Raw genomic sequence first — 144,179 nt, forward strand, 5'->3', positions numbered from 1 at the left:
GGCCATGGAGCCAGAAGAGGTGGCATGAGCTGTTTATCTTCAGGGACAGATGGAATATGAATTTCAAGCTAGAGGCTATTACCACTCAACTCTCCCTACTAGTTACAGCGAGGAATACCGCTCCTGTTATTTCCCTACTCCTAGTACTGTGACTTCTTCCTCTGCTTCTGGAAGTATACCCCGGATACCTTTGCCTGACAAGTAAGAAGGTACTACTGATTGCAGGGGTTTTCTTAACCAATGAAGACTGCATTTCCGCAATGATCCTCACACCTTGCAGGCTCATCAGTCAAGGGTCACCTTTATCATTTCCTTACTGAAAGACAAAGCCCTAGCCTGGGTCTCTCCCTTTTTGGAACAGATTTCATTTCTGCATTGTCTTCTGTCTTTGGGACTTCCGGCCGTACCTCTGCTGCAGAATATTCTCTCCTGGACCTCTGCCAGGGCAATAGAACTGTGGCACAATTTGCCATCGAGTTTCGCACCTTGGCACTTGAAACCACTTGGGAGGGCAGTGCTCTCAAGGCAGCCTTTAGGAGGGGTCTGCATGAATGCATCAAAGATGTACACACTTATCGTGATATTCCTTCTTCTTCGGATGACTTTATAATGCTTTGTATCAGTCTGGACTCTTGCTTTCAGGAGAGGCAAGCCAAGAGAGACAGAACAAGGAGGGTCCTTCCCTCCCATCCTCCTATTCATCCGGTTTCGGCAGTATACTCTACCCCCTCAGCAGCTCCAGTTACCTCAGTGAGGAACCCATGGATCTCTCCTCCTTCAAATCTTCAGATTCTGAAAGACAGAGAAAAAGGAGATTGAGACTATGCTTTTACTGTGGGTCCAACACCCACCAACTAAAGGACTGTGAAATTTGGCCAGGAAAAGCCAATGCTTAGGGAATAACACAGGGGTACCTCTAAGCATGATCTCTCCTAAATCCCCTCACTCCTCTCGGATCCTGGTACCCGTTACCCTTACCTTCCTTCAGAATACTGTCCACACTCAAGCCTTCATTGATTCAGGGGCAGTCAGAAACTTCCTGGATCACCGTTTCATGATTCAAGCTGGTTTGCCTCTTCTGCAGAAAAGACATTGTCTCAAAATAACTACTCTGGATGGCACCCCCCTTGGTTCAGGGTTGATCCATTTTGAGTCAGCACCCCTAACCCTGACCATGGGAGTCCTTCATACTGAACAGCTGCAGTTCGAGGTCATTCATTCCCCAGCAGAGCCTGTCATCCTTGGTCTTCCTTGGTTTTGGGTACACAATCCACAGTTTGACTGGGCTGAGGGACAATTGGCCTCCTGGGTTACCTCCTGCCTTGCTAAAGTCACTTCTCTGCTCCGCATCCCCATAGCCAGTATACAGACTCCTCCAAACATTCCTTCAGTAAATGCAGACTTTGCAGATGTATTTGAGAAAAAAGCAGCCAACGTGCTGCCATCCCACTGTCCTTATGACTGCAAGATTGACCTCTTTCCCGGAACCCCACTTCCTAAAGGGAGGACTTATCCACTCGTCAAAGCTGAAACGAAATTCATGAAGGAGTACATCCAAGAGAACCTAGCTAAAGGTTTCATTCACCCTTCCTCCTCTCCTGCTGGGGCAGGCTTCTTTTTCGTCAGTAAGAAGGATGGTGGGCTCAGACCATGCATCGACTACAGGGCCTTGAGCAACATAACTACCAAGAATCGCTATCCCATTCCATTGATCACTGAACTGTATGACTCCCTCCAGGATGCTCACTTTTTTACCAAGTTGGACTTACGTGGGGCATACAATCTGATCGTATCTTTCCAGGCCACGAATGGAAGACCGACTTCAACACAAGATCCGGGCATTACGAATACCTTGTAATGCCCTTTGGGCTGTGTAACGCCCCTGCATTCTTCCAGGCATTTGTCAATGATGTCTTCCGTGATCTCCTCAACCGAATTGTCATCGTCTATCTGGATGACATCCTTGTTTTCTCTTCCACTTTAGAGGAGCATCACAAACACATGAGACAAGTTCTTCTATGTCTCAGAGACAATTCTTTGGTAGCCAAGCTAGAAAAATGTGAGTTTGATGAACTTCAGAACCAATTCCTTGGTTATGTCATCTCAAAAGAAGGTTTTGCCATGGATCCTTCTAAACTCACTGCAGTTCTAGAATGGCCTCAACCTACTTCTCTAAAGGAATTACAGAGGTTCTTGGGGTTCTCCAATTATTACCGCAAGTTTATAAAGAACTTTTCACAAACAGTCGCCCCCCCCCTCACTGAACTGACAAAACGGAACAAAGACTGTAAACATTGGCCTCCTGAAGCCATAAATGCCTTCTCTCGTCTGAAAAAGGCTTTCTGTTCTGCCCCTGTGCTCCGACATCGTGATCCTGACCTACAGTTCACTTTAGAGGTTGATGCCTCCGATAGAGGGTCTGGAGCAGTTCTAACCCAAAGGGATCCTTTGACCTCCAAGTCACACCCTGTAGCCGTTTTCTCTACACATTTTACTCCTGCTGAAAGGAATTACGATGTGGGTAATCGTGAACTGTTAGACATTAAAATGGCTTTGACTGAGTGGCGTCATTGGTTAGAGGGCACCGCCAATCCCATTCAGATTCTCACTGAGCACAAGAATCTGACTTACCTAGAGACTGCTCATTGACTCAATCCTCGACAGGCCAGGTGGGCCTTGTTCTTTTCCCGTTTTAACTTTGTGGTCTCTTATCTTCCTGGGACCAAGAACAAGAAGGCGGACGCCCTTTCCCGTCAGTTCCCTCACTCAAGTGACTCATCTGAAGCTCCTATTGAACACATCATACTTCCCTCCTGTGTGGTTTCTCAACTAAATAGTACCCTTCTGCTAAGATTGCAATGTGCCCAGTCTAGTAAACCTCCTGGAGTCCCCGTGGCCTCCGATATCCTCTTTGTACCTCTGAACCTACGCACCCCTGTGCTATCCTGGGCTCATGATAGTAAACTCTCAGGACATCCTGGTTTGACTAGGACGTTTAAGTGTCTTTCCCAACACATATGGTGGCCTACTATGAAGTCTGACGCTAAGGATTATGTGAAAGCCTGCACAACTTGTGCTGCCAACAAAATTCCCTGATCCTTTTCTCCTGGCTTACTCCAGCCATTGTCCATTCCCAAATAGCCATGGACACACATAACAATGGACTTCATTGTGGACCTTCCACCTTCTAACCACCATGCAGTTATCTGGGTTGTGGTGGATCGCTTTTCCAGACTGGCTCATTTTGTATCCCTAATCAAACTGCCTTCTGCCCAAGAATTATCATCTCTTATTTCTCTTGCATGTGGTAAGACTTCATGGAATTCCTGTGAATATTGTTTCCGACAGAGGTCCACAGTTTATCTCTACCTTTTGGAGAGCCTTTTGTAAGTTGATTGGAACCACTTTTTCCTTGTCTTCTGGCTACCATCCTCAGAGCAATGGACTAACTGAGAGAGTAAACCAGGATCTTGAAGCCTATCTTAGAGCCTTTGTCAACACTCGCCATACCAACTGGTCTGAGTTGTTCCCCCTAGCTGAACTGGCAAGAAACACTCATTGGCACTCTTCTCTTAAATGTTCTCCATTTCAAGCCTCAGCAGGGTATCAACCTCGTGTCTTCCCTCTTTCTGCTCAGTTCACTGGGGTCCCTGCTGCAGACCGACACGTCATTGGACTCACCACTCATTGGCAACATATTCGCTCTCAGCTACGTTCAACTGTCTCTAGATATAAAAAGTTTGCTGATTGTCATAGAGCTTCTGTATGTGCCTTCCCTGTGGGAGAACGTGTTTGGGTCTCTACTCGACGCATTCGTCTACGTCAACCCTGTCACAAATTGGGGCCTAGGTTTATCGGTCCTTACAAGGTCCTGAAAAGATTTTCTCCTGTTGCCTACAAAGGGGCCTTACCCAAAAACCCTACGCATACACCCAGTCTTCCACATCTCACTACTCAAGCCTTACATCAAGAATAGATATATCCGGCTCTGAGCTCCTCCTCCTCCACTCCTAGTCCGTGGTGACCCTGAATATGAGGTAGCTAGGATCCTGGACTCCAGATACAGGCGCAGACAACTGCAGTATCTGATACACTGGAAGGCTTACTCTGTGGCAGATCGTTCCTGGGTTCCTGCCCGTGATGTGCTTGCTCTATCTTTGGTCTGCAGACTCCATGCTGCTCATCCTTTGAGGCCGGCACTGGTTCCCTGAGGGAATCCTTGAGAAGGGGGCTATGTCACACTGCGCCACTCTAGCCATTGCTAGAAGCGCTGCGTCGCCTTCTCTGCTCATTGCCAAGGGCTGTGTCGGGTCCAGGTGTGTGCCGCGCTGACGTCATCGCCGCACGCTCCTCTCTCTCAGATGCCGGTTCCGGATTTCTGTGGGGCAAATCCTGCACCTATGTAAGTCACTCTATAATGATCTATCACTGCCCAAGTATAGGTGTTACTTTGTGTGGTCCTGGGTGTGATAAATCGTTACTTCAGTACTGCCTTATTGTGTTTGAACCCTGCCTGTCTGACTAATCTGCCTGTTATACCCCTGAATTGCTGGATTGATATACTGCTGCTGAACTCTGCTTGTCTGACTACTCTTCCTGTTTAACCCCTAAATTGCTGGACTGATATACTGCTGCTGAACCTGCCTGTGTGACTACTCTGCCTGCTATACCCCTGAATTGCTGGATTGATATACTGCTGCTGAACTCTGCCTGTCTGACTACTCTGCCTGTTTAACCCCTATATTGCTGGACTGATATACTGTTGCTGATCCCTGCCTGTCTGACTACTCTGCTTATTAACCCCTGTTGTTCTAGATTGCCTCTTTGTTGCTGAATGCCTGCCTGCCTGACCATTCTAGTGGTGTGCCCTGGACCGCTCTGCGGTTGCCACTGGGGACTGTCCGGCCTGTGGTGAGTACCGCTCTCCTCATCTTACTAACTTTCTCTGCTCTGGGATATTCCCTGTCATTCCGGCTCAATGCCGGGATAACAAGACTACTGGCCGAGTTCAGTCTGATAGAGGAGTATCCCACGAGCATTACAGTTACAGACACACTGCTATTTTATTCAGACACACTTCTCTCTATGTTACAGACACACTGCTCTTTTTTCATATACATTTCTCTCCATGTTACAGACACACTGCTCTTGTCAAACACACACTTCTTGCTATGGGCCTAATCTAAACATCTCTGGGCTGGTGAGATTATTAAAGAATGCTCTTCAGTCCTTCTATTTCCCTGGTGGAATTATCTAAAACCACTTTTTAAACTAAAAACAGTGTGTCTCGCTAAGGGGCGTATACTGCATTTTCGTGTGAAAAATTTGTATTTTAAATTTGTATTTTAAACATCATGCAAAACAAATAATTGAACCATTCACACAAAAATATGCAGGAAAAAATTGTATTGTTAAGATGCTTAGAAAAACGTGACACATTTCTTTACCAAATATTCACCTAGCGTTAGAGGCTGTGCGGTGCTAACATGCAATTTATGCTCACCGCTCACTTACAGACAGCACTGGTATTACGAGTTTTTACAAACCAGACAAGAAGTGAGCGTTGAGCAAAATTTTGCTCATTACCGCACTCCAATACCAGCGCTGCTTACGTTAGTGGTGAGCTGGTGTAACATGCTCGTGCACAATTTCCCCATAGGAATCAATGGGGAGAGCCATCTGAAAAAAAGTCTAACACCTGCAAAAAAGCAGCGTGAAGCTCCTTAACGCAGCCCCATTGATTCCTATGGGGAAATAAAATTTATGTTTACACCTAACACCCTAACATGAACCCTGAGTCTAAACACCCCTAATCTTACACTTATTAACCCCTAATCTGCCGCCCTCGACATCGCCGACACCTACATTATAATTATCAACCCCTAATCTGCCGCTCCGTACACCGCGACCACCTACATTATACTTATGAACCTCTAATCTGCTGCCCCCAACATCGCCGAACCCTACATTATATTTATTAACCCCTACTCTGCCGCCCCCAATGTCTCCGCCACCTACCTACACTTATTAACCCCTAATCTGCCGCCACCAATGTCGTCGCCACTATAATAAACATATTAACCCCTAAACCGCCACACTCCCGCCTCGCAAACATTAGTTAGTATATTATTAACCCCTAATCTGCTGGCCCTAACATCGCCGCCACCTACCTACATTTATTAACCCCTAATCTGCCGTCCCCAACGTCGCCGCCACTATACTAAATGTATTAACCCCTAAACCTAAGTCTAACCCTAACACCCCCTAACTTAAATATAATTAAAAGGAATCTAAATAAGAATTCCTATCATTAACTAAATAATTCCTATTTAAAACTAAATACTTCCATCTTCAAGACATCCGACGCGGAGCATCCTCTTCATCCGACGGCTAAGACTGAATGAAGGTGCCTTTAAATGACGTCATCCAAGATGGCGTCCATTCAATTCCGATTGACTGATCAGCCAATCGGAATTAAGGTAGAAAAAAATCCTATTGGCTGATGCAATCAGCCAGTAGGATTGAAGTTCAATCCTATTGGCTGATGCAATCAGCCAATATGATTGAGCTGGCATTTTATTGGCTGTTCCAATCAGCCAATAGAATGCAAGCTCAATCCTATTGGCTGATTGCATCAGCCAATAGGATTTTTTCTACCTTAATCCTGATTGGCTGATAGAATTCTATCAGCCAATCGGAATTGAAGGGACACCATCTTGGATGATGTCATTTAAAGGAGCCTTTATTCATTCTTAGCCGTAGGATGAAGAGGATGCTCCGCGTCGGATGTCTTGAAGATGGACCTGCTCCGCGCAGGATGGATGAATATAGAAGATGCCGTCTGGATGAAGACTTCTGCCCGTCTGGAGGACCACTTCGCCCGGCTTGGATGAAGACTTCTCCCGGCTTCGTTGAGGACATCGGCCCAGTTGGATGAAGACTTCTCCCTGTAAGGTGATCTTCAAGGGGGTTAGTGTTAGGTTTTTTTAAGGGGGTATTGGGTGGGTTTGAGAGTAGGGTTGGTTGTGTGGGTGGTGGGTTTTAATGTTGGGGGGGATTTGTAATTTTTTTTTACAGGTAAAAGAGCTGATTTCTTTGGGGCAATGCCCCGCAAAAGGCCCTTTTAAGGGCTATTTGTAATTTAGTGTAGGGTAGGGCTTTTTTATTTTGGGGGGCTTTTTTATTTTGTTAGGGGGATTAGATTAGGTGTAATTAGTTTAAAAATCTTAATTTAGTAATTTAGTGGGGTTTTTTTTTGTACTTTAGATAATTTTATTTAATTGTATTTAATTGTATTTAGTTTAGGGAAATAATGTAATCATGTAGTGTTAGGTGTAATTGTAACTTAGGTTAGGTTTTATTTTACAGTTAACTTTGTATTTATTTTAGCTAGGTAGTTATTAAATATTTAATAACTATTTAATAACTATTCTACCTAGTTAAAATAAATACAAACTTGACTGTAAAATAAAAATAAATCCTAAGCTAGCTACAATGTAACTATTAGTTATATTGTAGCTAGCTTAGGGTCTATTTTATAGGTAAGTATTTAGTTTTAAATATGAATTATTTAGTTAATGATATGAATTTTTATTTAGATTTATTTTAATTTTATTTAAGTTAGGGGAGTTAGGGTTAAGGTTAGACTTAGATTTAGGGGTTAATAACTTTAGTATAGTGGCGGCGACGTTGGGGGCGGCAGATTAGGGGTTAATAAATGTAGGTAGGTGTTGGCATTGTTAGGGACGGCAGATTAGGGGTTAATAATATTTAACTAATGTTTGCGAGGCGGGAGTGCGGTGGTTTAGGGGTTAATATGTTTATTATAGTGGCAGCGATTTCCGGTTCGGCAGATTAGGGGTTAAAAAAATTATTTTACTGTTTGCAATGCGGGAGGGCCTCGGTTTAGGGGTTAATAGGTCGTTTATGGGTGTTAGTGTACTTTTTAGCACTTTAGTTAAGAGTTTTATGCTACTTCGTTGTAGTGTAAAACTCTTAACTACTGACTTTAAAATGCGGTACCAGTCTTGACAGGAGAGGGTCTACCACTCGTAATACCGGTGCTATGCAAGTCCGATTGAAAAAAGAGAATACGCAATTTACGTAAGTGGATTTGCGGTATTTCCAAGTCTGGCCAAAAAAGTGAGCGGTACACCTGTACCTGTAAGACTCGTAATACCAGTGGGCATTAAAAAGCAGTGTTAGGACCTCTTAATGCTGCTTTTTAAACCTAAAGCACAACTCGTAATCTAGCCGATTGTATTTTAAAAACAAAATGTATATGTAAATTACACATGAATAAATCATATTAAATGTGCACAGCGTAAATCGTAATTTAAGTACACTGGATGCACAAAAAACACACGGAAATTTCTATGTATAATTAAAATTACAAAGGGTAATTGTTGTTTTTTTGTAAATTTTGTTTATATGAAATTGTCTCTCTAATCCCAGAGTAATTGTATAAAGATTTTCGCACTACAGATCCTTAGTTTTTTCTCTCAAACTAAAAGACGGCAAGCTTTTCTCAAAACACTCAAAATGCTTATAACCCTAATAGAAAATCACATGCATAAGAATATATAGGCTGTCAGTATATGGCCGGGTTATAACACAATATATTTAATAATTATCCTTTAAACTGAACCCCAATAATATACATATACCAAACCATAAAATTAATATAAAATTCCTAAATTCCTAAGTTCTTTTTATTAGTTGATATTTATAGACACACTGAAATATATTTGTAAGAACCAGAATATGAGGCAAACTATATAGTGTTTAAACTTTTATAATATGCTATACTCTTTACAAAGCAAACCAAATTGTAACTTATAACTAACCTTATTCACAATTGAATTTCATTCAATTAACACAATGAAATTATAAGATATTTAGCTACTAACATTCAAGCAATACAATCAGCTACTTAGCCACAATTTATCCTATATAATTCCAATTTAAAACATCAGGAATTGTATATATTATTTGTGCCAACAACCAAACTCTATGCCAATTTATCTAAGCTGAATTAAATTCTTAGGCCTAGATTTAGAGTTCGGCGTTAGCCGTGAAAACCAGCGTTAGAGGCTCCTAACGCGGGTTTCTTACGGACTCCGGTATTTAGAGTTTATTTACCGCCACTCCAAAATCACCTAACGCTCAAATTTCTACCGACACCTCAGACCCAGTAGTAAACATATACCGACAAAATAAAATTCTACGAATCAAATTACAAATATTACACAAAGTACACTTACAGTCATACAAACACTACACTATGTTTATTTTTCATATTTAATAATTTTTCAGCAAAATACAAAGGATTAAAGTTGCGAGATCTCGGGTGTTTGAAAAAAAACAACACAAATCCATTTTCCCATTGACTTACATTGACACACGGGAAAAGACCCTCATATACCTACATCTAACTAATAACATTATCACAAACATACACTCATCGATGCATACAAATAATATTCACCACATGACATACACAAAATATTTATTTATTACAAAAAGAACACGATTTAGTTACTTTTTCACACAAGCTCATGACGTCACTCACTTTACGAGGAAAACCAGTCTTAGAAAAAAAAATTGGAAATCTTAAGAGCCTCCATTGACTTCTATTGGGAAGACGTGCTCGTGCACGCGAAACCCTCATTTCCCTAACGCACGCAAATAGCGTAGACAGAAAAACTCCAAATACCAGCGCTAGAAAATACATGATTTCATGCGTTAGACCCAGCTATGATAAATAGATTAAGAAATGACTATTTCCCTATGGTGGATTTATGGATTTTAATTATTGAATATTCACAACACCATTAAATTGTTTCACACTTTTAGATTACATCAACTACAAATCAACATCACTAGTAACACATTATTATTTAAATAAAATTACATTTAAACTTTAAAAAAAATTCATTAAACATTTCTGGATTCACAAACACTACACAATGGGAAACACCTCTCATTTCCCTGTATTATTGCATTTCTGTTATTCAACTCATATGCTTGCAGCAACTGCATATCTACATAGGCTTAACACATGATCACTCATGGATGCACATATATTACTTTTAACATTCACTCATACATGTGCATTCAAATGATGGGGGACAAACACATGACATTCTCTACAGGAATCACAAAACACAACATATGGATTTTAATGTACTTTTAACATCATGATTCCATCACCAGAAACCATTAGGAATTACGTACAACAAGAACATCATTACACCAGATTACAGATGTCACTTTATGGGAAGGAACAACAATGCCAGACCGCTATATAGAAGTCAGCATATGTGGGACACAATCACAATATATACGTACATGTACATAACACGCATCACCCATCACGCAACCACAAAGCACACATTTAGATTTTATTCAGCACACAATAACAATGTAGCACAATACAACAACACAATGAGGATTTCAGAACTACATAGGCAGGTTAATAATATCATGACGTCATTAGAAGATTCAACCATACACATCACAGATTCAAGACTGTACTGCCCCTTTCTGAACTTTAACACTCAATACTACAATACAACATATACGTAAACAACAGTTTGGAACAGCATTATTAGGGAGATTTCAATGGGACAATTAATAAATATTGTCAGATCGAAAATCACTTATATATACAATACTACAGATGGCATACGGAAGTTCAGATTTTTTATGGCGATTTGAAAGGGACGCATACAATATTCACATCTCGGCAATCACTTATATATACAATACTACAGATGACAGCCGGAAGTTATTCAGTATTAGTGCGATTTGAATGGGACGCATACAATATTCACATCTCGGCAATCACTTATATATACAATACTACAGATGACAGCCGGAAGTTCAGATTTTTTATGGCGATTTGAATGGGACGCATACAATATTCACATCTCGGCAATCACTTATATATACAATACTACAGATGACAGCCGGAAGTTATTCAGTATTATTGCGATTTTAATGGGACGCATACAATATTGACAGCTCGGCAATCCCTTATATATACAATACTACAGATGACAGACGGAAGTTCTTCAGTATTAGTGCCATTTGAATGGGACGCATACAATATTGACAGCTCGGCAATCACTTATATATACAATACTACAGATGACAGACGGGAAGTTCGGAATTATTATTGCGATTTTAAAGGGACGCATACAATATTGACAGCTCGGCAATCACTTATATATAAAATACTACAGATGGCAGACGGGAAGTTCCGAATTATTATTGCGATTTTAAAGGGACGCATACAATATTGACTGCTCGGCAATCACTTATATATACAATACTACAGATGGCAGACGGGAAGTTCGGAATTATTATTGCGATTTTAAAGGGACGCATACAATATTTACAGCTCGGAAATCACTTATATATACAATACTACAGATGGCAGACGGGAAGTTCTGAATTATTATTGCGATTTGAAAGGGACGCGTACAATATTGACATCTCGCTAATCACGTATATATACAATACTACAGATGACAGATGTTACTTTATCGTTTACAAACAATATTGCAGCAACATTGATCGATCACATTCTATGCACATTATACCCAACTATGCACTTTCATTCATGTTAGCCTGGACGTGTGTTTGTTACTATAAGATCGCGTTTAAGAAATATTGATTACGCATATGAACAAACATTACAAACATGCACTGTATGTGTGATATTTTACACTTTCACATTGAGATTCATTGTTTGAAAATAACATTTCAGCAAACAACAAATAAACGCCCACTGTGAAAGCATTCGCGCTGCTCACATACAAACAGGTGAATACAATCAGCAATCATTACAAACTCACTACCATTGGACTAATTGTACTATAAATCACCCAAACAACATGGCCAATGCATCACTTGTGATCCACATCAGATCAAGTGCTTACCTTGTTACGCTGTTTTGAAAGATGGATGACAATGACATGGTAGACACTGCTGGTGCTGCTATTGGCGAACTAGCTGTTGATCGAATCAGGCAGCCTCGGCGGCTCAGACCGAGACGAAGGGGTCGTCTGGTTCGAGGTCCTCGTGTCTACAGGGTGAGACCCACCTTGGAAAACATGAGCGACTTTGAGGTTTTTGATAAGTATCGGCTCGATCGCGAACAGCTCATTGGCCTTTACGAGCTTCTTAAACCTCATTTGGAGCCACGTATACAAATAAGGACTGCTGTTCCCGGCATGAGTAAGATGCTAAGCTGTCTATACGTCCTGGCCTCCGGGAGTTTTCAATCCGGACAACTGTACATGCATGGCCTGGCTCAAGGTACATTCTCTGTGGTGTTTGATAACTTTCTGGACGCCATGGTACGTATCAGTAAGCAATACATAGGATTCCCACAAAATGATGGTGATTGGAGGCGCCTGAAGCGGGAATTCTTTGATATTGCTCAATTGCCCAATGTCTTGGGAGCCATAGATTGTACCCACATTGCGCTGCGTGCTCCAATTGATGACTTGCCCTTCAGAAATCGCAAACTTTTTCATAGCCTCAACGTGCAGTATGTTTGTGACGCACGGATGAGGATTATGCATGTGTGTGCGAATTTTGCAGGTGCTTGTCATGATGCCCGCATCCTCTCTCTGTCGTCCCTGTGGAGACAGTTTGAGGAAAGACAAATGCCCCCTGGTTATCTCGTTGGTGAGTATTTGTGCACAACATGGTAAATTAGTTTGACAATTGCCCCTGTAGTTTTAAAATGTTAGCGTCATGTTCATCTATAGGATGCAATTTAACCATTTGTTATTTACCGACGCTAATGTTTACTTTTATTTAAATGCAGATATGTAGCATGTCTTACCTTAAGTGCTCAGATAGAGAATGCAATGTAACCATGTATTTAGCATTTTACACTATTTATTTTGTTTGGGATAAATACGCATATGTAGCATGTCTTAGCTGAAATGTGAAGATATTATCTCATGCAATTTAACCCTGTCATTGTCTCTTTCCGCTAATGTGTATTTTTAGTTCAATGCAGATATGTAGCATGTCTTACCTTAAGTGCTCAGATAGAGAATGCAATGTAACCATGTAGTTAGCATTTTACACAAGGTTTGGTTTAGGAGAAATACGCATATGTAGCATGTCTTAGCTGAAATGTGAAGATATTATCTCATGCAATTTAACCCTGTCATTGTCTCTTTCCGCTAATGTGTATTTTTAGTTCAATGCAGATATGTAGCATGTCTTACCTTAAGTGCTCAGATAGAGAATGCAATGTAACCATGTAGTTAGCATTTTACACAAGGTTTGGTTTAGGAGAAATACGCATATGTAGCATGTCTTAGCTGAAATGTGAAGATATTATCTCATGCAATTTAACCCTGTCATTGTCTCTTTCCGCTAATGTGTAGTTTTAGTTCAATGCAGATATGTAGCATGTCTTACCTTAAGTGCTCAGATAGAGAATGCAATGTAACCATGTAGTTCGCATTTTACACAAGGTTTGGTTTAGGAGAAATACGCATATGTAGCATGTCTTAGCTGAAATGGGAAGATATTATCTCATGCAATTTAACCATGTCATTGTCTCTTTCCGCTAATGTGTAGTTTTAGTTCAATGCAGATATGTAGCATGTCTTACTTTAAGTGCTCAGATAGAGAATGCAATGTAACCATGTATTTAGCATTTTACACTTTTTTTTTTTTCGAAATACGCATATGTAGCATGTCTTAGCTGAAATGGCAAGATATTATGTCATGCAATGTAACCATGTCATTGTCTCTTTCCGCTAATGTGTAGTTTTAGTTCAATGCAGATATGTAGCATGTCTTACCTTAAGTGCTCAGATAGAGAATGCAATGTAACCATGTAGTTAGCATTTTACACAAGGTTTGGTTTTGGAAAAATACGCATATGTAGCATGTCTTAGCTGAAATGGCAAGATACAGAATAATATTGAATTTTTTTTTTGGATGTTTCTGAAAAAACTTTTAATATGGATTATCGTGTACAAACAATTATTTCTAAAACAATATACTATTTTAAGGATTCTGTTTGAATTATGTTCTGTTCATAATTTATAGGTGATTCTGGGTACATGAGCCGGCCTTGGCTCATTACCCCCTTGCGTAGCCCGACTGATGTGTCTGAGGAGCGCTACAATAGGGCTCATAAGAGAACCAGGGCGGTGGTTGAAAGGATGTTCGGGCTCCTGAAGATGAGATTCAGGTGCCTGGACCGTTCTGGAGGAGCACTCCAGTACAACCCAAAGAAGGTGGCTAAGATAGTTGTAGCCTGTAGCGTCCTGCATAATATTGCACAGCGGGCTGGGATGCTGCAGGCCGTCACGGTGGACAGAGACCTCCTTAGAGATGAGGAGGATGATCCTGTTCTAGAGGGGGAATTCCAGGACGAGGGACTTGATGTCAGAGCAGACGTCATCAACCGCCACTTTAGACGGTAAAGAATAGAAGTTAGACTGGAGTATTTTCAATAGATGTGAACTCTAGGGAAATGACAAGTAGAGAATTGTGCAAACATGTTAGTATTGATCAAATTTTAAAAATATTTTTAATTTATTCATATAGGTGATGCTCTGGGCATTGGGTCCTGTAGCAAGTCTTTGCCACCTGGTTTTTAAAGAGGACATCAGATGGTAAGTAGAAATGTATGGACTGTTGCTGGCATGAATTGTACACAAATACATCATATGGCATACATTTTCAAAAATAGAATTTAGTTTACACATTACTTAAAATGTACATACTCAGAAAGGGATCCTCTAGAATGACTATGGTTCAATGTCGCACATTAGAGGTTTGTTCTGCTCAATATGACTCATCTTCACACTTGATAGAAAATAACACAAGTTGATACACAGGCTTAGTAAGCTAGTGACAGAAATGTATTATGAAATGGGGGGTGGGAGAGGGGTACAGAACTGATTCACACACTTGTATGAATTTTATTTAAAATATTTCTTCCATTAGGGAGATGACTTAATCTAAAGACTGAAAGGGAACAATTAGAAGCCTGACAGTGAAGATTGCCCAGACTGACAGTGGGAAAAAGCCAAGATTGAAATTGAAGTATACCAATGGGATCATGTCTGGCATTATCTTTCAATTCTGCTGACCTTGAAAACCATACAAAGACATGTTCACATGGTAAGTGCAAACTATTTGATAGAATAAGGCTGTGGAGACATCCTATTGGAGACACTTAGATGATTTTCTAATTTGTAGATGGTATTTCCCAGTCCTCTATTTAATGAACTGATGAATAAGACACCTATTGAAGATCAACTGTTTACCCCTGAATTGACTTTCAAAGACCATGCATTGTCCAGGTTGGTGTACCAATGCATGCTAGTGAAGACTGTTGAATATTAGTAGCTTACATACATTAGTCATATTTAGTTCTAAATTATATATTTAGGGATCACAATCAGACACTTAGATGATTTTACTTTTTTAGATGGTATTTCCCAGTCCTCTATTTAATGAACTGATGAATAAGACACCTATTGAAGATCAACTGTTTACCCCTGAATTGACTTTCAAAGACCATGCATTGTCCAGGTTGGTGTACCAATGCATGCTAGTGAAGACTGTTGAATATTAGTAGCTTACATACATTAGTCATATTTAGTTCTAAATTATATATTTAGGGATCACAATCAGACACTTAGATGATTTTACTTTTTTAGATGGTATTTCCCAGTCCTCTATTTAATGAACTGATGAATAAGACACCTATTGAAGATCAACTGTTTACCCCTGAATTGACTTTCAAAGACCATGCATTATCCAGGTTGGTGCATGCTAGTTAAGAATCACATGAAGAATGTTGATTATTGTTAGCTTACATACATTAGTCATACTTATTTCATCATTAGATATTTAGGGATCACAATCCGAAAAAGGAATACATATTATAGTTGATATAGAGGTATTTGAATGGACATGAAATATTACATTTATGTTCAGCATACATATATTGTTGAAATGTGATATACATTATTATGTATAATTTGAAATTTGGATATTTAAATAGAATTTTGATTCAACAATATAATGGTGTATGTATTTCTTTTTTTTTAAATCAATTTAATAATTATCTTTCAAAAATGTTGAACAAAGTTAGAGCATAGACACAAGATGATTTTAAATGTATTTTATGAATATTTGACAACGTGTGTATTAACTTTGTTCCATTTTTTTATTTGTCATTTCAGATTGGCATCTGATGACTTCCAGGAATATATTTAGTTTTTCGATAAACAGATTCTACTAAATATCAATATAATCTGTCAATAAATAAAAGTTGGACTCCCATGACTGGTAGTTGGCTATTTGACAAGCACATGCATAAGATCAAATAATGCATTAATATTAGAAAATCAACTGATTCCGAGAATATTACATTAAAATATCTTTTATAACATTAATTGGGGAGTGAGATCCTTCGATGATTTTCTTTTGAAAATGTAGATATTAAATTAATTTTGGATATGTAGTCAAAAGTTTTTTATTTTAACTTTTAAGAAGGTGAAGTGGTTCAATTACATTAAAGTGACAGTGTTGTTGAATGTAAAATTAATTTTATAAGATCTTGTATCTTCCTTAGGTATCTCAAAACATTATTTTCTAAATACTTTTAATTTTTACATTTATAAATGGTAGGTCATTTAACTTGATATTTTTCACAAGCTAGTTATTGGATGCCAGGTTAATCTATGTAATTTTCTAGTGGAGTCATTTAACTATACTTAGTAATATTATGTATTTTTTAAAATCTTACCTCTTGGGTTAGACATCAAATATCTATATAGAATTTTAATTCCCCTTTAGTTTATTTTGTCAATGTTAAATCAACATTCCAAATGTTTGGGTCCTTAAAGGGACATTCACAAAGTATATTGTGTATAGATTTTTAAAAATATCATACAAGAATTTCAACATATTTAGAAAGTAATATAGAATTACATTCAGTCTTTAAATATACTTTTCAAAAAATACATCAATGCACATATCTTAGTCAATTACATAAGGCATCTATATGCAAACAACAATCAGCATCAAAATAGCCTATGTAGAGATGTATTTAATCCAAGAATATATATATATAATTACAATATAATGATTGAATAACAAAACATATTAAGTTGGTCAAATATAAGAATATTATACAAAATGCATACATAACATATAGCTTAATGTCCCTCTAAGCTGAAGGCTCCAAAATACCTCCTTTAATAAATATATTTCAGTCAGTGTGTAAAACAATCTAGAAGTTAATCTAAATTTGCTTTACTCATATGTTAGACTAATTTAGCAAAAGGAAGGTGCCTAGGTTTATGATATTTTAAGCATTATTGTGAAATGTTTCTTTAAAGGGACATGAACTCAAAATATACTTAAAGGTAGACAGTTAAAAAAATAATGATTTATACATTCTGAATGAGTATACTATTTTAAGCAACTTTAAAAATTGTCTCATATTATGAATGCTCCTTGTGATGTTGCTATCATTACTTTAAAAATAAGGCATTAAATAGCTAATTTATTTGCTTCAGTACTCTGGACAGAACTTGCTTGTTTTGTTTGGAATAATTGATCCAACAATCGTCAAGGACAACCCAGGTTTTTTTAAACAATTGTCCGTAATATAAAATATCATTATTGATTTGCAAAGAAACATAACAAGATAACTGTTAACATTTGATAATCGGATTAAATAATAAAGTTGATTAACATTTCATGCTCAATCACCAATGCTAAATTTGTTTGGACAGTGTCCCTTTAAGAGCTTTAAATAGTGTATTTACTTATCTTCCTATCTTGACATACTTTGCTTGAAAAGCATATCGAGATCGGCTCAGTAGATGAAGATTGGTGGATGCACAGAGATGCCTTATGTGATTGGCTCAACCATGTGCATTGAAATTTCTTCTGTTGAGGATATCTAAATACTAAGAGAAATTGATTTACATTTTAAAGTCTAAACAATCTTCTATCTCTACAGATCATTTGATACAATTGTTTGTTTGTAATGTCTATTTAAAACTAAAGACGCCATTGCACAATAACATATATGAGCACTTCAGAGAAATACAAGCTCGAGGTTTATTTGCTAATAACAAACACACCTGTAGTTTAACATTTATAAACAGATTATCCAAGTTACTGACCTTATAACCTGAATTTGAACATTCAGAAATATTGCGTGGGAAACGCATCTTGAAACACCAGATTTGCATCTTTAAACATTAGAGTCTAATGTCACGCAATAGCACACAATCAATGTGCATTATAAAGACATTTAATAGAGCAATGTCAATACTTCACAATAAGTCAATAAATTTATTTAAAGAACAATAAAGACATACAATATTAAATGTGTATTTGTATTAAAGAAACAGACCGTTATTAAACCGAGAAATGTCGACAACATTTAATAATGTGACAGTATTAGATTTTAAAGAGTATTTAATCATTAATATTTAACGGATCACGGATATTAAATCTGCGTCACACATATCCGCATGACAGGCCCATGAGTTACAAATAAGTTTACATGAAAAATTAAGTAACAGCACCACCAAGCGGTATGTGTAAGGAAGTTACTAAGATATGAAACATTAAGGAACGGCCAATCAGAGTTCATCACACAAACACAACTTGAGTCAGGATGGTCTCACAGACATTCTAACAATATTTCAAACTTTTATCCAATCAGATGTACAGATAACTTGTCCCATGGTGCATCTCATGTTTACTTCACCATATAAAAGTCCATTACACGTTGCCATCTTTGTCAGTTCTCTAATGCCTGCAGGCAGTATATATATTGATATATTGATATATTATATTATTATCAAACCGAGCAGGCATGTCAGTTCCCAGGTTCACCAAGGAGGAGAGCGCCGCACTGGTCCACGCCGTCAAGGACTTTTATCCCCAGCTGTTTGGGAACAAGAGGAGCTCGACAGATGCGCCTGTTAAGAAGGCCCTCTGGGAGTCTATCACCAATGCGGTTAGATTGGTGTGTGACGTCCAGAGGACCCAGGATCAGATCATGAGGAGATTCGGAGATATGAGGTTGCGTTTATCCAAAAAAGTCAACCTCATAAGGGACTGGGTACAAGCCCGTAAAAGAGGGGGCCAAAGAAAGGCCCCGCGGAAACTGTACCTACTCCCTTATGAGGTGACTTTATGCGAGCTCCTCAATCTCCGGGTCCCCAAAAGATTTCGATCCTCGCCATCCTCGGCCTCCTCTTCTTCCCTCCCAGCTGCGGGATCTGAAAGTCCTGACGCGGGGGACAGGGCAGATGCTTCTCCGTCCGGTGGCCTGGGAGGAGATAGAGAATCTGAACAAGGTAATTATCCAACTTCATATAATATCTTAATATTTGTTATTTTTATCCAAATATGTGTATATAGTCAGATACTAAACCTATACAGATCTCACAACATACACTACATATGATGTTTAGATATCTGATTTTAGATTAGTGACACATGAAATAGGAATGATGTTTCTTGCGCTCTACAGAATATGCGTCACAGAGCGGAAATGTAATTTCTCATCCACGTTAACATGGCTTTGCTGTAAGTTGCATTGCTTTATACATGTTGTTCAAATGACGGATGCGTAATTCCGCTTGGAATCATTGCGCAATGATCGCGAAAATGGAATTTCTCATCCACGTTAACATGGCTTTGCTGTAAGTGGCATTGCTTTATACATGTTGTTCAAATGACGGATGCGTAATTCCGCTTGGAATCATTGCGCAATGATCGCGAAAATGGAATTTCTCATCCACGTTAACATGGCTTTGCTGTAAGTGGCATTGCTTTACACATGTTGGTCAAAATTAAATGTGAATTCTTATATTAGTGAAGAATACAGTATTCTTATTTTCAATATTATAGCTAATAAAAAACGAAGAATACAAATAAATTATAACATATGGCCATCAATTGATGATTATGAAATAACAACCAGAAATTATTAAAGATACAGTAAACAACACAACTGATTGAAAATAAGAGTCCAGGATATATTTATCATTAATTTAATTGAGGAAACAATTAACTCATGGGACTACCAAAGGATTAATATTTTTAAATTGATTTGTTAATAATGTAAACTTTTTAAACATGGCATGATTAGTATTAATGATATGCAATCCTCATTTAATATATTACAGATATGGATGTGGCTGCTGGATCCTCAAGCCAGGGCTTGTCACAGTATGGTATGTCTCTTTTTAATTGACATTTGTCTTAGAAACATGGACAGAACATTACATACTAAATCCACATTGTTCAATATTTATATGTAATGTCTCTTTAATAGATGAAAATTAAATAATTCTTCGGATATCCTTAAATAACATATTAGATTTGAATTGCATGCTCAATACCATTCATTACATCAACATATGGAGTAGATAATTCATTAACAACAACATTGTCGAATCAATTTAATTTTAGATTAAAGGGATACTGAGCTACAATTATTAATGTTGTCATTCAGATACAGTATGCAATATTAATAAACATAAAAATATAATACTATCATCATATGTGACATATTCTATTGCTAAATGTATTTTAAAATCAAGAATGTACGTTTATGTGCATCTAAATTTTGGTTGACCAACCTGGGTTTTTATTGATGATTGGTGGATACCTTGAACAAACAATATTTATTGAATCCAATATTGCTTATCTGCCTTTAAGATTAAAATCTAGCAACATTCTAATTATAATAGGAGTCAATGTTAAATCATTTTGAACAGTTTGAACATAGAAATCAATTATTTAAATTAATCATGTCAGTGTCCCTTTAAGACAAAATAGATTCATTCATCTTTACATTTTTTTGATTAAACAATATTGATATATAATTCACATATTCTCTGTTGGAGTTACTTAATAGATATCTGCATACTCTAACAGCACCATGATTACATATTTGTAATAATCAATTTTGTTTTGTATTGTGATAAATATGTGTTGTGTCCTAAACAAGATTACTGTACATTGCACAAATGGCTCGATGTGACACATGTGTTTGTTTAGATTTGTCAACAGATGCTCTTGAAAATGTGGTTTGTGTGTATTCTTTTAACCTCTTAAGGACATTTAAACAACATTAAAACAATTGAGCAAACTGAAAGCTGTGTCCTTAAAGGGTTAAGAACATTGATCAATGGGTATATTTAGATATGCAATAGCATCGTATGAGATGATTTTGATGTCTAATATAGTCTGACATTAAACATATGTTCAATACAGAATTTTTAACAGAATCCCCTTGATTCAATCAAGCATTTTCTGGTGTAATGACTGCTCTATTCTTCACATTTTAAAGTTGATTAATGGTAAAATTCGAGACAGATGTGATTTAGTGATATCCCAAATGTGTTTCATAATATATATCTATATCATTCATAGAGAGAGTTGGTGTGGTGAGCCCACAGGAATCCAGCAGTGACATAGAGCCGCCTTTGCGGTCTCCTGGTAAGTCCATTAACTCATTTATATGTAATTGAAGGTGTATTGCTAATCAATATTATGATCATGATTCTGATGAAGCATAACATTAGAAAAAAAAAAAAAAAATTTCTCTTCTGATTATATATTAATTTTCTTTTAATATTGAACGATTAATAATTTCAACTTTATTAGTCTCCACATTTGTTATTCAGAAGATGTATAACATATGTTTGTTTCCATGTTCTTTTTTGACAACAGTCATCAAGTGATACACACATGAGAAATCTTAAATGTTCTATGTACTATGCTTTTATGATTTTTACATTAATCCAAACAATACATCGAAAATATGAATCATTGAGAATAACAAATCTAATGTAATTTGTATGCTCCATCAAAATGATGTAAATCATAACTTTGGGTGTGTATATCTTTAATGCAACATTGATGTGTGTCTTTGACCAACAGTAACATATGTTATAATATGTGTTGTTAACGTGTACACAACATGTTATGTTTTACAGAGATTGATTTAACATATGTGACGGAGGAGGAAGAGGCTGCCTTGGAGTCTAATGGTATGTGAAATATATCTATCATGTTTCCAATATGTTTGTTTATTTGAAATAATTTAATTGAAGACATTCAAAGTCTACAGCTTTTGCACTTTAAAAAGGAATATTATTTGTCTGTTCAAATACACTACTGCCCCCTTTCTATATCAGGCAGCATGAAAAATTTTGAATAGAAAATATGTAAAATTCATGACATCATTATGTCACATGCATATTCCAGGCCAAAACACAATAATAATGTTATAATTGTACAGACAGTCATTGATATTCATCCGAGTGCCTATATACATACCATATCCTCATTTCAGAATTGTTTACAAATTCAAACACACTTCGAAGTATATTGAAAACATAATCAATTTGAAATGCGTTGATTTGATGTCAGGATGTATGAGATGTTAATATATTTTCTTTAAATTTTCAGATGGATCCACCACTTCTGGTCATCTGGTTTCCGCCCCTGCCCAGTCACAGACCCCTCCCCATGCACAGACCCCTGACCATGGCCAGACCCCTGCACAGACCCAGACCCCTGCCCATGACCAGACTCGTGACCATGCCCAGACCCCTGCACAGACCCAGACCCCTGCCCATGACCAGACTCCTGCCCATGCCCAGACCACTGCCGGCCCTTCCCATTGTTCATTTCCTGTCCCTCCCAAAAAACGCACCTACACCCCCCTTCGCCGTTCTCCCCGTATTATGGCCCGTACAGCTGCCCAGACCCAAACTCCCCACTCCCCAGCTGTACGGCCTACCCCAGAGCGGCAGCTCACCCCTCCCCAAGCCATTACCATCCCTCCCCAAGCCACTCCCATCCCTCCCCAAGCCAATCCCATCCCTCCCCCCTGTCTCAACCTTCATTGTCCTGGGTGTCGGATTGTCCTTCCCAGCTGTAAGTATCATTCAAAATACACGTTATAAGATACTTAAAGGTACAGTGAAGTTAAATTTTTTCAATTGTGATTCCAATCCAGCATGCAATGTTAATCAAATTTATAATTTACTACTCTTATGAATTATTCTTCATTCTCTTGATATCTTTATTGAAACAAAGAAATTCCTATAATTAGTTTAAACAATAAAAAAATTCTGGCCATCATTTCTTTATTGTTGGATGAATGTATCCATCAACCAGCAGGGACAAACAAAGTTGATAAACAAATATTGGCTTCCCTAAAAAGCAACATTCTTGCATTCCAAATCTAGCTAGAGAATTCAAACATTTAATGAATATGTGTAAGTTTTAAAGATTTGTAATGTCATGCTCTATCTGAATCAGTCCATTAAATATTTAGGTTCAGTGTCCCTTTAATTGGATATCACTACATATACCAATCACCACTACTTGGATCCAACAATTAATGTACAAATGTTGATACATTATCTCTTGTCTAACCCAGTGGGAATGCAATTTCTTCAGGTTGCTATGTTTACACAGCTTGTCCTCAATGCCAAAATGTTTAAGGATAGGTGTGCCTACCACAGTATAATTGAAATTTTTAAATTGCTAATGTAAGTACAATGTAAATCCTTTAACAAGATTTGATACACTCAAGCTGTATAAGTGGATCATCTAAAACCAATTAAAGGGGACAACATGTTTGAGTAAAATGTCCCTTTAATGATTTCTGTCTGTCTGAATAACCTAATTCATGTGTAAAGAATAAATGTAAACTAATTGATGTGAAGAATTATTTGTCTTTATGATGACAATGTATGTTGTAAAAAATTTTCGTCTGTTGTGTAATTATCCTTAATATTTAATGTATTCTTTATTTTAGGCTGTGACTCAGCATGGCTCATGCTAGAAAGTATAGCAAGAGTAGAGCAGGCCGTGTTGAGGAACGCAGCTGTCCTGAGAGGGATGAACGACACCATGCAGGCCCAGCTCCGGGTTCAGGACTTGACTCTGCGTGCAATTATGAGATTAAGTTCAAGGCCTGAATCTGGAGCTGGACATGCACAGGACGATGAAGAGGATGACCAGTAAGTGGAGGATCTGGAGATGCTCCATGGTGGCAGATAAGAATCCTCCGTCCACATGTTGATTTTGTTTTTTTATTGTTGCCATTTGGCCTTTTTAAAAGTTTATTGTTGTGCCTGTTGCACTCTTTTACCTTGTCATATGTCTCCAATGGGGCTATGGTGGCCCTTGGCAACTCTCTTCATGGACTGTGATGCACTGTGTTACCTTGTCATATGTCTCCAATGGGGCTATGCTGGCCCTTGGCAACTCTCTTCATGGACTGTGATGCACTGTGTTACCTTGTCATATGTCTCCAATGGGGCTATGGTGGCCCTTGGCAACTCTCTTCATGGACTGTGATGCACTGTGTTACCTTGTCATATGTCTCCAATGGGGCTATGCTGGCCCTTGGCAACTCTCTTCATGGACTGTGATGCACTGTGTTACCTTGTCATATGTCTCCAATGGGGCTATGCTGGCCCTTGGCAACTCTCTTCATGGACTGTGATGCACTGTGTTACCTTGTCATATGTCTCCAATGGGGCTATGCTGGCCCTTGGCAACTCTCTTCATGGACTGTGATGCACTGTGTTACCTTGTCATATGTCTCCAATGGGGCTATGCTGGCCCTTGGCAACTCTCTTCATGGACTGTGATGCACTGTGTTACCTTGTCATATGTCTCCAATGGGGCTATGCTGGCCCTTGGCAACTCTCTTCATGGACTGTGATGCACTGTGTTACCTTGTCATATGTCTCCAATGGGGCTATGCTGGCCCTTGGCAACTCTCTTCATGGACTGTGATGCACTGTGTTACCTTGTCATATGTCTCCAATGGGGCTATGCTGGCCCTTGGCAACTCTCTTCATGGACTGTGATGCACTGTGTTACCTTGTCATATGTCTCCAATGGGGCTATGCTGGCCCTTAGCAACTCTCTTCATGGACTGTGATGCACTGTGTTACCTTGTCATATGTCACCAATGGGGCTATGCTGGCCCTTGGCAACTCTCTTCATGGACTGTGATGCACTGTGTTACCTTGTCATATGGCTCATATATTCCTTATTTTTACAAGATTATTTATAAACGTTGTGTATGTTTTCTTACATACTAATAAAATACATTTTATTGCACGTATCTTTGTCCTGATTCTTCATGTTATTTTTTGAAAGCTCTAGTTTATGTTGTTGATCCTTAAAGGGACCTACCAAATATATTTGTAATAATAAAATCATATATGTAAGACAATAGTAAATGACTTTAAGATTAACATCTCCAATGTAATCTTATTATTTGTCTTTATATATTTTTCTCTTAGCTTTATCATTGCCTGATTATGATTAGCATAGTAATTGTTTTATATATGTATATATAGATTGTTATTTGTGTATATATGTATATTTCAATGTTCAGATCCATGTGTGTATTTAGAAACTCTGCATGAATTGATGCACCTTTACCAAATGATCTGAGTATTGATACAATGATTTAATCCCTGTAAAGTGTTCATTTTATTGAAATAGTATTGTCTATGTGTATGCTCTTTTTAAAAACAAAATAATGTCCCTTTAAGTGATGGTGAGCACAATTGTTAATGAATGTATTTCCATTTCTAAAGCGTTTTTGTCCTTTTTACATGAACAAGGACATATAATCTTATTAATAAACAATCTTATTGTAATGTTGACAGCACATGTATTTCATTTTCAATTCTATATTATTGTAAAAGTGTAACCAAATAAATCTCTGTGTGTAATGCAAATAATTTAGATGATGAATATTTGTTAACAAATATGTTAACAAAATACTTATCCTCCCATATATGGTTATAGGTAGGCTGACAATAATTAAACTTGAATAAATGACACGTTTAATCAATCCATGTATAACTATTGTTATTCCACAACAATCCAAAGATATCTTAAAACATCAATGGCATATGTATTTCTCATGTGTATCTTTTAAATGTTAAAGATATACACCATAGCTATAGTTCAAGGGACAGTCAAGTCCGAAAAGATGATTCATGATTTGGTGACATTCCTAGATAGCAATCTAGACACATACTAGTTCCTAAAATATAAATACGTTTCTTAGTGATATGCCAAGATGTCACTGAGTCCTTGTATTGTCTGCGGTTATTCAGCGATGTCGGATGCGCCATGTTGCTTAAGACGTCACCTGCCAGGCTGTCCAATGATTCCTTGTATTGACTGACGTTCTTACGTGATCAAGAATGTGCCTTTTATTGAATTGCGTTTTGACGCGATCAAGGATGCGCCTTTTTTTTGGGGCGTTCTTACGTGATCAATAATGTGCCTTTCATTGGATGGCGTTCTTACGTGATCAAGGAAGAGCCATGTTAAGACGTCACATGCAAAGGTAAAAAAACGTCTGATTGGATTACGTAGTCCCGCAATATTTGTGCACGTTAAAAACGTTTGTGACTGCAGCCAATTTTAAAAACCTTGCGAATATGTATTATTTGCATCATGTTACATTGTTGACCCGTAGCTGATAAAGACCACCACATTCTCTTTTGCTGGATGTCTGGTTGAATAAACGAACGAAAGCAAAATGTTTTCATGCATATGATATTTCGAGGCAAGTGCAATTCTCTATAGTCCATGTTTAATATGTTTGTCAACAATGTTCCTTTTTCTGAAAAATGACTGTTGTGTTTAATGTTAAAGATATCTAATTAATAAATATGCGCTATTGTGTTTGAATAAAGTAATCAATATGCATTTATATTTATCATATGCTAAATATATGATGCCGACTTCTTCTAAATGTAATTTCGTTGTATATTTTATTAAAGGTTCATTAGACACTCACATTATAAATCAAAAGCTTTGATTTTGTCTCTAGTTAGATAGTCCATTGTTTAACCAATACGTTTATTTTTTCTTCTGTTCTACGAAAATGTAAGTAATTTTCTGACTCCTCGCAAAGCCTCTGAGTTTCATGTGAGTACCATCTCCAGCTTTCTCCTGTTTGTGTAAAGGGTCTTTTCATATGTTAATGATGGGGTATTGTCTTGTTTTACGGTTGTAATGGGGGTTCATCTACATTTTCAATATAGCTAACCCTATTTTATTTTAAAGTGTTTGAAGCTTTGTAATATTGATATCAGTATATGTTAATCTTGTTGTTTGTAGTAGTGTCTATTACATACAGTTCTGTTAAAAATATAGTATACTGTCCCTTGAATGCAAATGTTGTTTTTTGTATCATGTATGAGATCCACATTGTTTAATCTTCAAATATATTATTGTTAGCATATTTTCACCCCCCCCACCACACTCCTAAAAGGACTTTAAACCATATTCATTGTTCAAACAAATGTCTTTACAATAAAATATTAACACAATAATGACTCTTTAAGAAAATAGACTTTATTTAACACGTCAATATAAATGTGATTTCAATATTTATTTTTTCACAAAGTACATGTAGATATACCAACAAGCTTCAAATATGTGTTAGCATATGTAATGTTGTTAAAGGGACAGTTTCGAAAACAAATAATGTTTTTCATTATTCTAAAAGTCAATTATGTAATATCAATGATATCAAATGTTTCTCAACAATTGATAATTTGTCTGGGTTTATTTAAATTTGCTAGCTAAACCTATGAGGTTGGTGTGCTCATTTCTTCGATCTTGAAGAGTGCTTGTAATCATTAAAAAATTTGAGCACTAGAGGGCATTTGGATAGCATTTGTATATGTAAAACCTTGTGCTCATACAGCATATTATTGACCATGTATTGATCATTGATATCTAAAATGTTGTTATGTCTGAACAACAAATAAGTGGTCATTTTTCATAGTCATAGATACAAGGGTAAGCACATAAGTCACACGTATTTCTCCATGTTTTGTTGTTTCCAACTTGATAATGCGTAATACAGTGTTTTCTTTGTAATCAATAATTTTCTGACTGTCCCTTTAAGCTGTGTTATTGGCATTCAAACAGTAATATGCCATCATGGATAATTGTAATGGTAATTTTGTTTGCGATTCGGGAAACAGTTTGGACATCACATCACAGAAACCAATCAATATCATGAACAAGGATAGGTATGTGATGATGTGGTTTTCACACACTTATAACCCACACTCTGCAAACAATCTCCCTCCGTGGACCCGGTCCCATAGAAGTCGATTATATACAGAGTGTGGTCCACAAGTGTATGAAAACCACATCATCACATACCTATCCATTACACATTAAATTAAAAAAAACAGTAAAGATGAAAAAAAATACTTACTTCCTCTTCCTTCCCCTCTTCCCACGGGGCTGAGGCTCTGGGAGAGGCAACTGCCGACTCCGAAGAGTTCTCCTTGGAGCTGTTGTGGGAAGAGTGGAAGGAAGAGTACTGGGACGACCAAGGTGAGGAGGAGAAGATGGATGAGGAGGAGAAGATGGCTGAGGAGGAGAAGATGGCTGAGGAGGAGAAGATGGCTGAGGAGGAGTAGATGGCCCGGCAGGAGTAGATGGCCCGGCAGGAGGAGATGGCCCGGCAGGAGGAGATGGGCCGGCAGGAGGAGATGGCCCAGCAGCAAGAGGCCCAGCAACAAGAGGCCCAGCAGCAAGAGGCGGACCAGGAGGTAGACCAGCATGCGCCTCCCGGAAAACATTTCTTGGTGAAGCTGAAATATTCTGGTTTGTCCTTCTTCGATTCGATTCAGTTTGGTGATGATTTGATTTTGTCCTTGAATAATTTGATTTTGGCCATCAAGTATTCTATTGCGTTCTTCGATATTTTCTATCCGGGAGGTACGCATCTGGTCTATGTAGTCCAGTAGAACCCGCACCTCCGCTATTTCCTCTTGTTGTGCTTGTTGTTGTACCCGTGCACGGCGGGGTGCCCGTGCACGGCGGGGTGCGGGTCCTTGAGGGGCCTCGGGTTCCGCGGGATCCTCCTGTGCTTCCGGGGCCTCTTCATCATCTCCCGTGCGCTCTTCGTCACGGGGGGCCTCTTCCCTCCAAAGTGGAAATTCCTCCCCACCACTCTCATCACGGGGAGATGCATGAGGCTGTGTTTCCTGTGCTGCCTCCTCCCCAGACTCTGTATATTAAAAAAAAAAAAAAAAAAAATGTATATATAAGCATATTTGCAAATCAAGCTTTAAATGACTTAGCTTACGATACAATAACAAATGCAGAATCATTAATCCACTTAGAAATCTAACAAACAATCAATACGATTTCAGCTTTTTCATAAACCGTGTTTGTGATATCTGGTCAATGTGAATGTTTTAGCGTTTGTTTTCAGTCTGTTTAAATGTACACCTAACCTATAGCCTAGATACTGATGTAACCGCAAAGTAATTGAATGCGTGTAAACAACGTTATAGCATTAATCGGATCCTTAACACATGAAACACAATGTTTTATCTTTCATGATTTAGAAGCATACATTTTTTATCAACTTTCGAATGTACTTTTCTTATGTAATTAGCTTAATTCTCTGGATATTCTTTGCTGAAAAGCATGTCTAAATATGCTTATAAGATGCTGATTGTTAGCTGAATATAGCTGCCTCCTGTGATTATTTCACCGTGTGCATGGCTATTTCTTCCTTAAAATATACCTCAAGAAGGATTCAAATTAGGTAATTTAAGTACATTTGAATGTTTTGTCAAATTGTATTCGCTACCTCAATCATGAAAGTAAATGTTTGCGTATAGTGTCCCTTGAAATACATTCGTATGTGAAATTATTGTTCAATGAGCTTACCGTCAGATGAGAGTGGCAGGTTCCCGGTATCAATTCCTCCGATACCGACTACTTCCACCTCGTAGATGCTGGGCCGCAACATTTCCTCCCATCGGCAGTACTCGATTTCAAGGGCAGGTCCGCCACCGGTTCCTGCGGCATGTCGTGCCTCCAGACCTAACTTTTTTTTGAGTTCCAGTTTACAGTCCCGGTAGCGATGTTTGATCGAATCCATATCTCGGTTCCGGCCACCCACTGCATTGACTGCATTCCTGATCTCATTCCAGAGCCTCCTCTTGTCAGTCGGGGTTGTCTTTTGGTGCTGCAGCCTCCTATGCCTGGCCATATAGGCCTCTACGAGGGCCTCCTTCTCCTCCATCGTAAACCTCGCCTCCCTAGTCGCCTTGGCCTTCCCCTGTGATGATGCCCTCTGTTTCCCGGACTGTGAAGCCCTACTCTGACCGCCACTGGGCCCAGCCACTTGGTCATCTTGAACCAAGTGGCTGGGTCCACCCACCGCTTCCACCCCCGCTTCCTGCCCCCCTTCCTGCTCCCCTTCCTGCCCTGTTCCTCTCCCCCTCCCTCTCCTCCCCCCTCTACCTGTCCCCTGCCTGGCCTCCATCTGTTCCCTAAACTAAACCCCAAATAATCAAACAAAAAGTGAGTGTGATGAAATGAAAGGGGGTCAAAATAAAGAAGTAAAAAGACAAAAAAGGTGCTTAAAGTGTGAGAGGGATGTAAAAAAACAAAGAGGGTAAGGAGTATTTAAATAAACCAAAAGAAGAAGAAGACTAAAAGGAGGATATGTAAACTAAATGTAACTAGGGGATGGGTATGGGATGGGTATGGGGTATGGGATAAGAGTAAATGGGATGAAAGGGAATGGGACTACAAGGAATGGGGTATGGAGTGTAGTATGAGGGGGTAGGGGGTATGGAGTGTATGTAGTGTTATTGATAAGTGTATGTATGTATTGAATGTGTTTGCGTGTAAATGTGTTAAGTGTACAGAAAAATCACTCGCTCGCTAACTCACACTACTACTAATTCTCACTAACAAATACTCCCACTAACTCTCACTAACTACCAGTAACTTACGCTCCCACTAACAACTCTCACTAATAACTCCCACTAACTCACTCACGCTCCCACTAACAGACTCTCTCCCACTCCCACTAACTCCCACTAACTCACTCACTCTCTCACGCTAACACTAACTCACTCTCAAAAATTCTCAAACTCTCTAATATTAAACCTCCAATCTCCAAAGACCCAACAGCAACACAGTCAAAGAAGCCCTGCTTGTGTGGTGCTTATATACCCTGTGTAAATGTTTAATGATGTCCCAATTTCCGTTGTAAATAGTGTTCAGGTGTGCTTTATTAGCAATTAATATTATTGCAATGTGTATTAAGTGTGTGAATTTGCGCATGCTCATTTTGAGTTGGTATTTGTGGAATGTGTAGAATGCGATGATGTCATAGTGGTCGTTTTCTCTTTCATTGTCCAATAGTATTCTTTTTAAATGTGAATTTGCGATGGTGTGTTCTTCGTGAAGTGTTGTATATGTATGTTTGTCATAATATATAGTGATATTGAATGCGATTTTTTTCTAGTGTATGTATATCTTTTTTAATCCTTGTTGTTATTTTGCGATTTTCCGCATCTTAAAGTATATGCGTATTCCCCGTATAAATTTTATTACAAATTCCCCCGCTTGTGAATGTGTAATGCTTGTGTGCTTGTTGATTGATTGTTGTTGTGACATTTGGGGCGTGTTATTGTTGTGCATGATGTGGTATGCGTCATATGACCGAGCTGTGCGTATTCTCGCGAGATCGAGTGTTAGGTGAAAAAAGCTATCTTTTGCCTTTCCCATTGATCTCTATGGGAGACTGTCTAACGCGGGCAGGATTACGCGTGTGACATACACGCGTTAAGAGCATCGTTAGATGATCTTATTTGAACTCTAAATACCGGAGTTAAACAATGCCGTGCGTTAGACATAAAACACGCGTGGCGTTAGCAACCCATCTACCGCCGAACTCCAAATCTAGCCGTTAGTTACCTACAGTTAAGACAAATTTGAAGATATATATCTATATTTGCAAAGATAAATTACTTAGCATTAAGGATTTGTTTTTAAAATACACAGGCTATGAAATACAATGTTAAAAAAAATTGTTCCTTTAAGTCTGCTACCTACAGCAACAATGGATGTTTGTTTAAATATTTAGCATACAAAAGGCAGGCTTAAAACTATTCAGCACTATGTATATAATTCTAAAATATAAATATGCTCTTTAAATCTATCAGTTGTAATTTAACTGCAGTGACTATGCATATATTTTGTTTTAGACATTTACCTGTAATTAGCAACCTTTTATACTTTACCAAAATAAACAAATCAATATCTAATTTCCAATATTTCTCACAGGTCCAATTTCACCTCAGAATACAAAAATTAGAGTATGTTGCATGTGGAGAATAAAAAGTAGCTATTTGCTTATAATAACTGCAGCAGTTATCCATCCAGGGTTTCAGCAAACAGTTCACCAGTCAAAGTTTAGCAAAAGTTAGTCAAGTTTTTGCAGCAAAAGTTCTACCTTTTCTCTCTCTATGCTTGGGGTAAAATCATCTGATATCACCCCACCCCTTTTTTGTTAAGTACCATCATTGGTGAAATTGGAAACGCACAACGGAAGCTTGTCTCGGATTGGCCCTTCTAGCTTGTCCCTTCTCATTGGATACCTGGGATGTCTTATCGGGTTAGCCCTGGGAAATTTCATTTTTAACTGCCAAAGGCCTTCTGGCTGCAATACTGGATCTTGGCCATCGGGGGCAGCAGACAGACAAACAGTTTCATTTTATACTGCTAACAGAAGATTAACAGATTTTATATTTTTAATATGTACACTATAATTTGATATTAATAACCTATGTGTTTAATATTCGTAAGATCATATAGTGCTATTTCCTCTGATCACTTCAATATCAGACATAAGCATATTTTAATAATTATATCAATAAAAATTTATACTGCTAACTATTATCTCAAAATCCATCTAAAATAGCATTCAGCATCCTGGTATTTTATTGTATCTCAATAGGAATGCAATTAATTTCATATTTCTAATGCATATCTGAATGCATGACAATACCAAATGTAGATCTGAAATAAAAATAATAGTGTTATCAATCTTTATGTTACAATAGAAAATATCCACATGTCTGTTTTAATGATTAAGGACATCTTGTTTTCCTGTAACACAAAGGGAAAAATTGTCAAATATGTATACATCTATTTGTAGCATTTGTCCAAAATATTACTATTAGTCATTGCTTTTCATATTCCTAATTATCCATTCCTATGCTTAAAGAGGCTAAGACATTTTATGATTTTTATCTAAATATATATTTGAGTATTCCCTTCTATGAGGATTATATAGATAATTTCTTTTGCAAAGTTTATATTTTTCTATTTTATTATTCTCTTTATGTTACACAGAGATTTCAAATGCCAATTTGTCTGAGCTTTGCATATGGGAGACTCCACAGGGGATAATTTAAATATAGGTGATAATAGCCATTTCTTTAGCTACAAACTGGTTTTCCCTACGAATCTCATTAAGCCTAAAAGCAAGATCCCAGACATTTCGTCTTTATTCACTGTATGGGGTAAAGAATGTTTTGAAGTGACTTTTATGATTCATTCTGTGTAATCAAAAGCAGTGGGGCTAAATTTCACACAGTGCCATTTGAAGTTTTTAGAAATTAAATGAATTATTTGATGTACACAGCCACATCACCATTAAATAATAATAAGTATACCTGTGTACATCATCTAATAATATTTCAAATACCTTGACAAGGCTATTGAAAGATGCTATATGCAGAATGCAGCATAGTGTGATTCATATTGGTTGCAGGATTTAATTTTTAAAGTGCTCCCCCTGCTCACTGCTAACTTCGCTCTACCCAGCGAGCGCCATTCCTTTCAATAGGAAACATCTCGCCACTCACAGGGACTGCCCCTTTTTTACAATAATTCCACCAGTGCAACCCTTGGGATAGTCGGCATGAAAAACCACATATGAACTCATGAGGTTTAGATGATTGGGCCCCATGTCACAGACACACATTACTCTCAATATCACAGGCTCACTACTCTGTATTGAACTGATACAGTATCATTCTTGCCTTATACTACATGCTCACTGTCACACCTAAAACACATTTCACTATTTTTCTACCAGGAATGGATACTACAGAACCAAGCCAATTTGTGCATTATGAGCGATCATGGCTTCACCGACACTGTCCATCCCCCATAATCCAACACCAGCTGGCTCAGGGGTCAGGCCAACTCTTCTCAGGGCTCCTGGCCATGAACATCGTGTTCCTGGGAGCAGCTGTGGTCAGCAGTGTGATCCTGGCTGAGGGCTCCGTGAGCTCTAAAGTCTCAGACATCTTCATGTGCATCCTCATGCTTCTCAGTACTGGCTGGGCTTTCTACCACCTGCTGTGCACCCGGAGAAAACCCCACGCACTACCGATCCAAGACAGACATGCAGGGGCCCTCTGGGTAAAAGGTTAGAGCCTCACACATCTGTCTGGGCTGGGGAATATACAATGTTCATATACTTATATCATTTGTAGCCATTTTTTTATCCCTTTTATAATAGACATTTAGGGGCCAATTGATCAAATAGTCAATCGGCCCCAATGCATCTGTTTCTGCGCCAGCCTTCAAGCTCGCCAGAAAAAGGAGTTAAGAAGCAGCGGTCTTAAAACCGCTGCTCCTTAACTCATACGCCTCCTCTGAGGCTGCGGTCTACAATTTGCCCTATCATGTACGATCGGGTTGATTGACACCCCCTGCTAGTGGCCGCGAATCTGCAGGGGGTGGCATTGCACAAGCAGTTCACCAGAACTGCTTGTGCAATGTTAAATGCAGACAGAGTATGCTGTCGGCATTCAGCGATGTCTGGCGGACATTGATAAATTGGCCCCCATGTCATGACTTCTATCCAGTGCACTGAATTCCTGTTGTCACCTATATATTTTCTCTTCATATTTGTAATGACATTACCATAACACTTTCCTATGTTCAGCATATTTCCACATAAATATGCTTTGTCATTTAACACCATTATTAAACAAAGCCCTCTAATCGTTCCCTCTCAGGGACTGATATTGAAAACCTCGCCGCTCAGGTGAGATATTCTAAAATGATCCTCCAGCACTGCGAGATCCCTAGTGAAATTTTCAAAAGGCAGATTTGCTTTACTTCTCCAAGTAAATTTCTGTATGTGAAGAAAAGACAAGCCCAGTGCAATATAGCACTGCATAACATAACAGTTCTGCTGAATTTACACTTTGTGCTTTGTATTTTATATCAATTAACAGTTCAGATTATCTTTTATTACATTTAAACTTTTGCACTTTCTATTTTGTATTTTATTTTGTATACAGCAGTGTATTTAGGATTGTTTTCTGTGTAACTTTAACAAATTAGTCTCTTACTTTGCATATTTATGTGTAATATTTTCAAATTACATTGCACTTTGCATTACTTTTACTTAAATTGAAACATAAAACAATTCTCTAGTTTGAAGAGAGATTATAGAGCAGACTTCACAGGGGCTGAACTCACTGAATGTTTTAAGAAAACGGGAGGAACCTGGAATTCCCAGGGAGATGAGAGATGCCTTCCTTAGAAAGTAATAAAGTTCTCTGGGATACAAAATTAAATTACACGACAGAGAGAGAAGGTAACTGTAGAACACCTGGGACTGATATAAAGTGAAGTCATAATTAAACTTTCATGATTCAGATAGAGCATGCAACGTTAAACAACTTTCCAATTTACTTCTAATATCAATTTTGCTTTATTCTCTTGGTCTACTTTGTTGAAGAGCATACTTAATTATACCCATATGCAGCAAGGGAGCTAGCTGGTGATTTATAGCTGAACATGTATGTTTTTCTCCGTGGCTCACCAGATGTGCTCAGCTAGCTCCCAGCAGTGCATTCCTGCTCCTAAACATACTCTTCAACTAAGGATATCAAGAGAACAAAACGAATCGTATGATCATAATAATAATAATAATAATGCTAATCGTTTATGCTGTTTCATTCATTCTAGAAATCCCTATCACACTCAAGGGTTTATTCTGCTTCACTCATTCATACTTATTCATTCTTTAAGTCCAACTCTTGGTTTCATACTGCTTCACTTGTTATCTGAGCCTAACTCATATTAATAATTTCATACTGACATTTGTTCTCTAAGCCACAGTCATACTTAGTGGCTCACTTATTTCCATGTATTATGGTTTCTAACTGCTTCACTTAAACTAACCATACTTATCTTTTCATATGTTCTAGTCCCAGTCACACTCTTTCTTTCATACTTAGTACCTCACTAATTCTTTACATTTTATTTAGACTCATGGTTTTATTCTCACATACGCATTACCTTTGTCTCATACCTATTACCTGAATTTTAGTCATACGGTTTCATACTGTCTCACTCATTATCTAAATGTAAGTCACACTCATGGTTCCATGCCACCTACCTCGCCTACCTACCTTCTCATACTGCCTCACTCATTATCTAAATGTAAGTCACACTCATGGTTCCATGCCACCTACCTCGCCTACCTACCTTCTCATACTGCCTCACTCATTATCTAAATGTAAGTCACACTCATGGTTCCATGCCACCTACCTCACCTACTTACCTTCTCATACTGCCTCACTCATTATCTAAATGTAAGTCACACTCATGGTTCCATGCCACCTACCTCACCTTCTCATACTGCCTCACTCATTATCTAAATGTAAGTCACACCCATGGTTCCATGCCACCTACCTCACCTACTTACCTTCTCATACTGCCTCATTCATTATCTAAATGTAAGTCAAACTCATGGTTCCATGCCACCTACCTCACCTACCTATCTTCTCATACTGCCTCACTCATTATCTAAATGTAAGTCACACCCATGGTTCCATGCCACCTACCTCACCTACTTACCTTCTCATACTGCCTCACTCATTATCTAAATGTAAGTCAAACTCATGGTTCCATGACACCTACCTCACCTACCTACCTTCTCATACTGCTTTACTCATTATCTAAATTTTAGTCACACTCATGGTTCCATGCCACCTACCTCACCTACCTACCTTCTCATACTGCCTCACTCATTATCTAAATGTAAGTCAAACTCATGGTTCCATGCCACCTACCTCACCTACCTACCTTCTCATACTGCTTTACTCATTATCTAAATTTTAGTCACACTCATGGTTCCATGCCACCTACCTCACCTACCTACCTTCTCATACTGCCTCACTCATTATCTAAATTTAAGTCACACTCATGGGTCCATGCCACCTACCTACCTTCTCATACTGCCTCACTCATCATCTAAATTTAAGTCACTCTCATGGTTCCATGCCACTTACCTCACCTACCTACCTTCTCATACTACCTCACTTATTCTCTGAGTCTCATTGTTTCAAGCTGTTTCACTCATTAATCAAGTCTCAGTCTCATGCTGGCTCATTCATTCTCCCAGTGCTCATGACATTCATGGTTTTATTTTGTCTCAGTTATTATCATAGCCTCACTCATACACATGGTTTCATGATGCCTTATTATCTAAGTCTCCCATTCTCCTGTTTTCAAATTGCCTCATTCATTATCTAAGTCCCATTCATATTTATTATTCCATATTGCCTCAGTCATCTGAATTACTCCCTCATTTTTAAAAGCTTAGTCATGCTGGAAGTTTCATACTGCCTTACTCATTATCTGAGTCTCACTCATCTCAGTCATACTCTCAACCACTCTTTGGAAATCAGACTCTAACCCATTCTGCTTTTGGTGTCCCTCACTTTCACTCACTGTGTTTCAGCCTCTCTGATTTTGTTTGGCATATGCAGTCTACTTCTAATTGCGTTTAAGATCAGCTATCGTGTGATGCTCCTACAGTGTGATAACCTAACGACTGACATCCTTTTCGCCTCTGTGGAACTCCTTTTCATTTGTGTGCAGGTAACCTACTTAAGTAATAAGTGACATGTCTATATGTTATAAATTAACATGCAAATAACACTCAAATAATGTTGACAAAATGATAACACAGAGCTATCACATAGATCCGTGTTTCCCAACCGCGGTCCTCAAGTACCCCCAGCAGGCCAGGTTTTCATTATAGCTGAACCAGTGCACAGGTGAAGTAATCAGCTGATCAGTAACACCATGGTTACTAACTTCAGTTGATTATTTCACCTGTGCACTGGTTCAGCTATAATGAAAACCTAGCCTGTTGGAGGAACTTTAGGACCACAGTTGAGAAACAATGACATATAGCAGTAGCTGATAATAAATAGGGTGTTGACAAAGTGTTACTCACTTTATGACTTTCTCTCAGACATGTCTCCTATGGTTCACCTGCAAGGACTGCATCCAAGTGCAACACAACCTAACCAGGTGAGAGGGGAAGGAGGATCAGGGCTGGTAGGAAAAGAGTACAATGAGAGAGAGCATTTAGGCAGTGGTTAAAAAATTGATATATGGGGGGGATAAATTGAACAATTACAATTGCTGCAGCAGGAATATTTGCTTATATTATTGAGATGTGGTCTGGTGAGAAGATAAGTACCAGAAGATGAGTGAGAAGCAGAAAGAAAATGGGTGGGAAGATATTGATGGATGAATGACGTAGAAACAGCAGTATAATGGTGATTTAGGAGGCAAAGATAAAAACGTGGCAGTTTATTTTGGATGGACTGTTATTTCTTTTTCTCCCTCACATCCCCCACACCAATTTGTCCATCAATTATTTTTCTAGGCCCATCACATAGATGTGTCCACATAACTCCCACCTAGCTTTCATTGTGCTTTACATGTGTTTGTTTTCTTCACCCATTGGTTCAAGTCCATCAGACACACCAGTCCTTTTCCCAATCACTCATCTGTTTATGAATCAATTATATAAGATGAGAATAGACTGATGATAAACGGGGGGAGGGGGGTTGTTCGCAGTCACTATGCCCATGGTGGGATACTCCAAGAGGAATATCTCATGCAAATCCCTGTCTATCTCATTAAAGGGACAGTCAAGTCCAAAAAAAACTTTCATGATTCAAATAGGGCATGTAATTTTTTTTTTTTTTTTTACTTTTATTTATGATCCAAGTCATTGAACAAGACAAAATCAACCATAATGAAAGCATAACATAAAAGATACAATAGATTCGACAATATAGTACTATATTCAATTATGTATATAGTTAAGTTTAAATTTGTCATCATGTTGGTGAAAACATGAACATTTTAATTTCCAACAATGCTTGGGATTTTAATTTTCAAAACTCCCCCCCCCCATGCGAAGAAAGAGGGTAAAAAAAAACCTAATTATGAAGAAAAAATATACCAGAAAAAAAAAAAAAAAAAAGGAAAGAAAAAGAAAAAGGGGAAAATTTTCCCTTTCCCTTCCCTCTTCCTCCCTCTCTCCCCCCCTCTCCTCTGCCATCACCCTCCTCCTCCAAAGACTTTACCAGTTTCCTAGTAAGACAATTTCTGTGTTTCTGAAGGGAAAGATTAAGTAATCTATTTCTGCAGCAGGGAAAAATTTTTAAAAAGCGGCCCATTTATCAAAGAACCTTTTAATGTCTTGTTCATTATTTATATCTGCATTTTTCTGATCCAAAATATATTGCTTTTTCATACAGTTTTTTATTTCAGTAATGCTTGGCATTGCATGACTTTTCCACTTCTTTTTTTACCAGGCTCTTCCTTACCAGGCTCTTCCTTCAGGCATAATATTATTTGATATATTGTCAAAGAGACATGATCTATCTTAAGGACTTTTTTTAAGCAATATTCGACCCTAGCCCAAAGATTTCCAATCCTTGGGCAGTGCCAAAACATGTGCGTTAAGTCGGCTGCCTGATACGAACATTTAGGACATTTGTTAAACCCTACATTTGCACATTTAAAGCCTCTCTCGTGGGTAAAATATGCCCCATGGAGGAGCTTAACATGTGCCTCCCTCCAAGTTGCAGAGAGCGTTATTTGTGCAATTTTTTTAATTGACATTTGAATGTTTTTAGGCTCAATATTACTCTGAGGAATTACTGTATTCCAGTAGGAGGCAATCCTTTCCAAAACCGGCTCACCTTTATTTGTACCCAGAAGATGATAACATGGTGCAATTGACATATGGCCATTTCTTGTTAGAACAAGCCAGTCATCGAGTTTGCCTAATCCCCATTCCCAGCCTGCTTTCTTGACTAGATCTTGTGCATAATGCCTTAATTGCAAATACGCAAAGAAATCTTTGTTGGATAGATCAAAATCTCTTTTTAATTCCTGAAATGTTTTAATATATTTTCTCTTTGTCAATTATTTGAAATACCTTTGTTAACCCCTGCGTATGCCATTTCCTAAAGACTTTGGAAAATATTCCTGATTGAAAATTAGGGTTACCTATTATGGGCAATAGGCAAGTAGCGCTGTTGTTAATTGAGAGAAGAGTTACTATTTTGTGCCAAGCTTTAAGTGGGTTGAGAATTGTTTTAAGTCGTTTAATTTCTAAGGGAATTTCCTTAGGTGCTAAGTGTAATAATGCAGATAAGGAGTACGGATGGCAGACACTGGCCTCAAGATAGTTGTTCAAAACATAATTATTAGATGAGATCCAATCTACTACAACACGGGCCAGGAAAGAGAGGTTATATAGCCTTATATCTGGTAAAGCAAGACCACCATCTTTTCTTGATATTGAAAGTTTCAAAATAGATATCTTTGACCTCTTATTCTGCCATAGGAACTGGATAAGTGAGGTATTAATTGAACGTATATCTTTTCCTAATAGAATTATTGGTGTATTTTGAAGTATATATAAGAGTTTTGGAAGAAGAGCCATTTTAAAAAGGGCAATCCTTCCAGAGAGTGATATTGGAAGATTTTGCCATATCATAAGCTTTTCTTTGATCAATTTAACTATTGGGGGTACATTCAAAGTATAGAGATCTGCAGATCTTGTCGGAATATGAATTCCTGGATATTTGAAAGAGTCTTTTACTTGACAAAAAGGAGTGTTTAATATTGAGGTTTTGTTTTTCCTAAGCCATAACATCTCTGATTTTGCCATGTTTACTTTATATCCAGAGAATGAGCCAAATTGCTCCAAGATCTGGAAAAGTTTTGGTAAATTTAGTTTAGTATTAGCCAGATAAAGCAGCAGATCATCAGCATAGAGACCAATTTTTATTTCACAGTTACGAATTTTTATACCATCAAGATGGTGACGAAATTTAATTGCCAGAGGTTCAATAGAAGGGGAGAGAGGACAACCCTGCCTTGTTCCTCTACCTAAAAAAATAGGAGGAGAAATATTGTTATTCACTATCAATCTTGTAGATGGTTGTTTATATAAATTCTTGATAAATTCAAGAAAATTACCTCCGATCCCAAATTGCCTTAACGATGTTTTGATATGTTCATAGAATATTGAATCGAAGGCTTTTTCAGCATCTAAAGAAATAATAGAAAGATCAGGTAAGTCCTCCCCCCCATTAGTTAAGCTAGATAAAACCTCAAAGTATTCTGTCACCATTAGGGCTTCCCTGATTTTTGAAGCTGAATTGCGGTTATTTAGAAAACCTGCTTGGTCGGTATGAATAATTTCTGAGAGCGGCCCCTGAAGTCTAGATGCAAGAATTGCAGTGAGGATTTTGTAATCTGAGTTTAGCAAAGCGATTGGTCTATAAGATTCCTTATATTCAGGATCTTTTCCGCCTTTTAATATTAAAGTTGTATAAGAATTAGTAAACGAAGAGGGAATCAATTTACCACCAATGAAAAAACTATTGAAGAGCGTACAGAGATGTGAGGTGGCTTCGCCGGTAAGAATTTTGTAAAATTCGTTAGGGAGGCCATCTGGGCCTGCTGCTTTATTTGGGGCAAGTTTAGATATTACTTTCTCTATTTCTTCTATAGAAATAGGAGCGTTGAGACTGTCAAGCATTTCTGATGTGACAGTAGGATATGTAATATCCCTCCAGAAGTCATCAGATGCATGTATATTACTTGTTTTAAATGAATATAGTTCCTGATAATATTCATTAAATGCGGCCAATATGTCTTCGGCTTTGGAGACCTGAAGCTCTTTATTATGCAATTTGTCTATGATTGATTGTTTTTTCTCATTTTTTATTAATTTGGCCAACATCTTACCTGATTTGTTACCATATTTATGTAGTTTAGCCTGCAATTTTAATTCCTTTTGAGTTTCTTGCAGTAAAACAAAAGTGTCCCTTTCATTTTTTGCTCTGACATATTTTGCCCAGTTTAAAGGGGTCTTATCGAGCAGATAATGATTATATGCGTTAGTTAAACATTGGCATGACTCCTTTTCTCTGGATCGAATTTTCTTATGCAGAGCTGCACTGTATGAAATTATCTCCCCTCTCATCACTGCTTTTGCAGTATCCCAAAATATTTCAGGGCGATTTAAATAATCTCTATTAAAGTGTGCAAATTCCTTGTATCTATTTATGAGCCAATTCTTGAATTTTAACTCAGTGATTAAATAATAGGGGGAAAAAAAACGTGCTGGAGTAGAATGGGAACGTGCGGGCTGAAATTCGAGTACAATCGGTGCATGATCTGAGAGGAAGATTGGTCCTATATCTGAATTTAACCCTTGCAATACCATACGTTCATCAATTAAAAATATGTCGATTCTAGAGAGTGTCTTATGCGCCTTGGAGAGACATGTAAAGTTTTGAATGGAAGGATTTTGCTGTCTCCAAATATCCCGCAGCGCTAAGTTCTGCATGATTTTTTTAAACATCTTACCCTCTAGGTTGTCTTTTTTTTGTTTTAATTGTTTAACATTGTGCCTAAGCCTATCGATCGGGCACTGTGGTGCCATGTTATAGTCTCCTCCTACAATTAGGGAGCCTTCCGCATAGGATAATAATTTAGTCTGCAGAGTGTTCCAGAATTTTGGATCAAACTCGTTAGGGCCATATGTATTGCAAAATGTATACATCTTCTGGGCAATCTTTATTTTCAATAAGACATATCTCCCCCCGATATCAGCCTCAAAATGTACAACTTCTGTATTGATTTTCTTTCCTATTAAAATTGCTACCCCCCTTTTCCTCTTAACACTGGGTGCAAAATAAATTTCTTTTACCCATGATGATTTAAGTTTTAAAGATTCTTCAGCTGATAAGTGGGTTTCTTGAATGAACCCTATGTCAGTCTGAAGCTTTCGTAAGTGATTGAGAATTGCCTTTCTCTTTATAGGGGTGGTTATGCCACCAACATTCCACGATACTATTTTACAATTACTATTCCGCATAGTCGATTATGTATTTAGGAGGAAGGAGGAGAGAAGAGGAGAGAGAGAGAGAGAAAAAAAAAGAAAAAAAAAAAAAAAAAAAAAAAAAGGGAAGAATATTTTTTGAACAATTACATATTCTCCGCATAGGTGGGGGTAGGACCCTAAGACACGTGTCTAGAAGAGACACAGTCTTCCCCATAAGCAAAAACCTGTAGATCTAACAATTGATTATTTAATATTGTTATTATTAAACTAAGAGCCCAGTGTGTTAAAGAAGCTCTCAGCCGCTTGGGGTTCTTCAAAGAAATGTGTGACTTCTCCAACTTTAACCTTTAATTTGTAAGGATACATTATGGTTGCCTGATACCCTTTTTGTATCAATTTGGAGCAAATAGGAGCAAGCTCCCTTCTCCTTGCTGCAGTGTCAGCAGAGAAATCTTGAAACATGAGGATTGTAGCGTCACCAGCCTTAACAGGCTGTTGTTTGCGATAATACTGGAATAAAGTAAGTTTATCTTGAAAATTTAAAATTCTAGCAATAACCGGCCTAGGCCTAGTTCTTTCTTTGTTGCCTGATCGAGAGATACCAAGTCTGTGTGCTCTCTCCACTGGGATGGGATATAAAGTAGATGGCATTTTTAAAATTGTAGGCAAGGTTTCTGATATAAAATTAACGAGGTTGTCATATTGCTGCTCTTCCGGAAGACCTATGATTCTTATATTATTTCTTCTAGAACGGTTTTCAAGGTCTTCTAATCTATTTTGAATTTTCTGCACGCTATTGTTTATACCTTCTAGATTGGAGCTGTGTACTATTGTTAGGTCTTCCAGGTCCGAAACTCTTTGTTCGGCTTCTTGTAACCTATTTGAAAATTGACGAACCTCTTGTGTAAGAGAGAGAAAATCTTGCTTAATTTCAGCTCTAAGAGCCTCAAATTTAGGAGAGAGCGCATCTGATATATTGGCGACTAAACTGTGAATATTGGTTAATTCCTGTATGGCTGGTAGATTAAGCATTGTTGATTGTGCTTCCGTGGTGGTCTCTTGATTGCCCTTCAATTTTCTGTCTCTCTGTCTTGCTGCCATGACTGGAGAAGGGTTCCAGGGTGAAGTGTGAAGGAATTTATCCATGTGCCAGTGAAAAAAAAAAGAAAAGAAAAAATTAAAAAAATAAAGTGAAGCGAATTATCTCAGTGAGGGTCAATACAAGGGGTGAATTATTCCGAATTAAGTTTGAGAGGGTAAACCGTTCTCAGTTGGACAAGTGAGGATGGGTATGTGCGGTGTGGTGGCTAAGTGAGGGAGAGGGGGAAACAAAAAAAAAGAAAAAAAAAAATAAATGAATTAAATCGTGCTATTTAAGTCCAGTCAAGGGTGCAATGATCAGGGACATTATTACTATAGGCAATATTGTATCGAATTATGGACTGTAAAGAGAATAATATCTCTAAAAGCACCAATAACAATTCCTCAGTTAACTTTATAACCAAAAGAGTGTTATTCCAGCAAATGTATACAATGTATCTGGCAGATTGCGAGATATATGTGCAGTGACCTATTTATATCCAGGTTCCCTCAGTTACCTTTGTGTTATATTTTCAGTGAAAATAGGATCCTTTTTTTTTCCTTTGAAAATGGGTATTAAGTAGATTAACTAAAAATCTTGTATTTCTATACCGGCTTTCCCCCTACCAAATGGACAGAGATAGTATTTTATTTTCAGGAAAAAACAGGAGATTTATTCTTAATAAAGACTAATTAAATAGTGTAGTTAGGGATCTTTTATATTTCTATATAACCTTATCCTTTTAGCAGTAATAAGAAATGATAAATCCTTGTAGTGATTATAAAAAAACTCCTTTGATGTTAAAACATTAATTCCCCAGTTACACTTGATAACCTTGCATTCCCTTCCCTGAATAAACTTCGCTTCTTAGAGGAGAAAATACAATGAACTTTTACATGTTATACACAACCTACAATTTTCTAAGCTTAACTCTTGCCTTCCCCCCCTCCTCTTCACCTTCCCCCTCTTCCCCTTTCCACTTAGCCAAGATTTACTCAATACATTGTTATGGCGATAATGTAACAAAATATAAGAGATACATTTTAACTAAGCCAAGCCAATTAACAGGAAATAAAGGGAAAGGAGAGAGAAAGGGAAAAAAAAGCAGAAAGAGAAAAAAAAAAGTTCCTTTGTATAATTAAAGAAATACAGCCAGTCTCTTTATGTGTAGAGCTCTCCACCTTACCTGGAATGTTCATGTGTTAATATTCAACTAATGTCAAGGTAGGTAGGCGGAGAGAGCCTGCAAATATGGTAGTACCGAATTGCAATACCTGTTTGTGGGGTTAGTTTAATGTCCAGCTATCAAAGCGTTTTTACCAACACCAGCACAATGCTCCCCAGGACAGGCAGATTCGGATAGTACCTCTGTAAAGAAAAGAAAAAATGAAACAGAGAAAACCTGATCCAGGAATATTCGCCTCTTATTCTGACGTTTGGCCCCAACGTCTAAGGAGACCAGGATGAAGACACTTAAAGGCGCCAAGCAGGGGAATCTTCAGCAGCCGTCCCAAGACCGGTCACACTCAGTCCCGACCTCCCGCGCAGCACCGGTGGGGGAGGGGGGAAGTCTCCAGCAGACCTTCAGTTAGTCACCAGACAGAACCGCCTTGAGTATCCAGCGACCCCTGCTTGAAGATGCGACTTCGCCACCACACTTTGGGCCAGCTCCGCAATTGCTCTCTATCTCCCTCACAACTTCGGTGGGGGAGGGGAAGGTATGTGGGAGGTCCGCCGGACCACTGTAGGCACTCGGAGCAGGAGTCAGGGGAGAAAACAGCAGGTCCTCAGTAGATGCAGCAATGCTGAGATGTGTGGACGGCCCTAACCTCCCACGCAGCACCGGTGGGGGAGGGAAGGGTGTGAGGAAGGACTGCTGTTTATGCTGTAGATAGGATTCAGGGCAGTTTGTCAGTGTAGCAAGAGAGATGAAATGAAATCAACCTCGACCTCCCACGCAGCACCGGTGGGGGAGGGAGGGCATGTAAAGAGACTGCTGTTTATGTTGCAGGTAGGATTCAGGGCAGTTTGTCAATATAGCAAGAAAAATGAATAAAGTCAGCCTCGACCTCCCACGCAGCACCGGTGGGGGAGGGGAGCACCCAGATCCTCCTTAAATTTAGATTGAAAGTTCTGCTTGTACATACAAAAAAAAGAAAAATAAAAAGAGTCCAATTATACAGGCTTTTGCAAGCTGACTAACAGTGTCAGCACAGTGGGATGTCTATCCACTGTCAGGTTCCAGGAGCGGTGAAATAAGCTATCCAGATAGCTACCCAGTTCTCTGGGTTAGGCACGAGAGGCTCCGCCAGCAGCTGCAGGACTGGAAGGTAATCACACACAGGTGTGTGCAGTTAGCTCCTCCTCCGGAACCACAGAGTGTGCTAGCAGGGCATGTAATTTTAAACAACTTTCCAATTTACTTTTATCACCAATTTTGCTTTGTTCTCTTGGTATTCTTAGTTGAAAGCTAAACCTAGGAGGTTCATATGCTAATTTCTAAGACTTTGAAGGCTGCCTATAATCTAAATGCATGTTTTTCACCACTAGAGGACGTTAGTTCATTTGTTTCATATAGATAACATTGAGCTCATGCACTTGAATTTACCGAGGAGTGAGCACTCATTGGCTAAAATGCAAGTCTGTCAAAAGAACTGAAATAAGGGCACAGTGAGTCTGCAGAGGTTTAGATAAAAGGTAATTACAGAGGTAAAACGTGTATTATTATAACTGGGGAAATTAACTGGGAAAATGGGGAATGGGTAATTAAGGGATTATCTATCTTTTAAAACAACAAAAATTCTGGTGTTGACTGGCCCTTCCATCACTTTCTCCTACCTGTCCATGTCTCACTTATCTAAAATCTTTGTCCCTTTAATTCACTTGTCTATGTCAATTAAATGTAAAATGCATCATGTTCATCTATGTGACCTGCAAGTATCCATTCCTCTTAATGACTTACTAGTTAATATGACTCTCAGTTGACTGTCCATGCCCCCTTACACATCTGCCTTTATTAAACACATTTCTTTCTGTCTCGATTTTGCACACACCCATCTCCATGTTCTTGATACATCTATCCATGTCCCAGTCACAGGCATGTCAATGCCTTCCTCACCCAACTCTCTGTGTCACTATCAACAACCTTCCCCTGTTCTTGTCACCCATCTTCCCATGTCCAATAAACTCTTTTATACAAGTTTCTGCATCTCTTCAGACAACTTTGACCCTTACACACATCTGTTCAAGTTATTTGACCTGCCAAGTAGTCATCATGTCTCCCCCCCATTACTATTATACAACTATTCTTTACTCTTCTCTGCATGTTTGTATACCTTCCAAACACTAGTCTTTGTTCTATGTGCCTGAAATTATTTAGCTGCCTCTCTCACCCACTTTGTCCCTAGATTCGGTCTCATGCTGACACTCTCCACCAACCTGCTACTTTGGATTTTGGATGTTATCATTGACTCAGTGAACAGAAAAGATGATATGTTCCAAAACACCACATCAGGCAAGTCCCTGTTTACTATATAGTTCCCAGTTTGACAGAGGCAATTTTGGTATTTTTGATCATTATTGGTTTCACCATAATTATCCACTCTCTTGTTAAGTGCACCATACATATTATATAATAATTTTTTTAACAGACAAAGAGGGCTTTCTTGTGATACTATAAAAAATAATTAATAAAAATTAAATTAAAACTGAAAAATGGAAATAAAAAAAAAATCTTTTTTTTTTCAGTTTTCTTTATAATAATTTCTATGCAACTATTGTAGCTAAAGAAAGATACCTCAAAATAGATTCATTATTTTGTCCTGATTTTAGTATTACCTCATATGTCTAGATTTCTAAATCATTTATAGCCAATGTAAAAGTGATGTGCGGTGAGGTCAGAGGCTGGTGAGGCTATTAATAAAGTTGCTTCATTCTCTTGTCATCCTTTGTTGAAGGATATGCAGCAATGCACAACTGGATGCTAACTGAACATATTAAATGAGCCAATGACAAGAGGCATATGTGCACAACCACCAATCACCAGCTGCTCCGAGTAGTGCATTGCTGCTCCTTAGCCTACCTAGGTATGCTTTTTAAAGGATACTAAAAGAAAAAAAGCAAATTTGATAACATAAGTAAAATGTAAAAGTCTTTAATATTGTATGTTCTATCTGAAACATAAAAGAAAAATGTTGTGTTCTGTTGAATATATCCCAGCTGTAGAAAATGAATATTAATATATTCTTCAATAAAAAAAACTAAACACTTTCCATGTTTGTTGTTTTTGTGATAAGTGTTAAAATGACTCTTCTGACAGTAGTTAGCAGAAATACCCATCAAAGCACACAGACATAAATCACAAGGCTAACCTGTGAAATCTGTATTTAAGATAAATGAAGAGAACTGACATGCATTTCCAAACAACTATAACTTTCTGTGATTAATAGTCTGCAACGTTTAATCAACAGCTCTTGTAGAATCAGCAGCAGAGCAGCCTATATCAGATTTCAGTTTTTACTTTGTAACCCATATTTTAAGACTGCTAGTCCAGTACTCAATTCCTAGAAGACATTGAAAGCTTCAGTTAGAGTTGCGGTCACTATCTGCCAGTGCCTTGTCCCTGATGTGCTATAGATTGTTGCCATAATGTTCTGAAGACATATGTACAGCCCCTTAATACTGAACAAAAATGTATAGAACAGAATTCTAATCAGTGAGCTGAATTTAATACGGGGTGGTGCAATGTTCTAGAAACGCTTTAAAAAAAACTTTTTGTAGAAAGGCAACAGTCACAGTGACACTTTTGTTTTGATTAGAACTAGCATAGCATTAGCAATGTGTTTCAATGAAAGGAAGACTAGTTTTTGGATGGAATCTACTACTTGATACATTTATATCAATTTCATAAGGAAGACTAGTTTTTGGATGGAATCTACTACGTGATAAGTTGATATTAATTTCATAAGGTCAGTCATTGCACCACCCCATATTAAATTCAGCTCCCTAATTAGAATTCTGTCTGTTCTATGCATTTTATCAGCAGTAACTAAATGACACGATACACACCATACACATGACCTTTTTATGTTCCTTACCTCAACATGGAATATGGATGACTGACAGTCAGTCATCCATATTCCATGTTGGGGTAAGGAACATAAAAAGTTAAGCCAAGCCTTGCTGCCTTAGTCTAGCCTAATAGCCTTAAAATTTAAAAGCCTTTTAAAATTTAAGGTTATTAGGCTAGGCTAAGGCAGCAAGGCTTGTGCTTTTCCCCGCCGGCGCCTGCATATTCCACCCGACGGGGTCCCGGCACCACCAGTGACCGCCACCTGTGCTGAGTGTGACTGGTGCTGACCCACCCTATCCCTCCCTAACCATATGAAACCTACCTTACCAAGAAGCTCAGATCAGCTGCTGCACTATGCCGGTCCGGTATATTCAGTAATCCGGTTGGCAAACTTGGCAATCCAGTTGGCAAGTAGTCCAAGGCTCCAAGCCAACAGCCAAGGTGGTGGTCCCATGGTGGGCTTATGCGGCTAATGGCTAAAGAGGGCAGCAGCTGCCAGAGACAGGGACTATCGGATCACCGCATGACACCACACGTGAGTCGTCTCACTCACTATGCGCCTCTCTCTAGTCTAGTCTCTTCCCGCCCGACATCCAGACCTCGATGACATCACTCAGGAACACTGATTGGCTAGGCTCCCAAGGCTTTTTAGAGAGCAGCCTCTTGGGAGCGATATGGACCGCAAACTAAGAGACTTAACCACTGGGTGGCAGTCTCTGCGCGGCCCATATAAAAAATCCTCAAAGACATCCATATTGCGCAAAGGGAGGGCTGACCGCTGCTTCATAACTTCTGCTTCCGGCTCGTCGGAAACAAGGGGCCTCAAGTTCCATACAGAACTTGATAAATATGCCCCCTTGAGTCATTTTTTCAAGGTTTTTGGACTTTTGATTTGTCAGAAACCCATTTGGCCTATTTAAAAATGACATTTTTTCTTATTCACACTTTTTTTTTTAATGCTCACACGTTAATAAACACATTATTTTTGTTTAACAAAAAGTTAAAATGTAGCTGAAATCACACTTTAAAACTAGCAAATGCCGATCACAGCTATTTTTGGAATTTGTTTTACTAATAACGAATCCTAAATATTTGTACATCTTCTGGAATAAGGCAATTCCTGCAGTTCTGTTGGTGGATTGTAACGTGCCTCTACAAGCCTGACAAGAAAGCATTACTCTAGGATTGAAACGTGCCTCTACAAGCCCGGTAAGAAAACATTACTCTAGGATTGTAACGTGCCTCTACAAGCCCGACAAGAAAACATTACTCTAGGATTGTAACATGCCTCTACAAGACCGACAAGAAAACATTACTCTAGGATTGTAACGTGCCTCTACAAGCCCGGCAAGAAAACATTACTCTAGGATTGTAACGTGCCTCTACAAGCCCGACAAGAAAACATTACTCTAGGATTGTAACGTGCCTCTACAAGCTCGACAAGAAAACATTACTCTAGGATTGTAACGTGCCTCTACAAGCCCGACAAGAAAACATTACTCTAGGATTGTAACGTGCCTCTACAAGCCCGACAAGAAAACATTACTCTAGGATTGTAACGTGCCTCTACAAGCCCGACAAGAAAGCATTACTCTAGGATTGTAACGTGCCTCTACAAGCCTGACAAGAAAACATTACTCTAGGATTGTAACGTGCCTCTACAAGCCCGACAAGAAAACATTACTCTAGGATTGTAACGTGCCTCTACAAGCCCGACAAGAAAACATTACTCTAGGATTGTAACGTGCCTCTACAAGCCCGACAAGAAAACATTACTCTAGGATTGTAACGTGCCTTTACAAGCCTGACAAGAAAACATTACTCTAGGATTGTAACGTGCCTCTACAAGCCCGACAAGAAAACATTACTCTAGGATTGTAACGTGCCTCTACAAGCCCGACAAGAAAACATTACTCTAGGATTGTAACGTGCCTCTACAAGCCCGACAAGAAAACATTACTCTAGGTTTGTAATGTGCCTCTAAAAGCCCGACAAGAAAACATTACTCTAGGATTGTAACGTGCTTCTACAAGCCTGACAAGAAAACATTACTTTAGGATTGTAACATGCCTCTACAAGCCCGACAAGAAAACATTACTCTAGGATTGTAACATGCCTCTATAAGCCCGACAAGAAAACATTACTCTAGGTTTGTAATGTGCCTCTAAAAGCCCGACAAGAAAACATTACTCTAGGATTGTAACGTGCCTTTACAAGCCTGACAAGAAAACATTACTCTAGGATTGTAACGTGCCTCTACAAGCCCGACAAGAAAACATTACTCTAGGATTGTAATATGCCTTTACAAGCCCGACAAGAAAACATTACTCTAGGATTGTAACGTGCCTCTACAAGCCCGACAAGAAAACATTACTCTAGGATTGTAACGTGCCTCTACAAGCCCGACAAGAAAACATTACTCTAGGTTTGTAATGTGCCTCTAAAAGCCCGACAAGAAAACATTACTCTAGGATTGTAACGTGCTTCTACAAGCCTGACAAGAAAACATTACTTTAGGATTGTAACATGCCTCTACAAGCCCGACAAGAAAACATTACTCTAGGATTGTAACATGCCTCTACAAGCCCGACAAGAAAACATTACTCTAGGATTGTAACATGCCTCTACAAGCCCAGCAAGAAAACATTACTCTAGGATTGTAACGTGCCTCTACAAGCCCGGCAAGAAAACATTACTCTAGGAATGTAACGTGCCTCTACAAGCCCGGCAAGAAAACATTACTCTAGGATTGTAACATGCCTCTACAACCCAGACAAGAAAATATTACTCTAGGATTGTAATGTGCATCTACAAGCCCAGCAAGAAAACATTACTCTAGGATTGTAACGTGCCTCTACAAGCCCGGCAAGAAAACATTACTCTAGGATTGTAACGTGCATTTTTCAGAAAATAAAGATGTTTGCTAATTTAAAGGGACATTAAAGAGATATAAAGCCCTTTTTGTATTATTATTCAGACAGAGCATGAGATTACAAACAACTTTCTAATTTACTTCTATTATTAATTTTTCTTCCTTCTCTTGGACTTTTGTTGAAAAGCAGGGATGTTTAGGAGCTGGACCATTTCTGGAGAACTATATGGCAGCAGTTTTGCTTGAATGTTATCTATTTCAAGAGCACTATATGGCAGCAGTTTTGCTTGAATGTTATCTATTTTTTTGTAACGTGCCTCTACAAGCCCGACAAGAAAACATTACTCTAGGATTGTAACGTGCCTCTACAAGCCTGACAATAAAGCATTACTCTAGGATTGTAATGTGCCTCTACAAGCCAGACAAGAAAACATTACTCTAAGATTGAAACGTGCCTCTGCAAGCCCGACAAGAAAACATTACTCTAGGATTGAAACGTGCCTCTACAAGTCCGACAATAAAACATTACTCTAGGATTGTAACGTGCCTCTACAAGCCTGACAAGAAAGCATTACTCTAGCATTGAAACGTGCCTCTACAAGCCCGGCAAGAAAACATTACTCTAGGATTGTAACGTGCCTCTACAAGCCCGACAAGAAAACATTACTCCAGGATTGTAACGTGCCTCTACAAGCCCGACAAGAAAGCATTACTCTAGGATTGTAACATGCCTCTAAAAGCCTGACAAGAAAACATTACTCTAGGATTGTAACGTGCCTTTACAAGCCTGACAAGAAAACATTACTCTAGGATTGTAATGTGCCTCTACAAGCCCGACAAGAAAACATTACTCTAGGATTGTAATATGCCTTTACAAGCCCGACAAGAAAACATTACTCTAGGATTGTAACGTGCCTCTACAAGCCCGACAAGAAAACATTACTCTAGGATTGTAACGTGCCTCTACAAGCCCGACAAGAAAGCATTACTCTAGGATTGTATCATGCCTCTATAAGCCCGACAAGAAAACATTACTCTAGGTTTGTAATGTGCCTCTAAAAGCCCGACAAGAAAACATTACTCTAGGATTGTAACGTGCCTTTACAAGCCTGACAAGAAAACATTACTCTAGGATTGTAACGTGCCTCTACAAGCCCGACAAGAAAACATTACTCTAGGATTGTAATATGCCTTTACAAGCCCGACAAGAAAACATTACTCTAGGATTGTAACGTGCCTCTACAAGCCCGACAAGAAAACATTACTTTAGGATTGTAACATGCCTCTACAAGCCCGACAAGAAAACATTACTCTAGGATTGTAACATGCCTCTATAAGCCCGACAAGAAAACATTACTCTAGGTTTGTAATGTGCCTCTAAAAGCCCGACAAGAAAACATTACTCTAGGATTGTAACGTGCCTTTACAAGCCTGACAAGAAAACATTGCTCTAGGATTGTAACGTGCCTCTACAAGCCCGACAAGAAAACATTACTCTAGGATTGTAATATGCCTTTACAAGCCCGACAAGAAAACATTACTCTAGGATTGTAACGTGCCTCTACAAGCCCGACAAGAAAACATTACTCTAGGATTGTAACGTGCCTCTACAAGCCCGACAAGAAAACATTACTCTAGGTTTGTAATGTGCCTCTAAAAGCCCGACAAGAAAACATTACTCTAGGATTGTAACGTGCTTCTACAAGCCTGACAAGAAAACATTACTTTAGGATTGTAACATGCCTCTACAAGCCCGACAAGAAAACATTACTCTAGGATTGTAACATGCCTCTACAAGCCCGACAAGAAAACATTACTCTAGGATTGTAACGTGCCTCTACAAGCCCGGCAAGAAAACATTACTATAGGAATGTAACGTGCCTCTATAAGCCCGACAAGAAAACATTACTCTAGGATTGTAACGTGCCTCTACAAGCCCGACAAGAAAACATTACTATAGGATTGAAACGTGCCTCTACAAGCCCGACAAGAAAACATTACTCTAGGATTGTAACGTGCCTCTACAAGCCTGACAAGAAAGCATTACTCTAGGATTGTAACGTGCCTCTACAAGCCCGACAAGAAAACATTACTATAGGATTGAAACGTGCCTCTACAAGCCCGACAAGAAAACATTACTCTAGGATTGTAACGTGCCTCTACAGGCCCGACAAGAAAACATTACTCTAGGATTGTAACATGCCTCTACAAGCCAGACAAGAAAACATTACTATAGGATTGAAACGTGCCTCTACAAGCCCGACAAGAAAACATTACTCTAGGATTGTAACGTGCCTCTACAAGCCAGACAAGAAAACATTACTCTAGGATTGTAACGTGCCTCTACAAGCCCGGCAAGAAAACATTACTCTAGGATTGTAACGTGCCTCTACAAGCCCGGCAAGAAAACATTACTCTAGGATTGTAACGTGCCTCTACAAGCCCAGCAAGAAAACATTACTCTAGGATTGTAACGTGCCTCTACAAGCCCGGCAAGAAAATATTACTCTAGGATTGTAACGTGCATTTTTCAGAAAATAAAGATGTTTGCTAATTTAAAGGGACATTAAAGAGATATAAAGCCCTTTTTGTATTATTATTCAGACAGAGCATGAGATTACAAACAACTTTCTAATTTACTTCTATTATTATTTTTTCTTCCTTTTCTTGGACTTTTGTTGAAAAGCAGGGATGTTTAGGAGCTGGACCATTTCTGGAGAACTATATGGCAGCAGTTTCGCTTGAATGTTATCTATTTCAAGAGCACTATATGGCAGCAGTTTTGCTTGAATGTTATCCATATGCAAGGGCACTATTTCCTGCCATGTAGTGCTTAAGATCCCTACCTAGATATCTCTTCAACAAAGAATATCATGGGAATTAAACAAATTTGATTTAAAAAAAAAAAAAAAAGTAAATTGAAGACTTTTTATAAACTGTATGCTCTGTTAGAATAAAAAAACAAAAATGTTTGGGTTTAATTTCTCTTGAAACCCAAATTTTTTCTTGCATGATAGAGATAGAGCATTCACTTTTACACAGCTTTCCAATGTATTTATGTTATCTAATTTGCTTTGTTTTCTTGCTATCCTTTGTTGAAGAGTATACATCGGTAGGCTCATGAGCAGCAATACACTACTGGGAGTTGACTGGGAGCCACCTAAGGAACGAGTGATAGAAATTTAATAAAGGAAGTAGGAATTAATAAAAGTCATAGAAACCATTATATACAAAACTGAGATTACAGTATTATGTTTACCCCACATTTACCCATTTCTGACCCTGTTTTTATCCCCACTCCCAGGTTTGGACATGACTTCTTGTACATGTGGAAATGACTCCCCCTGTTGGACTTTCAAGCATGGGTATGTGACTCTGTACCCTTTCAAGCTAGAATATTGTTTGATCTGCGCTTCTATGCTATTTGTCATGTGGAAAAACGTTGGCAGAAGGGAGCATGGACACTCTTCCCATCAAGAGCCTAGATTCCACCTGAAAGGGGTGGTGTATGGTCCTTTTCTTGGAGGAGCAGTTCTACTAGTGGGTCTTTGTATCTTCATTCAATACCAAGTCCAGGCATCTGCTGGCATGGCCCCACTGACATCCTTTCTATTCTATTATGCATACTGTGTCACCCTTCTGCCCATTATGATCATTTCCTGTATCATAGGCACACTCTCCCTTAGCCTAGGGGAGAAAGACAGACACATTGGACAGCACAGAGAGAAGAAAGATGACATGGCAATAGACGAGAAACACAGACTTGAAATGGAGCTGGAACAGATAGGGGAGGATATACAACATAATAAAGAGAACAATGAGTCTATACATTGTAATGGAGAGAGAGGGGAGCACTGGAATTCAAAGGAAGAAGACATCCAGGTGACAGAGGAGAACAAAGAAAACTGGAAAAATAAGAAGGGTGAGAATAGGACAGAGAATGGGGAACAGTGTGAGGTTCTTGGAGAGGACAATCAGTACATGCAAGATGATGATGATGATGACCAAAGAAAGTTGGAGCAAAGGATGGAGAACAGGCATGATGCGATGGTTGACCAAACAGCAGGGAAGAGGACAAAGTACAAAGATGGACAAGGAAAAAAGGAGCAAAGAGACATCCTGGATGGAGGCCACAAACATACTAATGTAATGGGAGATGCTAAGAACTACACTCGCAGTTTGGATATTGTTTTGCTGTTGGCAGCTGCTCTGGGACACTTCTCAATCTCCTATTTCTCTTTAGTGGCAATTGTAGCTACAAATAACTGGAATCTGTTAAATAGCCTTAATCTGGCATACTCTGTACTTATGATTTTGCAGCATATGTCTCAAAACATATTTATCATTGAGGGCCTCCGAGGAGACCATGGGAGGCCAATAAGTCCTCATCCTAACACAGAGGAGGCAGAGGAGCAGGAGGATTTGCATCGCAGAATGTCATTAATGGATCTTCGGAGAGCATCACTGGCCTATCTGCAGGACATGGGACGTCTCAGCATTAGCAGAAGATCTGTGAAGGAGATCTCACTCTTCCTTGTTCTCTGTAATATTATGGTGAGTGTGTGTTACATGATTATCATTATTGTGTTATTTTGTCACCCCACTGAATCAAATTGGTGTTAGAATGATGCTCCGTGTAGATTAGTGAAAAACTTCAAAACAACATTCACTTAGTACTACGCACACAATGGTTTGCCTCAGAGTGTCACTATGTCCCACACAAACCTTTGTGACACACTGTCACCCAGTAGCCCACTAATGGCTTTGCATCATATTGTCACATTGTCATGCAGCTTTGTGTCACAGTGGCAGTGTTTCACTTATATTTGTGTTAGTGTCCTCAATTGCCCTGCACAAATCACTATTACAACCACATTTTTAGTGACACAAAGCATTTTGCCAGTGTGAAACAGAAACATGCCAGCCAGCCTTACTCTGCCACTGAGTTTGAGGACCAGAGTAAGTAGCTAATTAGATGTAACCCTCAGACTACACACACAGACCCTAATAGTGACTAATCTGGTCATATACGTTTTGTTATTGACAACATCCATATTGGGTGATTATGAAAGAAAATTATTAGCTAATTCTAGTAAACAAACTTGTAAGATAAAATTTCATTTTTAATTAATAACATATGGAAACTTTTGACATGATTACCTATATTATACAGTCATTATAGTAAAAATAAAATTTAATTTTAGCACTAGCAACCTTGAAAGTCTATGGGGTCAAATCATAATCCATTAGAGAAAACTATCAAATGTTTTTCTATAAAAAAAAAAAAAAAATCCCCATACTCTTTAATGCTGATTTTTCCATAGAAACTCTATAAGTTTTTCTAAAAGTTTATGATTTTTCCCTTTGTGTTTAACCACCCTTTGTGTAGTTTAAACACATAGGGTCAGATAACGAGTGTCGCGTTATCAGTTATGGGCGAGTGATAATGGGTTTATCGCAGATGTTTGCACGCGTCAGGTTTTCTGCTCCTATTACAAGTTAAAAGTAAACGTGATAGATTAAGTGCAATTGATGTTAACGTGCATCGGTTTACCGCAACTTCAGAGCTCTGGTTAACTGTTTCGCAAAACACATCAAAAATACATTTAAAAGTACAGTTACACTCATAATAACACCATCTAATAAAAATGATTTAGAAACAATATTACACAACGAGGTCTCAGGTGTTAGAAAAAAAAGGCAGACAAAGGGCTTTAACATTCAGATACATACAAATACATGTTTAAATATGTATATACTGTATATATATATATATATATATATATATACTGTATATAAAAAAGTGTGTGTGTATCTATATATGTGTACATATGTATTTATATGTGTATATATGTAATTACAGATACAAGGGAGTGGAAGCCCAAAAAGTCATAGAACCCAATATCCTTCACAGTATGATATTACCCAATGGTACCACCTGTGAGCCACTTAAACCTAAAGTGTAATTGGATGTGTCAAACTGCATCAATAGCTATTGGCCTTTAGTGGTGAGCTAGGACTCTGTTGCCACAGACTGACAAAGCTTACTTCAGCGTCTCCTTCTCCCACGTTTGACTCAGCGTATTCACCTCTGTGTCTGTTAGTAGTGACGTCACTATCCGACAATTTCACGGGTACACACTCACAGGGAAATCGTTGCAGCATCAAGTGGTCCCAATACTGGTAATCCAAAGTTCAAAAAAAAGAAAGTCAAGACCTTGCTTTATAAAATCGACAAACTTTATTCCAGCATGATTAAAATAGATACAAGGAGGAACAGCACAATACAGGGGGACGTAGCAACAATGACTTACGCATTTCGGCTGAATACCGTAATCATAGCCTATGGTGCTACACCTGATTTTGACTTAAAACAGGTAACCTAAATTTCTATTGGTTTAATATTTTAAAATATTTGCACGCCCATCCTGAAAATAGTTAATCTCAACTGCTCTCAATTGACAGCAAGACTATATTTGACTAAGTGATTATTATACTGGGAAATAAGGATAAAACATATCAATAAACATATTGATCTAGAAAATCATACACAGTGATTCAAAGTTATATCAGTATTTACAATTATTGTAAAAAACACATATTGACACAATGAACCTATAAGAATGGAATACATATTACTACACTGACATTTACATATGCACATAGGTTGCAATATATTTACACGTACACAAACTCGTATCCAAAATCTCAGTGTACATATACAATGTCAGTATATAAAACAAAATAAGAACACACTCTGCAATAAAACATTGTTCAAGACATCATAGGTCAATAGATTATTTAGCAAACATGGACAAGAGAGCAAAAGGACAAGACATGACATATATTAACCACTTTAAGGGTATGTCTTTACTACCACTGTCGGTACTTGTCTCATACATCACAAGTTACTCCCAGTAGTTTATCATATCGTATCTCAAATTTAAGCCTGTTGGTATACGTGTACCCATCTTAAAAATCCAATACAACTCTCGCTTAGCCAGAAGTTGCTCTTTATTTCCCCCTCTGTTAGGTACCCTAACTTTTTCGATAGCACACCACCTGAAAGTATTGAGTTTACTACCATGTCTGGTGACAAAGTGCTGCACTAACGGTGTAGAGGATTTACCCACAGTTATGGTCGACAGATGTTCCCTAATCCTGGAGTTAATATCCCTGGTGGTTAGACCCACGTATTGTATCCCACACTGGGTGCATTCTATGAGATAAATAACATATGTCATGGTACAATTAAGACATGAAAGTATATCATAACTTTCCCAAGTGACTTTAACATAGTAACATAGTAGATAAGGTTGAAAAAAGACCGAAGTCCATCGAGTTCAACCTATACAAATCTAAAATACTTACAAAAAGCTCCAGTTAAAAAAAAAAACCATAGAATTTTTATTGTTTTAAAAGATAGATAATCCCTTTATTACTCATTCCCCAGTTTTGCATAACCAACACAGTTATAATAATGTACTTTTTACCTTTGTGATTACCTTGTATCTAGGAACCTTCTTCCAGCCCCCTGATCACATGACTGTGACTGTTTATTATCTATTGTCTTAAATTTAGCATTGTATTGTGCTAGATCTTAAATAACTTTCTGTGCCTGAACACAGTGTTATCTATATGGCCCACGTGTACTTTCTGTCTCTTTGTGTTTAAAAGAGATTTAAAAAGCATGTGATAAGAGGCAGCCCTCAAAGGCTTAGAAATTAGCATATGAGCCTATCTATGTTTAGTTTAAACTAAGAATACCAAGAGAAAAAAGCAAATTTGATGATAAAAGTAAATTGGAAAGTCAATTAAAATTAAAAGTCCTATCTGAATAATGAAAGTTTAATTTATACTTGACTGTCTCTTTAAGCTTAAATAACCCCATTAAAAGGTGACCCATTTAATACTAGCAATCATATCCATGAATTTTGTTTATATACAGAAATGTATCCAGACTATTTTTAAATGTATCTAGGGTATTGGCATTCACTACCTCCTTCGGTAATGAGTTACACAATTTTATTGCTCTTACAGTGAAAAAAACATTTCCGTTGCAGGAGATTAAATCTCTGTATATGGGCTTTGAATATATTTATATAAAGTTATCATGTCACCTCTCAAGCGCCTTTTTTCTAAAGAAAACAGACCCAGTTTGACTAGCCTCTCCTCATAGGTTCATTTCTCCAATCCCCTTTTTAGCTTTGTGGCACTTCTCTGAACTTTTTCTAGTTCTGCAATATCTTTTTTTTTTTGCGATCGTTCCCCAGAACTGCACTCCATACTCAAGGTGAGATCTTACCAGGGCTTTATATAGTGACAGAATTATGCTTTCCTCCCTTGAATCAATGCCTCTTTTAATACATGCTAGTATCTTATTAGCCTTTGAAGCCACTGCCCTGCATTGTACACCCATCTTTAGCTTGTTATCTATTACTACTCCCAAATCCCTTTCCTCCTCTGTTTGGCTAAGTCTTGTCCCATTTAAAAAATATGTTGCCTACTTCCAAAATGTAGAACCTTGCATTTTTCCCTATTAAATCTCATTTTCCTTTTACTTGCCCATAGTTCTAATTTTTGCAGATCCCTTTGTAATGAAAGTTCATCCTGCTCTGACCTAATGACCTTACTTAACTTAGTATCATCTGCAAAAATAGAGATTTTGCTATTTAATCCTTGCTCCAAGTCATTTATAAAAATATTAAAAAGAACAGGGCCCAGTACTGATCCCTGGGGGACTCCACTGATTACCTTTGTCCAATCTGAGTATGATCCATTTACTACTACTCGTTGCTCCCTATCTTTTATCCAGTTACTTCTGAGCTAACATTTTCAGCTGTTCCCAGTCCCATAATTTTGTGCATTAATCTCTCATGTGGTACTGTATCAAATGCCTTTGCAAAATCTAAGTATATCACATCAACTGATTCCCCTTTAGCTATATTTTTACTTACTTCCTCATTGAATTTAATTAGATTAGTTTGACATGATCTATTTCTCCTAAAACCATGCTGATTAGAAGTCATAATCTTGTTTACACGAATATGCTCATCAATATAATAATTTATAATCCCTTCAAATATCTACCCCCCTATTGATTTCAGACTAACTGTTCTATAGCTTCCTGGATCATCCCTGCTTCCCTTTTTGAAGAGTGGCACCACATCAGCTTTACGCCATTCCTGGGGTACCATGCCTGAGGATAATGAGTCTTGAAACATTAAGAGTAGAGGTTTGTCTATAACAGTGCTAAGTTCCTTTAACACCATTGGGTGTATTCCATCTGGGCCTGGAGTTTTATTTACCTTAATATTATCCATTTTTTTCCTGATGTCCTCTAAACATAACCCATTTAGCCACAACGACTTAGATTTTTTCTTTTTCTTTTTATAACCATATGGTATTTGTTGATATGTATATTTATTTAACAAAGTTTTGAATATTATCCATTTATCCTCTGTATTTTTATTAGAGAATACATTGTCCCAATTTATATTATTTAATAATTTCCTTAAATTGTTGAATTTTGCTTTCTTGAAATTAAAAGTCTTAGTTAAACCTTTAAGACATTTCATATGAAAAGAGATTTCAAATGTGACCATGTTATGATCACTGTTACCCAAATTTTCTTTGAATTCTATGTTTGATATTATATCTGTATTGTTTGATAGCACTAAATCCAATATAGTTTTACTCCTAGTTGGCTCCTCTATTAATTGTGACAAGACGCTATCCCTGAGAACATTTAAAAATCTATCCCCCTATCTATCAGGGTAGTTAAAATCTCCCATAATTACAGCACTGTTATTAGCAGCCTTACCTATTTGGATAAGTAGTTTCCTCTGGGTCACTAATTTTTGGGGGCTTGTAGCATGTTCCTAGTAATATTTTTTTAGGATTTTTTTCCCCACTCTTTATTTCAACCCACAGGGTCTCTACATTGTCACTTGTATCATAAATATCTTCCCTTATTGTAGGTTTAAGGTTAGGTTTAATTTACATGCATATTCCTCCACCCCTTTTATTATTCCTGTCCCTCCTAAATAAAGTATACCCCTCTAAGTTAACTGCCCAGTCATCTGAATCATCCCACCAAGTTTCAGTTATACTGATAACATCATAGTCCTCTTCTGCAACTAAGAGCGTCAGCTCCCCCATTTTACCTGTCATGCTTCTTGCATTTGTTGTCATATATTTAATTTTAATGTGCTTTCTGCTGCTACTTGGTGTGCTTTCCTCTATACTTTCTAATGTTACATTTCTTAAGTCATCCCTTCCTTGAGATATTAAGGGAGTGACATATTCACAGACTGATCTCTCTGTTCTATTGTGTTTTAACTGACCCTCCCCCCTTTGCCTAGTTTAAAAGGTTCTCTAAACGTGCTACCATCCTTTCCCCCAGCTCACCAGCACCCATGTCATTCAGGTGCAATCCATCCTTACTGTACAAATTGTACCCTAGTGAAAAATCAGCCCAGTGTTCTAAAAAAGTCAAACCCCTCATTTTTACACCGTGTTTTTAACCATGAATTAACAGACCTTAGCTCCTTCTGCCTTACTGAGTTAGGACACGGCACTGGTAATATCTCAGAAAATATTACTTTGGAGGTCCTTGCTTTAAGCTTGATACCTAACTCCCTGAAGTCATTTTTTAGGACTCTCCATCTCCCACCGATTCCTCCATTGGTACCAATATGCACCATGATTGCAGGATCAGACCCACATCCCTCTAACAATCTATCAATACGCTCCACAATATGCCTAATATGAGCTCCTGGAAGACAGCAAACTGTTCTATTTAAAGGGTCTGGATGACAAATTACCCTATCAATCTTCCTAATAATAGAGTCTCCTATCACCAACATCTGCCTCAGGCACTGACTTGTATGCCTCTCTTCCATGACTGAAGGACTGTTAACTATAGTATGCCCCTCTACCATTTCTGAAGGACTGCCCACCATAGTATGCTGCTCTTCCACAACTAAAGGACTGTTCACTATACTAGGCAAAACAGCCCTCTCTGACACTGCCACCCCTGAACTGATATCCCCAACATCTTCACTTAATCTGGCAAATCTATTGGGGTGTACCAGCTCAGAACTGGCCTGTCTTTAGATGAAAACTTTTTGGTCACTAAAACATATTCGCATGGTTTGCATTTTTTATGTCCACATCTGAACATGCCTACATGCGTGAGCCAAGAGCTAGTGGTGGATGTTATAGGTCGCAATTGGGTAGGTGCAAGAATAGACCCCAGAGTTTTACATTTTTTATATGAACATCTAATTCCCTTTTCAACCACATCTGTTAAACCATTGTCTGCCGCTAATAGTGGGAAATGTTTTTTTACAATTCCAAAAATTTGCTTGTACTGAGCACTGTATCTTGTTACAAAATGAAGTCCCTCAAAGTTAGTGGCATGTTCTCTAGTAGGCCCCTGTCACAGTAAGTAATCCCTTCGTATAGACTGTACATTGTGTTTGGCTCGTGTCACGTCTCTTTTGGGATACTGTCTGGTTAGCAACCTGCCTTCCAATTGTTCTGACTCTTTGAAAAAATCTGTCTCCTCACTACAATTGCGCCTGATCCTGGTGAATTGACACTTTGCTACCGCATATGTCACATGCTTAGGGGGGCAGCTTGTCAAGGTCAAGAAAATTGATCTGAGATGGATTAGATTCATGGGTGAACCATAAACCCAGATTGTTACAATTTAGGTAGTGCATAAAGGGTTCAATAGTGTCCACCAGGCGTGTCCAAATCAAAAGCAGGTCATCTATAAAGCATTTATACATCATTATGTGTGACCTGTAGGGATTCCCCTCTCCAAAGATGTGCACCATCTCCCACCATCCGCAGGGCCACCATCAGGGGGTGAATAGGGTGATTCCTGTCAGGGGCCCAGTGGGCCCCATGAGGCAAGCACAACTATTATTTAAAAAAAAAAATATATATATATATATATATATATATTTATTATTATTATTTTTTTACATTTTGGCAGCCACCAGAGGGTGCTACAGCAGAGTGCCATTGAGCATGGAAAATGTTATTACAAGGAGTAAAACATTACCATTTGAGAGGATTTCTGAGTGTGCACTAAACCACTATGCACAGTGTGAGACAGACTTAGCACTTCAGTTTGTACAGTGTGTGCAGAGTCAGGCGGCAGATCACTTTCATTTGCAGAGTAGGTAGGACTTACTTAGTAAATGTTTTTTATTTATTTGTGCAATTTCAGATTGTAACTTCAGTGTGGTAGTTGTGTGGCGGGCCAGGGCTCCATAATTTTTTTTTTTAACAATATGCAGCAGTGTAGTTAGGATTATTTGACAATGCTGTAGAAATTCTATATTTAAAACCATGCAGAAATGTTGGCTCCTCAATACACAAATGGTAGGTGCCCTTTTGACAAATATGATTTTTTTTATATTTACATTACATTCCAGTTTACTGCCCCTTTATGCAAGGACTTTCCAGATGCCAGGAGGCATTTTATCTAAGATTTTTTCATCTGCATAAAATGTTATACTCTCAGGCTAAGATTGCTCAGTGTTTGAAATGAGACAGGTTAACTTAACACTGTCCAGTTTACTCAACAGCTGTTTTTTTTTTAACAATATGCAGCAGTGTAGTTAGGATTATTTGACAATGCTGTAGAAATTCTATATTTAAAACCATGCAGAAATGTTGGCTCCTCAATACACAAATGGTAGGTGCCCTTTTGACAAATATGATTTTTTTTATATTTACATTACATTCCAGTTTACTGCCCCTTTATGCAAGGACTTTCCAGATGCCAGGAGGCATTTTATCTAAGATTTTTTCATCTGCATAAAATGTTATACTCTCAGGCTAAGATTGCTCAGTGTTTGAAATGAGACAGGTTAACTTAACACTGTCCAGTTTACTCAACAGCTGTCCAGTTTACTCAACAGCTTAAAATACATACAAACAAGCCTAAATCCTGCATTTGACCAGATTTAATGGTAAGAGACCTAGTTCCACAGCTTATGGTTCCACCAAGACCATATAGAGTACAGCATTTTCAAAATCCAAAAGTACAGCTGACAGATGGGAACATTTGTAAACCAGATATGAAGTTGTGCTCTTGGTTGGGGAAAATGGGGGGAACCCCAAACATATGTCAACCTTTCAAACATACTTTTCTTCATTTACCCATTCTGACAGACCAATAATGTACAATTTTGAATTCACAAAATTATTTTTGTTTGCACATTTACAAATATGAATCTTTAAAAAGTGATTTCTTAATTTCTGCTATTTTTTTATCATGCATGTGACACACTATTGATTTAGGGGATGGCAATATGCAGAAATTTTACCTCCTGTGTTTTGTGGGTGTCTGTGTTTATGTCTTTGTGCTTTTGTTGGTGTGTATATGAATGTGTATATTTTTTCTGTGGATCTCTCTGTGAGGGTTTGTGTGTGTGTGTGTGTGTGTGTGTGTTTGTGTCTTTATGTGTTTTCTGAGGCTGTCTCTGTCTCCTTTTTTGACAAAACTGTAGTCTACCTCATTACTTGTCAGGTCAATGTAAACAAGTGCTGAGTGTCTGTGTCTGAGATTGTTTGTGTGTTTCTTTGCTTGTCTGCTAGAGTGTCTATATGTGAAAACTTATGTGTGTCTGTGTTTTTGTGTGTTACTAACTTTACAACATTTCCAAGTTTGACTACACTTAATAATAAAGTGCATATACATTTTAGTCACTTGGTCAAAAATTGCACATGTCAAAGGGGGGGGGGGGGCTGATCAATGGTTAAGTAAGGGGCCCCAAAATTTCTAGTGGCGGCCCTGACCATCTGAGATATAGGTTTGCATATGATGAGGCAAATTTTGCTCCCATCACTGTGCCACACCTTTGGAGAAAGAAATCTCCCTTAAAATTGTGAGATAGTAAAAATTCAGTGACCCTAAGGATACATTCTTGAAATTCCCTGGTATATTGGGTCAAATGTTGCAAAGAAAATTTAATAGCCTGAAGACCCCTGCCATGAGGGATAGAGGAATACAGGGAGACTGCATTAATTGTAAGCCAGGTGTAGTCATTGCTCCAATATACTTCTTCTATAGGATTTGGAACATACTTTGTATTTTTTATATGGGAGGCTAAGGTGACCACAAGTGGCTGTAAAATTGAGTCAAGCCATTGGGACGTGCGCTCTAAGAGTGAGTCAATACCACTAACTATGGGGCGACCCTGGACTTCCGTGAAATTTTTATGTACCTTAGGTAGATGGTGAAACCACAGGATTCTGGGAAATTCTACATCCATATAGGCAGCAGAAACCCGTGTTCCACACCATCATCCAAGATATGTCTCAATTCTGTCCTAAATCTCCCAGTAGGATCCCCCATAAGTCTAGTGTATTCACTCGGATTGTTCAATTGGTGCACTGCTTCCGCAACATAATACTCCCTCTATTCATGACAACCACTGACCCACCCTTGTCAGCAGGACATATGACAAGTGTTTTGTTCTATTATAGGGCTCTCATAACTTCTCTTTGATTCCTCATTAAATTCTGTTTACATTTTTCTGATTTTGTTTTGTTCATAAGGGCTATTAGGTCTCTTTCTATCCTAGACTGAAATGTCTCTATGATACTTTGTATGGGATAAAAACGTGCCTTGTTTTTAAAAGTCTTCCCTTTGTTTATATGTCCCAATTCACCATTAAGATTCCAACATCTGAAGAGTTGTTAAATCACAATTTTCTTTAAAAGATGTAAAACTAATATCGAAAGCTGGGGTTTGCAGAATTACATCATCAGAAGCTGCCTCCATTCCCCCAAAATGCTTTTTTAGGGTAACATTCCTTATCAGTCGATTTACATCTAGTAAAGTTTGAAATATATCGAACTCAGTGGTAGGAGAGAAGCCTAAACCCAAACTAAGTAGCTGTTCCTGTTCAGGTGTTAACTGAGTACTAGAGAGGTTTATCACATTCATCATTTGTACCTGCTCTGGGGTCGATTCCCCCTGAGTTGATATCTTTCCTGTATGTTTGCTATTCGTTGTAGCTGTGTTTGTGTGTTTGACCCCCCCCCCATAGGTTCCTGGTCCACCGGAAAAACAATATCTAGTTCCGATATGGGTAATGGGTACATTCGTTTATGGGTAATTAGCTAGGGGCACTGCACTGGTTACGGGGCCCTGTGTGTATTTGCTCCCCCCATATGTCTCCTTAGGTATTACTACCATTGTAGTTGGTGCCACACTATAATTTCCCATCCTCTCTGGGCTTTTAAGTATGCCAGATTTACCTTGGTTAGAGGCAACATTTCTAATAGTTTTATTCTTATCTGAGGAACATTCAGTCTCACTATCTGAAAAAGACACTGTTTTCCTGCCTCTACATCTCCTATTTCTATTCCTGTTCTTAGGATGAGGCTGGTTACGTCTGAATTCATTGCGCTTTTTTTTTTTTATTATTATTATTTTTTTTTTTTTATTCCAGATATACACCGATTCAGACTGCTAATCAATTTTATCCCTCATGAATTTTATGTGTTTATTTTCCATTATAATGGATGTATGATTTTCTAGATCGATATGTTTATTGATATGTTTTATTCTTATTTTCCAGTATAATAATCACAGTCAAATATAGTCTTGCTGTCAATTAAGAGCAGTTGAGATTAACTATTTTCAGGATGGGCATGCAAATATTTTTAAATAGTTAGCCAATAGAAATTTAGATTACCTGTTTTAAGTCAGAATCAGGTGTAGCACCATAGGCTATGATTACAGCACTCAGCTGAAACGCATAAGCCATTGGTGCTACGTCCCCCTGTATTGTGCTGTTCTTCCTTGGATCTATTTTAATCATGTTGGAATAAAGTGTGTCGATTTTTTCCAAGCAAGGTCCTGCCTTTCTTTTCTTGAACTATATGTAATTACAGTCATACATACACATTTAAACATATAAATATGTTTGTACACATATATAGACATATAAGTACATTGCAGTTAAAGCAATAGTCTAGTCAAAATTAAATTTTCATGATTCAGATAGAGCAAGCAATTTTAAGCAACTTTCTAATTTACTCCTATTATCAAGTTTTCTTTGTTCTCTTGGTATATTTATTTGAATGTAAGCTTAGGAGCCAGCCCATTTTTGATTGATTGGAGGCTACATTTAGACACCAATTAGAAAGCGCTACCCAGGTGCTAAACCAAAATTGGGCCAGCTCCTAAGCTTACATTCTTGCTTTTTCAAATAAATATACCAAGAGAACGAAGAAAAATTGATAATAGGAGTAAATTAGAAAGTTGCTTAAAATTGCTGCTCTACCTGAATCATGAAAGTTTAATTTTGACAACACTATCCCTTAAAGTAGATGAAAACATGAAAAAAGATATTTATGCAATATTTATGTTTAATAAAGTGTTATACTGTGTATTTACTGTAAGTATTTCAAATTCCAATGTTCTGAATATGTTCTAAGTATTTGTAAATACATATTAATATATATATATGTATACCAATATATTTATTGTTTGTGTATGTATGTGTTTATATAAGGACTTCGAATGAGGGACATATATGTAGTTTTTTTGTACACCTTGTTTATATACATATGATATACACTTGATACACGATTTAGATATTTTACACTTTATTTGTTTGTTTAAGATCACATTTTCTGTCAATTGGTACAGTCCTGATAGGTTTGCACACGGCCTCCATTCATTGGTGGCCTCTTTAGGGGAGGGCTTAACAGGCCTTTATTAGTTTGTTTGTTTGCAGTTTCTGTTGGTCAGAGGAAGGGACGCTATTTGTCCCGAAACGTCACTAATAAATTTCATTTGAACTGTTATCTGAAGACCAGTGAGTGCTTTTTTCAATTTTGCTGATGAATTTTCCTACAGAGCACCCTGGTAGTTGATGGTAGCTGGTGAGAGTGCATATACCCTTTCTTCCATTTTGGCTATATATATATATATATATATATATATATATATATATATATATATATATATATACAGGGAGTGCAGAATTATTAGGCAAATGAGTATTTTGACCACATCATCCTCTTTATGCATGTTTTGTTACTCCAAGCTGTATAGGCTCGAAAGCCTACTACCAATTAAGCATATTAGGTGATGTGCATCTCTGTAATGAGAAGGGGTGTGGTCTAATGACATCAACACCCTATATCAGGTGTGCATAATTATTAGGCAACTTCCTTTCCTTTGGCAAAATGGGTCAAAAGAAGGACTTGACAGGCTCAGAAAAGTCAAAAATAGTGAGATATCTTGCAGAGGGATGCAGCACTCTTAAAATTGCAAAGCTTCTGAAGCGTGATCATCGAACAATCAAGCGTTTCATTCAAAATAGTCAACAGGGTCGCAAGAAGCGTGTGGAAAAACCAAGGCACAAAATAACTGCCCATGAACTGAGAAAAGTCAAGCGTGCAGCTGCCAAGATGCCACTTGCCACCAGTTTGGCCATATTTCAGAGCTGCAACATCACTGGAGTGCCCAAAAGCACAAGGTGTGCAATACTCAGAGACATGGCCAAGGTAAGAAAGGCTGAAAGACGACCACCACTGAACAAGACACACAAGCTGAAACGTCAAGACTGGGCCAAGAAATATCTCAAGACTGATTTTTCTAAGGTTTTATGGACTGATGAAATGAGAGTGAGTCTTGATGGGCCAGATGGATGGGCCCGTGGCTGGATTGGTAAAGGGCAGAGAGCTCCAGTCCGACTCAGATGCCAGCAAGGTGGAGGTGGAGTACTGGTTTGGGCTGGTATCATCAAAGATGAGCTTGTGGGGCCTTTTCGGGTTGAGGATGGAGTCAAGCTCAACTCCCAGTCCTACTGCCAGTTTCTGGAAGACACCTTCTTCAAGCAGTGGTACAGGAAGAAGTCTGCATCTTTCAAGAAAAACATGATTTTCATGCAGGACAATGCTCCATCACACGCGTCCAAGTACTCCACAGTGTGGCTGGCAAGAAAGGGTATAAAAGAAGAAAATCTAATGACATGGCCTCCTTGTTCACCTGATCTGAACCCCATTGAGAACCTGTGGTCCATCATCAAATGTGAGATTTACAAGGAGGGAAAACAGTAGACCTCTCTGAACAGTGTCTGGGAGGCTGTGGTTGCTGCTGCACGCAATGTTGATGGTGAACAGATCAAAACACTGACAGAATCCATGGATGGCAGGCTTTTGAGTGTCCTTGCAAAGAAAGGTGGCTATATTGGTCACTGATTTGTTTTTGTTTTGTTTTTGAATGTCAGAAATGTATATTTGTGAATGTTGAGATGTTATATTGGTTTCACTGGTAAAAATAAATAATTGAAATGGGTATATATTTGTTTTTTGTTAAGTTGCCTAATAATTATGCACAGTAATAGTCACCTGCACACACAGATATCCCCCTAAAATAGCTAAAACTAAAAACAAACTAAAAACTACTTCCAAAAATATTCAGCTTTGATATTAATGAGTTTTTTGGGTTCATTGAGAACATGGTTGTTGTTCAATAATAAAATTAATCCTCAAAAATACAACTTGCCTAATAATTCTGCACTCCCTGTATTTGTGCAAATTTTTTTTATATATATAGTAGATAGAAGACAGCACTCACTGGTCTTAAATAATGCAATAAATGCTTTTAATTAAGTGACGTTTCGGGAAATTCTCCCCGTGAGTAGTGTGTTTTTTTTCCCACTTTTTTGCCACATAGACTTTTATGGGGGAAATACCTTATCGCGCGCGTGATATCCTAAGTTTGGCTTTTTTCACACGTAAGGTTAGCGAACAGTTTACTTAATATGTGTGGAACCCAACGCGTGCAAAAAGTTTACTTCTAGCACAGTTAACGCTCGAGCGAGAGCATTGAATAGTGCTCCACTTGTAATCTTGCCCATATACATTTAGGGTCGCTAGTGCTAAGCTCTAACATAGCTCATGCATTTATTTTCACCCATTAAGCCGTTGGGGTCTGAAGATTTTAATCCTTTTATGGGTACTTTTCCTTGCAAGCAAGGATTGGGGTCTAGCTGTGTCCATGTCAATCTCTTGAGTAAGAGTAGTGGTGACTTTTAGCAGTTAAAAGGCGGTGAGGAAGTCTTTGCTTTACTTTTAACACTTTGCTAGCCCTTTGCAGAAAGCCAGAGTTGGTTACTCTGTTCTTTCTTTTCCTACAGGTCTATGACAGGGAGTGAAGCGGCTGTCAAATCTAAGGATCAGCATCTATCATGCAAATGGATCTAAGGTATGTGCTTTTGCCTTCTAGGTACAGAAGGATAGCAGCACTTAGGAGGTTAATCCTCTTTTCAGATCCTTCATTTGGGACTTAATACTCCTTATTAGTTAAGGATTTATATTAAGGACATGGCACTTGGGTATTTTTATTAGTATGGGTACGGTCAGATCATATGAGGAGTTTCACTTGGCCAGGGGAGTTTAGGGGTTAACAGTAAAGGAGTTCTTTATTGGTTACCTCCCATTTAATTACGCTTCTAGGTTAGAGGCTTACATTTTTATTTGACATTATTGGGCTACCGGATTAACATATATTCAGTTTAACGGTCTTAATACCTTAGCCGTTGTTAAACTGCAGTTTTTCGCACTATTTTTAGAGAGGTGTAAATTTATGTGTCACAGTTTACTTTCTGAGACCGCACTTCGGCTTTTACAAAGCAGAGTGGTTATAGAGTTAGTGCAGCCATCTTTGACTCTTGTTACGGTTGCCTCCAGGCTGGCTGGAAGTTGGACCGTAGAAAAGGATGCTCCTAGCGCTCACCAAAGGAGCAGCAGCACCGTGGACACTATAACTACTGCGTAGCCACCATCAGTAATGCAGACTATATGAACCACCGCTGCTGGGCTGGTATCTCGCCGTCTGCTCTGCACCCTGGACCTACGACCAGGCTCCAGTAGGCGAACCTCTTCCTTCTGTAGCAATCCCTGTAGCTAAGGGAGTATGAAAAACATAGCAATCCCTGTAGTGATTATAAGCTGTCCCCTACAAACATGAGTCAAAGCTGCAAGTTAGAGGGTCAAAAATAGGTCTGATGTGCTGGAGCACACAGCCTCCTTTTTATTGAGGTTACATGCAAACAGGACACTCTCAGGGGGAGGCATAAAATCCCCCATCACACATTTGATATTAGATAGAGAGACACTCCCTTTGACAGGCCACAACATTTACTTCAGCAGATAACATTACACACAATAAAACAATGCAGTCCACCTTATCAATACTAGTCTGATTAGACAATGGGAAAGTTGATCACTAAACCTAATTAGAGCTAATCCCAGCAGACTTGTATTTAGAATAGGTTTCTTGAAGCTGAACAAAATGTAACTCTTAATGGCACACAATGAAACTGAACCAAGTGGGAGAAAGCCAGGGACAAGTCATTTCACAGGTCTGGGGACATAGTCTTAAAGGGGGCATTGTTCACCACGTAGTACTGGCCTGTAAGTTCCAGGTTGTAGGATGAAAGTGTAGCATCCTCGGCCTTCCTGGCGCAGCTGGGCAAATAGCTGATGGTACTTGGGGGGCAGAGGCCAGCGGCACTCTGCCCTGGTGCCAGCGCTTCTGCTGGGGTGAGGGGTTTGCAGGCCAGTCCTGTAACAAGGACAAGGTCTGTAGGGCAGAGGCCAGCAGCGCTCTGTCCTGATGCCAGCTCTTCTGCTTGGGGAATTGGGGCATAGTCCTGCCCAGTGGCAAAGGGAACGTGGGGGTCAGTGGGGGTTAACATCTCCACTGTTAACCCTGGGCCCAAGTTAGGAGTTAGCTGGGGAGGGGGAGATTGGCTTACCTCCTCCTCCTGATACTCCGGCGGCCGTTGGGAAGGGAGGTCGATGCTCTCCGCTTCCTGTGGAACATGCTGCGGCTGGGGAGAGAGACCGGTTGTCTCCTCTCCCTGGAAAGCACACTCCGGCTGGGGAGGGAGGTCGATGCTCTCCCCTCCCTGTAGCTGGGTCTGTCGCTGGGTATCTGGGCCGCCTGCCCAGCATCCCTGTAGGGCCGGTAGAGAGACTGCGGTCCCATCTCCACCTGCCTGCTGGGGGTCCTCCCAGGACCAGTCTATGAGGCCTGCTGCCTCTGGTATCTCTGGTTGGGGTTGGGGAAGGAGACCGGTTGTCTCTTCCCTCTGCACAGTATACTGCCGCTGGGGAGGGAGGTCGCTGCTCTCCTCTCCCTGTGGAATATGCTGCGGCTGGGGAGAGAGACCAGGTGTCCATACCCTCAAACTCCACAGTTGGCGCTCAAAGGCTCGTGCCGCTTCGTTCTCAGTAGCCAATTCCCGGATGAGGCGACTGACTACCTCCTGTGCAGGGTCTGGACCATATCGGACTAGCCGCCTCTTTACCTCTGGAACGAAATCAGCGCCCTCATAGCGACGGATCAGGTTGAGGTGCTCTTCACAGGGTTCTGACCAGTGTCTTGTCAGCTCCATGCTGCTGTAGGTAGGGACGCTGCGCAGTGGCTAGCGTTGCCCTCAATTACTCTCTTACGATACCAGTGCTGTTGTGGTGCTGCTCCTTGCGCTAGGACGCGATCCCACCGCTGCCGCCAGGCTGGCTGGAAGTTGGACCGTAGAAAAGGATGCTCCTAGCGCTCACCAAAGGAGCAGCAGCACCGTGGACACTATAACTACTGCGTAGCCACCATCAGTAATGCAGACTATATGAACCACCGCTGCTGGGCTGGTATCTCGCCGTCTGCTCTGCGCCCTGGACCTACGACCAGGCTCCAGTAGGCGAACCTCTTCCTTCTGTAGCAATCCCTGTAGCTAAGGGAGTATGAAAAACATAGCAATCCCTGTAGTGATTATAAGCTGTCCCCTACAAACATGAGTCAAAGCTGCAAGTTAGAGGGTCAAAAATAGGTCTGATGTGCTTGAGCACACAGCCTCCTTTTTATTGAGGTTACATGCAAACAGGACACTCTCAGGGGGAGGCATAAAATCCCCCATCACACATTTGATATTAGATAGAGAGACACTCCCTTTGACAGGCCACAACATTTACTTCAGCAGATAACATTACACACAATAAAACAATGCAGTCCACCTTATCAATACTAGTCTGATTAGACAATGGGAAAGTTGATCACTAAACCTAATTAGAGCTAATCCCATCAGACTTGTATTTAGAATAGGTTTCTTGAAGCTGAACAAAATTTAACTCTTAATGGCACACAATGAAACTGAACCAAGTGGGAGAAAGCCAGGGACAAGTCATTTCACAGGTCTGGGGACATAGTCTTAAAGGGGGCATTGTTCACCAAAGTCACAATATGTCCCCAGACGGTTCTTAAAGGGCCATACACACCCAATAAAAGTTAATAGGTTTTCAGGGGCACAATCTTCCAGGGGCCATAGTCATGTGGAAGGAGGCTGGCAAATAGGCTTCTCCAAAATCCAGGGAAGCAGGGCAATTTTCCATTTAAAGGGCCAGTTACAAACAGCAGTTTGTAACAACTCTGCTTGGACATTTTCTGAATCGCTTCTGTTAATCAGCTCACCGGATTCCCAGAGGAGAAAATCACTTCTAGAGAGTTTTCTCTTACTAATGGGACATTTTTTTCTGTCCAGCAGGAGCCTCAGGCATCTGAGGCATTTTTCTTTAAAGTTCAACTTAAAATTGATTGTAGTATTTCATATCTACTAATTAAACTGTAATACGTTTGTAGCACAGGCTGAAAATTGCTCTCTAAAACATTGCATTTTTGTGGCTAAACTGATAGCTCACAGAGACTGGAGGAGAGACTCTATTGGTTACTGCTGTAGCTAAGGAGGAAGCCCACCCCTAACAACGAAGGCAAGCAAGGACTGGAGGAAAGAGGAGAGTGGTTATTTGATCAGAGAGGCCGTTTTTTAAAATACGTTTTAGTTGTTTGTTTTGGGGAGAAGGGAGAAAGCCTGGCACAGCAGGATTAACAGCAAATCCTTCACCACAGACACCTTTCAGCAGAGAAATGAGACAGAAAGTGAAAAATCCTGCTCCCTTAATGGTAATGCACCTCGTTCTGAATGTGGATCACCACATCAGTTAATGTTGTTTACTCTGTGACACTTTGCGAACATTCTCTTTCCATCCTGTGGATTACAAATATTGTTTTACCAGAGTACTCAACCACAGAATTTAAAGGGCCCCAACGCATGCAGACTTTGGGTGTGTGTAAGATACCCACTAGCCAGTGGTTAGTTAGAACCTATCAGACTTAGATAGGCTATTATAGTCAGCTATATTACTTTTAGATACTAATTGAACAGTATTGCTGTATTGTGTATTTGACAGTTTTGTTCACCACTCGCTCAGTGCATTTCAGGCAAGGCCTCTGAATGGCGGTTAAAGTGAACGAACCTAAGTCCTGAATTATTTCCCTGAGCTGTTTAATAATATTGCATTTGATATTGTTATTCTGTTATTCAGTTTATATTTATTTGTTTGCTTCTATCTCTTCTTTTTAGGGCTTATTGTTAGTTAAAGCCCATTCAAAAGTGTAAACGGTGTATTCGTGTCACTTCGGTTTAGGTTCAGGTGAGTCATAACTGGTGTGGAACAGAAGGCCCGTATATTACAGCGGCCCTTACGGGGATAGCGCTACATGAAGGGGACTCATCCGGGATAAATTTTGGTCCCTGTAACAGAGTGATGACTACCTCTATCAGCCAAGTCACCATGATGGACCCTGGTACTGCTGCCAAGTGGTGTGAAGAGCAAAATGGCAGGCCGTGGCTCTGTGTAATTATGTGTCTCACTGACGCCACCTAGACTAAGATACAGTTTCAACAAGTAATGTCAGCTTTGATACCTGATCAGAAAACATTCATATTGGACCTGAAAGTTGATCAGGCAGTCTCTCGCACTTATACTCTGCTAGAATGGAAAAGAGGGATCCCAACCTGTTTCCAGGGAGTTAGCATAAAGTTACCAGGGGACCTCGAAGCTCAGCTTATACAGCCAAATATGCTGGATGACCACCCTGAAAGTACCAGCCCAATAATATCAGGTTCAGGAGTATCAGCTACCACTTCCACCTCAACCATAGGGTTACCTCATGCTACATTCTTTACCACTATGGGAAAGCTGGTGGAAACGTTGGCCCGAAATTCAGCCGCGTCTGCCAATTATGGATATCGCAAGTTGCGGTTCTATTCTTGTAAGGTCCCTGTGCCATCTGGGAAAGAGGACTTTGAAACCTGGATAAATCAGGCAGTGCAGGCTGTGGAAGAATGGAAAGCTGCTGACACAGTAAAAAGACAAAGGTTAATTGAGAGCCTTCTCCTTTAGGTTGTCATCAGAAACCTAAAAAGGGACAAGCCAGACTGCACAGCTGCTGAATGTCTAGAAGTTTTATGAGAAATCTTTGGAGGGGTGGAGGACTGTGCCGAGTTAATTCATATGTTCTCACACACTTATCAAAATGAAGGAGAAGAGTTATCCACTTATGTCCAGTGGCTGGATAAAATCCTTCATCAGGGGGGGCGGAGTCAACTGCCAGTGAAAGTGGTCGCATCTTAGAGGATCTCCGGAGCATAAAAGAATAAAATAGCTCTTATTACCAGATTCCACAGCTTAATTTTGATTTAAGTTTCCCTGATTAAGGTACGGGACACCAGAGCAACACTCGGTGCACAGAGGCTGCTAGTTTTACCACCCCCAGCGGAACCGTGACACAGAGTGAGTGCGGCCTACCAACGTGGGGTCACCCAGGCTCGCAGCATCTCTATTCCTGCTGATAGCCAATCCGGAGGGTCGGGGCTCTGCTCCGGATTCAGTAACAGCTGAGGACAGGTGGAGCTTTTAGAAGATGAGACTCTGGTCTCCCACGGCCTATCCGGCCCCTACATTTGAAGCTACACCCAGCTCACAAGCTCCCCACCTGCACACGCTACTCCTAGAACTCCGGATGGTCGGGGCTCCGCTCCTGAGTTGCTGTGCAGAGGTTTGCAGGAGTCGTTGGGGTCATTGGAGATGGAGTGATCCAGCTAAATCCAGCAGACGACTTGGTGGGGTGTTCTCAAGCAGATGGCCCACTGGACATCACAGGGCGCACGTCGTTTAAACAGACAACCAGCCTCCTAGACTCATCTGGACTATTTGCCCTAAAGGTGAGGTGTGTGACATACGCAGTAAAGGGGAGGCCGCCATTTTACCCAGCACATACGCAGCTCATTAATCTCCACATAGCCCACATGCAGACACTTGGCATAAAGCTGGGCCACATATACTGTAAAGGCCAGTAATTAAAGACTTCCTAAGAGATAGTGGAATCAGCATATCCTACAACTCTGCTGTTAACATCAGGGCTTACAGCTTATCTTACTGCTGATACAGGACTTATATACTTAGGCCTACCCCTCCCTCCCCAGCAACATCTACACACTCTGATCCTGCTTCCAATGCTGTAACCCTAACCTGCATCATAACACATTTGAGCTCCAGACCTCCCTCAAGCTACAACACTAGTAGAGGGGCGCTTTAATTACATGTCCTATTAAAGGGACGTTGAAGGCCCTTTAGTCACTCATTCACGCTGAATACGTGAGGGCCCTGACTATGTGAGTCACTTTTTTTTCTTTATGCCAAGACCCCAGTCCGCTAACCAGAAGCCAACCTTTATAGTGCTATCTGCTATATCACTACCTACCGAAATCTATGCAGAAACACAAAATGCCTCAAGCATTCAAGAGAAAACAAAAACCCCATACCACCCTGAAGCACACAGTAGTAGACCACTACAAACCGTCCTCCAGATCTCAAGCTGGCTCTGATGAAGAAGTTTCAGATGCAAGTAGTCTTAATGAAACACATGAGGGGGGCGACATTGATCCAATCGGTGGGGTGTTCTTTGCGCACAGATACTAATACCAACAACAACCTGATGGACTCCATTACATCGCTCTTAGCCTCACATCACAACTCCTTGTCCAAAAAATCTATACTGTGCCCAAACCTGGACTGTTTACTGAGAGACATTCTAGCAGATTCGGTGGAATTAGTACCACTGGCTCATGAAGTTGGGTGAGATAGTCCATTATATGGACTTTGTTTTCTGTTAATGTTATCTAACATAGATTTTCACATTTTCTTTTTTATTTTCTTAGTTTCCTTCTCCTTGTACTCCAAATCTGTTTGCAGCTCTTGCAATGTTTACAGAAACTCATAGTGTCTTTATACTGTTTAACATCTTTGCCACATCTGAATTTTGAGATCTGGGTGACCATCCCCTCTAGCCTGTTTCCGACCTGGGTGATATCCTGAGATCTGATATCCTGCTACATCCTATTGATACAAATCTACATAGGATTTTTTGAAATAGTGTTTAGGTTAAAAGATATCCCTAAATCCCCACTCCTAACTCTCGCTTCTGAGTGCAAGAGGCCCCTGGGATTCAAGTGATTGAAGGTAGAACTTCCCCTCCCTACACCCCAGCTGCTTATAACACCTTCTATATCTTAACATTGCGCATCATTCACTGGCTCCTATATCCCTAAGACACCCTTAATGCCTGCCCGTTTCTCTTCTTTTTAGTATGAGAGACAGGGGTTGGGTCACCCGGTAATATTGTAATGTTGTTATGTTGTTGTGTTGTTGTATTATCATTGTATGTATATTGATGAACAAATGGCCTGTTTCCTTGATTCTTATCTCTTTAATTGTTTATCGCTGTGTTTGTAATCTAGCATATGTACTCCTGGGCACAGGGGGGAGTTTGAAGGAGGATGCGGAATATCACCTCCTCTTGATTAAGTCGCTCCACTGCCCCCCCCCCCCACCCCGGGCCCATGATGATCGATAGCACTGCTCATGACTATTATTTTATGTTCGCATTCCCATCTGGGATTCATGTAGACACTGTCTTATACTGAAAAGTCCTGAAACCCTATGACATAACATTGAACACTCCCTAAAACATCATATAGTCAGAGGTGACTTGGCTATATAGTTGCTCAACAAATGCAGATCAAGGAATCATGACATAACAAGATATTCTAAAGCATGAATCAAAATAGCTGACTGGGGTTAGGCCTCTTATGCCTACCTCTCCCCCCCCTACATAAAAAGTTGTGTTCTCTCGAACATTGAGAGAGAGACCCCACTCATTGAGATAGTGTTATATACACATCGCTATACACTAGACAGTATCATAGAGACACATACTAACAAGATATTGTGGACAGCTGTGCTCCCTACGTTCAACGCTCCTTTATTTCCCTCCTTGGCACACTAGTGTTTTCTTTCCCCCTCTCCCCCCCCCCCGCACCGGCCCCCTCTCCTCCCGCCCCCTTTACGATTTCAGACTCTCTGACTCAACGGGGCTCCCCCCCCCCCTGGGAGTTTTGAGTTCTTGTGACCCATGGCCCCTATAACTGTAGCCACCCTGAATGCCCAGGGACTCAACTCCCCCACTAAACGGAGTCTCCTATCCAACTATCTGTCCTCTCATAAATTACACATAGTTTTCTTACAGGAGATTCATTGGGATAGGACCTCACAACAATTTCGTAATTTGCCCCATTATCCAGTCAGTGAACTTGCTTCCTTTTACATAGAGATGTCTGTTGTGCAATTGACTATGTGGAGCGTGACCTTGAGGGTATCAGAATCAGTTTCACCAAAATGGAAGTCACGAACAGGAGAAGATGAAATACTAGAAAAGTGGTTCTGTCTCTTTAAATCTTTAAAGATCTGATTTTTTTCTGCTGAATCTATGGATACATTCTCTTCATTTTCATAGTCAGATTAAGAATCAGTTTCACCAAATTGGAAGTCACGGACATGAGTAGATGAAATTCTAGAAAAGTGGTTCTGTCTCTTTAAATCTTTAAAGATCTGATTTTTTTTTCTGCAGAATCTATGGATACATCCTCTTAATTTTCATAGTCAGATTCAGGATCAGTTTCACCAAAATGGTAACCACGAACATGAGTAGAGGATAGTCTACAATGGGAGTACTGTGTCCTTAAATTTTTAAAAGCATGAAAATCTTCTGTTTTTTTCTTTAGGGATAGCTTGGGTCTGAGATAGGTTGTAATTTTTTATTTTCCTTTGAGGGTCGGTGCATCCACTACCACTGCGGATCCCTTTTTTAGGCGTTAACTTTCTGTCATGTTCCGGTGTACATGCGCTCAGGACACAGACCCTAGGGGCAGTGGTAGAGATTTGAAGACACGACCCCTGACCCAGGGAAGAGTATCCTGGACGTGGATAGATGATAGTCTGTGATTCATAGTTGCTAGAAGTTATTGTAGAATTCATGGAGAGTGCAACATTTGTATACAATATATTCTGGCTTCACTGTGACTTATAGTTAGTTAATAGGAGTAGCTGCAGGATTCAATGAGAGAAAAATATAGCCATGTGGAATGTTCAGGCTTCAGAGTAAACTGGTAGAAGATTGACACTTGAATGCAAACTCACGGCTAGATTTAGAGTTGGGCGGTAGCCGTCAAAACCAGCGTTAGAGGCTCCTAACGCTGGTTTTTACCGCCCGCTGGTATTTGGAGTCAGTCAGGAAAGGGTCTAACGCTCACTTTGCAGCCGCGACTTTTCCATACCGCAGATCCCCCTACGCCATTTGCGTATCCTATCTTTTCAATGGGATCTTTCTAACGCCGGTATTTAGAGTCGTGGCTGAAGTGAGCGTTAGAAATCTAACGACAAAACTCCAGCCGCAGAAAAAAAACAGGAGTTAAGAGCTTTCTGGGCTAACGCCGGTTTATAAAGCTCTTAACTACTGTGCTCTAAAGTACACTAACACCCATAAACTACCTATGTACCCCTAAACCGAGGTCCCCCCACATCCCCGCCACTCTATTAAATTTTTTAACCCCTAATCTGCCGCTCCGTACCCCGCCGCCAGCTAAGTTATCCCTATGTACCCCTAATCTGCTGCCCCTAATACCGCCGACACCTATATTATATTTATTAACCCCTAATCTGTCCCCCCCCCACGTCGCCGCCACCTACCTACACTTATTAACCCCTAATCTGCCGAGCGGACCGCACCGCTACTATAATAAAGTTATTAACCCCTAATCCGCCTCACTCCCGCCTCAATAACCCTATAATAAATAGTATTAACCCCTAATCTGCCCTCCCTAACATCGCCGACACCTAACTTCAAGCATTAACCCCTAATCTGCCGACCGGAGCTCACCACTACTATAATAAATTTTTTAACCCCTAAAGCTAATTCTAACCCTAACCCTAACACCCCCCTAAGTTAAATATAATTTTTATCTAACGAAATAAATTAACTCTTATTAAATAAATTATTCCTATTTAAAGCTAAATACTTACCTGTAAAATAAATCCTAATATAGCTACAATATAAATTAAAATTATATTGTAGCTATTTTAGGATTAATATTTATTTTACAGGCAACTTTGTAATTATTTTAACCAGGTACAATAGCTAAAATAGTTAAAATAATTACCTGTAAAATAAATCCTAACCTAAGTTACAATTAAACCTAACACTACACTATCAATAAATTAATTAAATAAAATACCTACAATTATCTACAATTAAACCTAACACTACACTATCAATAAATTAATTAAATACAATACCTACAAATAAATACAATTAAATAAACTAACTAAAGTACAAAAAATAAAAAAGTACTAAGTTACAAAAAATAAAAAAATATTTACAAACATTAGAAAAATATTACAACAATTTTAAACTAATTACACCTACTCTAAGCCCCCTAATAAAATAACAAAGACCCCCAAAATAAAAAAATGCCCTACCCTATTCTAAATTAAAAAAGTTCAAAGCTCTTTTACCTTACCAGCCCTGAAAAGGGCCATTTGCGGGGCATGCCCCAAATAATTCAGCTCTTTTGCCTGTAAAAAAAAAACATACAATACCCCCCCAACATTACAACCCACCACCCACATACCCCTAATCTAACCCAAACCCCCCTTAAATAAACCTAACACTAAGCCCATGAAGATCTTCCTACCTTATCTTCACCATGCCAGGTTCACCAATCGCTCCAGGCTCCGAAATCTTCATCCAAGCCCAAGCAGGGGCTGGCGATCCATAATCCGGCTGAAATCTTCTATCAAGCGGCGGCTGAAGAGGTCCAGAAGAGGCTCCAAAGTCTTCATCCTATCCGGGAAGAAGAGGAGATCCAGACCGGCAACCATCTTGATCCAAGCGGCATCTTCTATCTTCATCCGATGAGGAACGGCTCCATCTTGAAGACCTCCAGCGCGGATCAATCTTCTTCTTCCGACGTCCAACTGAAGAATGAAGGTTCCTTTAAGGGACATCATCCAAGATGGCGTCCCTCGAATTCCGATTGGCTGATAGGATTCTATCAGCCAATCGGAATTAAGTTAGGAAAATTCTGATTGGCTGATGGAATCAGCCAATCAGAATCAAGTTCAATCCGATTGGCTGATCCAATCTGCCAATCAGATTGAGCTTGCATTCTATTGGCTGATCGGAACAGCCAATAGAATGCGAGCTCAATCTGATTGGCTGATCGGATCAGCCAGTCGGATTGAACTTGATTCTGATTGGCTGATCGGATCAGCCAATCGGATTGAACTTGATTCTGATTGGCTGATTCCATCAGCCAATCAGAATTTTCCTACCTTAATTCCGATTGGCTGATAGAATCCTATCAGCCAATCGGAATTCGACGGACGCCATCTTGGATGACGTCATTTAAAGGAACCGTCATTCGGCGAGTAGGCGTCGGTAGTAGAGGTTGGATCCGCGTCGGCTGGAAGATGATGGCTCCGGAATAAAGAAGATTGAAGATGCCGTTGATAGAAGACTTCAGCCGGATCATGGACCTCTTCAGCTCCCGCTTGGATGAAGACTTCAGCCGGATCATGGACATCTTCAGCCCCCCGCTTGGGCTTGGATCAAGACATCAGAGCCAGGACGGATCGGTGTGATACCCGGCAAGGTGAAGACAAGGTAGGAAGATCTTCAGGGGCTTAGTGTTAGGTTTATTTAAGGGGGGTTTGGGTTAGATTAGGGGTATGTGGGTGGTGGGTTGTAATGTTGGGGGGGGTATTGTATGTGTTTTTTTTACAGGCAAAAGAGCTGAATTCTTTGGGGCATGCCCCGCAAAGGGCCCTTTTCAGGGCTGGTAAGGTAAAAGAGCTTTGAACTTTTTTAATTTAGAATAGGGTAGGGCATTTTTTATTTTGGGGGTCTTTGTTATTTTATTCGGGGGCTTAGAGTAGGTGTAATTAGTTTAAAATTGTTGTAATAATTTTCTAATGTTTGTAAATATTTTTTTATTTTTTGTAACTTAGCTTTTTTATTTTTTGTACTTTAGTTAGTTTATTTAATTGTATTTATTTGTAGGTATTTTATTTAATTTATTTATTGATAGTGTAGTGTTAGGTTTAATTGTATTTATTTGTAGGTATTTTATTTAATTTATTTATTGATAGTGTAGTGTTAGGTTTAATTGTAGATAATTGTAGGTATTATATTTAATTAATTTATTGATAGTGTAGTGTTAGGTTTAATTGTAACTTAGGTTAGGATTTATTTTACAGGTAATTTTGTAATTATTTTAACTAGGTAGCTATTAAATAGTTATTAACTATTTAATAGCTATTGTACCTGGTTAAAATAAATACAAAGTTGCCTGTAAAATAAATATTAATCCTAAAATAGCTACAATATAATTATAATTTATATTGTAGCTATATTAGGGTTTATTTTACATGTAAGAATTTAGCTTTAAATAGGAATAATTTATTTAATAAGAGTTAATTTATTTCGTTATATTTAAATTATATTTAACTTAGGGGGGTGTTAGGGTTAGACTTAGCTTTAGGGGTTAATACATTTATTATAGTAGCGGTGAGCTCCGATCGGCAGATTAGGGGTTAATTATTGTAGGTAGGTGGAGGCGACGTTGTGGGGGGCAGATTATGGGTTAATAAATATAATATAGGTGTCAGCGGTGTTAGGGGCAGCAGATTAGGGGTACATAACTATAATGTAGGTTGCGGCGGTGTACGGAGCGGCAGATTAGGGGTTAATAATAATATGCAGGGGTCAGCGATAGCGGGGCGGCAGATTAAGGGTTAATAAGTGTAAGGTTAGGGGTGTTTAGACTCGGGGTTCATGTTAGGGTGTTAGGTGCAGACTTAGGAAGTGTTTCCCCATAGAAAACAATGGGGCTGCGTTAGGAGCTGAACGCTGCTTTTTTGCAGGTGTTTTACTATTTAATATCTACCTAGTTAAAATAATTAAAAAAAATACCTGTAAAATAAATCCTAACCTAAGTTACAATTAAACCTAACACTACACTATCAATAAATTAATTAAATAAATTACCTACAATTACATACAATTAAATAAACTAAACTAAATTACAAAAAAACCAAACACTAAATTACAAAAAAATAAAAAAAAATATACAAGAATATTAGGCTAATTACACCTACTCTAAGCCCCCTTATAAAAAAAAATAAAAATAATAATAATAAAGGTCCCTACCCTATTCTAAATTAAAAAGTAACCAGCTCTTTTACCAGCCCTTAAAAGGGCTTTTTGCGGGGCATGCCCCAAAGTAATCAGCTCTTTTGCCTTTAAAAAAAATACAACCCCCCCCCAACATTAAAACCCACCACCCACATACCCCTACTCTAACCCAAATCCCCCTTAAATAAACCTAACACTACCCCCGAAGATCACCCTACCTTGAGCCGTGTTCACCCAACCGGGCACCGATGGACCAAAAGAGGACATCCGGAGCGGCAGAAGTCTTCATCCTATCCGGGCAGAAGAGGACATCCGGACCGGCAGACATCTTCATCCAAGCGGCATCTTCTATCTTCATCCATCCGACGAGGAGCGGCTCCATCTTCAAGACCTCCGGCATGGAACATCCTTCTTCCCTGACGACTAGACGACGAATGACGGTTCTTTTAAATGACGTCATCCAAGATGGCGTCCCTCGAATTCCGATTGGCTGATAGGATTCTATCAGCCAATCAGAATTAAGGTAGGAAAAATCTGATTGGCTGATTGAATCAGCCATTCAGATACAAGTTCAATCCGATTGGCTGATCCAATCAGCCAATCAGATTGATCTTGCATTCTCGAAAATTTTCTCGAAAAACAAATTTGATGTGGGATGCGCAGAGTGCACAGCATCATATTCGTCTACAAGAGGATAAGCCATTTCGAGAAAGGTCTCGAAGAATCCCATTGGCGGATTTAGATGACCTTAGAGAACATATTAAAGAGTTGAAGAGGACGGGAATTATTCGTGCATCCCGAAGTCCCTATGCTTCTCCCATTGTGGTAGTGAGGAAGAAAAATGGGTCATTAAGGATGTGTATCGATTATCAGACTCTCAACAAAAGATCCATCCCAGATCAGTATACCACTCCACGAATAGAGGATGCCCTGCAATGCCTTTCAGGGGCCAAATGGTTCAGCGTGTTGGACCTGAGAAGTGGTTACCATCAGATCCCTATGCATCCAGGTGACCAGAAGAAGACTGCTTTCATCTGCCCCGTGGGGTTCTTCAAGTTTGAACGGATGCCACAGGGTCTGTCTGGGGCCCCTGCTACATTCCAGCGCTTGATGGAAAGGACTGTTGGTGACATGAACTTAATTGAAGTGTTAGTGTACATAGATGACATCATTTTCTTTCGGAGGACTTTGGAAGAACATGGGGAGCGTCTAGAGAAAGTTCTGCAGAGACTCTGTGAAGAGGGGTTGAAGCTGTCTCTTGAGAAGTGCCAGTTCTACCAGTCATCAGTCACCTACCTCGGGCATGTTGTCTCAGCAGAGGGAGTGGCCACTGACCCCAAGAAGTTGGAAGCTGTTACCACTTGGCCCAGACCTAGTAATGTGCAAGAGCTGAGATCTTTTCTTGGATTCTGCTCCTACTACAGGAGGTTTGCCAAAATAGCCAGATCTCTCACTGAGCTTTTGCGGGCTCAAGATGATGGAGGGCAAGAGGCTTGAGAAGTAGTCCGGCAAACTAGTAAAGCGAGAACATCTCGGGAGTCCATAGCGAGTGGTCTGATCGATGTGAACAAGGTTTCCTTCAATTGAAACGGAGTTTGACCAATGCCCCAGGTTTTAGCCTACGCTGACACCCGCAAGCCCTAGGAGCTCCATGTTGATGCTAGCAGAGAAGGACTGGGTGGTGTGTTGTATCAAGAACACCATGGGCGTCTGAGACCTGTTGCTTATGTGAGTCGAAGCCTTACTCAATCAGAGAGAAACTATCTTAACCACAAGTTGAAATTTTTGGCGTTGAATGGGCTGTCGTGGACAAGCTAAAAGAATACCTGTATGGTGCCGAATTTGAGGTCAAAACAGATAACAAACCACTCACATATGTCCTTACCACGGCCAAGCTGGATTCCACGGGACATTGATGGTTGGCAGCACTATCTAGTTTCCGATTCAGTTTGAAGTACTGACCTGGAGTTGGAAATAGAGATGCTGATGCACTATCAAGGAGACCCTATGACCCGCTAACTCATAAGGAAGAGTGGACTCAACTGATGACAGAAGGCATTCAGGCTTTGTATCAAGGGATTGAGTACCATGCCAGAGGAGCGACAGGGGCTGAAGTCATTGGAGTCACCATTGCTGGGGTCCTAGAGTTCTACTGTGACTTGACCCAGGTGAGGGATGAGGGACTGCCTACCTTTTCCAAGAAAGACTTGAGAAAGGATCAAGCAGAAGATCCTCTTTGTTCTCTGACCTTGAAAGCCTTAGAGAGAGTGGTTGCTCAGAACTTCTATTCAAAGCAGGCTCCCCAAAGGAGGCTCGATTGGTTTACAAGGAGTTGGATCGATTTCAGCTCTCAGATGGGGTGGTCTACCAAAGGGGCCCCTCCGATGATTCAGAGGAGAGTTGTCAGCTGTTTCTCCTGGAGAAGCATAGGGGGACAATGTTGACTGCATTACACGATGAGCATGGACACCTGGGACCTGGTAGAACATTTAAGTTAGTCAGGGATCATTTTTACTGGCCATGTATGTGAACTGAGATCGAAAGTTACTGTCACTCCTGTCTTCACTGCATTCAGAGGAAGGCCTTGCCTTCCAGAGCTGCCCCAATGGGCCATCTACAGAGTCATGGTCCCATGGATTTGGTGTGCATTGATTTCGTGTGTCTGGAACCCGACACAAGTGGTTAAGGGAACGTATTAGTAGTAACTGTTCATTTCACCCGTTATGCTCAGGCCTATTGAACAAGAGATCAAAGAGCTATTACTGATGCCAAAGTGTTAGTGGAGAAATTCTTCGTTCATTATGGATTACCTCAGAGAATTCACTCTGACCAAGGAAGAGATTTTTAAAGCAGGCTCATTAAACAGCTATTGGATCTTCTGAGAATTAAGAAGTCAAGAACAACACCTTACCACCCTCAAGGGGATCCTCAACCTGAGATTTTTAATCATACCCTTCTTGACATGCTTGGAACCTTTCCATCTAACCGAAAACAGCACTGGAGCAGGCACATTTTTGCTGTGGTTCATGCCTATAACAGTATTGAAAATGATGCAATGGGTTATTCACCATATAGGCTGATGTTTGGGAGAGAAGCTCGTTTGCCAGTGGACTTGGCTTTCGGTATCTCAATAGACCGAACTTCAGCTACGTCCTACAGGGGCTATGTAGACAGACTCAGAAAGAACCTAAAGATGGCCTATGAGAAGGCCCAAGAAGCTTCTGATGTGAGAGTTCAGCGGAATAGGAAGAATAATGATTTGAAAGTTAGGAGTCATGATTTACAGCCAGGTGACAAAGTGTTACTAAGGAATCTAGGTCTCTTTGGAAAGCATAAGTTAGCAGACTGGTTGAGTTCTCAACAATATGTCGTCTGTAAGCAGCTGTCTGGTCTTCCTGTATACCAGATCTGGCCTGATGGGAAGGCAGGGCCCCTGAAGACCTGGCATCGAAATCATCTACTGCCCCTGAGTGAAGCCATCAGAGTACCTGTGAGAACTGAGACTTCATTACCCACACAGTCTTCTTCCAAGCAGGTTCTAGTTACCAGGTCTCGACCTCTACTGTCAGATGAAGTTGCAACAATAGAAGACGACAGTGGTGATGAACTTGGAGGTAGGATGGTTGTGGCCATCTGAGCCCATGAATGCCACTCCATCCATATCCATTGCTAATCAGCACTTGGGTGTACTCCGGCCTGATGCACCTGAATTTGTACCCCAGGTGCAAGATAATTCAGAGTTAGTAGAGAAAGACTACCAGTTAGTCCAAGAACCTGATGAAGGGCTTCCGGAAGGGAGTTCCTCTGAACCTGATGCAGAGCTTTTTGAGGAAAGTCACCTTGAACCTGAAGAAGAGACTGACCTCGAGCCCAAAGAACAGAGAGTTTAGAGAACAGTGAGACCCCCACTCAGATTAACATATGACAGTCCTGGAACAAGCTCAGAAGAAGCAATTCCCACTGTTCGTAGACTTCCTGATTCTCAGGCATATTCTATAGTGGTACCAGTGATTGATGTCCTCAACCCACCTTCCGACACACCTTGGTGGCAGTTTCCATTGCCTAATGCGTTTGTTAGGAAATGTTATAAAATCAACCTAAGATCACAGTCTTAAGCTGTTGGTCTATATGTAAGGATACTGTATAAATGTTGTTATTATTAACTGCTAATTTTTTTTAATAATCAAAGTTTTTTATTGAGGCAATATCAAAGATACAAAACATCAGACAGTATACAATTAGCAGCTTGCTATAAGATATAACATATGTTATTAATAAGACATTAGCTGTAAATGCGAAGTACAGCTTTTACATTCTGAGTTTACCTCTTTTCTATTTCGTTTCCTATGTCATAACATAAAGATAATAATAATGAAAGAATTTAAACAACCCTGGTAAATTATACTTCCTATAGGGTGATACGTTTATTATAATAGAGGTGTATTTATTTTTGAAGGATTGACAAATTATAGGGAATCAAAACAAGTTGCTCCTATTAGATACACGTGAACAGGGGGCAGAAAGCCTCATCTTCATGGTAAACAAAAGACTAAGAGCAACTTATGACAAAATGATGGTTGTAGCGGATTAATACCGCTTATTTATCCACCTAATATAAGAGTGGATTATAGCTACGAAGTAGCTAAAAGTGAGGGTGGGGGGAGGAGCTATAAGTTATATTGAGTGAGCCCCTCTCCTGGGGAAATGTCAGCTGTAGACAATGTGGGAAAAAGGAAAGGGGGTATGACCCGCAGGCAACCAGTACCGGCGGGAAAGGAAGGAGAGGAGCCCAGCAGTCAGCAGAGACGTGGGGAGGGGGAGGAGGGCATGTACCTCTAGTTGCAGTTTGCGTATCTTACGGAGAAAGCCATAAACATCTATCCTACCATATCCAACTTTGGGCATGCACAGATATCTATAATTATCATGAAATGGCATAGGAGCATGTGAAACAATAAATGCCAATGGTTCTTTGATAGCTCTGTAGCCTCCAATCTATAGTTAGTCTATATGTTGTGACTGTACATAATTAAGCGGGAAGGCTCAGACATCCCGGCCGCTGACGCCCAAGCCCCCACACACACACATAAGACCAAAAGCATCATAAAATATAGGGTTGTGAGGTATGAGAGTAGAATTGTCGGTGTGGGATATGTGTGGTAAGCTGAGGAAGTGTATTATAGTTATTGAATTTTCAAAGTAAGTAAACAAAAGCCTATATACTGAACTCCACCCGTATGACAAAATAAACCAGACATAGTGTCCGGAGAGCTAGTGATTCTAAGCGAGGGCTGAAATGCAAAGATTTAAATATAAATGTAGGCTAATTAGTAATCCACAATGGTTTGCATTGTATGTCAATTGCCCAGCCTCATAACTTCCAGTTAGTAACTAGCTATATTCACCTTCTCCCAACCTAGACATAATGGCTTAATAATGGACTATACTATTATTTCCAATACTAAGCTTGAACTATAGGTGTCAACCAGTTGTTATCCTAATAATCCTAAAGCACTGTATTAAACTAGTTTCTAACCTTAATGACTATGACATACGGAAAACTTGGAAACTGGCATAGTGTTATAGAGGAAGGAAGATCATAGAACCCATCTTAATAACGTTTTTTTTTTTTTTTTTTTTTTTATATGTGATAGACGCAGGAATGTAATAATATGGGTAACTGCAAACTTTTAGGTAGCAACTCTGAACACAGAACACATTTGTCAGTAGGATACGCTGAAGATAAAAGAGAACATTAGGCTATAAGCAACAACCATAATAAGGACATATATGCTAACAATGTGCATAATTACAGTGCAAGGAAAAGTTTCCCCCAAAAATTGACTACATAAATATGGGATTAAACAATCGATTTGTCTTTAAACAGCCAATAAACTATGTCTATAAGCTAAAATACGTGGGGCCATAAAAATAAGAAACGTTAACACTGCATTGTTGCAGAAAGCGTTAAGCACAGAAATTTAGCACTTATAGTTGAAGTAGGTAGTGCTTCAATCACAATAAGGTCAACAAAGTAAATTCTAGCAGATAAAATGATATGTCCATCCTAACGCCATAAGTATGGAATCTAAGTTGATGACGTTTAAGTATCTGTCTGCTACAGGATATTGGCACATTTAGCAAGGTGCTCACAACCAATGTTATCTATATAGGAGTATTGTGTCGGTGTCAGGACAAACATCTTTCATAGAAACACAGCTCTGCAGTGTCATGTCTGACTTTACTCTACATAGGCCTATGCAAAAGTATTATGCACGTATCTCTACAATTATATGCACATACCTACACAACACATCCATTACTCTGAGGCTCATTGTATACTTGAGAGAGAATACTGTGCTGTGTACACATACCAATAAAACATTGCAAACATGAAGATCAAAATAGCATGGTAAATGATACAGTGCCATAAAATTATATAAGGCATAAGTCACAATGAGGGCTATAATCAAAAGGAGTGTCATCAACCCTGAAAGAACATATATGGAAAGGTTCTGTGGCACTATAAAGCATTTCCATATACAGGGGTTAGTATCATAGGTCTAGCCAATACCCAGTAGATCCCACAGTGACCTCCTCGGCTCGTTCAGTTCACTTGAGAAGCAGTAGACAGTGTAGAAAATGTTTTGCAGCGGTAAATCGCAGGGGCATTCAAGTATCAGGGATCTGTGTATCCAAAGGTTAGCCTGCCAGTTGTAATTAAGACATGTCATGCCGTTTTCTTTATAGCAAAAACAAGGACCATAAGAACGTCCGTAATAGCATTGTTCATTTAGGAGCTTTGTCTTATTGCTCAACATTAAACTCGGGTGGGTACTACTGTTTTGAGCATGAGATGTGATATACCTGATGTGTAGTATCGTACACTCATCTGTAATAGCACCAGCACCTGGCCCTGCCATGAACGGCCCCCTCGCAACTGGGTCCAGCAAAGCTGTAATATCCTCAGGCAATTCGTCCCCCCTCCCATCCAGATGAGCACAGAGGGACGCTCGAGGATAGTTCTCCTCAGCCCGCATGAAAGAGTCGTAGGGCCTAACAAAAGACCGGGCACCAGGTAGTTTCACAGGGACCGGCATCAGCATGTCACAACTATCTTCTGCTGTCTCAGAAAGGGGGGCCGACCGGCGGTCTTCCTGACAGGATGTGTCTAATTTTGCAGTCCGGAGAAGGAGGATATGCTGCAGTAGGTCGTTAAATTGAAAGTCCATGACCCGCTCTAGCACAGAAAGTGCATCGATAATGTCCGCCGCCATTTTAATCCAGTACACTACGTGCGTCTAAGGGTTTATTTTTTCTCTTCTCCCCTAATAAACCTCATTATGGCCAGACAGGCATCTTTTCTTGATCAGCATCTTCAGGAACAATTAAGGAACTTAGGAATTCCAGTCAAAAGTTACCACTTTATCAAATAGCCTCTGTTAATAAAAGTTAGAACTTGGAGCTCTCCACAGCCACGTCTAGCTGCTTCTGCGGTTGGCTCCGCCCCCCTTAACTGCTAATTTTATCTCTTTGGGGGACCAAAGATTTTTTTTTTTGAAAGGGTGGATGTAGCACAGGCTGAGTATTGCTCTCTAAAGCATTTTTGTGGCTAAACTGATAGCTCACAGAGACTGGAGGAGAGACTCTATTGGTTACTGCTGTAGCTAAGGAGGAAGCCCACCCCTAACAACGAAGGCAAGCAAGGACTGGAGGAGAGAGGAGAGTGGTTATTTGATGAGAGGCCGTTTTTTTTTTTGTTTTTTTTTTAAACGTTTTAGTTGTTTGTTTTGGGGAGAAGAAGGGCACAGGAGGATTAACAGCAAATCCTTCACCACAGACACCTTTCAGCAGAGAAAACGAGACAGAAAGTAAAAAAAATCCTGTTCCCTTTCTGGTAATGCAACTCCTTCTGAATGTGGATCACCACATCAGTTAATGTTGTTTAGTCTGTGACTAGTGATGTCGCGAATAGTTTGCCGGCGAATAGTTCCCGGCGAACATAGCGATGTTCGATCCGCCCCCTATTCGTCATCATTGAGTAAACTTTGACCCTTTACCTCACAGTCAGCAGACACATTACAGCCAATCAGCGGCAGACACTCCCTCCCAGACCCTACCACCTCCTGGACAGCATCCATTTTAGATTCATTTGGAAGCTGCATTCTTAGTGAGAGGAGGGACAGTGTAGCTACTGTTGATTTAATAGGGAAATTGATAGCTAGGCTAGTGTATTCAGTGTCCACTACAGTCCTGAAGGACTCATCTGATCTCTGCTGTAAGGACAGCACCCCATAAAGCCCTTTTTAGTGCTAGAACATCAGTCTGTTTTTTTTTTTTTTCCTGTGTAATCTAATTGCAGTTACCTGCCTGCCTGCCTGCCTGCCAGCGTGTGTGTCAGGCTCACAGCGTATACTGTGCACACTTGCCCAGTGCCACCACTCATATCTGGTGTAACAGTAGTGTAGATTTAAAAAACACTTTTTTGACTGTGAAATAATAGCAGACAGCTGCCAGTACCCAAGATGGCCGCCAATAAGGCAGATGGGGAGGGTTAGAGAGATGTTTTGGTGGGGATCAGGGAGGTTGGGGGCTAAGGGGGGATGCTACACCACAGCATATGTAAATATGCTAAAACAAAATTAAAACCCTTTTATTTTAGTACTGGCAGACTTTCTGCCAGTACTTAAGATGGCGGGGACAATTGTGGGGTTTTGGCGGGGACAATTGTGGGGTGGGGGAGGGAAGGGAGCTGTTTGGGAGGGATCAGGGGGTCTGATGTGTCAGGTGGGAGGCTGATCTCTACACTAAAGCTAAAATTAACCCTGCAAGCTCCCTACAAACTACCTAATTAACCCCTTCACTGCTAACCATAATACACGTGTGATGCGCAGCAGCATTTAGCGGCCTTCTAATTACCAGAAAGCAATGCCAAAGTCATATATGTCTGCTATTTCTGAACAAAGGGGATCCCAGAGAAGCATTTACAACCATTTGTGCCATAATTGCACAAGCTGTTTGTAAATGATTTCAGTGAGAAACCTAAAATTGTGAAAAATGTAACGTTTTTTTTTTTATTTGATCGCATTTGGCGGTGAAATGGTGGCATGAAATATACCAAAATGGGCCTAGATCAATACTTTGGGTTGTCTACTACACTACACTTAAGCTAAAATTAACTCTACCAGCTCCCTACATGCTCCCTAATTAACCCCTTCACTGCTGGGCATAAAACACGTGTGGTGCGCAGTGGCATTTAGCAGCCTTCTAATTACCAAAAAGCAACGCCAAAGCCATATAAGTCTGTTATTTCTGAACAAAGGGGATCCCAGAGAAGCATTTACAACCATTTATGCCATAATTGCATAAGTTGTTTGTAAATAATTTCTGTGAGAAACCTAAAGTTTGTGAAAAAGTGAACAATTTTTTTTTATTTGATCGCATTTGGCGGTGAAATGGTGGCATGAAATATACCAAAATGGGCCTAGATCAATACTTTGGGATGTCTTCTAAAAAAATATATATACATGTCAAGGGATATTCAGGTATTCCTGACAGATATCAGGGTTCCAATGTAACTAGCGCTCATTTTGAAAAAAAGTGGTTTTGAAATAGCAAAGTGCTTCTTGTATTTATTTCCCTATAACTTGCAAAAAAAGCAAAGAACATGTTAACATTGGGTATTTCTAAACTCAGGAAAAAATTTAGAAACTATTTAGCATGGTTGTTTTTTGGTGGTTGTAGATGTGTAACAGATTTTTCAGGGCCTGCCAGGGCACAGTGTCACACCAGTGCAACTCATATCTGGTGTAACAGTAGAGTACATTAAAAAAAAATACAATTTTGACTGTAATAGATTGAATAGCAGTTAGTTGTCTGCAAGCGTGTGTGTCAGGCCTACAGCGTCTACTCTGCCAACTTCTGCCAGTGCACAGTGCCACTCATATCTGTTGTCACAGTAGCTTGCACGCATAGTACCACTAATCGAAAAAAAAATGACAGGCAGAGGCAGGCAACCCCGCATCGTGGTCGTGGTGCTGTGATTCCCTTTGGCCCTAGAATAATGCCCAGTGTTCAGAGGCCACGTACCCTGAACTCGAAAAGTTGACTGGCTAACACAGGACACCCAATCTTCTACAGCTTCCGCTCGAACCTTGACGCACCATCCTCCTCCAGCTTAGCTTCGGGCACCTCTCAAGTTACCACTCGCCCGCCTGCCGCCACCACCAACACTAGCACCACAGCCGCTTCACTTGATCTGTCAGAGGAGTTATTTACACATCAGTTGGAAGAAATGAGTGATGCGCAACCATTATTGCCAGAGGATGTAGATATCAGGGATATGTCTCAGTCAGGCAGCATTACACACATGGACGTACGGTGTGATGATGATGATGTTGTACCCGCTGCGGGAGTTTGGTCTGTCACTGTGAAGCGGGCGTAACCCTTACACTACCTGATCGATACAACATCATACCTGATGTTTTAAAGCACGTTATTCCAAACAATTTAGGAATGTTAGGTGATTTATGCCCTTTATGGATTAAAACCAGACTCTGCATCAACTATGTAATGTTCTATGGGAGTTTTGCCATGGATCCCCCTCCGGCACGCCACAGTCAAGGTGTTAGTCCCCTTGAAACAACTTTTCCATCACTATTGTGGCCAGAAAGAGTCCCTGTGGGTTTTAAAATTCGCCTGCCCATTGAAGTCTATGGGGGTTCGCCCGGTTCGCAAACTTTTGCAGAAGTTCGCAATTTTTATGTTTGCGACATCACTATCTGTGACACTTTGTGAAGATACCCCTTTCCATCCTGTGGATTACAAATATTGTTTTACCAGAGGCTGAGTACTCAACCACAGAATTTAAAGGGCCCCAACGCATGCAGACTTTGGGTGTGTGTAAGATACCCACTGGCCAGTGGTTAGTTAGAACCTATCAGACTTAGATAGGCTATGATAATCAGCTATATTACTTTTAGATACTAATTGAACAGTATTGCTGTATTGTGTAGTTGACAGTTTTATTCACCACCCGCTCAGTGCATTTCAGGCAAGGCCTCTGACTGGCGGTTCAAGTGAACGAACCTAAATCCTGAATTATTTCGCTGAGCGGTTTCATAATATTGCATTTGATATTGTTATGTTATTCAGTTTATATTAATTTTTTTGCTTCTCTCTCTTCTTTTTAGGGCTTATTGTTAGTTTAATAAAGGCCATTCAAAAGTGTAAACGGTGTATTGGTGTCACTTGGGTTCAGGTTCAGGTGAGTCATCACTGGTTTGGAACAGAAGGCCCATATATTACAGCGGCCCTTACGGGGGTAGCGCTACACTTTTCTGAAGGACTAAAGTTTTTATTTTTGCATTAAAATTTTATATTTGCACATTGCTGATGGGATTGTTATTCTAGACTATGGATAGAGATCAGGATCAATCTATCTCTATGGATAGATGTTTGCTTTGTTTAGACAACCAGATTGCCCTACTTATGCAGTTTTGATCATCCTGCTTAGCAAAAACTTTAAAATGCAAAGAAAAAAATCTCCCTTCTGAGCCAAGTCTTTCAGGATTCTGTTGTGCGTGACAGGCCTCAGTTTTCTCCTCAGACGTCCCAAGCCTTAATTGTTTCTAATACTGTGCCTTCTGTGTCCTCTCATCCACCTGGGGGTGTTTATTTACCTGGAGATTCTGCAGTAACTGCGGCTTTGTCAGCTTTCCCTGCATTTGGTAAGCGTAAGAGAAAATCTAAACATTCGCCTGATACTAAGGTTTCTGGCTCTAGGACTGCATTAGCCACTCTTTATCAGATGTCTGATGAGGAAAACACTTCAGTAGCTTCTGAAGGTGAGATCTCAGACTCTTTAGCAGACAAATCTTCAGAATCTGAAGAGGTTAATTATAGATTTAAGCTTGAACACCTTTGGTTACTATTGAAGGAGGTTCTAGCTACTTTAGATGACTCTGAACCTTCGGTTGCTGTCAACTCCACAAAGTCTTCTAAATTGGATAGAGTCTATGATTCCCCATCTTCTGAGGACGTTTTTCCTGTCCCAATGAAGATGTCTGAAATTATTATTCAGAAATGGGATAAGCCAGGGGTTCCTTTTTCCCCTTCCCCTGTTTTTAAGAAGATGTTTCCTGTTGCTGACTCTATTCATCACTCATGGCACACTGTTCCTAAAGTAGAAGGGGCTAATTCTACTCTTGCCAAGAGAACTACCATTCCTATAGAGGATAATTGCTCTTTTAAGGACCCAATGGACAAGAAGCTAGAGGCTTACAGTTGCAACCAGCAGCGAGTATTGCTACGGTTGCGGGAGCTGCATCTTATTGGTGCGATGCATTGTCTGATCTTATTACACAGGAAATTACAGTAGAGGAGATCCAAGATAGGATCAAAGCTCTCAAATTGGCCAATACCTTTATCTGTGATGCTAATATGCAGATAATTTGTCTGGGAGCTAAGATGTCTAGCTTTACGGTTCTAGCTCGCAGGGCTCCGTGGTTAAAATCTTAGTCGGCCGATGTCTCTTCTAAGGCCAAGCTTTTGGCTTTACCTTACAAGGGAAAAACTCTGTTTGGACCTAGACTGGCAGAGATTATTTCAGAGATTACAGGTGGAAAGGGATCTTTCCTACCTCAGGACAAGCAAAATTGACTTAGAGGTCATCAGATCTCTAATTTTTGTTCTTTTTGAAACTTTAAGGGACAAAAGTCCTCCACTTCCTCTTCCAAACCAGATCAACCCAGATATTGTTGGAAATTCAACCAGCCCTGGAACAAAGGAAAACAAAACAAGAAGCCTTCTGCTGACTCTAAATCAGCATAAAGGTTCCACCCCCGATTCCAGTGTAGATCTGGTGGGGGGCAGGCTTTCTCTTTTTTTTTTAAGCCTGGATACGCAATGTCCCAGATGCTTGGGCGGTGGACATAGTATCACAGGGTTATAGAATGGATCAAGTCTTGCCCTCTAAAGGTCAGATTTCTCCTGTCAAGGCTGTCCTCAAACCAAATAAAGAAGGAGGCATTCTTAAACTGTGTAAAAGACCTATACTCTCTGTGAGTTCTTGTTCCTGTCCCTCTAGCAGAACAGGGTCTAGGATTCTATTCAAATCTATTTGTGGTTCCCAAAAAGGAGGGAACTTTTCAGCCCATTCTAGGTCTCAAGTGTCTCAACAAATTCCTCAGGGTTCTGTCCTTCAAGATGGAAACTATTTGTTCCATTCTTCCTTTGGTACAGGAAGGTCAGTTTCTGACGACCATAGACATGAAGGACGCATACCTTCATGTTCCCATTCACAGGGAACACCATCAGTATCTGAAGTTTGCATTTCTGGACAACCACTTCCAATTTCTTGCACTTCCATTTGGTCTAGCCATGGCTCCCAGAATATTCACAAAGGTTCTGGGGTGCTTTTGGCTGTAATCAGATCCCAGGGAATTGCTGTAGCGCCTTATCTAGACAACATCCTGGTTCAGGAGTCATCTTTTCATCTAGCCCAATCTCATACACAGATGCTGTTGTCTTTTCTACGTTGCCATGGGTCGAAGGTAAATTTGGAGAAAAGTTCTCTTGTTCCATCTACCAAAGTGTGTTTCCTAGGGACTATAATAGATTTTTAGTCCATGAAGATGTTTTTGATGGCGGTAAGAAAAAACAAGATTCTTGCTTCTTTCCTTTCTCTCCAATCTGCTTTTCATCCATCTGTGGTTTAATGCATGGAGGTGATTGGTCTGATGGTGGTATCCATGGACATCATTCCTTTTGCTCGGTTCCAGCTACGACCGCTGCAGCTTTGTATTCTCCGTCAATAAAACAGAGATCATTTGGATTTATCTCAGAGGATACATCTGGACCCTCTAACAAGAGACTCTCTCTCATGGTGGGTGTCACAGAAACATCTGTCTCGGGGCACTTGCTTTCTGAGATCTTGCTGGGAAATTATGACTAAGGACGCCAGCCTGTCAGGCTGGGGAGCTGTTTGGGGCCCTCTAAAGGTTCAGGGCCTGTGGTCTCGAGAAGAGTCATCTCTTCCCATAAACATCTTGGAGTTGAGCGCTATCTTCAATGCCCTATCAGCGTGGCCTCAACTGTCGTTGGTCCGGTTTATCAGCATCACCTCATCACCTCAGTGGCTTACATCTACCACCAGGGAGGGACTCGGAGTTCCTTAGCCATAAAGGAGGTGACTCGCATTCTGCAATGGGTGGAAGCCCACAATTGTCTCCTATCTGCCATTCACTTTCCAGGAGTGGACAACTGGGAAGTAGATTTTCTGAGCAGACAGACTTTTCATCCAAGGGAGTGGGCTCTCCGCCTGGGAGTGTTCTCTCAGATATCCTGCAAGTGAGGGGGTTCCAGAGTTGGATCTGATGGTGTCCCACCACAACGACAAAGTTCCATGGTACGGTTCAAGGTCAAGAGATCCTCAGGCTGTTCTGATAGATGCACTAGCGGTTTCTTGGAGGTTTTCTCTGGCTTATTTGTTTCCTCCATTTGCTCTCCTTCCACGAGTCATTGCACATATCAAACAGGAGAGAGCATTAGTGATCCTAATAGTTCCTGCATGGCCTCGCAGGATCTGATTCGCGGATCTAGTGAGGATGTCATCTCTACCTCCTTGGAGGTTACTTCAGAGGAAAGACCTTCTACTTCAGGGTCCTTTCCTCCATCCAAACCTAGATTCTCTGTAGCTTACTGCTTGGAGATTGAGCGCCTAGTTCTGTCTAAACGTGGTTTTTATGAAGAGGTCATTAAAACTATTATTCAGGTTCGAAAACTGGTTACTCCCACGAATTACCATAAGATATGGCGAAAGTATGTTCTTTGGTGTGAATCTAAGGGGTTCTCCTGGAGCCGGGTGAGGATTCCCCGGATTTTGTCTTTTCTTCAGGAAGGCTTGGAAAAGGATTTATCGGTAAGTACTTTAAAGGGTCAGATTTCTGCGATATTTATACTTTTGCACAAACGTCTGGCAGAGCTACCAGATGTTCAAGCCTTTGTACAGGCCCTAGTTAGAATCAGGCCTGTGTTTAAACCTGTTGCTCCCCCGTGGAGCCTTAATTTAGTTCTTAAAGTTTTGCAGCAGGCCCCGTTTGAGCCAATGCATGTTGTTGATATTAAACTGTTATCCTGGAAAGTTTTGTTTCTTGTTGCCATTTCTTCCGCTCACAGAGTATCTGAGCTCTCAGCTCTCCAGTGTAATTCCCCCTACTTTATTTTTTATGCTGATAAGGCGGTCCTTCGTACTAAATTGGGTTTTCTCCCGAAGGTAGTATTGGACCGAAACATTAAATCAGGAAAATGTTGTCCTAATCCTTCTTCTCAAAAGGAACATCTTTTGCATAACTTGGATGTTGTGCGGGCTCTAAAATTTTACTTACAAGGTACTAAAGATTTTCGACAATCTTCTGCCCTGCTTGTTGTTTTCTCTGGAAAACGTAAGGGTCAGAAGGCCACTTCTACTCTGTCTCTCTGGTTGAGAAGTTTGATTTGTTTGGCTTATGAGACTGCTGGACAGCAGTCTCCTGAGAGAATTACGGCTCATTCCACTAGGGCTGTGTCCTCTTCTTGGGCTTTCAAAAATGAAGCTTCTGTGGAACAGATTTGCAAGGCGGCAACATGGTCCTCTTTGCATACTTTTTCAAAATTCTACAAATTTGATACCTCGGCCGGTGCTTCTTTTGGGAGAAAGGTTCTTCAAGCGGTGGTGCCTTCTGTTTAGGCCCTCCTGCCTTTTTTCTCCCTCCCTGTTCATTCCGTGTCCTCTAGCTTGGGTATTGGTTCCCACTAGTAATTGGAATAAGGTTGTGGACTCTCCATGTCATAGGAAAGAAAACAAAATTTATGATTACCTGATAAATTTATTTCCGGACATGGAGAGTCCACAACCCCGCCCTCTTTTCTCATTATAATTTGGCAGTATTTTTCTGTAAACCTCAGGCACCTTTTCACCCTTGTGTTTCTTTCTTTTCAATTTCCTTCGGCTGAATGACTGGGGGTTATGGGTAAGGCATTTACACTTAACAGCTTTGCTGGGGTGCTCTTTGCCTCCTCCTGCTGGTCAGGAGTTGAATATCCCACTAGTAATTGGAATGACGTCGTGGACTCTCCATGTACGGAAATAAATACATTTATCAGGTAAGCATACATTATTCCTTTTTTAATTCATTATTTTATGTAACTGAACATATAACTCCACCCAAAGGATTTAAAGCTGTGCACTGAGCACTGATGCTCCAGGTGAGGATATTGCCTGTAAAGCTCATGAGACACATATGTACATATGCTCCAATCACTGTTCATAACATCATTTGCTCTAAGGAAATAAAAATTATTTTTTTCATTAGGATGCATTTTAAATGTAGGGTTCGTAATTGTTTCTCTTTTTCTACTTATCATTTAAGGCATCAGTGCTGGTCAGTAGTAGCAGGATTATCTGGGGGCCGTGTACATTATACTCACATTCACCTAAATTACAAGTTGTGCGGTATGGCTATACCGCTGAAAAATTGGCCATTGCAGGCGGAAAATGCAGGTCTCCCGTATTACAGCTAATAGGATTTCAGTAGCTCTCATCCTATTGGCTGATTTGAATTTTTCAGCCAATAGGAATGCAAAGTAACCCAAATATAAAACGGGTACCTTGCATTCAAGCTTTAGTGTGCAGCATCGATCGCATGAAGAGGATTCTCCAAGCTGGATGGCTACGCAGCCGCGGGTCCTATTTTAATGGGCTGCAAAAGAGACGATTGCCCTTTTAAGGCCAATGCCCATATAAATGCCCCTTTAGGGGCAATGGGTAGCTTAAGTTTTTTTATTGCTTTTTTTCGTGGGTTGTGTGGGTAGGGGTGGTTACTTTTAGGGGGTAACTTGTACTTTATTTTGGTAGAAAAGCTGATCGCTTTAGGCCCTTTTTTATTTTTATAGGGGTATTAGACTAGGTTTAATTTTTTTATTTTTGATAATTTGGTTTATTTTTTTCTGTAATTTTAGACTTTTTGATTTTTTCTAATTTTAGATTTATTTATTTTAATTTAATCTTAGTTTTTATTTTTAAATTAATGTTAGGATTTTTTATTTTAATTTTAACTTAGTATTTTTTTATTTTATGTAACTGGGGTTAATTTAGGGGGTGTTAGGTAAGGGGGCTTAGTGATTAAATTAGTTATTTGCGTTGTGGGGGATGGCAGTTTAGGGGTTAATAGTTTAATTAGGTTTATTGCGTTGTGGGGGGATGGCGGTTTAGGGGTTAATATGTTTATTTTATTAGTAGTGATGTGGGGGGCCGACGGTTTAGGGGTTTATAGGTTTATTTAGGTGTTAGCAATGTGGGGGGTGGCTGTTTAGGGGTTAATCACTTAATTTAGTGTCGGAGATGTCGGGGGCGGCGTATTAGGGGTATTTAGACTAGGGGTTAATCACTTTATTTAGTGTCGGAGATGTCTGGGGATTATGTTTGGGTGTTAGGTTTTTGCATAACTTTCTTTTCCCCATAGACATGAATGGGGATTGCTCTCCATTGATGTCTATGGGGGGAAACGTGCACAAGCACATCAAATCAGGCCTTGGGTTTTGTACAGTATGGAACTTTACGCACCATACAGCACAATAAAAGGTTTTTCAGTAACTTGTAATGGCAGCGCTATGGAGAGTGTGATATCGCTCATTTTTTTGCGTTATTTACGCACCCAGTTTTGCCCACAATTTGTAATCTTGGTGATAAATAGTAATGATAGCACCTTACAATATAATAAAATTCTACTTGCTCTTTTTTTTTTGGTTAAAACTTTCAGCAAATTTACATTAAATTAATTTAACTCTATATAATACTCCCCTCTCACATTTCCTAGACACTATCTGGGATGAGAGGTTGGCTGCTATAGGGGATCTAAGGATGAAGTTGGCGCAGATTATACGGTCACACAGGGGAAAGGAAGTGGCTAGGTGGTCCTCAGTAACTGGGGACTTTTAGACGTTTTGTTCAAATATACATGTTCCTAAGTTTGGAAAAGACTTTCTTAGTATCAAATGAATGATGGCTTCTTCTTTTTTCTACTCTGTGGTACTATGCAGGGGCGTAACTAACGTTGATGCGAAGGTCCCAGCAGGTCTCCAAAACAGTGGGGGGGGGGGCCAACAAGGCAGGTGTTTTTTTGTTTTGGTTTTTTTTAGGGGACACTGCCGCACTAGGGCAGTGATGCCACAATTGTCAGTTTGTTGTTGTCACTTTATTTGATGTCTAGTAGTCTCTGGACGGCGAGTGCTGTCTGCTGCGCTGCTGGCTACGCTGCCAGCTGCCTGCCCCGGTCGGAACTTTACATTTTGGCGCACAATGATCTCTTCTCCCTCCAGACCCCCCGCGCCGCGGACTGCCCCCTCCCTCAGTCTGAGCAGCTTTAAGCTTACAGTTTCGGTGCTTACCATGGATTGAACGGATTTCCACAGTTCCACTCCGTTCTCCTCAGTAGTCTGTCACTGGCTGGGACACTGCTGCTGTGCCGGCCTGCCGCGCTAGCCAGGGAGGGACTCCCACTGGACCCAGGACAGGTCCCAGACATTCCCACGCACTCCAGACTCGGTCGACAGACTCCTGCTACTGACTCAGACTGAGGGGGGGGCCGCGGAGGGGCACGGTGAGCTCACTGAGCTACACAAAACCACCTAGTGTGTCAGATGTGGCCTGCAGTCCCATAGTTTGAGCTACCTTGATTTAAATGGTAGCAGCGGATTGGTAATATAGATTTTGTACCTAGCTTGTCAAGACACTATTAAAAATGGCATAGAGCAGAGCACTAATATGGTGGCCATAGCTTGATAACAACAATGTAAAATTTGTCATTTATATGAATAGGTGCTGCTTCAAAATGACAGAGGAGGGTAATATGGCTATTGCTGTTTTTATGCTCTTCAAACCCTTGACAGGCTTGTCATTTCCTGTATACATTTTTGGTTATAATCGAATGTATGAGTTCTCCCTGCTCTAGTCTGATCATTTTGGTATTTTTTAAGCAAATTGGAAACAAAACAAACATTTAAACATTGATTCTCATAGATTCCAATGTAGATTTATGAAAATGCAAATACAGGTAGCCCTCAGTTTACGCCGGGGTTAGGTTCCAGAAGGAATGGTTGTAAATCGAAACTGTTGTAAATTGAAACCCAGTTTATAATGTAAGTCAATGTGAAGTGAGGGAGTTAGGTTGCAGGCCCCTATCAAAATTGTAATAAGTAACACCTAATACATTATTTTTAAAGCTTTGAAATGAAGACTTTACATGCTAAACAGCATTATAAAGCTAATAAAATAATCACACAACACAGAATATATAATTAAACTAAGTTAAATGAACAAAAACATTTGCTAAACAGCATTATAAACCTAATAAAATAATCACACAACACAGACTTCACTTGCATTTTTCTGCAAACAGTTCTTTCTATGCATTCCAATCTGGACTGATTTATAGACAGGAAGATCTTGTTCCTTTGAAATCTGCTTGATAGCTCAGGTCTGGTTAAACTGATTCATTTCAGCTTGCTTGGCTTTGCTGCAACACACGCAGACAACTCCACCTACTGGCTATTTTAATCAATGCACTGCTTCTCAATGCTTTTCAATAGCAGTCACATGACTGGAAAAAAAGGTTGTTATTCTGAAACGGTGCAAATTGAACCGTTGTAAAACAAGGGCCACCTGTATTAGTTTTGCTGTTTAACGTTTCTAATAAAATAATCAATATTCAAATGTTACATTTGATAAAGCTAAATGTAATATGTGTTTAAAAATGTAAATCTGAAGGGGAACATTTTGTTTTACCATTCAGTAAAGTAAAAAAAAAAAACAGGCATTGCAATTCCTTAGTCAGTGCCAAGGAATACAGTATGATGTGCAGCTGTGTCTGCTAAAAACTATACTTAAAGGGACATTCAACACTTAGTGTAACAGGTTTTAATATTGTAAATTAAGAAACTGAGGTCCGCCTACACTATACCCCTCCTCCCTTGCCGCCTTGCTACTGTCCTAATCAGCGGCGCTAACTACTCTAATACCCGGCATCCATATTGACCGGGTATTAGAGTAGTTAGCGCCGCTGATTAGGACAGAAGCAAGGCGGCAAGGGAGGAGGGGTATAGTGTAGGCGGACCTCCGTTTCTTAATTTACAATATTAAAACCTGTTACACTAAGTGTTGAATGTCCCTTTAAAGATACATAATACTCATACGCTAAATCACTTGAAAGGGATGCAGCTTAACTGTAAAAAGCTGAATAGCTCTATGTAAAAAGGGAAGATATTTTAATTTCTTCAGCTCACCATAGTAAGTGCTCTGTGAGCCGTCAGAGAAATGTTTATATATATCCAATCAGCATCAGCAGTGCTTAGGTCATGCTTTGCTGGGATCTCATGAGATTTCACTAAAATCTCATAAAATGCCATAGTAAACTTTCTTAAACTGAATAGGAAAATAACATGATCGTGCCTGCATATGCCAGATGCACACTCCATTACAAGTCCTGGAATACTAAACCCAATTTTTTTCTTTCGTGATTCAGATAGAGCATAACATTTAAAGCATCTTTCTAATTTACTCCTATTATGAATTGTTCTTTTGGTATCTTTATTTGAAAAAGCAGGAATCTAAGCTTAGGCCCATTTTTGGTTCAGAACCCTGGGTAGCGCTTGCTGATTGCTTGCTACATTTAGCAACCAATCAGCAAGCGCTACCCAGGTGCTGAACAAAACATGTGCCGGCTCCTAAGCTTAGATTCCTGCTTTTGAAATAAAGATAGCAACAGAACAAAGAAAATTTGATAAAAGAAGTAAATTAGAAAATTGCAGACTATCTGAATCATGAAAGAAAAAAAATTGGGTTTCATGTCCCTTTAAACTCCCTTTACAGTGGGATTTGAATACTTTGCAAAAAAAAGGAGGGTAGTTTACCTCAAAATTTCCTGAGATGTTCAGGTGATATATTCTAGTCAGCATTTTAAAACTATGCTGCATCATTTTTATGTGCTTTAAACAGTAAGCAGCTTGAGATTTTAATTAAGCATCATCTTTTTATTTTGCCCCCTTCAGTTCTGGATTATGTCAGCATTTGGTGCCCATCCTCAATATGAGAACGGTTTGGAGCAGGAATTCTATGGAAACTCCACCTGGCTATCTATCCTCAACTTCGGACTGCCCCTATCAGTGTTTTACAGGATGCACAGTGTGGGGGGGCTTCTGGAAGTGTATATCAGTGCATGATCCCTCTCTATGCCCAATATCAGGAACCAAACAACACTCCTCTCTTATACAAATGTGAGACATTGTTTGGTGGACAGATATGTTTTTTAATTCACTGAAGACCTTGTAAATAAAGACCTTTTTTTTTTTTAATAACAGTTTACACTTTGTAAGGGGTGTCTACTCATATAAGAGTGTGATATGCAGTCACCTGCCACTACAGAGAAGAGAGCTGTATAACACAACACATTGTGTGGTAAAGATTAGGCAGATGGTGAGGTGGATATACTGTAATGGAAAAGCAATATATACAGTACATGCTGAGGTCTGTAAAGTGAATACAACTATTCCCTGTTGCTCAGGTGAATTTAGGTGGTTAGGAAAATGTCAGGCACTTAGGCGAGTATAGAGGGTAAAATAATGTCGCGTTGCTGAGCTGTGTATAATTGGGTAAAGCACAGATTTTAAGATCTAGTAGACAATAGACTAGTGGCCATATGCACAGGTCAGTACAGTGTGTTAGAAGGTGTTTGTATATTGTATATAAATAGCATTATCGGAGCGCTGCATAGTGATTTGACAATGGTTAGATACCAAGGTCTATATAATGTATAAGGCAGTGCCCAGATGCTGATGTGAAAATAGTGGATAAGGCAGTGCCCAGATGCTGATGTGAAAATAGTGGATAAGGCAGGGCCCAGATGCTGATGTGAAAATAGTGGATAAGGCAGTACCCAGATGCTGAGGTGAGTAAGGCAGTGCCCAGATGCGGAGGTGGGTAAGGCAGTGCCCAGATGCGGAGGTGGGTAAGGCAGTACCAGATGCTGAGGTTGGCAAAGCAGTACCCAGATGCTCAGGTGGGTAAGGCAGTACCAGATGCTCAGGTGGGTAAGGCAGTACCAGATGCTCAGGTAGGTAAGGCAGTACCAGATACTGAAGTGGGTAAGACAGTATCCAGATGCTGAGGTGGGTAAGACAGTATCCAGATGCTGAGGTGGGTAAGGCAGTACCCAGATGCTGAGGTGGGTAAGGCAGTACCCAGATGCTGAGGTGGGTAAGGCAGTACCCAGAGGCTGAGGTGGGTAAGGCAGTACCCAGAGGCTGAGGTGGGTAAGGCAGTATCCAGAGGCTGAGGTGGGTAAGGCAGTATCCAGAGGCTGAGGTGGGTAAGACAGTACCCAGATGCTGAAGTGGGTAAGACAGTTTCCAGATGCTGAGGTGGGTAAGGCAGTACCAGATACTGAAGTGGGTAAGACAGTATCCAGATGCTGAGGTGGGTAAGGCAGTACCCAGATGCTGAGGTGGGTAAGGCAGTACCAGATGCTGAGGTGGGTAAGGCAGTACCCAGATTCTGAGGGCGAGTATACTTATGCAGTTACCCCTATATGTGTTTGGGGTAAAGTGGATAAGGCAGTATTCCGATGCATATTGCAGTGTCTAGATGATTTGGTCAGTAATGTATAACAGGAAGACAGATCAAAGACCTTGTGGTGGGTATAGAAAGGCAATAAACAGGGGCTGAGCTGGGTATAATGAGTAAAGCAGTGCCTAGATGATGAGGTGGTATAATGGGTAAGGCTGCATCACTATGTTGAGGTCTGTATAGTAGAAACAGGATGGTGACCATGCTGAACATGGAAAAACCGTGCCCAGACATTGAGGTCTACATAATGGTAAGGCAGTGTCCAGATGCTGATGTGGGTATAACAGGTAAGGCAGTACCAACAATTGGCCACGTAGTGTGTAAGGCTGTGTAAAAGGGACAGTCTACTCCCAAATTGTTATCGTTTAAAAAGATAGATAATCTCTTTATTACCCATTCCCCCGTTTTGCACAACCAACATATTAATATACTTCTCACCTCTGTTATTACCTTGCCTCTTCTGACAGCTTAGAAACAGGCAGAATGTTGGCTGTGCAAAGTTGGGGAATGGGTAGTAAAGGTGTTATTTATCTTTTTAAACAATAACAAAAGTAGAGAAGGCAGTGCCCAGCTGTTAAGATCTATGAAGTAGAGAAGGCAGTGCCCAGCTGTTAAGGTCTATGAAGTAGAGAAGGCAGTGCCCAGCTGTTAAAGGGACACTGTACCCAAATATTTTCTTTTGTAATTCAGAAAGAGCATGCAATTTTAAGCAACTTTCTAATTTACTCCTATTGTCAATTTTTCTTCGTTCTCTTGCTATCATTATTTGAAAAAGAAGGCATCTAAGCTTTTTTTTTGGTTTCAGTACCCTGGACAGCACTTTTTTATTGGTGGATGGATTTATCCACCAATCAGCAAGGACAACCCAGGTTGTTCACCAAAAAATGGGCCGACATCTAAACTTACATTCTTGCATTTCAAATAAAGATACCAAGAGAATTAAGAAAATTTGATAATAGGAGTAAATTAGAAAGTTGCTTAAAATTTCATGCTCAATCTGAATCACGAAAGAAAATTTTTGGGTACAGTGTCCCTTTAAGGTCTATGCAGTAGAGAAGGCAGTGCCCAGCTGTTAAGGTCTATGAAGTAGAGAAGGCAGTGCCCAGCTGTTAAGATCTATGAAGTAGAGAAGGCAGTGCCCAGCTGTTAAGATCTATGCAGCAGAGAAGGCAGTGCCCAGCTGTGTTAAGGTCTATGCAGTAGAGAAGGCAGTGCCCAGCTGTGTTAAGGTCTATGCAGTAGAGAAGGCAGTGCCCAGCTGTGTTAAGGTCTATGCAGTAGAGAAGGTAGTGCCCAGCTGTTAAGGTCTATGCAGTAGAGAAGGCAGTGCCCAGCTGTTAAGGTCTATAAAGAAGAGAAGGCAGTGCCCAGCTGTTAAGGTCTATGCAGTAGAGAAGGCAGTGCCCAGCTGTTAAGGTCTATGCAGTAGAGAAGGCAGTGCCCAGCTGTTAAGGTCTATGCAGTAGAGAAGGCAGTGCCCAGCTGTTAAGGTCTATGCAGTAGAGAAGGCAGTGCCCAGCTGTTGAGGTCTATAAAGTAGAGAAGGCAGTGCCCAGCTGTTAAGGTCTATAAAGAAGGGAAGGCAGTGCCCAACTGTTAAGGTCTATAAAGAAGGGAAGGCAGTGCCCAGCTGTTAAGGTCTATGCAGTAGAGAAGGCAGTGCCCAGCTGTTAAGGTCTATGCAGTAGAGAAGGCAGTGCCCAGCTGTTAAGGTCTATGCAGTAGAGAAGGCAGTGCCCAGCTGTTAAGGTCTATGAAGTAGAGAAGGCAGTGCCCAGCTGTTAAGGTCTATGAAGTAGAGAAGGCAGTGCCAGCTGTTAAGGTCTATAAAGTAGAGAAGGCAGTGCCCAGCTGTTAAGGTCTATGAAGTAGAGAAGGCAGTGCCCAACTGTTAAGGTCTATGAAGTAGAGAAGGCAGTGCCCAGCTGTTAAGGTCTATGAAGTAGAGAAGGCAGTGCCCAGCTGTTAAGGTCTATGAAGTAGAGAAGGCAGTGACCAGCTGTTAAGGTCTATGAAGTAGAGAAGGCAGTGCCCAGCTGTTAAGGTCTATGAAGTAGAGAAGGCAGTGCCCAGCTGTTAAGGTCTATGCAGTAGAGAAGGCAGTGCCCAGCTGTTAAGGTCTATAAAGTAGAGAAGGCAGTGCCCAGCTGTTAAGGTCTATAAAGAAGAGAAGGCAGTGCCCAGCTGTTAAGGTCTATAAAGTAGAGAAGGCAGTGCCCAGCTGTTAAGGTCTATGAAGTAGAGAAGGCAGTGCTCAGCTGTTAAGGTCTATGAAGTAGAGAAGGCAGTGCCCAGCTGTTAAGGTCTATGAAGTAGAGAAGGCAGTGCCCAGCTAATAAGGTCTATAAAGAAGGGAAGGCAGTGCCCAGCTAATAAGGTCTATAAAGAAGGGAAGGCAGTGCCCAGCTAATAAGGTCTATAAAGAAGGGAAGGCAGTGCCCAGCTAATAAGGTCTATAAAGAAGAGAAGGCAGTGCCCAGCTAATAAGGTCTATAAAGAAGAGAAGGCAGTGCCCAGCTAATAAGGTCTATAAAGAAGGGAAGGCAGTGCCCAGCTAATAAGGTCTATAAAGAAGAGAAGGCAGTGCCCAGCTAAGGTCTATAAAGTAGAGAAGGCAGTGCCCAGCTAATAAGGTCTATAAAGAAGGGAAGGCAGTGCCCAGCTAATAAGGTCTATAAAGAAGGGAAGGCAGTGCCCAGCTAATAAGGTCTATAAAGAAGGGAAGGCAGTGCCCAGCTAATAAGGTCTATAAAGAAGAGAAGGCAGTGCCCAGCTAATAAGGTCTATAAAGAAGAGAAGGCAGTGCCCAGCTAATAAGGTCTATAAAGAAGAGAAGGCAGTGCCCAGCTAATAAGGTCTATAAAGAAGGGAAGGCAGTGCCCAGCTAATAAGGTGTATAAAGAAGAGAAGGCAGTGCCCAGCTAATAAGGTCTATAAAGAAGGGAAGGCAGTGCCCAGCTAATAAGGTCTATAAAGAAGGGAAGGCAGTGCCCAGCTAATAAGGTCTATAAAGAAGGGAAGGCAGTGCCCAGCTAATAAGGTCTATAAAGAAGGGAAGGCAGTGCCCAGCTAATAAGGTCTATAAAGAAGAGAAGGCAGTGCCCAGCTAATAAGGTCTATAAAGAAGGGAAGGCAGTGCCCAGCTAATAAGGTGTATAAAGAAGAGAAGGCAGTGCCCAGCTAATAAGGTCTATAAAGAAGGGAAGGCAGTGCCCAGCTAATAAGGTCTATAAAGAAGGGAAGGCAGTGCCCAGCTAATAAGGTCTATAAAGAAGAGAAGGCAGTGCCCAGCTAATAAGGTCTATAAAGAAGGGAAGGCAGTGCCCAGCTAATAAGGTCTATAAAGAAGAGAAGGCAGTGCCCAGCTAATAAGGTCTATAAAGAAGGGAAGGCAGTGCCCAGCTAATAAGGTGTATAAAGAAGAGAAGGCAGTGCCCAGCTAATAAGGTCTATAAAGAAGGGAAGGCAGTGCCAGCTAATAAGGTCTATAAAGAAGGGAAGACAGTGCTCAGCTGTTAAGGTCTATAAAGAAGAGAAGGCAGTGCCAGCTGTTAAGGTCTATGAAGTAGAGAAGGCAGTGCTCAGCTGTTAAGGTCTATGAAGTAGAGAAGGCAGTGCCCAGCTGTTAAGGTCTATGAAGTAGAGAAGGCAGTGCCCAGCTAATAAGGTCTATAAAGAAGGGAAGGCAGTGCCCAGCTAATAAGGTCTATAAAGAAGGGAAGGCAGTGCCCAGCTAATAAGGTCTATAAAGAAGGGAAGGCAGTGCCCAGCTAATAAGGTCTATAAAGAAGAGAAGGCAGGGCCCAGCTAATAAGGTCTATAAAGAAGGGAAGGCAGTGCCCAGCTAATAAGGTCTATAAAGAAGAGAAGGCAGTGCCCAGCTAATAAGGTCTATAAAGAAGGGAAGGCAGTGCCCAGCTAATAAGGTCTATAAAGAAGAGAAGGCAGTGCCCAGCTAAGGTCTATAAAGTAGAGAAGGCAGTGCCCAGCTAATAAGGTCTATAAAGAAGGGAAGGCATTGCCCAGCTAATAAGGTCTATAAAGAAGGGAAGGCAGTGCCCAGCTAATAAGGTCTATAAAGAAGGGAAGGCAGTGCCCAGCTAATAAGGTCTATAAAGAAGAGAAGGCAGTGCCCAGCTAATAAGGTCTATAAAGAAGAGAAGGCAGTGCCCAGCTAATAAGGTCTATAAAGAAGAGAAGGCAGTGCCCAGCTAATAAGGTCTATAAAGAAGGGAAGGCAGTGCCCAGCTAATAAGGTGTATAAAGAAGAGAAGGCAGTGCCCAGCTAATAAGGTCTATAAAGAAGGGAAGGCAGTGCCCAGCTAATAAGGTCTATAAAGAAGGGAAGGCAGTGCCCAGCTAATAAGGTCTATAAAGAAGGGAAGGCAGTGCCCAGCTAATAAGGTCTATAAAGAAGGGAAGGCAGTGCCCAGCTAATAAGGTCTATAAAGAAGAGAAGGCAGTGCCCAGCTAATAAGGTCTATAAAGAAGGGAAGGCAGTGCCCAGCTAATAAGGTGTATAAAGAAGAGAAGGCAGTGCCCAGCTAATAAGGTCTATAAAGAAGGGAAGGCAGTGCCCAGCTAATAAGGTCTATAAAGAAGGGAAGGCAGTGCCCAGCTAATAAGGTCTATAAAGAAGAGAAGGCAGTGCCCAGCTAATAAGGTCTATAAAGAAGGGAAGGCAGTGCCCAGCTAATAAGGTCTATAAAGAAGAGAAGGCAGTGCCCAGCTAATAAGGTCTATAAAGAAGGGAAGGCAGTGCCCAGCTAATAAGGTGTATAAAGAAGAGAAGGCAGTGCCCAGCTAATAAGGTCTATAAAGAAGGGAAGGCAGTGCCAGCTAATAAGGTCTATAAAGAAGGGAAGACAGTGCTCAGCTGTTAAGGTCTATGAAGTAGAGAAGGCAGTGCCCAGCTAATAAGGTCTATAAAGAAGGGAAGGCAGTGCCAGCTGTTAAGGTCTATAAAGAAGAGAAGGCAGTGCCAGCTGTTAAGGTCTATAAAGAAGGGAAGGCAGTGCCCAGCTGTTAAGGTCTATGAAGAAGAGAAGGCAGTGCCCAGCTAATAAGGTCTATAAAGAAGGGAAGGCAGTGCCCAGCTAATAAGGTCTATAAAGAAGGGAAGGCAGTGCCCAGCTAATAAGGTGTATAAAGAAGAGAAGGCAGTGCCCAGCTAATAAGGTCTATAAAGAAGGGAAGGCAGTGCCCAGCTGTTAAGGTCTATGAAGAAGAGAAGGCAGTGCCCAGCTAATAAGGTCTATAAAGAAGGGAAGGCAGTGCCCAGCTAATAAGGTCTATAAAGAAGGGAAGGCAGTGCCCAGCTAATAAGGTCTATAAAGAAGGGAAGGCAGTGCCCAGCTAATAAGGTGTATAAAGAAGGGAAGGCAGTGCCAGCTAATAAGGTCTATAAAGAAGGGAAGGCAGTGTTTAGATATTGGAGGTGTATATAATGTGTAAGCTACTACACAGATGCCGATATAAATATTATGGGGAAAACAGAGCCTGTATTTTGAGGCACATATAATGGATTAGGGTATTGCCTGAGTACATTGAGTACGGCAACGCCTTGGTTAGGAGCTATGTAAGATGGCCCAGTGGTCGTTTGGATGACAAAAAAAATAAAAGGTTAGGAAAGATTATCTGTGGGTGCTAAAATGGTTATAGCAATTAAAAGATTTTTTTTCTGCCATGATTCAGATAGATAGAGCATAGAACTTTTAACAACTTTCCAATTGACTTATTTGCTCACATTTGCTTCATCCCCTTTGTATAATTAGTTGAAGGAGCAGCAATGCACTATCGAGCGTTAGCTGAGCCAATGACAAGAGGTATATATGTGCAGCCACCAATCACCATTTAATTGCGCCCACCTTTGTATGCTTTTTCTACAAATAATACCAAGAAAGTGCAGCAAATTAGATACTAGAATACATTTGGAATGTTGTTTAATATTGTATGATCTATCTCAATTATGATTGAACAAAGTTTGTGTTTCATGTCCCTTTAAGTACCGTGGGTAAGGTATGGTGGGTATACTAGCTATGTCTGATGGCTTGGTAAGGGTATACCTGGGTGCCGAGTGGGCTACACATAGTGGGTTATTCGGTTCCCAAGTACTGATATAATGTACAGGTATTGAGGAGAGTAAGAGTAAAACAATGCCTGAGCAGTGAGCAAAGGCATCCAGAAAGGGAACAAGAGGGGGCTAAAAGGCTGCCCCTGTTATTTTGCTCCTTATCTTTAATTATAAGCAGCAAATTAAGTCCCTTTTTTGATGATAGGGAGCCAACATTTTTAGTATGTTGTACAGCACGTTCTCTTGCTACACCTGGTGTCACAGAGATCCTATTTGAAATCGTGGGGGACAAAATTCAGACACCCATAGCATTGAGGTTGTAATAATTATTACATCACAAAAACCTTGTTTTAAATGCATGAGTTTAAGTTCTGAAAATTGGAGAATCAGGCTCATATTCTGCAGTTGATAAAAATTCAAAACATTGGGGTCGCGTTATCAAGTGCTGAATGGCCCCTGATCCCCCAGTTTCCGCGCGATCCTTCAGGAGTTAAGAAGCAGCGGTCTTAAGACCACTGCTCCTTAACTCGTCCGCTACCTCTGAGGCTGCAGACATCAATCCGGCCGATCCTATATGATCGGGTTAATTGACACCCCCTGCTAGCGGCTGCAAATCTGCAGGGGGCGGCATTGCACAAGCAATTCACCAGAATTAGTCTCTAACCACCAAACATAATAAATTCAAAAAACGATCCATAGTGGTTAATCCGTTGTAGAAACTTTTATTGTACGTACAGTGAGAAAAGTCATACATTTCTTAGATTAAGCATATATCTTGCAGCAAGAAAACCCAAAATCTGATAGTATAATATAGTACAAATGACTTCTGCACTCTCTCTCTCTCCCTAAAATAATTCCAATGAAAAATATAAAAAAATGTAAAAAAAATAATTACAAAGCTCATTTTTTAATTTTATTATTTTATTCTCTTACCGCTAGATTTGGAGTTTTGTCGGTAACGACCCAAAAAACTAACGCCGGCTTTTTTCTGGCCGCACCATAAAAATAACTCTGGTATTGAGAGTCCACAGAATGGCTGCGTTAGGCTCCAAAAAAGGAGCGTAGAGCATATTTAACGCAGCTTCAACTCTCGATACCAGAGTTGCTTACGCAAGCGGCCAGCCTCAAAAACGTGCTCGTGCACGATTCCCCCATAGAAAACAATGGGGCTGTTTGAGCTGAAAAAAAAACCAAACACCTGCAAAAAAGCCGCGTTCAGCTCCTAACGCAGCCCCATTGTTTGCTATGCGGTAACCCTTCCTACGTCTGCACTTAACACTCTAACATGTACCCCGAGTCTAAACACCCCTAACCTTACACTTATTAACCCCTAATCTGCCGCCCCCGCTATCGCTGACCCCTGCATATTATTATTAACCCCTAATCTGCCGCTCCGTAAACCGCCGCTACTTACATTATCCCTATGTACCCCTAATCTGCTTCCCTAACATCGCCGACCCCTATATTATATTTATTAACCCCTAATCTGCCCCCCACAACGTCGCCTCCACCTCCCAACACTTATTAACCCCTAATCTGCCGAGCGGACCTGAGCGCTACTATAATAAAGTTATTAACCCCTAATCCACCTCACTAACCCTATAATAAATAGTATTAACCCCTAATCTGCCCTCCCTAACATCGCCGACACCTAACTTCAATTATTAACCCCTAATCTGCCGACTGGAGCTCACCGCTACTCTAATAAATGTATTAACCCCTAAAGCTAAGTCTAACCCTAACACCCCCCTAAGTTAAATATAATTTACATCTACAAAATTAATTAACTCTTATTAAATAAATTATTCCTATTTAAAGATAAATACTTACCTGTAAAATAAATCCTAATATAGCTACAATATAAATTATAATTATATTATAGCTATTTTAGGATTTATATTTATTTTACAGGTAACTTTGTATTTATTTTAACCAGGTACAATAGCTATTAAATAGTTAAGAACTATTTAATAGCTAAAATAGTTAAAATAATTACAAAATTACCTGTAAAATAAATACTAACCTAAGTTACAATTAAACCTAACACTACACTATCAATAAATTAATTAAATAAACTACCTACAATTACCTACAATTAACCTAACACTACACTATCAATAAATTAATTAAATACAATTCCTACAAATAAATACAATTAAATAAACTAGCTAAAGTACAAAAAATAAAAAAGAACTAAGTTACAAAAAATAAAAAAATATTTACAAACATAAGTAAAATATTACAACAATTTTAAACTAATTACACCTACTCTAAGCCCCCTAATAAAATAACAAAGCCCCCCAAAATAAAAAATGCCCTACCCTATTCTAAATTACTAAAGTTCAAAGCTCTTTAAACTTACCAGCCCTGAACAGGGCCCTTTGCGGGGCATGCCCCAAGAAGTTCAGCTCTTTTGCCTGTAAAAAAAAACATACAATACCCCCCCCCCCAACATTACAACCCACCACCCACATACCCCTAATCTAACCCAAACCCCCCTTAAATAAACCTAACACTAAGCCCCTGAAGATCTTCCTACCTTATCTTCACCCTGCCAGGTTCACCGATCCGTCCTGAAGAGCTCCTCCGATGTCCTGATCCAAGCCCAAGCGGGGGGCTGAAGAGGTCCATGATCCGGCTGAAGTCTTCATCCAAGCAGGAGCTGAAGAGGTCCATGATCCGGATGAAGTCTTCATCCAAGCGGGAGCTGAAGAGGTCCATGATCCGGATGAAGTCTTCTATCAACTGCATCTTCAATCTTCTTTCTTCCGGATCCATCTTGCAGACCTCCGACGCGGAACATCCTCTTCTCCCGACGCCTACTAGCCGAATGACGGTTCCTTTAAGGGACGTCATCCAAGATGGCGTCCCTCGAATTCCGATTGGCTGATAGGATTCTATCAGCCAATCGGAATTAAGGTAGGAATATTCTGATTGGCTGATGGAATCAGCCAATCAGAATCAAGTTCAATCCGATTGGCTGATCCAATCAGCCAATCAGATTGAGCTCGCATTCTATTGGCTGTTCCGATCAGCCAATAGAATGCGAGCTCAATCTGATTGGCTGATTGGATCAGCCAATCAGATTGAACTTGATTCTGATTAGCTGATTCCATCAGCCAATCAGAATATTCCTACCTTAATTCCGATTGGCTGATAGAATCCTATCAGCCAATCGGAATTGGACGGACGCCATCTTGGATGACGTCCCTTAAAGGAACCGTCATTCGGCTAGTAGGCGTCGGGAGAAGAGGATGTTCCGCGTCGGAGGTCTGCAAGATGGATCCGGAAGAAAGAAGATTGAAGATGCAGTTGATAGAAGACTTCATCCGGATCATGGACCTCTTCAGCTCCCGCTTGGATGAAGACTTCAGCCGGATCATGGACCTCTTCAGCCCCCTGCTTGGGCTTGGATCAGGACATCGGAGGAGCTCTTCAGGACGGATCGGTGAACCTGGCAGGGTGAAGATAAGGTAGGAAGATCTTCAGGGGCTTAGTGTTAGGTTTATTTAAGGGGGGTTTGGGTTAGATTAGGGGTATGTGGGTGGTGGGTTGTAATGTTGGGGGGGGGGTATTGTATGTTTTTTTTTACAGGCAAAAGAGCTGAACTTCTTGGGGCATGCCCCGCAAAGGGCCCTGTTCAGGGCTGGTAAGGTTAAAGAGCTTTGAACTTTAGTAATTTAGAATAGGGTAGGGCATTTTTTTATTTTGGGGGGCTTTGTTATTTTATTAGGGGGCTTAGAGTAGGTGTAATTAGTTTAAAATTGTTGTAATATTTTTCTTATGTTTGTAAATATTTTTTTATTTTTTGTAACTTAGTTCTTTTTTATACTTTAGCTAGTTTATTTAACTGTATTTATTTGTAGGAATTGTATTTAATTAATTTATTGATAGTGTAGTGTTAGGTTAATTGTAGGTAATTGTAGGTAGTTTATTTAATTAATTTATTGATAGTGTAGTGTTAGGTTTAATTGTAACTTAGGTTAGTATTTATTTTACAGGTAATTTTGTAATTATTTTAACTATTTTAGCTATTAAATAGTTCTTAACTAGTTAATAGCTATTGTACCTGGTTAAAATAAATACAAAGTTACCTGTAAAATAAATATAAATCCTAAAATAGCTATAATATAATTATAATTTATATTGTAGCTATATTAGGATTTATTTTACAGGTAAGTATTTATCTTTAAATAGGAATAATTTATTTAATAAGAGTTAATTAATTTCGTTAGATGTAAATTATATTTAACTTAGGGGGGTGTTAGTGTTAGGGTTAGACTTAGCTTTAGGGGTTAATACATTTATTAGAGTAGCGGTGAGCCTCCAGTCGGCAGATTAGGGGTTAATAATTGAAGTTAGGTGTCGGCAATGTTAGGGAGGGCAGATTAGGGGTTAATACTATTTATTATAGGGTTAGTGAGGCGGATTAGGGGTTAATAACTTTATTATAGTAGCGCTCAGGTCCGCTCGGCAGATTAGGGGTTAATAAGTGTAGGCAGGTGGATGCGACATTGAGGGGGGCAGATTAGGGGTTAATAAATATAATATAGGGGTCGGCGGTGTTAGGGGCAGCAGATTAGGGGTACATAAGGATAACGTAGGTGGCGGCGCTCTGCGGTCGGCAGATTAGGGGTTAATAAGTGTAGGCAGATGGAGGCGACGTTGAGGGGGGCAGATTAGGGGTTAATAAATATAATACAGGGGTCAGCGGTGTTAGGGGGAGCAGATTAGGGGTACATAAGGATAACGTAGGTGGCGGTCGGCAGATTAGGGGTTAAAAAATTTTATTTGAGTGTCGGCAATGTGGGGGGACCTCGGTTTAGGGGTACATAGGTAGTTTATGGGTGTTAGTGTACTTTAGAGTACAGTAATTAAGAGCTTTAGAAACCGGCGTTAGCCCAGAAAGCTCTTAACTACTGACTTTTTTCCTGCGGCTAGAGTTTTGTCGTTAGATGTCTAACGCTCACTTCAGAAACGACTCTAAATACCGGAGTTAGAAAAATCCCATTGAAAAGATAGGATACGCAATCGACGTAAGGGGATCTGCGGTATGGAAAAGTCGCGGCTGAAAAGTGAGTGTTAGACCCTATTTTGAGTGACTCCAAATACCGGCGGTAGCCTAAAACCAGCGTTAGGAGCCTCTAACGCTGGTTTTCACGGCTAACGCCAAACTCCAAATCTAGGTCTTAGTGGGGCACCCAATTACTGGCTGATAAGAGGAAAGCGTCGGCGTCAGTGAGTGTCCAACTGTAAAGCAAAAAAACGAAAATAAAAGACAGAGGGCAGTAAATCTATAGGTGACAAATAAGGTAATAAATCTTTAAACCTATAGGTGGCAAATAGCTTTTCGGCATAGAATAGATTGCATTCTCAGTATATAGTACAGAGCAGAATATATTGATTTGGTTTAAAGGGTTAATGGTGCGTTTAACACCTTTGCAGGGTCAAACAGATTGACTTGCAGGGTTGCTAGTGCTATTTTTTCAAGTATAATGGCACTTTACAACAAAAGTTTATTTTTTTTGTTGCTAGTTGTTTTTTTTTGAGGGGAAGCACAAAGTTTATGTTTTAATTTTCTACTAAAAGACAAATAAAAACCCAAAATTTGGACTTACGGTAGGTGGAGCTCGAAGATGGCCACAGGATTCTGAGGCTCTGCCACTGGTCTTATATCTTGCTATTATAAGTGGTCATATTTCTAGCCATCCTTACATCCCTTAACAGTATAGCTGTTTGGGAACTGTGGGATCAAGATAAGCAATCTCTTGGCCCCCGAGAAGTTGGGAGAATGGTGTGTGGTGTTGCATCGTGGCTTACAGCCAGCAACGTTGTACATAAACAGGACAATGAATACTATACATGCAGAAGAGGATTGCCAAACTCGGGATATGCGCTCTGCCTTCAATGAATGGGCTAATCACTGCATTTGGTAAATTGGAAGCAGCTACGCAGCAATTATTGATTCAGATCCAGGTTTTGAAGCCCCAGCATCCTTCCCCAAAATGGCAAAATCACCAGCAGTATCAAGTCATAAGATATGGACATGGCTTAAGAAGTGCTTTTCCCGGGACAGCGAGAGAGAGGAGGGGGTGACAGTTTTGGTGACAGTTTTGGGAAGAAGAGAAACAGTCATCTTAACAATGGACACCATAGCCCCAGAGGATTATAGCCATATTTATTGACTTGGTGCACATGTGACTACTGTGGAGGCTGTTAACTTTGTTATGTCTGAGCCCGCTATAGAATTGTTAGTACTGGGAAACCCTGCAACTGAAAACACAATTGCGTTGGAACATGTGTCTTATACACATCCATTAGGTTCTTTGTCCTCTGAAACGGTGTGAGAATCAGGAACTAAGCATCATAGAGGAGAATGTTACGTCTATCATGAACGTTGTGCAAGGTTTACCATACAGACAGCACCTTTACACCAGCTACAGGGGCTGGCAAGTGGGTATTTTATTTCCCATTTCTTGCGTAATGGCTGCTTTGAACATCAGTGGGACCTGTGCCCTAGGAGGGGAATCAGTTAAAGGGACATTAAACCCCAAAATTTTATTTCATGATTCAGATAGAGAATACAATTTTAAACAACTTTCCAATTTACTTCTATTATTTAAGTCGCTTCCTTCTCTTGTTATCATTTGCTGAAAGGTTTATCTAGGCAAGTTCATGAGCAGCAGAGAAACTAGGTTCTAGCTGTTGATTGGTGGAGAATTAAACAGATTAGATAATAGAAGTAAATTAGTAAGTTGTTTAAAATTGTATTCTCTCTCCGAATCATGACAGAAACATTTTGGGTTTCATGTACCTTTAAGTGACATTAATTCTATTCATATTTCATGGTCTACATTGTCAAAGAGAGGTCAAGTAATTTTATGATAGAATGGTCTAGTCCCTAGCCACCAATAGGTCACTAAAGACAGTCAACAGCTGTGACTCTGCTCTGCCTTTTTCCAGATCCGAGCTGCAATGGGTTGTAGCATTTGCGGAGATGGGTACAAGTGAGTTGATGGTGCTTATTTGGATATAAAGGGTAAGGAAGCGCCCAGGTATCACATTGTTTTGCAGGGTAAGGCAGTGAGTGAATGTATAGTATAGAACTTAAGACAATGCCAATTGGCTGAGGCAGTTACAGTGGGCAAGGAGAGTCTGAGTGCAAAGCTGAGTAGAGTAGGCAAGGAAATTCTCCTGTTCAAAGGTAGGTTATTGTGTAGCACTGCAGAACCTGTTGGGGCTCTACAAATAACCGCAGTGCCAGGCTTCTGGGGTGGATATTGTGGGTAAGGCAGGGTCAGGGTCCTTTAGAAAGTAGAGCAAAGCTTAAAGGGACACTGAACCCAAATTTTTTTCTTACATGATTCAGATAGAGCATGCAATTTTAAACAGCTTTCTAATTTACTCCTATTATCAATTTTTCTTCATTCTCTTGCTATGTTTATTTGAAAAAGAAGGCATCTAAGCTTTTTTTAGGTTTAGAACTCTGGACAGCCCTTTTTTATTGGTGGATGAATGTATCCACCAATCAGCAAGGACAACCCATGTTGTTCAACAAAAATGGGCAGGCATCTAAACTTACATTCTTGCATTTCAAATAAAGATACCAAGAGAATGAAGAAAATTTGATAATAGGAGTAAATTAGAAAGATGCTTAAAAAGTCATTCTCTACCTGAATCACAAAAGAAAAAATTTGGGTTCAGTGTCCCTTTAAGCACAGAAAAAGCACAAGAATAACAAAGCGTACCTGTTGAGGTGAGTATATTGAGTAAGGTTGGACAGGGCGATGTGTCGGGTAGAATTGCTAAAGGGAAATGAAACCCCAAATGTGTATCTCTCAATTAAGATAGAGCAACTTTCTAATTGACTTCTTTTATCCAAATTCTTTGTTCTCTTGGTATCTTTTGTTGAAAGGCAGGGGTGTAAACTCAGGAGAACGCATTTGTCTAAATGGGAGCAATTTTACAAGAATGTTATTCATTTGCAAGAGCACTAAATCACAGCACTATTTCCGGTCATATAATACTCCAGAAGCCTACCTACGTATCTCTTCCACACAGAATATCATGGGAACGAAGCAAATGTAATAGGAGTAAACTGGAAACTTTTTAAAAATTGTACGCTCTGTCTGAATCACAAAAGAACATTTTTGTTTTTCATATCCCTTTAAGAAAGTGTCCATATACTAAGGCGGTAGTGAGTAAGACAGGGTTGGAATTGTATAGCAATAAATGGATTTTGGGGAATTAAGGTAAATCCTATAAATACACAGTATACAGATTTACACACTCACAAATCATCTTGTCTATAAATGTCACAAAGATTTATCCGGACAATACAGCTAATCTATTTACAGAGCACATATCAAATCAATGCTCAGACTTTGACCTTTCCATGGTTCATTAACCCCCTCCCAGACAGAAAGAAACTGTTTACAGAGATAGTTAATAATATAATTTATTAGTTTACATCTGATTTCACATGGAGGTAGACAGGAGAGGGGTGGTGTTACTGATCAGAGGGAGCAACAGAAGATCACCCCGGTACAGCAGAGACAGACAGGACACAGTATTCATTGATAAAAGCATATAAAATAGTAATGTAACAGAGAGCGTGAATGTGCGGATTTGGTGTACGGTATATGAGAGGGTTTAGACTGCAGTAAGTCTGAGAACATGTATATCTGTGGCGCATGTGCGCATGGGTGGGTGCATACAACACCAGAGGGGAGCATCCAGTGATGAGATGAGGAGAGAAGCCCAAAAAGAAATGTATTGGTATTTTGTGGTTAGACATCTAAACCCTCTGGATTTCAAATAACTTGACATCAGTGTCATACCACACAGGGGGGTCCATGTTCCTGCAACAGAATAACTTTGTTACAACATTGTTACAGCTCAACCCTTCACTACCAGTATTATCTCCAATTTACTACTCTCACCCAGTGCTCTTACACTGCTCCCACTCACACTCGGTGCTCTTACACTGCTCCCACTCACACTCTGTGCTCTTACACTGCTCCCACTCACACTCGGTGCTCTTACACTGCTCCCACTCAGTGCTCTTACACGGCTCCCACACACACTCGGTGCTCTTACACTGCTCCCACTCAGTGCTCTTACACTGCTCCCACTCACACTCGGTGCTCTTACACTGCTCTCACTCACACTGGGTGCTCTTACACTGCTCTCACTCACACTGGGTGCTCTTACACTGCTCCCACTCACACTCGGTGCTCTTACACTGCTCCCTCTCACACTCGGTGCTCTTACACTGCTCCCACTCACAGTCGGTGCTCTTACACTGCTCCCACTCACACTCGGTGCTCTTACACTGCTCCCACTCAGACTCGGTGCTCTTACACTGCTCCTACTCACACTCGGTGCTCTTACACTGCTCCCACTCACACTCGGTGCTCTTACACTGCTCCCACTCACACTCAGTGCTTTTACACTGCTCCCAATCACACTCAGTGCTCTTACACTGCTCTCACTCACACTCAGTGCTCTTACACTGCTCTCACTCACACTCAGTGCTCTTACACTGCTCTCACTCACACTCAGTGCTCTTACACTGCTCTCACTCACACTCAGTGCTCTTACACTGCTCTCACTCACACTAAGTACTCTTACACTGCTCTCACTCACACTAAGTGCTCTTACACTGCTCCTGCTCACACTAAGTGCTCTTACACTGCTCCTGCTCACACTAACTGCTCTTACTCACACTAAGTGCTCTTACACTGCTCTCACTCACACTAAGTGCTCTTACACTGCTCCCGCTCACACTAAGTGCCCTTACAGTGCTCCCACACACCCAGTGCTCTTACACTGTTCCCACTCACACTAAATGCTCTTACACTGCTCTCACACTAAGTGCTCTTACACTGCTCCTGCTCACACTCAGTGCTCTTACACTGCTCCTGCTCACACTCAGTGCTCTTACACTGCTCTCACTCACACACAGTGCTCTTGCACTGCTCTCACTCACACACAGTGCTCTAAAACTGCTTCCACTCACACTCAGTGTACTTATACTCCTCCTACTCGCACTAAGTGCTCTTCCACTGCTCCTACTAAGTGTGCTTCCACTGCTCCCACCTACACAAAGTGCTCTTACACTGCTCCCACTCAATACTCAGTGCTCTTACATTACCCAAACTCACATTCAGATCTTACACTGCTCCCACTCAGTAATCTTATATAGCTTCCACTCTCACCCAGTCCTCTTCCACTGCTCTCACACAGTTCTCTACCATTGCTCCTATTGCTTACACTACTCACACTCGAACTAAGTGCGCTTCCACTCACTCTTTCACTACTCACACTTAGTGCTCTTACACTGCTCCCACTCAGTGCTATTAACCTACTCACATACCACCAACACTTTTCAGCTGCCTTAAGGTGTTCTCATCTCATTCTGACACCCAACACAGTTTTCTCCCTACACACAAAGTACAGCTCCCTTACCGAAGATAGATGACACCCCACATGTATGTGCGAAACCACATAGCCGTGCCAGCATTGGCCTGGTACTTGCGGATGAGAATTGGGTGCGGAACAGGTAGTAACCCTACTAGAGTTCCATGCTGTAGAAACTTCAGTATCTCAGATTCATCCGTTAGACCCCTACAAACAAGTGCACACAGAAAGGCATATGTAGGTAGGTTATACAGTAAGGCATATCAGCCACTCTTACCCCTTACTTTGCGATCATAAAAGCCCCTCATAAATTAGTACTATTCACTACTAACACTAGAGTTGTGTCTATAATGCCCCTAGCAAATAGAATCCCCTTCCCTCAGGTTGCTGAATGTTTAGCTGCCCAATGAAAATTATCAGGATGCCTAATTTCACTTAAGCCCAAAATCACAACATGGTTACTCCACAAAACCTCTTTTATATTATAAAAATCATGAAACCTCTATATCCTGAAAAACAAAATATATGCTTACCTGATAAATTTCTTTCCGGATATGGAGAGTCCACAGCTTCATTCAATTACCAGTGGAAATATCACTCCTGGCCAGCATGAGGAGGCAAAGCTGTTAAGTGTCACTCCCCTAACCATAATCCCCAGTCATTCGACCGAAAGGAAATGGAAAAGGAATAACACAAAGGTGTAGAGGTGCCTGGGGTTTAGTTAAAAATAACTGTCTTAATAAAGGATGGGGTCGTGGACTTTCACATATCCGTAAAGAAAGAAATTTATTAGGTAAGCATAAATTTTGTTTTCTTTCCTAAGATATGGAGAGTCCATGACATCATTCAATTACTAGTGGGAACCAATACCCAAAGCTAGAGGACACAGAATGAAGAGGGAGAGAGAACAAGACAGGCAGACCTAAACAGAAGGCAACACCGCTTGAAGAACCTTTCTCCCAAGAGAGGCCTCAGCCGAGGCAAAAGTATCAAATTTGGAAAAAGTATGCAGAGAGGACCAAGTTGCAGCCTTGCAAATCTGTTCCACAGTAGCTTCATTTTTGAAAGCCCAAGAAGAGGAGACAGCCCTAGTGGAATAAGCTGTAATTCTCTCAGGAGGTTGCTGTCAGGCTGTCTCATAAGCAAAACGAATCATACTTCTCAACCAGAGGGAAAGTAGAAGTAGCCTTCTGACCCTTACATTTTCCTGAGAAACAAACAAACAGGGCAAAAGATTGGCAAAAATCCTTAGTCGCCTGAAGGGAGAATTTTAGCGCACACACAACATTCAAGTTGTGCAACAGACGTTCTTTATGAGAAGAATAATTGGGACAGAGAGAAGGAATAACAATTTCCTGATTAATTAATATTTCTATCCGAAACCACTTTAGGAAGAAACCCCAATTTAGTACGAAGAACCGCCTTATCCGCATGAAAGATAAGGTAAAGCGAATCACACTGCAAAGCCATTTTTAAATTTCTTACCCTTAAGGACCAGGGCTATTTTTACATTTCTGTGGTGTTTGTGTTTAGCTGTAATTTTCCTCTTGCTCATTTACAGTACCCACACATTATATACAGTTTTTCTCGCCATTAAATTATTCTAAATATCATATAATTTAATATAAATTTTTTTTTTATAAAATGACAAAATTTAAAAAAAACACACACTTTTTCTAACTTTGACCCCCAAAATCTGTTACACATCTACAACCACCAAAAAACACCCATGCTAAATAGTTTCTAAATTTTGTCCTGAGTTTAGAAATACCCAATGTTTACATGTTATTTGATTTTTTTGCAAGTTATAGGGCAATAAGTACAAGTAGCACTTTGCTATTTCCAAACCATTTTTTCCAAATTTGCATGTTACATTTTAACACTGATATCTGTCAGGAATCCCTGAATAACCCTTCACATCTATATATATTTTTTTAGTAGACACCCTAAAGTATTGATCTAGGCCCATTTTGGCATATTTCATGGCACCATTTCCCTGCCAAAAGCGATCAAATAAAAAAAAAAACGTTCACTTTTTTACTAACTTTTTCACAAACTTTAGGTTTCTCGCTGAAATTAGTTACAAACAGCTTGTGCAATTACGGCATAAATGGTTGTAAATGCTTATCTGGGATCCCCTTTGTTCAGATATAGACATTAATGGCTTTGGCGTTTCTTTTTGGTAATTAGAAGGCCGCTAAATGCTGCTGCGCACCACACTTGTATTATGCCCAGTAGTGAAGGGGTTAATTGGGGAGCTTGTAGGGTTAATTTAAGCTTTAGTGTAGTGTAGTAGACAACCCAAAGTTTTGATCTAGGCCCAAATAAAAAAAATAGTTAACTTTTTCACTAACTTTAGGTTTCTCACTGAAATGATTTACAAACAGCTTGTGCAATTATGGCACAAATGGTTGTGAATGCTTCTCTGGGATCCCCTTTGTTCAGAAATAGCAGACATTTATGGCTTTAGCATTGATTTTTGATAATTAGAAGGCCGCTAAATGCCGCTGCGCACCACACTTGAATTATACCCAGCAGTGACGGGGTTAATTAGGGAGCTTGAAGGGTTAATTTTAGCTTTAGTGTAGAGATCAGCCTCCCACCTGACACATCCTACCCCCTGATCCCTCCCAAACAGCTCTCTTCCTTCCTCCAACCCACAAATGTCCCCACCATCTTAAGTACTGGCAGAAAGTCTGTCAGTATAAAAAAAAAAAAAGTTTGTTTAAAAAAAATAAATTGATTAAATTATATATTTTCTGCAGTGTAGGATCCCCCTTTACCACCCAACCTCCCTGAGCCCCCACCAAACAGCTCTCTAACCCTCCCCCCTCTCACTATTCTGTGCCATTTTGGGTCCTGGCAGCTGTCTGCCAGTACCCACTTTTCAAAACAATGTGCCCTTTTTTTTTATACATTTTTATTTTTCTGTAGTGTAGCTGCCCCCCCTCAATACCCCTCTCCTCCTCATCCATTTTTTAAACATAATTTCCCCCCTCCCTCTCCCATCAAGACTTAAATGCACATTTTAGTGCAGAAGATTGCGGGCGCGCACACGCCCCCCGCCCCCGCACGCACCGGGGACTGATCCATCATCCAACAGGAAGTGATCCAGCGATGGGCCACCCATCCGCCTCCCTGCAGCTGCTTCCACCCACCAACGATCTGCACCATTGCTGGCATTGGCCTTGGAAAAAAGGTATTGCAGTGATGCCTCAATATCGAGGCATCACGGCAATATCTTGAAAGCGTCTGGAAGCAATCAGGATCGCTTCCAGCCGCTTTAAACCCCTAACGACGTACAGGGTATGTCGCTGGTCTTTAAAGACCAGTTTGTGTGTGACATACCACGTACGACATGTGTCATTAAGGGGTTAAGAACAAGATTAAGGCTCCAAGGAGGAGCAACAGGTTTAAACACAGGCCTGACAAAAAGATTGAACATCTGGCACATCCGCCAGACGCTTGTGTAACAAAATAGATAATGCAGAAATCTGACCTTTCAGAGAACGGACTGACAACCCTTTCTCCAGACCTTCCTGGAGAAAAGACAAAATTCTAGGAATCCTGACCCTACTCCTAGAGTAGCCCTTAGATTCACACTAATAAAAGGTATTTACGCCATACCTTATGGTAAATTTTTCGAGTAACAGGCTTCCGAGCCAGGATCATGGTCTCAATGAGCGGCCATGATCCTGGCCATGACAGAACTAAGCGTTTAAACTCCAAGCAGTCAGCTTCAGAGAAACGAGATTTGGATGGAGGAATGGACCCTTAGTTAGAAGGTCCTTCCTCAGAGGAAACCTCCAAGGCGGTCGAGATGACATCTTCACTAGGTCTGCATACCAGATCCTGCGAGGCTATGCAGGAGCTAATAGAATTACTGATGCTCTCTCGTTTGGTACGAGCAATAACTCGTGGAAGGAGCAGGTAACAGGTATGCTAGACCGAAATCCCAAGGAACCGCCAGAGCATCTATCAGAGTGGCCTGAGGATATCTCTTGACCTTGAACCGTACCTTGGAAGCTTGGCGTTCTGCCGAGAGGCCATCAAATCCAACTCCGGCACCTTCCATTTGAGGGTTAACCTGGAGAACACCTCTGAAATGTCTATCTGCTCAGGAAATCCGCTTCCCAGTTGTCCACTCCTGGAATGTGGATGGCAAATAGACAATAATTCTGAGCTTCCGCCCACTGAATAATCTGTGCCACGTCCTTCATGGCTAAGGAACTCCCAGTTACTCCCTGGTGGTTGATGTAAGCCAGTGAGGTGATGTTGTCTGACTGAAACCTGATAAACCGGGCTAAAGACAATTGAGGCCAAGCCATCAGAGCATTGTAAATCAGATGTTTATGGGGAGAGCAGACTCCTCCCGAGTCCATAGTCCCTGCGCCTTTAACGAGTCCCTGACTGCTTCTAGCAGGCTGGCGTCCGTGGTCACAATCACCCAGGAAGGTCTCCGGAAGCATGTGCCCTGACAGATGATCCTGAGAAAGCCATCACGGGAGAGAGTCTCTTGTAGACTGGTCTAGATCTATCATCTGAGACAGATCCAAATGGTCTCCGTTCCATTGTCTGAGCATGCATAATTGCCTAGCTCTCAAATGGAATCTAGCAAAGGAATGATGTCCATGGAAGCGACCATCAGACCAATTACCTCCATACATTGAGCCACTGATGACCGAAAAGTAGACTGAAGAGAGGCAAAAGGAAAGAATTTTGGATTTTCAAACCTCTGTCAGAAAAATTTTCATAGATAGGGAATCTATTATAGTCCCTAAGAAAACCACCCTTATAGATGGAACAAGGGAACTCTTTTCCAGATTCACTTTCCAACCATGGGAACGTAGAAAAGACAACAAGATCTCTGTATGAGAGTTTGCTTGTTGAAAAGATGGCGCCTGAACCAATATGTTGTCCAGGTATGGCGCCACTGCAATTCCCCGAGACCTGATCACTGCCAAGAGAGCCCCCAGAACCTTTGAGAAAATTCTGGGAGCTGTGGCAGAATCAAACGGAAGAGCCACAAACTGAAAGTATTTGTCTAGAAAGGCGAACCTTAGGAATTTGTAATGATCCCTGTGGATGAGAACATGAAGATACGCGTCCTTCAGGTCTATGGTCTTCATGAACTGACACTCTTGGACCAAAGGAAGAATGGAACAAATGGTTTCCATTTTGAAGGACGGTACCCTGAGAAACTTTAGGTCTAAAATGGGTCGAAAAGTTCCATCTTTTTTGGGAACCATGAACAGATTTGAATAGAATCCTAGACCCTGTTCCTTTACTGTAACTGGAACAATCACTCCCAGGGAGGAAAGGTCCTGAACGCAGTTTTTTGGGAACCATGAACAGATTTGAATAGAATCCTAGACCCTTTTCCGTTACTGGAACAATCACTCCCAGGGAGGAAAGGTCCTGAACGCAGTTCAAGAATGCCTCTTTTTACATGGTCTACAAATAATCTTGAGAGGTGGACTCTGCCCCTGGGAGGGAAAGTTTTGAATTCTATTTTGTAACCCTGAGATAGTATGTCCATAGCCCAAGGATCTAGGACATCTCGTCTCCACGCTTGACCGGGGGCCAACCCTTCATGCTGACTTAGACTCAGCTGAGGGTTTCTTTGATTGCTTCCCCTTATTCCAAGACTGATTGGGCTTCCAAGAAGACTTGGACTGCTCCTGTTTGGAAGAGGGAGAGGAAGACTTTTGACCTTTGAAGTTACAAAAGGAATGAAAATTACTTTGACGTCATTTGAGTCTGTTCTTCTTGTCTTGCGGTAGAAAATACCCTTTTGCACCTGTAATATCAGAAATTATTTCTGCCATACGAGGTCCGAACAAGGTCTTACCCTTGTAAGGAAGCGCCAGAAGCTTGGACTTAGAGGTAACATCAGCTGACCAAGATTTTAGCCACAATGCCCTACGGGCTAGGACAGAGAAGCCAGACATCTTGGCTCCCAGTCTAATAACTTGCATGTTAAATAAAGGAATTGGCTTGTTTGAGAGATTTAATCCTATCTCCTCCAAAGGAGTCTCTACTAAAATTGATTTAGACAAGGCATTGCACCAATAAGATTCCGCACTTTCTACTGTGGCAATAAAAACTGCAGGTTGCCATTGAAGACCTTGATGAACATACATCTTCTTAAAATAAGCTTCCAGCTTTTTGTCCATGGGATCCTTAAAGGAGCAGCTATCCTCTATATGGAACATAGTTCTCTTAGCCAGAGTAGAAATAGCCCCTTCTACTTTCGGCACTGTGCGCCAAGAATCTTTAATGGAGTCAGCAACAGAAAACATCTTTTAAAATACAGGAGACGGGGAAAAAGTAATCCCTGGCTTCTCCCATTCCTGTGAAATAATCTCCGTCACACGGTCTGGGACAGGAAAAACTTCCATACAGAGGAAGGAACATCATAGTATCTATTAAGTTTACTAGACTTTTTAGGGTTGACAACGACAGAAGTATCTGAGTCATCCAAAGTAGCCAATACCGCCTTTAACAGTACACAAAGGTGTTCAAGATTAAATCTGAAGTTTACTTCTTCAGTATCAGATGAAGGAATAATACTGTCCGAATCTGAGATTTCACCCTCCTCATCAGATTTATGAGGGAGGGCAACATGTGTAGCAGTAGGTGGAACAGAAACCTTATTATCTGAATGTCTGATTTTCCTCTTGCGTTTTCCCAGCATAGGAAAAGCAGATAATGCCACAGATACCGCAGAAGATACCTGTGCAGCAAAATATGCAGGCAAATAAACTTCTCCAGGAGGCTGAGAGGAACAGCAGGGCACTGTATGTGACGCCATAGAGGCTTGGGACATTTGAGGAGAAAGTTGTGGCATTGCCTGAACAGCAGCATCCTGAGACACATTGGGCTCAGAGGGCAACAATTTATCTTTAAATTGAAGTGTTCTAGCTAAACATGCAGCACAGAATTGCAAAGGCAAAACAATTTGTGCCTCAAGGCATAACGAGCAATTGTCAAAAGACAGAGTCTTGGTCTATGTCCATAATACTAAATAAAAAAAAATCCCCAAATTGTAGAAATATTTTAAATACACTGTCACTTTAAGAATTTTTAAATACCACAGCCGCTTAACGTTATGCAAAAATTATTTAAAATAATAAACAAATCAGACCCCCTACACCTGAGACAGGCTGAGGTGCCTTAATAAAACACTTATACACAATTTGGCTCACAGAAGTATCTAAAAACGATCATATAGTAGATCGACACTGAAGAGACAAATTCAATGACGCTGCTCCGCTCCATGAATATCAGACAGCAGAGAGAAGTCACATGACCGGCAGAGAGAGGAAACTATGCAGCAAGTAAAAGGTGCACATTTCCCTCTGCCTACAATAGCGGAGCTTAATTTACACAAACGCTCAGTCTGTCAGCTAGCCTGTTCTAGCTAAGCAAGCAAAGAAAACTAACTGCCAACTTTTAAGTTTATACATAAATCTCTGTATAAAACATAAGCCATACACATACTAATAAAGTATTTCAACAAAATTAGCCCAAAGAGGAAAAACTTCCCAATAAAGGGAAGATTAACCCCTAGTCTCAACATACATAATGTGCCTGCCCACTGCCAAAGAAAATCCTGTATAAAGGATTTTAAAAATGTCCCCATCTACTGCATATGACATATTCTTCTGAAGTGCAAGTCTCCAAGACCTAGAAGACAAAAGCACTTACCTGCAGCTAAACCCAAATCCTTGCTTGCAGGGAAAAGTACCCAAAAAAGGAATTAATTTCTTCAGACACCAAACTTCACCTCCTCCATTGACAAAGGCAAAGAGAATGACTGGGGATTATGGGTAGGGGAGTGACACTTAACAGCTTTGCTGTGGTGCTCTTTGCCTCCTCCAGCTGGCCAGGAGTGATATTCCCACTAGTTATTGAATGACGTTGTGGACTCTCCATATCTTAGGAAAGAAAATTAAACTCCCACCCCAAATTTTCCTTGGGTCCAAACTCACTTGTCAATGCAGATCTTTTCCACTTGAGGTACCAAGACCTGTAAGAGCCTCATGATAGTCTGCAGGGGCAGCTTCACCTTCCAAGACATCACCTGAGGGTAAAGATTATCAGTGCTATCAGCATCAATATTTAATTGTAGGATTTCTATTACATATAGGGTGCTCTAGTTCTTATATAATAATAAATTCCACAGCCACCCACAATCTCAGAATACTCTTTTCTCACCCAGTCTGTTGTAGGGTTCCATTGAGAGGATGAGGAGGAGCTGGAGAAACGTCTACTCTGCATGCGCTGACCATCCTGTGGGAACCAATCACATGCCATGAGTCAGAGGAAAGTGTGACTGCACTTAACAGCATCTGATGTCAGTGTATAGGTGAGATTGGACTTATATAGGTAAGAGAAGCGGACAATTGTACTTGTTTGAGGGGGCAGACATCTCTTGGATGGTAGAGATTTACAGTTAGACAGGAACACAATATATGAGTAAAGGGCTCTGTACACTTGAGGACACACGAAAACCCTGAGAAATGGTGAAACAACAAATTTTTTCATCACATACCCCACTCTGTGAGTCAGTGTCACTCAAAGGACGGGTCGGGCTGACCTCTGCTTGTGAATTGAGGCTTTCTGGTTCTATAGCTCGGAGGGTCCCATCTTCAGATACTTGGGATTTTTCAGTCAGTTTCTCTATGCCTGGTAGGGAAGTTTTGAGAGTAGTACAAGATAATAAAAAGTAGTCAAAATACCAACCACAAGAAAAGTAGGTGGTGAAGGAAGCTCTTAAGGTCCGATTCTCAAAAACCTGTTGGCATAAGCTTATTTTACAGAACATTATATTGTTAATTAAGTGTCTCACCTTAATAGAAAACATATCAGTGGACTCCGTCCCATTAATGAGATATAGTTAAGGTAAAAATTGCCTTAAAAACAATCCCAGAGGAACCTAATAATACAGACGAGGCATCTTATAGAATCTCACCAGACCAGAGAGATTTAGAGAATTGGGCCCCAAGTGAGAGAAAAAACATAAATTATGCTTACCAGATAAGTTCCTTTCCTTCTGTACAGGGAGAGTCCACAGCTGAATTCATTACTTGTGGGAAATACTGAAACTGGCCACCAGGAGGAGGCAAAGACACCCCAGTCAAAGGCTTAAAGTGAAGGTCAATTTTGATGAAATAGTGCCCGGTTTTTAATAATCCTATTAAAAACAAGGGCACTTTAATTCATCAAAATTGACATTTCACTCGTTTTCTTCATAAACTTATCTTTTAATCCTGGCAGCCACTCCAGCGATTCCCCCGGCCGTCGGAAGCCTCTGCAGACATCAGAAATGACGAATCCGGCTTTGTTCCAAATAACGGCTTCCTCCAATCTTGGCCTGATGCAATGCAGTGATTGGAGGAAGCCGGATTCGTCATTTTGGACCCGCGAAGATGGCTTGCGACAGGTGGAGGAAGTGCTGGACTGGCTGCCAAGATTAAAATATAAGTTTTTGAAGAAACCGAGTGAAATGTCAATTTTGATTAATTAAAGTGTCATTGTTTTTAATAGGATTATTAAAAACCGGGCACTAATTCATCAAAATTGACCTTCACTTTAAATACCTCCCCCCTTCCCTCATCCCCCAGTCATTCTGCTGAGGGAACAAGGAACAGTAGGAGAAATATCAGGGTGAAAAAGAGGTGCCAGAAGAACAAGTTAAAATTTAGGGCCACCCATCGGAGAACACGGGCGGGAGCTGTGGACTCTCCCTGTACAAAAAGAAATGCAATTATCTGGTAAGCATAATTTATGTTTTCCTTCTTAATACAGGGAGAGTCCACAGCTGCATTCATTACTTGTGGGAAATTATACCCAAGCTACAGAGGACACTGAATGCCAACGGGAGGGCAAAAAAGAAGAGGCGGGCCCCATATGAAGGCACCACAGCCTGCCAAACCCATTCTCCCAAAGACTGCTTCAACAGAAACAAAAAAAAAACAATAAACATTTTGGAAAAATAATGTAAGGAAGACCAAGTAGCCGTCAAACAAAACTGATCCAAGAGAACGTCACTGCTCTGAAGAGGCTTGCATTCCGCTGGTTCATATCCCAAGCGGAAGGCATTCCTCCTGTGACGAAAGGCAAAGAATGACTGGGGGATGAGGGAAGTGGGGGAGGTATTTAAGTCTTTGGCTGGGGTGTCTTTGCCTCCTCCTGGTGGCCAGGTTCAGTATTTCCCACAAGTAATGAATGCAGCTGTGGACTCTCCCGCTATTAAGAAGGAAAAATATATTGTATAAACTCACTGTATCACTACAGAGCAGCCTACTATTATCTTTGTGCAAGTGTGAGGCTTGCAGAAAAGGGTTACTTGTCGGCAATATAGCTGTTGGAATTCTGCTTTTAGTGCTTAAAAGCCGTTTTTCCCTACACAATATATAATTTTTTTGAGTGCAGTGCCCCTTTAAGCAGGGCTAGTGGGGTCTTATGTTTGACCTTTGCATATAGCTGTTACACAGCCTAATATTAGTACAAATGCCAGTGAACTAGATGATATTGTGACCTTCATGACATGTCAAAATGATCAAAAAATTACATGCCCTAACTTGTCAGAGCATGTATTTGTAAGACTACTGACCTGCACTACTGTGTGTTTAACCACACAATAGAGGTTCTGCTCAGGACTCACAGAGCACTGCTGGCCCTGAGCTGAAACCACCACTAATCTAATCAGCAGTGCCAGCTCCACATCTAAGTCCTGCGACTAACGCTGCTGATTGGATCAGTCGCAGTTTCCGCTTGCTAGTGGTGCAGGGTCGATAGTCTTAATTGCTTGCTCTAACGAATTAGAGAATGTCATATTTCAACAATTATAACTCATTAAGTGGACATTAAACAATTACCTTCATGTTTAATGCACTTGGTTAAAAGCGGTTGGGTTAGCGTGCAAGCGATTGGTGCTAGTTTTTTTTTCCATTTGCGCTCTCAACTGAAGTCTATAGGGAGAAGACATTAGCACGATCGATATATCTGAAGTCCTACAGTTAGAGCGTAAGCTTTCGCTCTCAAACAAACTTTTTACTTTCAACTTCCAATATGCGCGTGTTAAAAGATTACTTCTGGCTGTGTTTGTGTGTGCGCAAAAGCGCTATATAGTGCGCCACTTGTAATCTAGCCCTTAGTGCCAACATGTTGTAATCTTTAATACAGGGGAGGACTGGCAATTTTTGGCCCAGGGAGCAAGTACAACCCAGTTACTCATGTAATAGCAACCCACCCCTTAGCAATAAACTCAGGTTGTTTACTTCTATAGAACTTCAGATTCCTTACTGCTGCTGCTCGACATGGGTAGCGGATACTTATCAGTTAGCCCAGCCCATATTATATATATATATATAATAATGTTACTTTTAAACTAAAATAAAAAGCTGATAAAGAGGTGCCGTCTGTAAATGCTGTAATGCCCTAATATCATGATTTACTGTGCAAACCAGGCCCCTCTCTCCTTTCCTCTCCTTGCCTTAGCTCTCACAAACTACTTTCTTTTTTAAAATCTATGTCACTAAACTGCACCACCTCACAGAAATGCCCCCACTGCTATAAATCTCATTCTCACCTACTCTTACTTTCCATCTTGCTGCTATTAGCATCAGACAACATCTCTCCAAATCCTGGGCCCACCCTCATTCCCACCATTACCCAATCACGCACTCCATATAGAAACTTTAATAAAAGCAACACACATAACCTCATTTCCATGCAATGCATCCCACACGCATACACTACTTTCACCTGCGCACTATGGAACTCTCGCTCTGTCTGCAACAAACTTACAGCCATTCATGACCTGTTTATATCAAATGCTTTCACAGTTTTAGCAATTACCGAAACCTGGCTATCTTCTTCCGACACCGTTTTCATTGCTGCTCTCACACACGGTGGTCTTCACTTTAGCCATACCCCTAGGCCAGGTGAGAAACGTGGCGGCGGTGTTGGGATCCTGCTCTCCCTCTCCTGCACTTATCAGTACCTACCTCCAATCCCATCTCTCTCCTTCTCCTCCTTTGAAGTCCACTGTATTCGCCTGTTCTCCCCCCTCTCCCTCAAAGTGACAGTCATCTATCGCCTTACCTGGACCAACCTCCCAATTCCTTGAGAACTTTGTCGCCTGGCTTCCTCACTTTCTCTATACAAATATACCAACCCTAATTCTTGGGGACTGCAACATTCCCATTGACAACCCATCTGCCCCTGCTTCTTTCTAAGGTTGCAACGAACTATTATTTTCATAATCGATTAATCGGACGATTTTTTCGATTAATCGACTAATTGGATAAAAAAAAGTAAATTTATGCTTACCTGATAAATTTCTTTTACGATATGACGAGTCCAAGGATTTCATCCTTACTTGTGGGATATTAACCTCCTGCTAACAGGAAGTGACAAAGAGCACCACAGCAGAGCTGTATATATAGCTCCTCCCTTCCCTCCACCCCCAGTCATTCGACCGAATGTTTAGGAAGAGAAAGGAAAAGCTAAAGGTGCAGAGGTGACTGAAGTTTACAAAAAATAAAATAAATCTGTCTTAAAATAACAGGGTGGGCCGTGGACACGTCATATCGTAAAATAAATTAATCAGGTAAGCATAAATTTACTTTTCTTTTACAAAGATATGAGTCCACGGATTTCATCCTTACTCGTGGGATACCAATACCAAAGCTATAGGACACGGATGAAAGGGAGGGACAAGACAGGAACCTAAACGGAAGGCACCACTGCTTGAAGAAAAGTTCAAAATAGAAAAAACGGAGCACAGGAAAAATATCAAATCAAGCATTTATTTTAATAAAGCAGCACTCTTAAGATCAATAAAAAAATAATACTTGCAAGTACAGACTGTGTGGTATGACACGTTTCGGCCTAAGCCGTCATCAGATACCACTGCTTGAAGAACCTTTCTCCCAAAAACAGCCTCAAAAGAAGCAAAAGTATCAAATTTGGAAAAAGTATGAAGGGACGACCAAGTCGCAACCTTACAAATCTGTTCAACAGAAGCATTGTTTTTAAAAGCCCATGTGCAAGCCACAGCCCTAGTAGAATGAGTCGTAATTCTTTCAGGAGGCTGCTGTCCAGTAGTCTCATATGCCAGACAGAAAGAGAGGTAGCCATAGCTTTCTGACCCCTTCGCTTTCCAGAATAAACAATGAATAATGGAGATGATTGACGGAAATCCTTAGTCGTCTTTAAGTAAAACTTCAAGACACGGACCACATCCAGGTTATGTAACAGACGCTCCTTCTTAAAGAAGGATTAGGACACAAGGAAGGAACAACAATTTCCTGATTAATTTTCTTATTTGAAACAACCTTAGGAAGAAATCCAGGTTTGGTACGTAACACCACCTTATCAGAATGAAATATAAGATAAGGCGAATCACATTGTAACGCTGAAAGCTCAGAAACTCTTTGAGCAGAAGAAATAGCAACCAAAAACAGAACTTTCCGAGATAACAACTTAATATCTATGGAATGCATCAAACGGAACCCCTTGAAGAACTCGAAGAACTAAATTCAAACTCCAGGGAGGAGTAATTGGTCTAAATACAGGCTTAATTCTAGATAGAGCCTGACAAAAAGACTGAACATCTGGCACATCTACCAAACGTTTGTGAAGCAAAATTGACAAAGCAGAAATCTGTCCTTTTAAGGAACTTGCTGATAACCCTTTCTCCAATCCTTCTTGGAGAAAAGACAGAATCCTGGGAATCATAACTTTACTCCATGAGTAACCCTTGGATTCACACAAATACAGATATTTACGCCATATCTTATGATAGATTTTTCTAGTGACAGGCTTACAAGCCTGTATCAAAGTATCGATGACCGAATTAGAGAATCCCCGCTTAGATAATATCAAGCGTTCAATCTCCAAGCAGTAAGCTGCAGAGAAATTAGATTTTTCAAAAAATGTGTACTGCGCCTTTAAGAAATAAAAAAGCGCACAATTTTTCAAAAACTGCTTTAAAACGTTAAATAACGCAATGTGATTAAATACACGTTCAATGTGGCCAAAAATTATTGCACCTTAAGAGCAAAAGGCGATTTTAACCTCTTACAGCAGTGTTTTTCAACCAGTGTGCCGTGGCACACTAGTGTGCCGTGAGAGATCCTCAGGTGTGCCACGGCAGACTGACAACAGTGTGACATATTTTTTAAACTTTGCTTGTTTTTTACTCCCAGTGCAGGGGTAGTTTGTAGGAGGCATGGCATAACAGCACAATACATACAGTATGTGTGTGTGTGTATGTGTATATATATATGCTGTATTAGGCTACAATGTTAGATTTTTTTTAACATTTTGGGATGGTGGTGTGCCACAGGATTTTTTTATGTAAAAAAGTGTGCCACGGCAAAAAAAAGGTTAAAAATCACTGTCTTACAGGACATTTATAGCAAAAAATATATTTTGTTTAAAAAAAATGACCCCTGCACCTTGCCACAGCTCTGCTGTGGCGCTTACCTGCCCCCCGGGTACTGCAAAACGACTCGACAAAGATCTGGTGAACAGAACACAAGTTTAGGCCAACTGAAGCAAATGCCTGCTGCCTTTTCAGTCAGAGTAAACTGTGCGTCTGAGGTGCGAAAATAGGCCCCGCCCATCATGGACGTCGAACAAAATAATCTGTATCACCGCATGGGAAGAGGTTAGCAAGAAAGTCCTTGGTCCCCAAAACACAACAAAGTAATGCGGCAGCCATACTTATATTTGCATCAAACCAAATAAAAACGTTAAGCTGCCTCTCCCAGTGTCCCTTTATATATAACTTCAGCCCAGTATTATGTCAATGAAATAAATAAGCACAGGATTTTCAGTAATACCCTCTGTGTACAGGTCTACTTCTTACCCCTTTCCTTGCAGGGAAAACAATGTCAGCCAGTTCTGATATACCAAGTCTCCTCAGAAATAAAGGACTGAACATACCTCAATGCTGCTTGTAGCATGAAACCGGTCTCCACACTGAAGATTTCTCTTGCACTACCTTCAGAGACTCTGTGGGAACCAACATGGATCTTAGTTACATCTGCTAAGATCATCAACCTCAGGGCAGAAATCTTCTTCCATATCTCCCTGAGGAAAATAGTACTCACCGGTACCATTTAAAATAAAAAAACTTCTTGATTGAAGAAACTAAAACTAGCACCTCACTTTACCTCTTCCTATTACTAACACAGGCAAAGAAAATGACTGGGGGTGGAGGGAAGGGAGGAGCTATATATACAGCTCTGCTGTGGTGCTCTTTGCCACTTCCTATTAGCAGGAGGTTAATATCCCACAAGTAAGGATGAAATCCGTGGACTCGTCATATCTTTGTAAAAGAAAAAGAATCAATAATTGGTTACTATATTTAAAATAAAATCAACATATTAAGTGTTACAAATATAAACTTCAGACTAAAACTTTACATTAACACAACTGTTTGTCCAATTTTTAAGCAGCAGAGCACATTTTTATAATTAAGCAAAACAAAACCACAAACTGAAAAGAGGTAGAACTAGAAAGAGTTAGACTATCACTGTATATAACTTTGTTATTCACTCTATCAGAAACTTTGCATAAAAATGCAAAAATGTCAACATGTCCACATGCTCCTGTCTGAGGCTTGCTCTCTTTTTGCAGCTTAGTTATTTTGCCTGCAGCAGAGAAAATGCGCTAGGATGGTGTTGAGGTGTCTGAGATGCATAAGTAGGGTTTTGCCAATTTCACCAAAGTGGGATATTTATCTTTGTTAGCTCTTCACCAATGCAACATCTTTTCCTCCTTGGCAAGGGGCCTCTCAACAAATAGATATCTTGAATATCTATATGCAATGGTAAATAACCAGCTATAAGGTTAGGAAAAATATCTAGTCTGCTCTAAAAATAACAGATATATACTTATAGCGGTTGAATCTGGTACACATTATCACAAATTATTAAAAAAAATAAAAAAAAAGGTCGAAATCGCTAAGGACTATATATAATCACAGGACAAAGCCTTACACATTTATCTATACAGTACATATAATCAACAATAGCAAGCAATCTGCTAATAATTGTGCAAACAGATAATAGTGCACATCAATTTAAATAACTCCCATTAATCTAGGGCTAGGTGTAAATAACAAGCTCGGCACTATATCATGCAAAGCACATAAGCCAGGAGTAGTTGTAAACTTATACTGTCCTGAAAAAGTGAAAAGTAAACGTCTGTAGGCGTCCTTTAGGCTAAGTGCATAACCATAAAACCCAATACCATGTGCAGGAGCTCATTTGAGAGAAGCAGTTAGTCATGCACAGACAAACTAATCGATTATGAGATTAGTTGTTGCAGCTCTACTTCTTTCACTTACATCCTCCTTCGGTCTCTCACAATCCACCCTATTCCCTACTCATTGTTATGGACACTCCATCGATCTGGTATTTTCCTACCTCTGTTCTATATCTGACCTCACCTGTCGCCCTTTTACCATTTCAGACCATCACCTGGTCACCTACAATATTAATGCAACAGCTAAACACACTTCTCCATCCTGCCCCCGCACCTGTAGAAATTTACATGTTGTGGATCCGCTCCAATTTTTCAAAAATCATTCAAGATCTCCTCCCTAACACTTCCACTATAACCTGCCCTGATCTCTCTACAGCCCACTATAACAAAACTCTCTCCTCTGCACTAGACACACTTGCCCCTCTCCGACTGCGCAAAATATCATGCCGTCAGTTGCAGCCCTGGCACTCTTGCAAAAATTCTTCCATACTGCTGAGCGTGTCTGGAGGAAAACTCACTCTGAACCTGATTTCATACACTAAGTTTATTCTTCGTTCATAGACTTCTGCCCTTCACTTAGCCAAGCAAACCTACTTCTCTTCTCTTATATCTACTCTTTCCACGAACCATAAACGACTCTTCTACACCTTTAACTCTCTCCTCTACCCACCTGCTCCCCCCCCCGCGTCTGTCTTTAGTGCTGAAGACCTGGCAGACTACTTTTTAAACAAAACACCTACTATTAGAAGCAACATCCACACACGCCAACCTGCAATATTCCAACAACAGGTCCAGTTACTCCCTCTGCCACTCTCTGCATCATCCATCCAGCCAGTGAGAATCTTCCTCATGCCTCACTACCTGCCCTGCCTCTAATACCCTCCCCGTCTTCCACCCTCACTCCTGCTCTTACTCACATATTCAACCTATCTCTCTCTACAGGCTCATTCCCATCTTCTTTCAAACACGCAAAAGTCACTCCCATACTCAAAAAACCCTCCCTTGACCCTAATTCTCCTGAAAGCTACCGCCCCATATCACTGCTTCCACTAACATCAAAACTCCTTGAAAAACTAGTTTACAATCGCCTAACCCAATTCCTGTCCACCAACTCTTTGCTTGACCCCCTGCAATCTGGATTCCGCCCCGAACACTCAACTGAGACTGCCCTTACCAAGGTTACTAACAATCTTCTCTATACTTAAAATATTGGAAACTACTCTATACTCATCTTACTTGACCTATCAGCTGCCTTCGACACAGTTGACCACCCCCTCCTCCTACAGACCCTTAGCTCTTTTGACCTCTGTGACACTGCTCTTTCCTGGATTCACGCCTATCTTTCTCACAGGTCTTTCTGTGTCATTTGCCGGTGACTCCTCCTCTCCTATGCCTCTGTCTGTTGGAGTACCTCAAGGATCTGTTCTGGGTCCTCTACTCTTCTCCATTTATACTTCTTCGCTGGGAAAACTTATCAACAGTTATGGCTTCAAATATCACCTCTATGCTGATGACACCCAGATCTACCTCTCCACCCCCTGCTCTCTCTTCCTCTGTCCTCTCTCATGTCAGCGACTGCTTATCTGGTATTTCTTCCTGGATGGCCTCTCACCACCTAAAGATTAACATGTCCAAGACTGAACTCCTCCTTTCCCCCCTCAATCTCTACGCCGACTTCTGATATCTCTATCCCCGTTGACGGCATCACCATTTCCCCATCGCCCCAAGTCCGCTACTTCGGAGTTACACTTGACTCAAATCTATTCTTCACCCCCCACATCCAATCGCTTTCTACATCCTGCCGCAACCATCTACGCAATATTTCAAAGATACAAATAATTCACTCCCTTGTTATTTCCCGACTTGACTACTGCAATAACCTACTTACTGGCCTTCCTCTTTCCCGCCTCTCTCCCTTCAATCCATCCTAAATGCCTCTGCCAAGCTAATCCACCTTTCCCTTCGCTCTGTATCTGCTGCACCTCTCTGAGAGTCCCTTCATTGGCTCCCCATTCACAGCAGAATTAAATTCAAAATTCTCACCCTTACATACAAAACTCTCACCAACACCGCTCCCCTCTACCTATCCTCTCTAATAAACAAGTATACTACAGCCCGCCCACTAAGATCCAACAATGACCTGCTACTTGCATCTGCGACTATCACCTCTTCTCATGCTAGACTGCAGGACTTCTCTCGTGCAGCACCTACCCTCTGGAACACTCTCTCTCGTGCTGTCAGGCTTTGCCCTAATCTTTCTTCCGTTAAATGCTCCCTGAAGACTTTTCTGTTCAGAGAAGCCAACCACCCAACTAAATAATAAATTAATTTCACTTACCTAACATTTCCTTCATCTAACTTTTCATTAACATCTTTCTCAATCTTTCAGTTCTCACCTCCTGTTTCTCAACCTCCTACCCTTCTATACTGTAAATTCCCACGGGAATAGGGCCCTCAATCCCTCCTGTATGTGTTTGTAAATTTTATCCTGTCTATTACAAGTCTTGTATTGTTTTATTTAAATGAATTATATCCATGGAAAGCGCTGCGGAACATGTTAGTGCTTCATAAATAAAGTAGTATAATAATAATAAATAATCCCATGGGCACATGCACCAGCCCTGATTTTGCCAGTTGAGAAGGGCACAAAAACTGTGCCAACAATAATGTTTTTTTAATTGTAATCTTCAGGGCCTAAAATACAACACACACAAGACTCACCAGGAGTGGCCACCAGACTAGTCTTAAGTGTGCCCGGTTCAGCCGGGGCAGCAGGACGAGAGCCCTCCATTGATGCTCCATCTTGGGAGTTGGTCCTTGATATGGGTTCAGCAGGCTTCTTCTTGCGTTGTAGAGCACGCTGTATGGACGGATTGTCAGAGGGGAGATTTGCTAACTGGTGAAAGACATTACGCTTTCGAATTATGGCATAAACCAGGCTAGAGTTACCTACAAGAGAGAGAATATGACAAAAGGGACAAAGAAGAATGTTGATAAGCAATGTAATAGCTAAAAAAAATAAAAAAATAAGCAGACAGACAAGAAAGAAATAAGACTGCTAGGCAGGCAATTACACAGACAAAAATAAAGTTGGGAAAAGATGTAGTTTGGCTCTGGGAATTCAAAAAGTTGCGAGGCACTGCCTATTATAGCTGTACTGAACTGACATTCAGGCAATTAAAGGGACAGTCTAGTCCAAAAAAAAACTCTCATGATTTAGATAGGGCATGTAATTTTAAACAATTTTCCAATTTACTTTTATCACCAATTTTTCTTGGTATTCTTAGTTGAAAGCTTAACTTAGGAGGTTCATATGCTAATTTCTTAGACCTTGAAGGCCGCCTCTTAAGAATGCATTTTAACAGGTTTTTCACCACTAGAGGGTGTTAGTTCATGTTTTTCATATTGATAACACTGTGCTCGTGCACGTGAAGTTACCTGGGAGCCATCACTGATTGGCTAAACTGCAAGTCTGTCAAAAGAACAAAGAAAGGGGCAGTCTGCAGAGGCTTAGATATAAGATAATCACAGAGGTAAAAAATATATAAATATAACTGTGTTGGTTATGCAAAACTAGGGAATGGGCAAACAAGGGATTATCTATCTTTTAAAACGATAACAATTCTGGTGTAGACTGTCCCTTTAAGGCAAGCAGAAGAACAGGGACGTAATCAGAAATGTAGGGCGATAGGAAGACAGCCATTGAGAAGTACAAGGAATTAGACAAAAGCAGGTAATTCAAGACAGTGAAACATACACAAAGGTAGGTAGCACATCATAGGTGGTTATAGGATACCCTGGTGCTGTAGAGGGAAGTGGATACAGTTGTGGTGATACTGACCATCAAATTGGTATTGGATGATGTTGTTGAAGACTTCAAGAAGGAAGAAAACAAGATGGTGATTCTGTGGGGATGAGAACAGGAACCAGGGGCTTGAGAAAGCTTCAAGAAGATGCAGGAGCTTGTTTGAGGCCACCATAGAGAGGGACTTCAGGTAAGGAGACACTGCAGAGACAAGAGATGTTAGGTTCCCCAACACGTAAGGGAGGTGGTTATATAAGGGCCATGTTCAGATAATTAGAGTGT

The 144,179-nt window shown here is 40.3% G+C and overlaps 2 protein-coding genes across 3 annotated transcripts in view; one reads left to right on the plus strand and one right to left on the minus strand.

Moving 5' to 3' along the window:
* The first annotated feature begins 34,041 nt into the window (after positions 1-34,041).
* On the plus strand, positions 34,042-105,905 carry LOC128667147 (proton channel OTOP3-like). The gene is made up of 7 exons (XM_053722075.1): positions 34,042-34,375; positions 37,712-37,851; positions 38,231-38,289; positions 47,633-47,719; positions 52,591-52,619; positions 55,473-56,722; positions 105,735-105,905. Exons 1-7 carry the CDS (start codon positions 34,042-34,044, stop codon positions 105,903-105,905), a joined length of 2,070 nt encoding a protein of 689 aa, XP_053578050.1.
* Positions 105,906-121,822: 15,917 nt separating this feature from the next.
* Positions 121,823-144,179, minus strand: part of HID1 (HID1 domain containing) — a 155,334-nt gene continuing 132,977 nt past the window's right edge. For both annotated transcript variants that reach the window (XM_053708878.1, XM_053708879.1), the window contains exons 13-19: positions 143,934-144,098; positions 142,814-143,041; positions 132,360-132,493; positions 132,023-132,097; positions 131,797-131,888; positions 123,851-124,009; positions 121,823-122,241 (exon numbers count right to left, since the gene is read on the minus strand). In XM_053708878.1, coding sequence (XP_053564853.1) covers positions 122,178-122,241; positions 123,851-124,009; positions 131,797-131,888; positions 132,023-132,097; positions 132,360-132,493; positions 142,814-143,041; positions 143,934-144,098 — 917 coding nt within the window. In that variant the 3' untranslated portion in view covers positions 121,823-122,177. The remainder of the gene's footprint in view (positions 122,242-123,850; positions 124,010-131,796; positions 131,889-132,022; positions 132,098-132,359; positions 132,494-142,813; positions 143,042-143,933; positions 144,099-144,179) is intronic.

The sequence above is a fragment of the Bombina bombina genome, chromosome 1 (genome assembly GCF_027579735.1).
Source record: "Bombina bombina isolate aBomBom1 chromosome 1, aBomBom1.pri, whole genome shotgun sequence".
In the NCBI taxonomy this organism is placed as follows: domain Eukaryota; kingdom Metazoa; phylum Chordata; class Amphibia; order Anura; family Bombinatoridae; genus Bombina; species Bombina bombina.

Bases quoted from the DNA above. Each gene is read 5' to 3' on its own strand.
- LOC128667147 (XM_053722075.1), top strand. From the start codon at position 34,042: ATGGATACTACAGAACCAAGCCAATTTGTGCATTATGAGCGATCATGG. The intron at 47,720-52,590 runs GTTCCAAAACAC...TCTACAAGCCAG, and splicing joins GTGAACAGAAAAGATGATAT to ACAAGAAAACATTACTCTAA. The intron at 56,723-105,734 runs GTGAGTGTGTGT...TGCCCCCTTCAG, and splicing joins TTGTTCTCTGTAATATTATG to TTCTGGATTATGTCAGCATT.